The sequence below is a fragment of the Gobio gobio genome, assembly GCF_949357685.1.
Source record: "Gobio gobio genome assembly, chromosome: 4".
Classification (NCBI taxonomy): domain Eukaryota; kingdom Metazoa; phylum Chordata; class Actinopteri; order Cypriniformes; family Gobionidae; genus Gobio; species Gobio gobio.
Window position 1 is genome coordinate 60185524 of NC_137100.1, and position 107713 is coordinate 60293236.

The window sequence follows — 107713 nt, forward strand, 5'->3', positions numbered from 1 at the left end:
GACATGGATGAGTGAGTTTGGTGTGGAGGAACTTGACTGGCCTGCACAGAGTCCTGACCTCAACCCGTTAGAACACCTTTGGGATGAATTAGAGCGGAGACTGCGAGCCAGGCCTTCTTCCAACATCAGTGTCTGACCTCACAAATGCGCTTCTTGAAGAATGGTCAAAAATTACCATAAACACACTCCTAAACCTTGTGGAAAGCCTTCCCAGAAGAGTTGAAGCTGTCATAGCTGTAAAGGGTGGGCCAACTCCATATTAAACCCTACGGATTAAGAAAGGTTGGAATTTTACAGTAAATTCTACCGAAAACAACCAACTCACACAGCAATATGCACCCCGTTGCTAGGAGACGCATGGTGAATGAAAACAATGTGCTCTAAAATTAGCTCAAAATATAAGACATGTTTGATACCTTCCGAATGGCTGGATTTATAGTCTAAAGCTAAAAATTGCAGTATGTGCCCATCACTGCATGATTTTCTGCAAAATCGGTCAACCCTAACTGCCCAAAATCGGCATACTAGCTCTGACTTTCAGCAACTAGCCTACACTGGGGGAAAAAATGGTGTAGGATTAACTTTGAAACAAAAAAAATTGCTAGTAAATTTTACAAAAAGTTGCAATAATTTATAGCAAATACTATGGTAACTACATGTAACGTGTCACAATGACACAATAAAGTGTTAACAAAACAAAAAATTTAATTGCCAGTGAAACGTCAGCTCTTCCAGACTGAATGTGTAGTGTGTTCCAGCCCTAACACATTATTACACTAAGATGGGAAAACATATTCATCAATAACATCTAAAAACAAAAACATCACAATGCCAAACATTTATAGCTTTCTCCATAGAATTTGTGCTTCTGTTTCAGAGGTTTTACTTTTCCCTTAACCCAAAATGTTCTAACTCTTCTTTCTCTGTGAGTTACAGCGTATTGCTTTTTGAAGTATATATTTGCCTAATCTGATTACAGATCATTGGATTGTCAGTGTGCCATAAAAAAGTGCTCTAGAGGAGAGAGCCGCTGTCCAGCCAACAATGGCAGTCTCTCCAGCCAGCAATGCACCTGCCGCACTCCAACCAGCTCTCCTGTCTCACACAGATAACACTTCCTACCCTCTCTTCCATTTTTTATGTGTGTGGGTGGGGGGTGGGGGGGCAAATATAAGGATTTATGACCCCTCCAGCCCTTTTTTTTGGAGACGGGGGCTCAGACAGAGTGGGAAAAATTTAGCATGCAGCATGTGAATTGGTTTAGACGTATAAAGAGATCAGGGCTAATCGGTTGGCACCAGAGACACTTCTGCATTCAGCCTCCTTTCGGGGAGGGCAACGGAGCGCGGGAGTGAATGCATGCGAGAGAGGGAGGGAGGGAGAAGCCCATGATCTGCTCCATTGTGATAACAGATTTAGGCAGAGTGTGGGGTTCCGATAAGGAAAAGCACACTCAATAGAAGATTAGCTGCATACTTGGAGTAGAACAGTGAAGGAGAGGAGGACACTTGGAAAGAAGAGGAGACGTGGGATGTGTTAGTCATGCTGAAACGGATTCGGTTTATTATTTATTATTAATAATTACTCTCTTTTCAACGTGTTAAAATTTGCTTTAAATATCAGTTGCTGTGTTATAGAGCTTGGGTCTAATCTTAGCAGATTTAACCATTTAAAACACATCACAGCACAATATATTGATGAAAGAAGTCTTAGATATGCATAGTCCCAAAAAAAATTATAAAGTGCTTTTCACAATGCGCATCGTTTCAAAGCAGCTTTACGGAAAATCATGATGCTAGTGTTTATAATATCTTAATATCTTCATGCCTTAGAGCTGGTGATAATATCGTTTTGTGGCGATACACGCAATCAAGCAGTTGAGATTTGCTATTTAGTTTATATCGAACTATATGGGAGTATACTGTACGTATGCAGATAAAGTTGGTCTTATATTTACAACTTTGTATAAAGAGCTGGGCGATAATATAGCAACAATGTGTGCCATTTACTTTTGCTATATATGGCCTAGCCCTAGTATATGGCCTATTATTCTACATGAGTGTACTGTTTGTGGATAAACTTTATATACAGAGCTGGGTGATAATACAGTTACATTTTGTGCCAGAAAAAAAAAAAATCAAGCAGTTGAGATTTTCTATATAATATATATATATATATATTAGGTCTGTGCGATATTGAAGAAAAAATGCGATATCCTTGTTAAATAATGCAATATTCGACATGCGATACGATATTGCTTTAAGTGTGTAAAATCCTTTTCTTTCCCCAACTGATATCTTTCACTTAAAGCATAACCGACTGTGTTTACATGGATACTCATCAAGACAGCCATTTTGATATAACTGTGTGTGTATTTGACAGTTCGAGTGTGTAACAAGACACGAAAAAAAGAACAGCTTGTGCGCACGTTTCGGTGTGTGTGTCAGACAGCAGACAGCACGAGACTGCAAGGAGTTGTTTTTTGCAAGTTATTGCGTTTAATAATTCTTTTTGACGTCAAGCAAGTCACATAAGTAACAGTCGTGTGCTCAGTCTATTCTCTGTTATATGCGTCGACCTAAAACGTACACTTTTCACAATGTTGAAGTAGCCTATTAAAATCATTCAGATATTGCGTGCCCTTGCGATATGCATATTACGATATGTACATTTGCGATATTTCGATCATTTCAATATATTGCGCAGCCCTAATATATATATATATACACACACACACACACACACACTGTAAAAACTAATTTGTTCAGTTTACTTAATTCAATTGTGCAAACCTGTTGCCTTAATTCAATTAAGTAAGCATTACTTTCTTAAACCGTGTGAATAAATTAATTGCTTTGTTTTACTATTTTTGGCTTTATTTTATTATTTGTCTTTTGTCAGTATAACCCCAATAACGACAGCAAATAAAATTGTAAAGGTCTTATTAATAAATAAAAAAAAAATCCTTGTTACCATTGTTGTGTTCATCTGTGTGTGACTCACTCAAGCATGGTCAATTGCTATTGTCACAAATATAGAGGGAGTATATCAACCCAATTAAAAGGTTATGCCATAAATATCAGCAATAATATGTTAAAAGATCATTATTTGACATGAAATATAGTTATGTTATATATAATTAATTCACACACATATATATATATATATATACATAATATTTATTACTTCCCTTCTTTTGAAATCAGATAACTATGATTTCTTGTTGCATCGCTGCATTAATAGGAAGAGAATTACAATAATGTGAATGAAGTTCCAAGTGCCGAACTAAAGGGTACACTAATCACAATTATGGTGAGAGGTAGTGGAGGAAATTAGTGAAAAGTCTATAAAAAATTGCCCCGCCTCAAAAACACTTTGCCCGCCCGCTAGTTTTTTGCTTTGTTTTTTTGCTTTGGCAAAATGGTACTCAAACCAGTCAAGTAATGTTTACTTGGGTTTTCTAAGTAACAAAGGCATAGCACGCAAATAGTTCAGATTACTTAATTGTTTTAAGTAAGTTCAACAAATTATTGGACATTAAGTAAAGTTTACTAAAAAGTCTTAGTAAGAACAACTGTTGGATTTTACAATATATATATATATATATATATGTATATATATATTTTTTTTGTGAGTATACTGTATAGCCTATATCCAGGCGTGCGCAGAATTCAGCAGAAAACTCATTTTAGTGTCCGTCAGAAGCATACACAATCGCGTGCGTGATTGTGAGAGGTAGTCGGCTGCGCTTATTGATGTGAATTTTTTTTTAGTGAGAGTGATATTTTAAAATGTCTAAAATAAAATTGACCACGGAGGAGTTAAGGAAACATCACTTGTCTACAAAAATTACTTATTCATAGCTATTAAAAATAGTAAATTTATTAGGTATTTATTTATTTTGCTCTATTGTTGAATGTTATGAAATTGTTTATTTAATGATTTGTCTATACAATTGATAAAGCAATATTTTCTGTCTTTTAGTGGATGTAGCCTACAATAAGAGAGATCTAGCTAGTTGTTCTATTTGGATATTGTAAACCTAAAAGTTAAGAAGTGAATATTTTATATTTTATTTGTAATGTTTTCAGTTCCAATATTCTTCGATCTTTTTAACACATTTAAAATGCCGTGTGGCACTGCCCATATCCCATTTTATATATTGAGCTGTGCGAAAAATAAATCGTTTATGGTGTATTTGTGGTGTATTCTAAACACTGTTAGTTTTGTCAGATACTCAAAGTTATGATGCCTGATGCGTGTTGTTTGAACATTAGATCTAAAACAGAAGGGTTCGTTTAAATAAGCATTAGTAGCCATTCACACACTCGCCATATGAGCTTTGCTTTTCCGTGTTTGGTTTTAGGATCACAAAGTTTCCTTTTTTGTGTTTGCAGTTGTGATTGTGTGTTGTGTTAAATGGCGATTAGTACAGAGGGCGGTCAGCTGCTGATTTCAAACGGGTAAAGTGGTATGAACAGCTGCCGTAAACTCACTCTTCCTCTGTGATGATGATTCGAACACGGCTAAGTGGGATTTAACTGAATATTTTTTTACTCTTTAGGTCAAAAGTGGTCTATAGACCAGAGTGATCGGAACATAAATGATGGATATGCTCATTTGCAGTGTTACATGCATTTATCCAAAATCATCCTATAATAGGCTGAATGTCTCAAAGTAATGGTCAGGTCTTATTTCACCCCAAAAATCAAAAGGAAAATTTTTTTTTTTTCATTTTGACCACCTGACTTTAACACATTTACCCCCCAAAAAATATTCATTAATATAATGCTAAAAAAAAAAAACTCTTATTCTAAATACTGTAAAAAATAATGCTCACTATTTGAAAATGTTTTTTTTTTTTTTATTAAAAAATCTGCATAAATTACATTTAAAACAACATATATTACTATTGACACTGAGATTAAGTGCAAAATGCAATGCAAAATGAAAAAGATTGGTCCTAAACTAGACTATTTTCTTCATGCAAAATATAATCTCTTGGTTTTGGGGTGAAAAATGACGTGTTTTTTACATGTTTTATGAGATTCGGCCAGTTACGAAACATTTGAAATAGTCTGTGCATATGAATCATTTTAATCAATCTTGTCACTTCTTTAAATGTCTAATTAAAATAAGATCCATTTTTCTGAACTGATGTTCGATTGTAACAAATCTTTGTGCACCTGATTGGTCACTGACGAGTGTGGATTTTGACTCCAAGATGACCTCTGGCCAAAAGTTAAGCTGTGTCTACAATCCCCTCTCTCGTGTGGCTTGGACACTTCCAGAGGTCATCGCTATGGTCACACAGCTCTTAAACTGCCGCTGCAGTGAACAATTATCTGACCACAACATGAAAGCCAATCAGAGCAGACCAATACGTTCACACACGCTTTCACAAACCTGATGACATTTGATTGAGATATTTTAGTGAATTCCAAGAATGTTTTTACTTATTCTAATATAAAACCGATATAAATAATAATTTTCAAGAAACACAATTATATGATTCATGAGAAAAAACAATCTAAATTTTTTAATAATAATGAACGCACAAAAATAATCTTTGGCAAAACATATTTTGTATTTGTAAATGCAGAGAAGTTTAAACAATAACATTTTCCATTTAATAAATTACAATTTAATGTACAACTAGTTGCATGTGCTGCATCCATTAACAGCATAAATATTAAATAAAAACATTAAATACAATCAAATAAATTAACATTAGAAATCTGAGCTTCAATCTCAAACAAAACATTCTTGAGTTTTTAGGAGATTAAATTATATTAATACTAAAAAGCATTGGGGAGATGCTTCCAAAAGTGCATTCTTGACAATGCTTATGTTGTTCAGGGTTTTCCGCTCGATTACGCATGACAGCAATTTTGAAGTACTGGTGAATAAAGTGTCTCTGGGTTCCCACCGGATCATTCATTTCCAAACGGCATGGTTGTGATGTCATAGTGAACATGAACATTCCGAGTTCCGGAAATCCACTCCAGCGTCGTCTCTCCATGGCGATGGAACTTTCAAAAAAAAAATGTCACAATCACAGAATCCTCACGCCTCAGACCAGAAGCGTACGGTGGTTTAGTTCTACCACGCTTCTGAACTGTCGCAGCTGGACCCGGGCGAGGGTGGGTCGGTGTCGCTGGTCCAGGTGCGGTCGGTGCGCAGGTTCTGCATGTTCCCCGTGAGCAGCGTGAGGAGCGCGGCTTGCGAGTGAGTCGACGGCTCTCCGCCCTGGCTCTCCAGCAGAGTCACCAGGAAGTTGATGTAGCGCATGGCCAGCCGCAGGATCTCGTTCTTGCTGAGCTTTTTCTCAGGCGGGTGCGTGGGAATGAGTTTCCGCAGCTCTGCGAAGGCTGTGTTAACATTATGTTGGCGCCAGCGCTCTCGTGTGTTGGTGAAAACCTTCCTGGTCATGATACTGCGGTACTTCTGCAAAAAAAAAAAAAAAAAAAAGACAGACGTCATGCCATTGCATTTTACATATCGGGGGAATTATTATTATTTTTTCTTTCAATGAAATAATTCTGTTACAAACAAGCAATATCTTACCACTTTCCGTTGTCTTGAGGCTCTATGAACGTTGGTGCATCAGGAACAAATTTTCTGGCATGAAAAATCCCCAAAATAGTCCCGACGGCAGGTGAAAGCAGCAGTGGAAAGATAAAATGCTGTCAGGTTATACTCGCCCGCATCCGTCCTCTCGCTCTCACTGAACCCTTGGACAAACTCCTCAGACAGAAAACGGGGTGAAGGAGAGAGAGGATGTGAGGGAGGGGTGGGGTTTGGCTTGTGCCTCTCATTTTTATAGTCATGCTGCTGTGACGTCGCAGGGTGTGAGTGGGGGAAAAGATTTTGCATCTGCCATTAATGCGTTTAAATTGATTAACATAATGCATCATGTTCTCATTCACAGCTATAGCATTCAGGGGTTAAATACGAGGAAATCCAGCTTTTGACCAACTGAACATGTAAAACAAACTGCAGTCTAGTGTTTAAACCAAACGCGGCACATTAATAAAAGCTTTTGTCTCATGCAGCGTATCCTGGACTTAATCTCGACTTCAAAAACTCTTAATTCTATCCGTTTATTTTTTACATTATTAAATTATATAAATTCTATGACTTTTAATTTATAATTTAATCTTGACTTCGTAGCAGTTTCAAAACTATGTATTAAATACGAAATATTCATATTAAATGATATTTGAATGATATTTAACTTTTTAAATTTCCATTTTCATATAAACAGCCCAAACTAATTAAAAGGAAGGTATAATCCAATGATTAACATTCTAACAGCGTATTTAACCAAAAAAAATCACTATGCTTCTAAATAGTTTTGACAATTATTTTAGTGTTTTGATGTTTAATCCACAGAATAATATCCAATATGATAATGTTTTCCTCTTATAAATCTTCACAATGCAGATCTTCTCGAATGGCACTGAATGAACCAGCATATACCATTTTTATTGACGCGAGTTTAAGTTTATTCATTATTATTATCTTAAACACTTCCACAACAGAAACGACGGACTATTCAAAGCAGACTTATTGCCCATGAGCTCTAACAAATACGTGGCCGTTGTGCAAAATGTGTTTCTCTCTATTGTTGGGATGCTGGACGTCCACCTGCTAACAGATCTATTACAGCCACTCCGTCCCATAGTGAAGTGACATAATAATGAAAACCTTCCTCTGATTGGACAACTCGGTGCCAAAAAACCCACAGCATATTCACTCTGACAGAGTAATAATATGGGTTTTGTCTGAATGATGGTAATCTTGTTTAGCATGTCCTGGGGCTTCACATAAATTACACTAGGTTATGACAGAGGCAAGCTTGTGGATCAGCACATTCTTTGGGGCCAAGGTCTCCGAAGCCCCCTCTTGCTCTCTCCCGCACTCTCAACCTCCCTTCAGATCAAAAGCTGGTGTCTCGCTGCAGCAATTGTTGCGTTAAAAGTCTCTCTGAGAATTGTGGGGGATTTGCATAATGGGATTATGGAGGGATTAGGAGTCAGGCAGAGGACAGACACAGTTAGAACGGAGTTGAATTCACGACTCCATTCATACAGACTCGACCGCTCGACACTCCCTGCACCTGCAGAGCTGCCTTTCAGATAGGCCAAAAACTTCCAACAACGCGCAAACCTGCCCCGAAACGAAACTCTCAAACTTTCGGCCTACCTGAGCTCCGGTTTCTCGTGGCATGTCGCAATTGTTTCTCCAGCAATGCAAAATGAAGACTTCCAGATGTTTCTCCTGTGAAAACACTCCAGTAATCTCTCAGATTCAGTCCAAAGTCTGCAATCAAAGGTTATAGCTGTCAATATGAATTCAAATATTTATCATCAAATTCTTATTATGATACCACCAATGATCAGAGCTGTGCAATTCAAATGAACTATCAAATATGTATAATTTTCATTTAGCTTCGAGAAATTCCAAGACAAAGCTGATATTTACATGAATTGAAAGCAACTGAGAACCAAATTCTCATGAAATAAAAAATGAGCAAAATATGATAAATACAATTCTGCTTTAAAAATAATAATATATATATTTATAAATTACATAATTTAAATACATCTAATATTTATATTATATATTTAAACATCACACACACATATATTTTAAATATAAACATTAATAAATGTTAACAAATATTAATTATATTGAAATAATATTAATTTATTATTCATATCTTTACATTTTCAGACATATATAGCAACAATATATTTATTATTTTAAATATAAATAATATGTTAACTAAAAATATATATATATATATATTGTTTTAGTTAACATATTATTTAGATTTAAAATAAATATATTGTAGCTCTCTCTCTCTATATATATAGCGCTACAATATATTTATTATTTTAAATATAAATATGTTAACTAATATATATATAGCTACAATATATTTATTATTTTATTTATAAATAATATAATGTTAACTAATATATATATAGCTGCAATATATTTATTATTTTAAATATAAATAATATGTTAACTAAAAATTATATATATATATATTTTAAGTAAACATTATATTATTTAGATTTAAAAGAATAAATATATTGTAGCGCTATATATATATATATATATATATATATATATATATATATATATATATATAGCGCTACAATATATTTATTATTGTAAATATAAATATGTTAACTAATATATATATATATATATATATATATATATATACACACATACATACATATACACATACATACAGTATATATTATTTAGATTTAAAAATAAAAATATATAATTATATTTTAAGTATATACAGTATATTATATTATTTGTATGATGTACTGCATATATATAAAACGGGTGGAAAAGGAAAAAAACAGCCAATTAGCAAAATAAAAGCAAGTAACTTACTGTGGGGTCAGTGGTTTGTTCAGACTGCCTCAGCGAGGACCTATTAAAGGTAGGAACATTTCCCAACTGTTCCTATTTGAGCATTTAGTACACTGTTGACAATGCAGTAAGAGTGACAATTGATTTGACCCAATGCTTGCAATGAAGAGAGCGGTTAAAAAGGGTCAGATTTGAACAGCATGCTCTGTTCTCACAGCTTTTTTCCATCTGAAAGAGCGCGGTGATTACGGTCACATTACTGACGTGTTTATTTAAAGCGCTGTGTTTTACTGCCTTCGACTGGACACACGTCTTCCCCCTCACGCCCTTGTGTCCGAAAACTGTGGTTTTATTTGCTTTTGTTTGTGTAGGCAAACGTGGCAGTTCAGATGGTGTTCGAGTTATTTATGGAGGTTGTTTGGTGTTTTACAGAGGCTGAGACTAACAGGGGGTGCAGAGAGAATGAAAGGGAGCGTGATGGAGAGAGGAAAATGCCCTATGGGAGTGTCTTTTCTCGAGCTCATTCCTGCGAGGGGCTGCCGTCAGACTGCTGGCGCGCTGAGATAAGCCCCTCCGACCCCCATCACTCTCCCTCTCTTCCTCCTCCTCTCAACGTGCGCTGCTTTCTCGCTGCTCTGACTGTCAGAGATAAGAAGATTGTCCTGTAATTGAATGACTATCTTTCTATCACACTCATTTAAGAAAATAGCGAAGGGCTGGAAACGTGTGTGGTGTGGGAGATAAATTAATGGCCACTGTCACCATAGTCGCCAAACGACATCCAGACCGGTAATTTAGAAAATGTTTTTTTAATGCCAATCAATTCAGCTTCACATCCCGAATGATTTATTCAGTTCCAGACCGGTACACAAATGCGTAGCCGCAGCGCGACCTCCTCTAAATAAGCCATGTTGCAGGAGTAACGTATAGCAAGAAATGCACGCAGTCGCATGTTTGTCAATACAGTGGCACATCTGAATGCAGATGCACTCTTTACACCTGCTTCTGTGTACATACTATAAAGCTAACAGATGCATGTGTGCACACGTTCACTCTCAACTGTAGGTCAAAGGTCAGTAGATAAAGGAGCCACGTAATACTGCGGTCGTAATTAGAGGAAAAATACAACACGGCACTAAATACTTTTGAACAATCAGAGCTCAAACCCTCTGCTGTGTCCTATGTATGTTTAAAAATATAGTTAAATCTAATAAAAAACTTTTTTTTTTTTTTTTTTACAATAAAATAAAACCTCCAGAAAACTTTCAATTATAAAAAACAAGGTTCACACCTTGTTCAGAACCCAATACCATAAAAATGTCATTCTCGGTACCACAGCAAAATAATATATTTTTTTATTTAACTATTTTAAAAAATGAATTAAATTCAACGAGTTTATTATTTATGATGATAATCATAAGTAAATAATACATAAACATGTAAAGGCTATATGCTGTTTAAAAGTACACATTTTTTATAAAAAAGATCAAGTGAAAAATAAGCGACCATCTAGGCATAATTATTAGTAGTAGTAGCCTATTATTATTACATAGTGACGTAGCTAAATCTACTGTACAACAGTAGCCTAATATATTCTGTCAATTTCTTCAAGTGAAACGGGTTGCCGTGAAGACCTTTGAGTGTCTGTGTTCATTATATGACAGTTTTCTCTAATGAAATGGTAAATTCTCATGAAGTGACATGCATTAATGTTCTCATATACAGTGTTGGGGAAAGTTACTTTGAAAAGTAATGCATTACAATATTGCGTTACTCCCTTAAAAAGTAACTAATTGAGTTACTTAGTTACTTTTTAAGAAAAGTAATGTGTTACGTTACTTTTGCGTTACTTTTTCTCATCTGGGCTGGGCTTGTTTTTGTTTTTGTTTATAACAAAGTTATATTTTTGTGCAACGGTAAAGACGTCTTCATACCAAAATTGAAATAATAAGCCCCAGGCTGAGGTAAAAATGCTAATTCACGCATGAACAGTAGAGGGCGCAGCTCTGCTGTGTTGCCATTCTGGGTAATGGTAAATAGGACGCAAGAGAAAAAAGTTTTACTAATAACAACAAAAAATCTAGTAATTTTCATCATCAAAGGTCAACCGCAAGACATTGGTAAATTAAATATAAAAGGTATATTATGCATAAAAATTGTTGTTTTATTTAACATTTAATTGTTGAAGGTTTGCATAGTACTCTGATTTTGCATTTGACAGATTTTATTCATTTTGAGGAGTCCAGAATCTTTATTGTGCAAGTGAGATAAATAAATACTCACATTTAGTCTAGAACTACAATAACCCTCATGTTTACACACAACACATCTGCACTTATTTTTCTCAACATGGGGGCAGGAGAGCTGTCAGTCAAATTGATGTGAAAAAGTAACTTGCGTTACTTTTTTGAAAAAGTAACTCAGATATTTTGTTGTAAATTTGAAAAGTAATGCATTACTTTACTAGTTACTTGGAAAAAGTAATATTATTACGTAACTCAAGTTACTTGTAATGCGTTACCCCCAACACTGCTCATATAGTAACACGGCAGAGACTACAGCGAGCGTCACGTGCGCGTGTGTGTGCGCGCATCTGGGCCCCTCATTCACACAGAGACGCAGAACATACAGGAGTAATATTTAAATAGTATTTTGCATTTTAATATTCACAGACACTAGTATATATTCGGCTACAGACTGGAGCCCTGTGCTTAACTTCCCACTGGTATTTACGGCTTCGTGGTGGCGTTCATGTGCTTTCAACTCGTAAATACGATCTTTACGACATTCAACGCACCGATACACGGGAGTCGGTACAACAGAAATGCTGGTACCGAAGTACCGGTACTTGTGACATCCCTAGTTCACACATTTAGATCATTTAAATTTCTATGACTTTTCTAGCGGATTGTGATTTTTTTTTTAATACGATTTCTTTAAGATACTTAAAACATGTTAGAGAATTACTGCAACTAGTAATTAGTGCATTATTAGTAGTAGTGATTAATAATCATATATTCCAAATAATTTTATAGTTGAACATTAGAAAAAAATATTTGAAAAATTAGAATTAAAAAAATAAATTATGTAATTATGTTTTAATTTCCATTACATTTGCAGGCTTGGAAACCATTTAACCCACTGACTCTGGGACCCCTTTAAAAAACAATAAATACAAAAATAATGAATATTTTTTTTATCTGTAACTGTAAAATATATAAATAAAAATATTAAATCTAATAAAATTCTGCAATTGTAATGAAGTTAAATTCAATTAAACAAAAATGTCAATTTATAATATATAAATGACAGATATGTTTGATTTTTCTTCTTTACTGTAATTTCAGTTAACTGTCCTCGACACAAAGAACACTATAAATACACCGAAAGGATGATAGGTTAATCTTTAATATGAACAATATCTCCAATATATAAATATATGTTAATATAATATCATTACCCATACAAACATATGGATGAACTGTATTAATTTCCATTATATTCCACGTAAAAAATTAAAATACATATGAACATGAGAAGTATTCAAAAATTTCACTCAAACGAGTGATATACCGAAGAGAAAGAAGCAAAACTTTCTCAGAAAAATCTCAGTCTGGTCTGTCCGTCATTCCTGCCTGGAACTCGCTCACATAGCAGTTTTCCTCTCTTGCATTGTGGAAACACTGGGAATAAACACACAGACACAAACGAATAGAGCAAAACTCTCCTGTCCTCTGGACACCGATAATTCTTTTGTGATGGATTTCTTTTAAAAAATGTACATGGCATTCATTAACTCACTCTCATATCGTTCCAAACCTGTATAACCTTCTTTCTTTTGTGGAACACAAAAGATGATACTTTGAAAAATGTCTGGTTTTGACCATACAGTGAAAGACAATGGGATCTATTTGCCTATGGAGCTAAATTAATTTAGAAAATATGATTCGCAAAAGCACAAGCTAATTCACACTCACAAAAAGAGTTTATATATTTACAAACAGCAATTCACAAACTCATAACCCAATTCATTTTGACAAAATACACGAACGATCACAAATGCAAAGTACAATTCATAAATGCACAAATATGTACGCACATTTTTGAATGCTTTATATTTTGTGAATGTGAATTAGGTTGTTTTTATGAATTGCTGTTTGCAAATAAATAAATCAAAACTGTGAATGTGAAGTAGCTTATGCATTTGTGAATCATGTTTTATGAATAAATTGAGCGACTATTTTATCTCTATAGATCTAATCTAAATATATATTTTTTGTGTTCCACGGACGAAATTAAGTCATACATGTTAAGATTCACAAATGCTAAGCACAATTTCATAAAAGTATGTCCGCACATTTCTGAATGATTTGTATTTTGTCGATATGAATTAGAATATGAATTTGTGAATTGCTGTTTGCAAATATATAAAGTTTTTGGTGAATGTGAATTAGCTTATTGAGACTGTTTTAGCTCCATAGATCTATCTATTTTTTTTGTGCTCCGCAGAAGAAAAGAAGTCATACAGGTTAGGAATGTGTGTTGCTGCATGTGTGTGTGTACCACTGTGCGCGTCTTCTCCTTGCCTCTTCCTCTCCTCTCCTGTCTTGTGAGGCGGATCGTTCGCAGGTGAGCTCCGGTGAGTCTGACCCTGCGGCCTAGAGCTGAATACACACGCAGTGTTCCTGCTCCCCAGCACTTCAGGAGTTAGCAGAGGAGCCAGGGGAAAATGGGCAGACCCTCGGGGAGCAGCTTGGCCTGGCACTGGATTTGGGTTTTGAATGAATCCTTCACCCTGCGGCTGCCAGGCGCTCACTGTAGCTGAAGCTTGGCTGAACTGACTTGGCAATAAGGGGTTGTATGAGTTAGAGTGAGTTGAATCTGGAAGAGATGATTTGTTTTTTCTCCATGTTTCCTCTCCTCTTCTTCTGTTATGACCTGCAAAAATGATAAAGAAACTATTTAAATTATTGCTCTGTTTTTATCTACCAACCATATCTTTCTAACTGGGCAGTAAACTGTATAGTTACATGACGTGAAGGTTAAGTATAGTAACTGATAATGATAAACTATATTTAGCATTATCATTATTGTAATAAGAGTATAAGCAATAAATAGAAATCAATCAATATATTGTGGCATTGTGAGAGGGTTTGTCACAGAAGGGAAGTATGCGGCATCTAATGCTGCGTTACAGTTGGTTTTTATTATGCCCTTCACTTGCTGACTTCCCTCTGTCCCTCGGTCAAAATCAAGGGAGCGAGGGTCTGTCCATATAAACTTCCCTCGTCCACTTCACGAAGTGGAACGCACTTCAAAATGGCGGCAGGGATTCCCCTGAGGGGAAGTGCTTAGGGAAGTTCGCAAGTGCGTGTCTAAAACTGGAGTGGAACGCAGCACTAGTGGTTGCAGCACACGGGCCACCAGAGGTGGACAAAGTACACAACTCCATTACTCGAGTGAAAGTAAAAGTACTACTGGTCAAATATTACTCTGTTACAAGTGAAAGTTGTTAAAAACTATTTTTACTTAAGTAAAAGTACAGAAGTACTTGCTTTTAAAAGTACTTAAGTATCAAAAGTAAATTTCCTTTTTTATGTCAATGCATTTTTTTATTATTGTTGCATTGTTGTATGAATGTACGCTAAGCCACCATGGTGGTTTAAGCCAGTCAGTGATGCTCCATCCGACATGCACACGACCACCTTGAACTAATTTAAATACTTAAAAGTTACAAAGCTTTTTACAAAGTTGCTGTCACTTTAAGGCAGAATGCACAAATCCTATACACTGATACACATCCGATATTCCCCCAACTGTTTACGTTCACTTAAGACATAATCAACTTTGTTTACGTGAATACTTTACAAAAATAACAATTTGACATTTTGTGTGTATTAGTCTGTTTAAGTGCAAAAAAACAAACAAAAGAAAGCTCTATTCAGTTCAGTACTCCAGCTCTGGCATCTCAGAGGTACAAAAAAACAGACTGAACTGAGCTCTTTCATTATGCTTTTTCAGATTCATCCATATGTCTATGCTTCTCTTTCTCCCAGACATTTACATTTTGCAAAAAAAAAAAAAAAAACTTTTAAAGAAGAAAAATATTCCTCCACTGACTTGCAAAGCTGCTACAGAAACGACTTTCGACTTCGAGGACCTTGATAGAAATGTAGTGGAGTAAAAAGTACGATATTTGTCTTTCAAATGTAGTGAGGTTAAAGTAAAAGTTTCCCTAAAAAATAATACTTCAGTAAAGTACAGATACTCAAAAAGTGTACTTAAGTACAGGACTCAAGTAAATGTACTTAGTTTCTGTCCACCTCTGCGGGCCACAAACTAAGATGGCTGCCCGGTCCCGGAGTACAATTACCAGGTTCCTCAGCGGTGGATTAGTTATAAACATTTTTTTTATATATGTAGACATTTTAAATATTTATTTATGTATAATCTTATCCATTTCTAATTTATTTTCTCAAACTTTCCATAAAAAATCTTATGAATGTAGTTTTATTATTTATATATAACATTTATATATTTAGACATTCGTTTTAAATATTTATTTATAATCTTATTTTATAATTTATTTTCATACACATATAAATTATAGTTTAATGACCAAAAATTATAAAGGTTATATTGACCAAAGCATTCTTTTCTCACAGTTGGTGCTTGGCAAGTATTCATTTGGATCCTGTGTGTGAGGTTTAAGCACATTTGTCTTCTCTAAACACTAAGACTGACCAATTAACAGGCTACGTGGCGTCTTATCCTCCGGGTCTAACTGAGGTTTATCCAGATCCTGAGTCCAGGGAGGCAGATGAGGTTGAGGAGGGTGAGCTGGGCTGTTTATGTGTGAGAAGGGTGTATTCTCACTCTTCAAGGTGGCCATTTTGACTTTGGACTCGGCTATAATATCACTGAAAAGCTGCAGAAAAACAAAGAGAGTGTGAAAAAAAGCCATGTTTCCTTTCACCTATTTTTATGCAAATTTTGTGATATTGCATAAAAAACACTGGATGGAAACACCAAGATGTGCATAAATTAAAAAAAATTGCATAAAGCATGCATGCACTCAATTTGAGGCAGATACATTTTTAATCCAAAAAAGATAAACTTCGATAGGGACACATTTACCAAATAAATTCCTTTGATGCGTAACTGTCACAGGGTGTTTCGGTGTTGGTTCATGTTCATTGTTCTTGGTTATGTTTTTAGTTTATCATGTTCATGTTATGTTTGAGTGTCATGTTTCTAAGTTAGTCTTGTCATTCACTTCCTGGTTTTGTCATGTTTCATTGTCATGTGATTCCCATGCCCTCATGTGATCTTGTGTCTTGTCCTGTCATTGGTTCATTGTTTAATCACGGTTCACAGGTGTCACTTGTCTTGTCATTAGTCTGTGTGTATTTAGCCCTCATGTGTCTTCGTCTGTTATTGCTGTTGTAACCCACTTGTTGGTGAGTGTTTTCATAGCCAAGTCCTTGTTTTGTTTAAGTCAAGTCTTTGTTTTATGGTTTTGATTTATGTTAAGATTTCTGTTGAATAAACTGCACTTGGGTCCTTCAACTTGCCTCGTCAGTGGAATCCGTTACAGTAACATATAAAACTCACGTGACTTTGCCTCAACAGAGGATATGGTCCATGTATGTAGCATTCATTTGGTTTTCAATTGAAAAATTTGAAAACGGCTCAAATGAGAATTCAGCTTGATTTGATATTTTTAGGAAATTGATAAACGGCTTGAATATTTGATTTCCACATGTGGGCAGACATGAAACGCCCCTTTCCGCTGACTGGTCGACCAAAGATCAACCCGTATATATAGCAGTCTAACAGTCCTCCGCTGCTGGACGGATTCTTTAAGTGTTTATTACAAATAATAATCTCTCTCTCATCAAACAACCGGGCTAAGGAATGCTTTGACACAAATCGTGCTGGGCAGGGACTAGAAAGGGCTTTCTTCTTTATAGGCATGATTTCGACAACATATGCGCTAAGAGAAATATTAACTGATTATTTAAGAAAAATTAATGTAGGTTATCTCGCATCTGCACCCAAGTAATTTATGATGTACAATAAAAAGAGCCACAGTGGCTTCCCCAATTGCAGCAACTTAAATTTTTTTATTACAGACATTTTGCACCCCTAACTAGGCGTGCTGCATATCCATCGCTGAAACAACATTGATTTTGAAGAACCAATAACAAATAACACGGCAGTTATTGGATAGTCACGTTTAGCATTGCGGTGAAGAAGACAAAATGACGCCATATAAGCTATTCTAGGAAATCTAGGAAAAAAACAAATTCGCCTTGATTATAAAATAAAAAAATATAAAATCAAGAACATTTTTCAACTTTAAATTTTCAATTGAAAAACAAATGAATGCAACGTACACGGACCAGATATATGATTGGATAACTGGACTTAACCAGTGGATCAATTTCATCGCACAGCATCTTAAATTTGGTTTGGTCATTCTGAAATGCCTAAGTCTATCACCAAAATGATTTGGTATAATGACCAGTGTTGCCACAGTTACTTTGAAAAAGTAACTTAGTTACTTTACAGATTACTTGATTTTAAAAGTAACTAAGTTACTTTACAGATTACTTGATTTTAAAAGTAACTAAGTTAGATTACAAGTTACTTTATTAGTTACATTCATCAGTTGCCGACAACACCTCTGCAGCCTCAACATAAAAATGACAACCGTTTTTGCAAACACTAAACATAAAACATGTTACACTATACTAAACATAAAACACTAAACATAAAACCCTAAACATGTTAATGAAAAGGTACAAATTACCTTGTGTTTTTATTAAATACATTTATGAAAAACAATTTATATTTAATTTTTAATTTATATTTATATATGATTGTAAATAATTATATGGGCCTACACAAATAATATACAATTACAAGATTTATATTTTATTGTAAACGTAATGTGCAGCTCTGTAAAGGGACAACAAATATATGATCGATCCGTGAGAACAATATATTTTTTAATAATCTTTAAGTGCACAAAACTATGAAAATATATGAAACGCTTCAAAACAGAGCGACAACAAAGCGCTTATGCGCATCCCGGGTGCAGAATGATGCGCTTAAAGCAACATGGAATCAGAGTGTGCAGTGCAGCGCGAGTGCACATTGAAAAGTTCACGGCATAAAGAGAAGATGAGCATCGAGCCCACAAATCCTAGTCTACTATGTAGCCTATCGGTCCAAACATTCACTGATTATTTGTTTCTTCACAGTTTTTAATTCTGGTTATTGTGCGTGTGATGCTAATTAATAGTCCTTGTGTTGTCACCTGAGTAGCGAGCACAACATCTTTCAGAAACCGCAAGATAAACTCCAGGAAGATAAATTATTTTATCAACATATCAAGTATTATACCGGGAATATATCATATGGAGTGAGCTTTACCGCTGACTGCTGACTGGAACCGAACGACGCGCAGTTTGAATGCTGAACGGAGAATGACAGAGCAGCGGAGGAAAGACATTCAGCTATGGAATGGCTTTAGATGACTTTGTAGGCTACTAGCAAATAATAATATACTAATAATGATTGCTGAAGGATAATGTGACAATATATATTTCTGATGATTATTTAATTATCACGACATGCCTAATCTGAGCAAGTGACTGCCTGTCTTGAGTTTTGTCGACAGACGGAGGCGACCGCCTCGTAATTCTCTATGCAGGAAAACCCCTGCTGAGACTAAACAAGAAAGCAAAAATATATATTTTTACTAAGGAAAATTACAAAAAAAGTAACTCACTGTGACTTGGATAAGTTACTTTAATCTGATTACTGGTTTGGAAATAGTAACGCGTTAGATTACTCGTTACTGGAAAAAGTGGTCAAATTAGAGTAACGCGTTACTAAGTAACGCGTTACTGGCATCACTGATAATGACCACCCAGAAGTGTCACACGATTGTGTTCCAAGAAAACAGGCATCCGTCTCCGAATGCAACATGACAATATTCATTGCAATTCATCTGCTGTGCGCTCTGAGGCGGAAGAAATGTATGATGTACAAAAAAAAAAGAGCCACGGTGGCTTCCCCAATTGCGGCGACTTCCCAGGAAGTGACTATTTTGTTCTCTTAAACACATGGGATGGAATCGGTGCTCCATTCGCAAATTATTTATGCAATATTCCAATTTGGCTTATAAGTAAAATTTGCACCTTTGGATAGAAACATAGTTACTGTGAACAAGACTGATCAACCAACAATGTGCCCTGGCTGTGACCCTGGCTTTGATCTTGGATACTAGTGAATCTAGTAGTACCTTAATGACTTTGTGAGGGATCTGTGGGAACATTTCCTGCAGCTCAGAGAAAGAAGCTCTCAGCAGCCACTGCAGTGACGGAGCTCTCCTCAACATCACTTGAGCGACCAGAGGATTAATGCATGGAAACTTCAATAGGCAATGCTCTGCCTAAAACAAAAACTGCTACAGTGAATTGAACACACAGAATGATATTAAACATTCAGCTCCATCTATTGAAGAAAAACATGTGAGGTTGTTGATCATTTTGCATTTGTCACACACATATTAACTCCCGCCATTGATGGAAGTTTCCATAATTTGTGAGAAAACGCTTCGCTGCAATTGACGGAATTTTCAGGCCTTCCGTGTTTTTCCTGTTATACTGTAGGGGGCGCTATTATGCATCTTCTGAAAGTGTACTAAATCTCCAGATCAAAACACATGCGAAGAAGATGCAGAAACAAGCGATATCATATGTAATCATATGCATATGTAAAATAACGCAATCCTCAACATTAAACAGCATGTAAATCAAAACTGCCTAATGTTACTGAATGAAATGTCGACCCAGGACGAGCTATATGACAGTGAAGCTTTGAGGGTGTTGATCAAGTGTGCCACACGAGTCCTGAAAAGTGAAGCCAATGCGTCTCGATTGCCCCCGGGTGACTGGATGCAGTATATGTCATAAACCCCGCCCTCTCCATGAAAGGTAATGGGACATAGACAAAATAAACAATCAAATAACACTTCAAATAATTTTTTTCCAAAGATGGTTTCTGTCATTTTAGGCAGTTGTTATCACGCTGATGTTAGTTCAAGTGTTCGTTATTTGAGCGCCATATTTGAACACCGGCAGCTTCACTTACTTCAACGGAAGATAGTGAAGGTGCGTCGTCCATCTTTTTTTACAGTCTATGGTGTTGATGGACTCGATTTACTCCATCTATGTTTATATCATCATTTTGAATCCGATCTGGATGTAGTCGTTGACAAAAATTTGATTTTCTCAGTTTTTTGCACACAATGTTGCTTTTTTATGAAACTTACCCACATTCAAGTGTTGATAAAAAAGAATGCATGAAGCTAGAATAAAACAAGTTTTTTTTTTTATCAGAGGGTCTGTTCGTTCTTTTAATATATTGCATGCTCATATATTAATGAAACAAAATATTCTGTGGGCCATGACATTTTTGTGAAAATTATTCAAAATTGTGGTGGCTTTTTTTTTTTTTTTTATGCTGACGGGGAAAGAGTTCACTGCAATGTTTTCTGCGGCCAGTTGCATAAAATGCTTTAAACGCATAAAACAAATCAGTAAATTTTTTCTTTAAGACTGGTCATAACTTTTTAAGTCAACTGAAAAATAAGATTGATTACTCCTTGGAAACTGCTAATTGGCGAAACTAGTTCTTAAAGGTAGGGTAGGTAGGATTTGGTTAAAAAACTTTTTTTCCAAATTTGTTTAAACTTTCTTTATATATCAATACATAATTAAAATGTAAGTACTCTGAAAAAGAAAGTATGAAAATTGAGTGTCTGTAGACCTCTCACGACTTTATCATTATGAATATAAACAAATAAGATGTATTTTAGTACTCACTCTCAAGCTAGAATAACGATACTGGTAAAGTTCAAAATACACACACAACACAGTGTCTACGACACACACAGATACAAGATAAAAACATTGGTAGAGTATATAAAAACAAACCAAGGGCCGAAATAAACGTGCAGGTAAAGTTCCCGGTGAACATGGTAAAAGAGTTTAGACAGAGGGTAGTAGCTAAAGCTAACTTAGTTCTAAAAAAAGTTCCTGGATGCGGTGTACTAGCTTTTACACATGCATTTTGTTATCTAAAGTTACATTTTGTGAAATTCAACACGACAGCGATCAACTTGAGCTAAGCATATTGAGTATTTATCATCTCTACTAATGGCTCGCTAGGTGTATAAAATTGTAACTTTATGCTAAGTAATGTTATGTTAGCTATATTAGGCAGCTACGTGTGCTAGTGAGACATGCTTCATGAGAACATAAACCAAAAAAATTTATAATCAAAATGAAAGATTACCTGTCCAGCAGAAATACAGCCTCTTGAACTCAAATCAAACGGGTGCGCCAGGGTTGCCAGGTTTTCACAACAAAATCCGCCCAATTGCTACTCAAAACTAGCCCAAAACAAGCCCAATCGTGTTTATCCGGTAAAAATCGTGTTTGGGGGGTAAAATATGTGTCTTTTTGGCAGGGCTGCCTGCTAAAATTCGCAAATCCCGGGGCAAAACATCACATAATTGGGGTCGCTTCAACCCGCGGACATGAAAAACAGCCCGCGGCAACAGTGTGGAAGTAGCCCGACTTTGCAACACTGGGGCGCGCATGTGGGCAGATCCTGTAGCAAAAGCGGTGGTAGCCATGGTAGCGAGAGAGAGTGACAGGCGCCCAAGCCAATCACTTGATTTGGCCCGAACGAAAATAATGAGCGGTGTTTATTGCAGATTAAAAAATCTAGAGTCACTCGATTTTTATACTCTCTTTTTCAGAGTACTGAAATTGTAATTATGTATTGACATATAAAGACAGTTTAAACAAATTTGGACAAAAGTGTTTTAGATCATTCTTACCTACCCCACCTTTAAGACACAGTCTTAACATAGTGACTAAGTTTATGCAACTGGCCAATGATAAGTTACTAGCTACTGATTGGACATACTCAAAATAAGGAACATTTTCTAAAAATATACATTTCCTTTCCAATTTGGGTACTAAATCGCGAGAATATGACGAAGCGCCGGGGTTCGGGAATCCATGAAATGCACACTTTAACCCCATTTTGAGAACTACGCCGAGACCTAAAGCACGATCAATGTAGAATTCAACAGCTTAGATACGCGCGTCTTCCTCTGCTTGTAAATAAATCGCTTTTGGGTCATGTGTCTGAACGCCGGATCTGCGTCATATTCTCGCGCATGCGTCGTGGAGGCACACACGGAAGACAAGAACAAGTTGGATAAAGGTGTTATTTTGATTTTTTTTTGCGCACAAAAACTATTGTCGTCGCATCGTAAAATTATTGTAGAGTCACTGTGGTGAGATGGACTTTGTAACGACGTTTTAAGTGCCTTTTATGCGTCTTAGGAGTGTAAATGTACTGAATGCCAATGGAGGCCTATCTGAAGCTTTTCTCAGCCATCAGATTTCAACAAAAATATCTTCATTTGTGTTCCGAAGATGAACGTAGGTCTGACGGGTGTCGAACGACATGAGGGTGAGTTTTATGACAGAATTTTCATTTTTGGGTGAACTAACCCTTTAAAGGTGCAGTGTTTATTTTAGCGGTATCTAGTGGTGAGGTTGTGAGTTGCAACCATCCACCGCTCACCCCCTCCCTTTCGAAGCACATAGAGAAACTACGGTGGCCGGCACAGGATAAAAATATCATCTTCGGAGAAAGCAGAGAATGACTAGCGCTCTGTAGAGCAGTTTGCCTGTTTAGGGCTACTGTAGAAACATGGAGGCGCAAAATGGCGATTTCACTGTAAGGGGACCCGCGGTGCATGTAGATAGAAATGGCTCATTCTAAGGTAATAAAAACATAACAGTTCATTATGTAAGGTCTTTATACACCACTGAAAACATAGTTATGTATATTATATTGTAGTGGTGTCAACAATAATCGATTCGGCGATGCATCGCAATGCGGGGCATGCACGATTCAGCATCGATGCGGCAAAGTGCCATAATCGATTATGTCACCGTTTATTTTCTGGCCTTGAGTTGGACAATAAAGTTGTGAAGTTTCAATTACTTCCGGGGTCATAACAACAACAACAATCAAGATGGCTGAGGCGGAGGGAGATGACTGCAATAGACGGGTAATTAAAAACGCCCCCAAAGCTTGGAAAGCGGACATCTGGGCAGTGGGCACATTTCGGATTCCGGCTTCACACCGCACGCGTTGGCAGGGCAGAAGCGGTGCGTACGGAGAGCGGGAGCCGCGCACCTCCGTTGTGGATTCACACTGGCAGCGTTTATCTCGTGCAGCTGAACCGCGGCTCGTATATTGCAAATGCAGACGAATATTGTCCATTATGTCACATTTTCCGGTCTTCTCCTCCGAACCCCGTCTGTGTCGTGCTTTGATTTATGATGGGCAGCATATGCTGCAAATGCGAACGTGTTCCCCTTTGTCTCATACACACATGCATATAACTTGTTGTATATAAGTAGTTCACATGATAAATGTTACATTAAAGTGAATATATGCTTCTAGTTTTAATCATTTAAACAGGCTTTTGAAGTTTGGGCAAAAACTTCTGGCAGTGTTGTGTTTATTTTATTTTTTTACTGCTGGAAAAAGTTGGCTGTTATTATTGCTTTATTTAATTTCAAATGGTTCTAAAGCAGAGAAAAGAGAAACATTTTTCATTCAAAGCACTGAAAGCAGTGATTTATGTTTTCTTTTTCAGGTTTGAAAATGCCATATCCAATACCCTGTACCATTCAATTTTATTTTATTTAATGACATTTATGTCAAAGATACAGGAGAGTGATAATACACACATAGCAGCCAATAAAATCTGTTGTTCAATATCTGACTGCTTGTATTGCCTCATGACTGATTAAATATTTGCCTTGTTGTGTGCAGTAGAATTTTGATGCATCGCAAAGCATCGTAGAATCGAATTGAATCGAATCGTTACCTGGTGAATCGTAATCGAATCGAATTGTGAGGGCAGTGCCAATGCACACCCCTATTATATTGCAATAGATCCTCAAGTGAAGTACCTTTAAGTGAAATACTATGAATATCTTAGGTATGTTTTAACTGAATTAAAAGTCAAATTTTATTTTTTATAAATATTTGTTTTATTTTGTCAAATTGTATTAGCCTACCATGGTTCCAGAGACATGGCTCTAGTTCTCATTTGAAAGTGCGGGAGAAACATTTCTAATTTAATCAAAGACAACTTTTAAATACATATTTGTTCAGTATTAATTTGTGAATTTTTAAAATGTGTAATAAAAAGGTGCAAAAAGTCAAATAAAAATCAGAAAACAACTCATTATTTTATTTTGTGTTCACGGTTCTAATTTAAATGTTACTTTCAAATATAGTATTTTTTTTTCATTTTACTCCTCATGATTACAATAGAAATTGGACCATTTCTATTTATCTTTAATATATATTTTAATCTACAGTATATGAAGTACTGAGTTGTAGTCTGAGCACAGATCATTTTAGGGTCACTGATGATCAGTGACAAAAAGTCATAAGAAATAAAGAAAAATAATAATAAAAAAAAACCAAGTAAAATATGTATGTGCTAGAAACATTTTAGACCTGTCCTTCACCTCTGTGGGCTGCACACTGAGCCAGTCTCTATCCAACCAGCTCAGTCCATCTCTCTCTGAATTCATCAGAGTATGCAAGGAGATCTGATAGATATAGCTGGCTATCTCTTCTTCCTCACACACCATTATCACCTGAAACACACATACACCACATGCCATGGTCAATAAATATTGACACAAACTTTGAAAGCAAAATATTTTTCAATAGCAATAAAACAGGAAATGTCAAACCTGGCCTTGGTATAACCTTTAGAAACCAAGGTTTGTCATCTGCTATTAAAATTGCCATAATAAATGAGGAAGAAAATACCTTGACATCAAACTTCTCAGACTTGTTTCCAAACAACACAGATGCAGAGTAGATGTGAATCAGATTGATAAAGATGCTACTGGAAATCCTAAAAGTGGGGAAAAATATTGTTTAGTCTTTGAATCCACATAAATAAAACTGTCAGTCACGGCTGCTTTTCTCATGGCAAGAGTTTTGTCTTCTGTTGGCTATGCACAGGAATCAACATCTAGGGCCGTATTTTAACGATCTAAGCGCAAGGTCTAAAGTGCACGGCGCAAGTGCACTTAGGGCATGTCCGAATCCACTTTTGCTAGTTTAACGACGGGAAAAATGGTCGGTGCATGGTCTAAAAGGGTTGTCCCTATTGAGTAATGGGTGTTTTTTGGACAGGTCCAAATGGGTGTCTTATCTCCCATTCCCCCGTTGTTGACCCGCCTATAGGCGCATATCACTAACGCACCCTTTAAATAACCCAAAAATATTGAGATACCAGGTTCTAGTTGGTCAATGGCGCAGTCGTTTTCAGTTGCCTCAAAATAGCAACGCACCAACAATGGGCCTGAACACACCTCGTTTTCAGACCAGCACGCCCATGGGCGCACAAATGCATTTGCTATTTAAACAATGTGGCACAGGACGGAAAAATGATAACTGAGTCGGGCTGAAACTAGCAAAAAACACTTGCGTCGTGCCTGTGGCCGCATTGCACCGGGTGTATGATAGGGCCCATAATGCTTCACAGTACAGCTACAGATTAAATCAGAAAAAAGCACAACCACAACTCAGTGTCACAAAACAGTGCAGTACTGAATATTAATGTATAATGAAAAGTTACTATACCAAAATGTATTTCATACTAAGTATACTGCAAAACTTTTTACATTTTTACTGACATATCGCTGGAGACTTACTGATATAAATATTATAATTACACTTTATTTGGAGTACTTTATTCCACAATGCATTTGTGATTTTTTTAACATTAAGCCTAAAATGCGTTTTAATATCACTATTAGTAAGGACAGTATGATCTCTGTATAATTTCAGTCAAGTTATTTAAAGTGTACCTAATATATACTTGCAATAGCTCCATTTTAGCACGATCAAATATACTTAAGTATATATTTAATTGGACCTCAGCACTATTTTCGGATAACTAAAGTGCATTAAGTACAAAATGAGTTGTTCCAATTTAGCAGACTTTAAGTGTACCGATTTAGTATTCAAAAAGAACAATTGCAGGGTATTTATATTAAGGACATACTGTACATATGTAAATATATTTGTAGTATACTGCGCATAAAATACATGTATTTCAAATACATTTTGGTATATTTATTTTTCACTAGGGTAAGTCATCCCGTCTAGTGCCAGTTCTAATATCTATCAACAACCTTGCAACAAAAATATTCGTAGTATATTAATATCATCTATATTTGTATTTTGAGCAAATATGGTAAAAAATAAATGTTCATTTAAAGGTGCAGTGTGTAATATTTATGAGGATACATTGACCGAAATGCAATATAATATACATAACCATGTTTTCAGTGGTGTATAAAGACTTTACATAATGAACGGTTATGTTTTTATTACCTCAGAATGAGCCATTTCTATCTACATGCATCGCGGGTCCCCTTACAGTGATGTCGCCATTTTGCACCGCCATGTTTCTACAGTAGCCCTAAACAGACAAACTGCTCTACAGAGCGCTAGTCACTCTCTGCTGTCTCAGATGACGACATCTTTGTCCTGTGTCAGCCACTGTAGCTTCTCTATGTGCTTTGAAAGGGAGGGGGTGAGCGGTGGGTTGTTGCAATTCGCAACCTCACCACTAGATGTCGCTAAAATGTACACACTGCACCTTTTTAATTCAACTATTTCAACCACTGTATTTCATATCATTCATATGGATACTGGTATTGGCATCAGCCATTATGGCAACTAATCAGGGTTCAGCAATAAATATGGCTTGTAAAATTTCATAATTTTTTTGTAAAGAATGTAACATTTAATTAAATAAATACATCTGGCACATAAAATACAAGGCTAACAATCACATTTATACAATAATTTTTGTTGTGCAGAGGTCAATGAAAATTTGAATCAGAATTAGAAAGAGCTTTATGTTGCCATTGCAAGTAAAAACTACTTGTCCCATTGGGGCTTCAAAAAACAAATCCTAACTGTTGAGCCCTGATAATAATGAATGGTAACATGATCAGACAGATGTAAATTTATTTCAAACTGACAGCGCCCTGTGGTTCTCGGCGCAGTGCAGAATGAGCCAGCAGCGGCTGAACTGCAGCGATAGGGCTGAGAGTCTCTTGACGACAAGCTCAGATGCTTCTCCAATCTTCTTCTCCAACTCACTCAGCTCCTGAACACAAACAGGATTTACATGTTTCACTTTGTGAATGGTGGTCTGGTGAGCAAGTGTGTATTGAGCGTCACCTGGATGAGGATGGCAGTGGTCTCGTCCACAGTGATGACATCATAATGGGATCCGCCCAGCTGCAGTGCAGATGCAGAGTGTTTCCTCTCCAGCAGAACAATATCGTACCTGCCAACAACAGCCTCTGTACATCAGTATACACTCTTTATAAAGGTTCTTAAATAAAGGAACATTTCCATTCCACAAAAGGTCCTTTATAGTGGAAAAAGGTTCTTTAGAGTTTTTCAATGTTCTTCACACAAAGAAAATAATGGTTCTTTTAAAAATGGTTAATTGAAAGGTTCTTTGGGCAACCAAAAATGGTCCTTGTGTGGCATTGCTGCAAAACCCCCTTTTGGTGGAACCTTTAAGTGTATACATCATAAATACAGGTTTTTGAATGCAGGAATGAGTCCTAAATTCACATTTTTGCAACTCCAGTTCCATCATCCTGAAGTTACAGGCACACTATGTAATTTTCACCACTAGAGGTCGCTTATTAAAAAAAAAAAAGGTGTAGCTTGATGACATTTTTGCAGTGGAGCATTTATTATGCTTTCGTTTCTTCCGGTCATGTGTATGTCGGGTAACGCAGGGCTGTTTTATCATATTAGATACATTTGAGTGTGTTGAAAGTTATGTTATAATTAGGGTTGGGAATCGTGAGAAATTTTCCGGTTCCGGTTCTGGTTCCGGTTTCACCTAACGATTCCGGTTCCGATTCCGGTTCCATTAAAATTATTAAACAAATAGTGGTAAAGGAAAAAGGCACAATACGCAACTCAAACAATCCATTTTGTGTTTATTACTTGCTCTAAAATTAATTTACAGGTTGGCAATGTCAAAAAAGTCCTGTACTGTACATATATTACAGTATTAATTAAGCCATTCTTGCAACACATTTTTTTTCAAATGAACACCTCTGAAATTGTCTTATTACATTTTATCTCTCTGTCTCTGAATAAAACCAAGTTATAAATTATATTTATTAGTTATATTTATTAATTAGTTGTATATTAATTTAATAGTAATTCAGTTATTCAGTGAACTTGTAAATAATAAATTGCAATTCAGCATTACAAAGGTAATTGTGCCTAAACGCTTACCTAAACCATGGTGACTCAACGGTTGACATACACATATATATATACTATAAATCTGGTAAGCCCTGAGGCACTCTGTGCTGTAGCAAATGTTTTGTCAAATTGCTAGTGCAGCCTCCTTTGCATGTTATTAACTTTTCACATGTTACATTTTGCTTCATTATCATTCATTCTTTGGAAATGAATCCATACTTGTGACTTTCTCTTCGCCATGCTGGTGGTCAACGAGAAAATATCTGACGCAAAACCATAAATGTGTAGCGCGAGGGCTTTCAGGCTGAACTGCGTTGCACTCCTGGAAGCGGCAGGAAACGTAATTAATATTCATGATGAGGTGAGCCAGGGTTGCCAGGTTTTCACAACAAAACCCGCACAATTGCACAATCGCTTCAACCCGCGGACATGAAACACATCCCGCGTCAACAGTGTTTAAGTAGCCCAATTCCGCGGGAAAACCACGGACCTGGCAACACTGGCTGTCACTCGCTTCCAGCGCTTCGCACACACATTGCACCAGAACCGTTTTCGGAACCGAAACTTAGGAATTTTGCATGGTTCTGGTATTTTTCAAAAATCAGTTTCGGTTCTGCATAAGAACCGGTTCTCGGTTCCCAACCCTAGTTATAATGCTACTCTCTGCATTCACTCGGTGGCTGCGAGACACTTGTTGCACACTGCAGTAAGCTAGATCGATATTAGACATGGTAAAATAAAATCGATGGACACATGGACACGATCCGTGTCCTGGTTAAAATTGCTAATTTCTCTGGATTTAAACATTCTTGGAAACATTTGTGATAATGTAAGTACACAAGTCATCAAAATATATATAACATTGTTCTAGTGATTTTTGGATATGCTCTTGCAAACTATTCTAACCCGAACTCTCTAACCTGTAAACTTTAAATAAAGATTAAAAGACTTGTCAGACACCTAGCGGCGGTGACATTGACCTTTTATAACTTTAGATTTTTAGTTCTGCCGATTATATTTAGGCTTCAAAATTCATAATCCAAATGGAAAAATCCAATTTGCTCTTTGTTGAGAGAACCAGGGTTACACCGTGTCCTAACTACATGCGATAAGATTCCAACGACAAGCAACTTGTCTGTCCACACCAGACGCGACGTGACTACGAGATGCGACAAATCAATCAAAAACCACAGCCAATCAGAACAGCGCGTGGGTGGGCTCTCGCAACAGGTGCACGGCACCAGAGATTAATCTTGACGGCACTCGCAAGGAAATGGATACATAATCAAATTCACAAATATTGCACCATTTAAACATTACTAAAATGCACACTGAGTTACTAAAACAATCTCTGTCATAGAATATACTTGTTTGATCACAGTTTGAACGTTCCTGTTTCCATTTGTTTAATTTCAAGATCTGAGGTGAATTATCCATTGTTGCTTTTAATACGACTATGTTACAAAGCTGGGAGCACTAAATTATATTCAGTCACATTACACGCTTTTACCATTAAATAAAGCACACAAACATTACCTGAGATTATCATTGCCATGTTTTGTGTTGTTGTTCCAGCCGCGACGTCGCAGAAATAGAAACCGTTTCTAAAATAGAATCATTGCGTGTCGCGCCGTCACGTCGCGTGTAGTTAGGACACGGTGTTATCAGGGTTCTTGCAGGTTTCAGAAAGTCAAATTTAAGACCTTTTTAAGACATTTTAAGACCATAAAGATTGAAATTTAAGACCTATACGATGCATTACCAAAATTATTTAAATCAAAGAAATAATAAAAAAGCAATAAAGCAATGACATTAGTAACCCTCCACAGCCAACAACGTGCCAAATGCCCAAAACCTTAGGCCCAAAATGAAAATAGGCTAAAACAAACTTGCCCTCAAATAGAATAGATTACAAAACAGCATATTAATAGCCTAATAGAGATTGAACAGGGATGCACTAGGGTGATAGGATAAACTAGGGATGCACGATTTGGGGAAGATATCTAATTGCGATTATTCTGGTTAAAATGCAATTTTTTTTTTTTTTTTACAAATTAAAAGTGTATGCATATAACATTTTATATATTAATGTTTATATATTAACGAGACTAATAATAATGATTATATTCAATAAATACAAATATTTAACAAAATTAGAAATATTACTATTACAATAACATTTTAATTATTAAAAAAATTAAAAAATAGAGTATTTAAGAATAAATATGACAATATAATAATAATACTAATAAAATAACATTTATATTTTACAGAAAACTTATTTTACAAAAAAAAAACTGCTGGGTTACCTGTTAATATGCAGACAGCCTATGACTAAAAATCATTAGAAAGGTCTAAAGATTTATTGTAAAAAATAAATAGATAAAAAGCACAGAATTTCTTTATTTTTTTGTGATATCAATTTCTTAAAGTCTATGTATTTAATATGAAATATGAGCCTCTTATGCATCCACTGTGGGGCAAAAACTGTACATTGGAGAAAAACATATGGGTTGTCATATACATTTATTTAGAGAGAAGTATTATTTTTCATATTTGGTCACCCAAACGTTTCATTCATACTGGAAGCCAGAGGGCGCCCTCGAGCAGAAACTCCACATTTCCCTCAGAGAAGTAATCCTTAGCCCTAATGTGAAGCTAGCGATGTAGGATAAACTGAAGATAGAAATGCTTTGACTGATGAAACGAAGACAATAAACACGACTGCATCAAGCTATGGTGTATTTTGAGTTCTTCAAGCCTTCACTATTGTCATAATAATAAGGTATGCAGTGCTGATTGAGTGCAGACTTTATCACTGTTTAGAATAATATAAAACAATGCATGTCTGCCTCATTCTGTCCAGAAAAATACAACGTTATTAAATGTAGACGTATTTTGCGGGCAGGTAATTGCATTTATCACGGGATTTGTAGTTTTATCACCGAGTACGTGTACCAACACCCCCAGAAAGAACTACAACACACCGAACGAACGCTCTGAGGGCGGCATAGCAAACACTCTAGAGCGCCGCTTTGAGCTCCGCTTTCGCGATTCGATACTTTTTTGCTTCAGTGTAACGTTAATAACTTTCTGCAGCCAGCATTTCTGGAAATGAACGAGGATAACACTTTTTTTAAGACCTAACTAAATTAAATTTAAGACCTCTGGCGAAAATCTGGCCGTTTTTAAGACGTTTTAAGGCCTTAAATTTTAAAAAATGAATTTTAGACATTTTAAGACTTTTTAAGACCCCGCGGGAACCCTGTGTTATGCTAATGTCCAGGTTGGTCTGAGAAAAAATGTAATCCCTGCACTGCAGCGCTCCGTTAAAGGGATATTTCACCCAAAAATGAAAATGCTCTTATTTTTTACTCACCCTCATGCCGTCCCATGTTTATGACTTTCTTTCTTCAGGTGAATACAAAAGAAAAAAAAAAACCCCCATCCAAAAGAGTCCATATAATGCAAACAGTAGGCCGGATGGACAATACCGTCTTGTTCGCTTTGTGTGGTTTTTAAAGCGTCAACTCTGGGGGTCCCATACACTTGTATTATATGAACTCACAGAGAATATTTTTCTTCTAAATATCTTTATTTGTGTTGACCTGAAGTAAGAAAGGCATATACACTAGCTCAAAAGTTTGGAATATATATTTGTTTACATTTTTGAAAGAAATCTCGTGCTCTTTCGAGTTTTTTTTTTTCATCAAAAACACAGTAAAAACAGTATAAAATGCAAGAGATATTTCTTGAGCACCAAATCAGCATTTAAGAATGATTTCTGAAGGATCGTGTGACACTGAAGACTGGAGTAATAATGCTTAAAATAAAGCTTTGCCATCACATGAATAAATTCAATTTTAAAATATATTAAGTTATTTTAAATAGTAATATTTCACAATACTGTTTTTACTTTATTTTCAAAAAAGAATAAAAGCAGAATTTATATAATTTAAAACACTGACACACCTAATTTATTTTTAAAACCATGACACAGTAGTTTCTGACAACAACTTTGAGTAACTCACCTTGTCTCCAGTGTGCGCTGCACCTTTAAGCGGTTCAGTAAACCATCCGTGATGAGCAACACAAACGGAATAGTGTCCAGATATGATTTAGCAGTTGATTCTTCTAAGACATCTGCTAATGAATGATTCAAATGATTTACAGATGAAAATGTAAGGATCATGCAACACTGAAAACATAAATAAGCTTATTAAAGAATCAATCATCCATAACGTTAACATTTTATCAGTCAAATTTGTACCTGTAACAGTACTCGAATGTTTGACATAGTGTTTGAATGCTGTGTTAAAATATAGGAAGGATATTTATTCCAAGCTAATTCAACCAGATAATTGTGCATTAAACATCAAATATGTTCTTCTTGGCTGTGATTACTGACGTGACAGCATCATGTGAGCATAAAGGATTGTTGGACTCACTGGTTTCAGGCACTGCAGTGGAGAAGGAGATAAAGTTGATGTTTCTCTCTGAACACACACTGCCGAAGGGCGAGTGACCCACACAGGAAAGCTCAAACACAACGCTGAAACTCTGCCACGGGAAATCAGGACCAATGTGCTGACTGCACACAACGACACACCTACTGTAGGACAGTCTGAGGGGAAAGGAGACAGACATACATTTAATCAGGCCTTATATCAACACCTCATGTATTCAGTATACACCTGTAGAGATAGCAAAAAAACAACAACCTGTCCATCACTTCTCTGCTCACTACTTTATGCTTTCCTTCATCCGGGACGATTTCAGACACAGAGTTTCCTAAACACACACACACACACACACACACACACACACACACACACACACACACACACACACACACACACACACACACACACACACACACACACACACACACACACACACACACACACACACACACACACACACACACACACACACACACACACACACACACACACACACACACACACACACACACACAGAGAATCAGGCAGGACAATAACATAGTAACAATCTTGTTCATGAGAAAATAACTCACCTGATCCTTGGTTGAGAGCTGCAAGCAGCTCTGTGTTTACACCATTCACTGTCAACACTAGGACCTGCTCACATGCAACAAAAGTCATAAAACATTCACATTTGGTAAAACGTACTTTGTTTGAAAAGTATGTTTAGTCAAGTTAAAGTCAATATTATTTGTATGGCGCTTTTCACATAACACAGCTTTACAGAAAGTCATGATGTTAAATTTTATAATATCTTAGGGCGTTTTCACACCTTCCTTGTTTGGTCCGGACTTTCTGACTTTTCAGTTTGGTCCGAATCAAAATTGCAGGTGTGAAACCTCCCCCGTACCACGGTCCGGACCAAACAGACGAAATTTGGTCCGACGAAAAGAGGTAGTCTCGGGCCGGATCAAACTGAACAAAGGTTTGGTTCGTTTCTAGTGTGAAAGCATTTTCTGTATGGTTCGGACTTTCAGACCATTTACAGGAAGTTCCTGTTTATGTTTAAATATTTTAATGTTATTTTTAAATTCAATCTAGGCTACATTGATTATGAAAAGTGAAAATATGCGCAATATGTCAGAAAACAGAAAGTCAGAAATAATTTTGAACGAAATTTTGTATGATTTTGCTTAGAAAGCATTTCTTTAATGGGAATTTCGTTTTGTATAAATTGTATCTTAATTTTAATCAACTTTAATCAGATAATTGCCTGGATTTAATAAATAAGAAGCAAATAGTCTATAGCAGACAATAATCGTGGGAGCGATCACATTACACATGAACTGCAGCGGGTCTCAAATAAACCGAAACTCAGCAGGCTACTCGTCTCACAAACATGAGAAATATGTGTATATAAAGCTTGAAATGTCCACTTTTAAACGTAACGAATAAAAAATAGTCAAGCAATGCGCACTGTTCACTAGTGGCAATGATATGCGTCCGTTCATTCATTCTTGTCAAAGACGCTGACGTCAGACGCACGTCCGTTTACAAACTAATCAATGTCCAGATGCAGCCCGCATAGATGATGACGAGTGGACGCAAGTGTGTCATGTAAAGTTCTTTAGTGCGCTCGCATAATTGCAATGTGAAACCAAACCAAAACTAACCGAATGTATAAAGAGTATCAAAACATGAACTTCGGTTCGGACATTGGTGCAGACTTTCAGGTGTGAAAACGCCCTTAATATCATTTAGTAAGTTACAGCTGGTAGATAATATATGTTTGGGATGCTCTGGATCGGCATATACGACAGCGTGTTCCAGTTCCTGCCAATATCCAGCAACTTCGCACAGCCATTGAAGAGGAGTGGACAAACATTCCACAGGCCACAATTAACAACCTGATCAACTCTATGCGAAGGAGATGTGTTGCACTGCGTAAGGTAAATGGTGGTCACACTAGAGAGTGACTGGTTTTCGGACACCCCCAATACAGTAAAACTGCACATTTTAAAGTGGCCTTTTATTGTGGCCAGCCTAAGGCACACCTGTGCAATAATCATGCTGTCTAATCAGCATCTTGATATGCCACACCTGTGAGGTGGATGGATTATCTCGGCAAAGGAGAAGTGCTCACTAACACAGATTTAGACAGGTTTGTGAACAATATTTGAGAGAAATAGGCCTTTTGTGTACATAGAAAAAGTCTTAGATCTTTGAGTTCAGCTCATGAAAAATGGGGGCAAAAACAAAAATGTTGCGTTTATAATTTTGTTCAGTGTATGTATATATATATATATATATATATATATATATATATATATATATATATATATATATATATATATATATATATATATATATATATATATATATATATATATATATACATATATATATATATATGTATATGTATCGCTTTATATAGAGTTGTGCGATAATATAGTTTACATTTTGCAACAATATAAACAATCACAACATGAGATTTGCTATATACATGTAGTACATACCTCCCTACTTGAATATACTGTACATGTATGTATGCAGCTAAAGATATATCCAAGAGTTAGGAGATAATATAGTTTACATTTTAGTATATCATATGACTTAATGTTAGTGTACTGTATGTATGCAGATAAGGTTGGATAAACATATGCAGTTATTGTTTCTTAGAAATTGAGCTTCGTCGATTATGTAAATGCGTCGATTTGTCGTGCTATTTATATTCCTCAATGATGGCAGGTCCTGGGCATGCTGAAAATCAGTCGTTATTACAAAAATATCGAGCCTAATTTGAAGTGTGGACATTTTTTTATACAGAGACCAAATAAAATGGTGCTCTGCAAGCTCTGTAAAACTGAAAGGGCATAGGCCTACCGCAGCAGCACAACTTCTGTGCAGACACAACTAAAGAAAACATTAAACGCTTTTGTTGATTATTTAAAATATGTAATGGATGAACTCACGCCTCGATTGGACTCATTTATTTAATAACGCTGTCAATCATTGTAAAACTTGATGTTTGACACTGGTTACCGCTATGGCTAGTTAGAATGCGGTTGTGATTTCAGCTGTTTGATCATATACTGCTGAATGAACATATTTAAGCAGCTACTTTAATCTCCAGAATGAACAAAACATTTCAGGATTCACACTTGTAAGCAGTTGCTGCTGTAAATCCCAAGAAGTGACTGTGAACCAGCCATTGTAAACACCTTTCCTAATTAGGCCAACAGTGCATAAAACCGTGTCTTTTGTGATAAATAATATCATTAGATAAAAGGTCATACATAGTTACGGTTATTATTTATTGGTAAATTAACCAAAGGAAAGCTCACTCTAATGTTGTGGTCATCATGGGAGTTCATCCATGTGTTGATTTGCTCCTGGAGCTTCAGTAGTTTAGGGTTGGACTCCTGCCTCTTCTGACTCAGATACTGCAACACCTCAAACTTCCTCGACAGCTCATCCAAACAGCTCAGAGTAGAGGAGGCCTTCGCCTGAGCCAGGTACTCTATTCAAAGACAGATTTTACAGGTGTGTAAGTAAAATTATACTAAAGCTACGCTGTAACGATCAAATCACAAATGAGATCTCAATTGTTTGTGCCACACTGATTCAGCTTCTTAGAAAAAAGTAATCAAACGCTGTAATTTAATTAAGTATAAAGTCTATGAGCTTAAGAGTGGCACTGTTACGTGCATGCAGCTAACACTTTAACTGTCAAAAACAATTCAACAATTTTAAAATAAAAACAAATCAAAACATTTACTGAAAAATACAAATATGTTATGTGCACTTGCATGTCATGTTACCAGTGTTGGGAGTAACGCGTTACAAAAGTAATGCATTACAGTAAAGGCCTGTACACACCGGGACGAATATCGCGCGCGCTTATCGCCAGCGTTTTTCGGCGCGTCTTGAGTGTTCACACCCAAGCGATTTTCACTGGCGCTGCGCCGAGTGAACGTGCACATTCAGTAGATGCGCTCCCGGTACACAAGATGGTGCTGCGGCACTTTAAGCCTCTGACACTCGCTTGTCACACAGAAGGAGAAGAGAGACAGTATTTACGTGCTTGCCAAAACCATAGACATATTATGTATATGGACAAAACCATTCACACACTTTTTGCTAACTGGCAAGCAGCATTAGCAGTTCATCTTCTTCTTTGTCTACTTACTACTTCTTCGTCGTATCAATGTGTGCTCGGCAAGACTGTTTTGTGCTTGAGCGCCACCGAGTCGTGTTTTACTGTCACTTCAGTAGCTCCAGGCACGTGAACAAAAGCGCCGATCTCATTGGTCGGACAGTTTTTTACGTGCCGCGTCAAAATAAAAAAACGAACCCGAGGCGTTTTTTTAAAAATGACGCTTTTACGCCTGCCGTTTTGCGCGTCGGTGTGAACACTCACATTGGCGCCCATTGTTTAGTCCCGAGGCGTTAAACGTCGGCGATAAACGCGTGCGAAAATCGTCCCGGTGTGAACAGGCCTTAAGGCATTACTAATCAATTTTCAGTATTATTTCACTCAGTAAATGTTCAGTAACGCTCACGTTACAAAACACTTTTAGCCCAAAATTAAATTTTTCAAAACAAAGAAAGAAAGAAAAAAACAGCAAGACCGCGAGACATTACCGAATTAAAAAAAGTAAGTTATTACCTGTTCATGGTCAGTCAATAGCCGCGTGTGGTGTCCAAGTTTGTAAATAAACACTAAATGACAGCTCCTGATATATTTGTATAGCGATTTATTTCATTCATCTCCCTCTTGCTGGTGTACCTTTGAATTGTGTGACATAGTCCAGTGAAGGTGTGTTTAGGGCGGGTTTTACAGGAGTGCCGCGAGGCATGATTTCTCTCGGTGTTCGCGTTGGCCAGTGGAAAAGCGGCTAAAGAAGGTTTAAAGACTCTGTCATTTCAAAGAATAGCACAACAGCGAGCGCATCGAGTAGCCTATAAACACCTTCCCAAACAGACGAGGCGCGCGCGCAGTCAGCGGAGGCTCGCGCTGCGGAACCAAACGAAAGAAAACAAGGCTTAATGGATGAAGATGGTAGAACAGTACATTCACGAGATGGACGTATGCGCATTACTTCGAGTTTGTCAGGGATAAGGACAAGATGAACATAATAGTCAAATGAAGTCAAATGCAACCTTTGTCAAAAACCGAAAGAACTATCGACGTAGCGAAATAGCACTAGCATAAAACAAAAAAAAGGTTTTGTGTTGAATTTAAAGAGAATAAAATAATGACAACAATAAGAAAAGAACAAATGTGCATCTTGTCATGGCATTAGAGTTTACATACAGTTCTGTTGTGTCTAATATGAATAGACCCAAGCTATTGCCAGATAATCACCTTTACCATACTTTTAACAGACTTGGATCGTTTGTGATTCATCCTTTCTTGCATTGTCTTGAGCCTGGATAGCTCACAGTCATTATGCTACATCATATCACCTTCTACTGGATGTAAAATGCTCTGTAGTAACCTACATTTTGTCATTTTAGAATGTTAAGTTCTACTTCTGTAGTTATTTTGGTGAATTAAGTAACTCAAAAGTAATACAGGAGTATAGTAATGCATTACAATTCTGAGACAGTAATATTGTAAGGTAAAGAATTACTTTTAAATAACAGTATTAAGTAATCTATAATGTATTACAGTTTGGAAGTAACTTGCACAACACTGCATGGGACCATTAACCAATTAGAGAACTGTGAACATTCCAACGTGTTGCTAAATTACTGAAATTAATGAAATCTCAGGAGTTATATCAAGCAAATATTTTATGTCTAAGGGGTTTAGCTGACAAAAAAAAGTTTATGAACCTGTGCTCTAGAATTGTATAAGAGATCTCAAGAATGCCTCAGATAACAAGATACCAAAGTCTGCAATCAAATGTAAAATTAATTAAATCAATTCATTTGAAAGCTGATGTTAAAGGAACACTCCACTACTTTTGGAAATAGGCTCATTTTCCAATTCCCCTAGAGTTAAACAGTTGAGTTTTACCATTTTCGAATCCATTCAGCCGATCTCCGGGTCTGGCCGTAGCACTTTTAGCATAGCTTAGCATAGATCATTGAATCTGATTAGACCGTTAGCATCTCGCTCAAAAATGACCAAAGAGTTTCAATATTTTTCCTATTTAAAACTTGACTCTTCTGTAGTTACATTGTGTACTAAGACCAACAGAAAATGAAAAGTTGGCCGATATGGCTAGGAACTATACTCTCATATTTACTTTGGTGCAGGTGCCTGAACCGTATATATATATTTGAACCGGAATACCTGCAACTCTGCAACTACACAAACTTAGTGCCGGTCACGTTGGAAGTTACCTAGCTGGGGACTATTTTCAGGCGCTGCCTGAAGTAGAGTTTTAAATAGGAAAAATATTGAAACTCTTCTGTCATTTTTCGAGCGAGATGCTAACGGTCTAATCAGATTCAATGATTTATGCTAAGCTATGCTAAATAGTGCTACCGCCAGACCCGGAGATCGGCTGAATAGATACGAAAACAGTAAAACTCAACTGTTTTAACTCTAGGGGAGTTGGAAAATGAGCCTATTTTAAAGTTCCTTTAACAGTTGACTCACTTGTGTCTATTTTATTTTCACAATTTAAACATCTGATACAAAGTTGATGAATAAATGAAACATAAGCGAAATCACTAGTCCTACGCAAAGAAAGAGTGACCTCTCAGCAATATCATATTAATTTCTATGAGACATGAGTGTTTCCCCCCCTAATATTTACCAGTGGCTGCGTTGAGATCACATCTGAACAGGACGTGTTCCTTCAGCATTACCAGAATATGTAGCAGTGTTATCTCATTAAACACACTGTCCGCATCTGCCACACAAATAATACAAAACCATCTTATTTAAAAACCATCATATGGTGAGATATAGATGCTGCCGTGTAGTTGAACCACTACAGACTCCTGTGCATTCTTATAATGTGCGAGAAAGTGTAACTTCTGACCCTTTTTCTGAAGCATTTGCTCTTGCTGCTTTAGGAGGAATCGTGTGAGTTCAGAAGACAGAGTGCCAAAGTCTCTGCTGTTCAATGCAGAGATGCCCAACTTCTGCATTTTTCTCAGAGAGTGCAGAGCCAACACATACAGCTCCTTATATGCATCCCTCTGACTCTCTACAGGAATAAACAGAGAAATACAGTGAATCATTTCTCAATTTAAACAAATAAATGATTGAGAATATACATAAACATATTTGTGCTTACAACAATTTGTCTAATAAATGCAAATATTACAAATCTGCTGATACCTGTGGCTTGGACGTATACACTCTTGCTGATGGTCTCTTGTTTCTCTTCACAGGGAAAGCTCTTCTCAGTGGCAATAACACTCCTTCCTGTATCTGAGGCGTGATTCACTGCATTTATTCTGTTATCTGGCAAGGCTTTACCAATAGAATGCTGACTTACGGTTACATCTGAAAGATATTAGCAAAAATGACTTCAGAAATATGTGTCTTGTGGAGACACAACGATGGATTTATTAACATATGCCTGTCAGCATCAACATCACCTATTCTGTGACAATAAAGCAATACGGAGGAAGCAGGATAGATGCTAAGTAAGTAAGCATTGTAAGTAAGGTTGTATAGCTAAAATATCTTTTTTGCTGTTCCTAGACATGGGTTAAAAAAAAAAAAAAAAAAAAAAAATATATATATATATATATATATATATATATATCTTTTTAAAATATGAACGAAACCCTTTAACTTAAAAAACAGCATGAAATTAAAATAGACAATTCTAGGGTTTTTTTATGGAATATAGCAGCGTGTGATAAATTATTTATTCATGCACATCATTTTGTGCACTCCAGCAACCCGTCACTCACATGATATGAGATCGCAGGAATTAGAAAACAGTAACGATCTAATAAATTCCAAAAAAATTACTGGACAAAATCAAATACCGCCCTACATTTTTTACTCATTCAAGAAGTCGTTTTACTCTGACATACATCACAATAAGGAAGAAAAGTTACAATTTAAAGGCACAATATGTAAGATTTTTGGATTAAAATATCCAAAAACCACTAGAACAATATTATATATTTTGTTGACTTGTGTACTTACACTATTTCCAATTTTATTACTTACATTATAAGCTATTTTAACCATGACACGGACTGTGTCCGTGCGTCGCCTATCAATGACACCATACCTGCATTACCCTAGATTTCCGGTATTTTGTAGAAACCATGGAAACACCGAAGACACTTAAATATATTATGTTTTATTTACAGTAAACATTATCGACAGAAAAGTATTTGTTATATAGCTCAAGTTCAACACAGTTAGTCTTATTGTTTAAATCTCGTTTTCTTTATTTACAGCAAGTACCATGTTTTATCATGACTAATATCGATCTATCTTACTGCAGTGTGCAACAAGTGTCTCATAGCAGCCGCAAAGCTAATGCACAGAGTAGCATTATAACATAACTTTCAACACACTAATATGTATCTAATATGATAAAACAGAGCTGCGTTACCCGACATACACATGACCGGAAGAAGCAGAAGCAGTGACTGTGGCATCATAAAAGCTCCACTGCTCTCGAGCCGTGTGTCGCGCTCGTCTCTCATTAGCAAACGCTCCAGCGGCCTCGCTCCCATCCTGCTTCATACTACAGTAACGTTAATAAATCTTTAATACATAAACTCATCCATGAATATGATTTCCTGTCTGATTCTTTTCCACCGGCTAGAGGTGAAGACAACTCCCACTATTCCACGAAATCAAGGCGTCATCAACCTTTGTTTTGAATAAGCGACCTCTAGCGGTGAAAATTACATATCGTGCCTTTAAGTTTCATGCAGACTTTAAACACTATAAATAAAAGTCCTGGATTCACTCTACCTGCAGATGCTTGACTGCTCCATTGAGGTTTTTGCATTGGACTTTTCTTCTTCGTTCTTAATGTCACAAAAGACAATAAAGTGTCCAAATTTCCGTAAGACTGAATTACTGAATTATTTCCATTTTTTCCTCTCAAACAGTTTGATAACGGAGATGGTTTAGAGATGATCTTTTCTCTTCTCTGTTCTGACTTCTCAGGAAGCTTGTGTATAGTGGATATCACTTCAATATCTTTAACACTGTGCTTCAATGGAGATGACTTAGACATCTCGACCACTTTAGAAAAGCCGTGTTGCTTTTCTGTAAGACACGCTGAGGAATTTGTCTGACTCCCAAAGCATCTTTCTGGTGGACAAGACATGTGTTGCTCTATCTCTGCAGCTTTACAGTCTATTCCTCCAGTTGTTATCACTGTAGAACTGTCTGCTTGGTGAGACATGCGCTCCATTATAAAGAATTTCACAGTCTTCCCTCTCTCCACCTGTGTAGGTATGGCTGACTGCAGAGGCTTTCTCTGGGAAGGGTGAACTGCAGTGGGATGGCCTGATGATGGCAGTGCTGAGAAACCAGAATAAAAAGCATAAGTTGAGCTCAATCAACTAGCCTGAGGTTGTCATACTCAATTCTAGTCAGACAGATACTGCTCCGTTGGGCTGTGATTATGGGGCGTGTTTCAACCGAACCAGGAAAGACCTCAATTGGTTAGACCTACAACCAATCAGAGCAACGGAGCGGCGCATAACGTTAGTTGTCAAATGTCAACAGAACTCAACTGCACACAGTGTTGCCATGTCCGCGGGTTGAAGCGACACCAGTTATGTGATATTTAGACCCAGGAATGCGAATTTTAGCAGGCAAAACCTGCCAAAAAAACACATTTTACCCCCCAAATGCCCTTTTTTCTGGAGAACGCCCCCCCCCGGGAAGCTATTGGGCTTGTTTTGGGCTAGTTTTGAGTAGCAATTGGGCGGGTTTTGTTTTGAAAACTTGGCAACCCTGTCTGCACGCACGCCGGAAGAAGTAGATTAAGAAGATGAGTGTAAACGATCTTTGCCGGTGTTGTAAAAAAGAATTTAAGGATACACAGAGTACTTACCAACACCATCATCATTTCTGAGAGAAATAGTAAAGGTGAATGCATATACGAACAAGTTCTCCATTTAGGATTAGAACAAATTCAACCCAAGCGTTCTTTGGTGACGTGGATGATTATGTTACTGTTTATCATCAGTCCACCATCGTCTAAAGCCCGCCCTGACAATTTGATAGGTCGAACAGTTTCTGTTCGGGCATTGCTCCACAACGGATCAAGTCCAGATTGAACTGCCCGACCTCAAATGTTGTGGGCGGGGCTAAATTCGGCTGGCATCCAGGCTATCAATCAACAGCATTTGTGGCATAATATTGATTACCAACTTAAATGTTATTATTTGAGCTGTAACGTTATTGCCATTTACACAGTCGTTACATAGTCATGACAACAAAGTTGTAAAAATAAACATGCATATTGTTTGTCTTGTTGCTATACTAAAACGGTGAGTATTTTAATTTAGCTTCCAATGTAAATGCCTTATGCCGAGTTCAGAAATTCAGCATGATTTTAAAACTTGTCGGATCACTGCTCTTTTCACACTGCCTGACTATCTGTAGTAGCATTCAGTCGCTGCTGTGTTTACACCACACGATGGATTGGCAACAGGAGGTTTCAGACTGCCTGACTTTCCAATAGGAAGAATCACCGACAACTCCGGTGCGCAAACTACGTTTCACAACCAAACACGTGACGTGAGATGTGACAAGTAAACAACGCGAGAACGCACATGTGTCAGACCATTCTCACGCGAGACTGGAATTGTTATTAAAAATGATAAACTGCAAAAAAAGGAGAAAAAGAAAAAAGATTATGGAGGAAATGGTTGGGGAGACAGAGGGAGCAAGGATTGCCTTCTGCAAAGAGAGTTTGAGGTAAATAAATCATTTTGCAATGCGCTACTTCTGCGGCTGGTCAAGAAAATGTTTGTGCTATGTTTCTGTTTGATACAATTGTAAATATATCTATTAAAATACTGATATTCTGCCCATCCCCAATCTCCAGCTGCCCTGTATCTTGCTCTCTCATTGGCTGTAGGTCATCACTGATGTACTTTTCAGTCAAAACACATTTCACACAGCAGGAGTTTGAATCGATTATCTCTGATCGCGTCTTTGATCATTCACACTGCGTGATTGTCACTCACGTGCACGAGCACCGATTTGCCAATGATTTCGGGCATTTGTCTGCGATTTTGCAAAACCTGTCGGCGAGTCAAAATCGGGCCTAAAATCGGGTAGTGTGAACTCGGCATAACTGTATCCCAGATTTGCTGTTTTAAAGGAAAAGGAGGGTGGAAAATAATACTAAAATAATCCTTAAAGGAAAAAGTTCCTTTAAGGCTAATAGTGAACACAACAGCATTTTGAACTAGATTTTTGATTTTCCAATTAGCTTTGTTTAAATCTAAAATATGCTTAATAGCATTGTTCGCAAATTATCATGACTGAAAATATATATGTAGCTCACAACTGAAATGAGAGAAACTTAAAAAGCTCACCAGCATTTGAAGCACATTTACTCAGCAACTCTGTAAAAACACAAAATTAACATACAGAAAGAGTAATATTGCATTTTAACAAAACCTTAAAACCATTATTTGTATATATAAAGAGTAATATTGCATTTAAAATAGATCTTTAGACTACACGCATAGTTCACAATATGATCTTACCATCTATTTTCACAATGGACAGTGGTGAGAATATTTCATCCATGTGTGGCTCTCTCACAGCTCTCTTGCATTCTTCTGAGGACATTTTCTCAGTATAGATGGAGAGATTACTGAAGCTTTTAGGCAACGTCACTGTACCATCCGTGAGGTAAAACTGTCTCATATTGTCTTTGAATTCTGGGACCAGTTCCATCTCCACCTTCAGCTGTGTAAGAAGCTCTGGAAGTGACTGAACGTGGACCAAGGGCTTGGTTACCTTTGGTTCTGTACACACAACACAATGAAGTTTAAGTACTATTCACACATTATGGATAGAAACCAATGCAAGTTTCTCACATTACATATCCACATTACCAGCGAGTAAAAACTGAGACACGCATTGGGGATGTTTCTCTGCCATCAAAACGGCTTTTTCCATATTTTCACAATGACTCTCTGACATGAAACGCCTAGGAAAAAGTATGGTACATATTATTTCCTGTGTCATATGGATTATGAGTAGTGTTTTCATTCATCTAAAGTCAACATGAAAAGAAAACTGACCCTATTTACTTTCTTAATTCACATTATTGTGAATGTCTAATGTCTAATAATGTCTTATTGTGAACAATTCAAAGTTTTCGCACATTATTCCCCCAAAATATCCTGTTTTACTTGAAAATATCACATTATGGAAGCAGAATTTTTAAAAGAATTCCAGGGCTCCAGACTAACATTTGAGAGCAGTGGCACCAGCCAGGAAGAAAATGTATCATAAAGTTAATTTAATCATAAAATGACTAACTATGTTTTGCATTGTTTTGTTAATAAGTGCAGTTACTAATAATAGTACATGTTTGTTTATTGGAAATTTAACAGTGAAGCGCTGAGCTTGAATTGATATGCAGAAAAAATGAACTTTTAATAAGAACAGTATTGCGCAAAAACCTATCTTTATAAGGAACATTTTAATATTCCACGCTGTACTATTGTACTTCTATAGTCTCATACTGAACTAAAAGGAACACTCTTTACTTGTTTTCTGTGTAATCCAGTCACAATTTGAAGAAAAGTTTTTGTTTTTCATGAGACTTTGTGACTTCCTACTTTTTTTCAATATATTAAAGGGTTAGTTCACCCAAAAATGAAAATTCTGTCATTAATTACTCACCCTCATGTCGTTCGACACCCGTAAGACCTCCGTTCATATTCGGAACACTAATGAAGATATTTTAGATGAAAGCTGATGGCTGAGAAAGGCTTCAGATAGGCCTCCATTGGCATTCAGTACATTAATACTCCCAAGACCGATAAAAGGCACTTAAAACGTTGTTACAAAGTCCATCTCACCACAGTGGCTCTACAATAATTTTACGATGCGACAACAATAGTTTTTGTGCGAAAAAAAAAAATCAAAATAACACCTTTATCCAACTTGTTATTGCCTTCCGTGTGTGCCTCCACGACGCATGAGCGAGAATATGACGTAGCGCCGGGGTTCGGGAATCCATGAAATGCACACTTTAGCCCCATTTTGAGAACTACGCCGAGACCTAAAGCACGATCAATGTAGAATCCAACAGCTTAGATACGCGCGTCTTCCTCTGCTTTTAAACAAATCGCTTCTGGGTCATGTGTCCGAACGCCGGATCTGCGTCATATTCTCGCGCATGCGTTGTGGAGGCACACACGGAAGACAATAACAAGTTGGATAAAGGTGTTATTTAGATTTTTTTTTGCGCACAAAAACTATTGTCGTCGCATCGTAAAATTATTGTAGAGTCACTGTGGTGAGATGGACTTTGTAACGACGTTTTAAGTGCCTTTTATGCGTCTTGGGAGTGTAAATGTACTGAATGCCAATGGAGGCCTATCTGAAGCCTTTCTCAGCCATCAGCTTTCAACAAAAATATCTTTATTTGTGTTCCGAAGATGAACGGAGGTCTTACGGGTGTCGAACGACATGAGGGTGAGTAATTAATGACAGAATTTTCATTTTTGGGGTAACTAATCCTTTAAGGAGTGGAAATGTCTAATAAGTCAAATAAGTGCTCCTATGCCACCACCTACTGGTTATAGTGGTAATTTTATGTCTTTTTTTTATTTTTATAAAAAATAAAAAAAAAATAAAAAAATGTTGCCATAAAGTGGCCTACACCTTTAAACGTTTAGTTTTCCAAATCATCAAACTAAAAATAATATTAAAATTGGATAATATTTAGAGCTTTGAAGTGGTGGAAAAAAGTATGAAACACTTGAAAAGTGCTTGAATTTCACTCTCAAAAGGTTGTACGAACTCTGAGATGAATAATGCAAAAAAAAGAAAAAGAAAAACCATTCAACTGTTTCTTCCACAATACCATGGGGGTTTACTACATTAAATCAGAAAATTAGAATGTTTATGATTTGTGGACTGAAACCCCTGAATGTTTCAAAATGTTTCTCCTGGTCTCCACGTCAGCTCTGTTTGATCTGATATCTGTGGTTTATAACAGAGAATTCTGCACCGAACGCTTCCACTAGATCTCGCAGTAGCTATGTTATTAATACTGTGGTGAACTCAAGCGCTTTCTCAATGGATCTCCCAGCGCTGTGTAGTAACGGTGTCATGTGATCGAGATCGGCCCATGTATGCACTGTCTATTATTGCTCCGAGCTGAGAAACGTTTCGCGTTTCAAACGGGTAGCGCAGTTCCGTTCTGTTTTGTTTGCCGTTCGATGTTTCTCATATGTAACAGAAATGGCAGCTCTTATCAGATGGGCACCGCAGTGGTCGCACCAGTGCGACCTCTAACCAAATTCAGTTGCACCAGTAGGAAAAAAGGTTGCAAAATGTGACCATTTAGTAGCAGTCTGGAGCCCTGAATTCAAACAAACCTGTTGTAGATTGCATGGAGCATTTTAGACATATTTACTGCAACAAACATTAACAGCCTTCTCTCCTTGTTATAACAAAAGCAACAAACTTACAGCTTATAAACCGGTGACAGTATTTCAGCTGACTGTCTGCTGGACATAAACAGGTCTGGTAGACACAGCGTATGATTACAAGGGGAAAGAAGCAGGTCTAATTCCATCTCAGCATAAGACCTTGAAGCAGCTGGAATGAAATGTTTTGAAGTCACTGGAGATTAGCAGAGCTAATCTACAGCAGGAAACACTCTTTGATTGTGATTAAAAATGAACAGTCAATTCATACTACCTGGAGATTTTGGCTCATCAAAGGTGATGCTAGCAAAGCTGCTTTTAGCCATTTGCAGGACCTCCAACTCAGTTGTGTGTTTATCAGCAGAGGTGGCTAATTTTTAAATAAAAATGATTATTGACATGAAATACAATGGCCTCAAAAAAAGTCACTTATTGTTGTCTTATAGATAACAAAATATAAAAGCAAGTGGCATTTGCACTTTTCTGAGACATTTTTGCAATGACTTTCATTCAACTGGTGTTTGAATGGCGCATCCATTGTTTTATTTAAAACCTAACAAATGTCTTTTTGTGAAATGCTTTGCTTGGAAGGTGTACTTGTGCTTCTTTCTTTAAAATAAAAACCGCTTGCTTTAATATTTTGTTATAAGTTTCCAGCTACTCTTCGGGGCCATTGTATATTTTTTTTGTTAAGAATAGGTCAAGATTTACCTTTTTTAAGAAGATCTTTTAAGGTGAAACATTCGTCTATTGGTTCTCGAGTGAGATTTAGAAAATCTTGTATTTTTGCAAAGGAAAAAATGGGCTCTTGTCTTCGGGAGGAATCCATACAAACTTCAACAGGCAACATTAGTGACTGTGGAGAAATCATAGCTGGTATATTTGAAATACTAAAACTTATAAGCTGCAAAATGCACAACCAACAGATTTTTACTATAACATGATTCAGTTTTGTAGTTCACCTCTTCGTTCAGTACTGCCTCTTTTTTGAACTCCTCTGTAACATTTCCTCCAGTAAAGGTGGCACCCGTTACCTCATCTAAAACTGCATCGTATGAGGCACAGTGTCTAGAAGGAAATATGGGTGAGCTGAAAATATGATTTCAGTGCATACATATGCATTCATATGCATTGCAGTAATGATCCTCTCTTCCCCAGACTCTTCTTTGGGGCTGTTTTTTTAAAGTTCTTTATGGAAGAATGAAATATATAGTATTTTGTACCTAAAAACAACCTCTTCTAAGAGATTTACTGATGAAATGAGAACAGGATCCGAGACAGTCATGACCTTCAGCCTCTGAAGCATCGTTTGAAATGGAGGCAGGTGGCTTTTGAACCGCTGCAGATGGTCTCCGAATATCACCTCCTCTGGCAGAGTGAGATCTGAGATTTCTGAAACAAGTTAAGGATGGATTATCATCTTTCCACTGAGAGGCCATCAGAAGGACTTCTAAGGTCCAAGAACGTATATAGATCCTTTTGAAATCCCTTTGAAAGCAAGCCATGTGATGTGCTGGGTATTTTTAGCACACATCTACCCCTTTTATAGGTAGAACATCAAAGCCAAAATCTACTGGGCTGTTATAAAAGTGGTGCAGTATACAGAAATGACACACAAATATAAACAAAAAACTAAATACTTCAGTTCCTACCATCACAGGTAAAGCAACGTGCATCTGGTGCACATGGACTGAAACTCTCTTCCCAAGGTGATCTGATGGCACTGCTCTCAACTCCATCTAAAAGCCAGAAGACTTCTGAGGTACCAATACTGCACTGAGAGGCAGGATTAGAGCTGGGAACCACTTCCTCTAGTCCTCTTCCCGTCAGCAACACATTGAACCTAAACACAACACAGTTCAATATGAAGAACCTGTATTTAAACACAGCTGAGAGAAATTCAGGGGCTGTTCACACGACACCAATTTCAACTAAAAACTGAATTTTGCATTTATGCATTTTGGCCATTCATTTACACGACAGCAGCGTTTTGGCAGCCTGAAAACGTGGACGTTTTTGAAAACGATATTTAAAACAAATTTGTGAAAATGATGACGTCATGCTTAGGGTTGGGTATTGTCATAGACAGTAAAAGAAATGGACACAGCGACCCCATAGGCTTCGACGGGGAAAAGTGAAGTCAATTTGAAGCACTCACTTCATGATGGCTGAGCGTACTGCGCAGCTTCAGACTGAGCTTGACGACGTAGATGTGACGTGAGCAACTCTCTACGGGCTTCTCCCCATGCTTCACCCTTGTCTTTATCGGACTTTATACCTCCACATCACCCCGATTGCCTCAAAGACAGTAAAAGATTGCCTGCGAGCTTCTCCTCCGGTCTATATGGTAATTTCTCTACAATGCGACTGAGTCGCGTGGTTATGACGCAATCATTAGCCTATTTTTTACAAAAACGGCTTCTACGGGGCGATAGTGTAAGATACAAGGTAATGGAGCCTTTTATACATTGTCGTGTTTCTTTAGAAATAAACAATGGACAAATGGAGTCTTTAAACGCCTCAGATGCAAAGTTATTCGCTGTCAAAGTGACACCAAAATGAATGGGAGTCAATGGGATGCTAACAGCAGGTGATGGCTTGGTTAGCAATGGCTGCCCCTATGGAAGGTACGCTTTCCGGGTGCTGGATTACTCCCTTGGGTATTGTTTGTTACGATACCAGTTTTTTACGATACCAGTGCCAAACCGATACTTTTAAAACAGTACCGGTGCCTAAGCGGTGCCTGAACCGATACTTTAAAAAAATAATAATAATAAAAAGAGCCACAAAACAACGGTGGATGACATTAAAGAATGGCTTTTTATTTAAAAAAATAAATAATTTAAATGGAACAATTCATTACAAGTTTAAAGTATACTTAAATATATAAATATAATAGATACAAAACACTAGCCTGACAAGCCAGACCCACATCAAGATGTTTGGTCTGGAAACTCACCATTGACAGGGCTCAATCTGAGGGGCGGGATAAACGGTTGTCTGTCAAATTCCCTCTGCACGCAATTGGATAGCGCCACAACCAACCGAAGCGGAGCTAACGTTAGTTGATAGATTAAACTGCGAATACATCTTCCTTTCTTACGAATGACTTCAGTTTCTTTGCTCTTTCCTCAAAGAAAAGCTTAACTCCAAGTCTTATTTATTATTAAGACTTATTACTAAGGTTATATTGGTACCGGTGCCAATATGGCTCACACAGGCGGTTTAGGTACCCAACCCTAGTCATGCGCATGCATATCACGTGTTCAGTCTATAGGCGTGTAGTGTTTCTTACAAAGTCACATCGCCAACTACTGGTCTGGCATGCATAATACAGCGTTTTTTTGCAAAACTGTGTGAACGTTTTGACAACATTGTGATCTGTACACGAAAAAAGCGAAAGGAAAAACTTTTTCAGCTGGGTGTGGACACAATCTGCAGACACAAATATGAAACTGAGATAGAGAATATCAAAGAACATTACAGAAACAGTTCAAACCTTTCCAAACAGTCACTGAAACGTATGTTGGCCTTCAAGTCATCAATCACAGATCCAGTCACTTGTAGAGTACACATGGATTTTTTGTTCGCTGTCATAAATGACACAAGTCAGTGTTGATATGCTATCATTGAATATCACAAAAAGTCTCTGGGGGTTAGATAGCAACACGGATATTAACAGTACATTATTTTAAGAGCAAAGTTGCTCTTTTCCATACAATGAAAGTAAACTTCTTATTCAATAAAAACCTTGTCCCTTGTGAATCACTAAAAGAGCAAAGGAAACTATTTAGTTAACAAAAAACTGAAAAACTCCATTGTATTACACAGAAAAAAGAAAATAATCTTATTTTATCTAATCTCATTTTAGAGGTCTTCAACCCTGCTCCTGGGGACCCACTGTCCTGTTTATTTCCAACCTGGTTCAGCACACCTGCCTGTGATTTTCAAGCGATCCAGAAGAACTTGATTTGCTGGTTCAGTTGTGTTTTATTAGTATTGGAGCTAGGTCAGTACTCTGCAGATCGGGGTGTCCCCAGGAGCAGGATTGAAAACCTCTGTTTTAGGGTGAACAGCAGAATCTAGATACTAGGGCTGTGTCCGAAATCTTAAAAATGCTGCCTTCGGAGAATGCATTGCAAGGTAGGAAGGCATTAAGGCATGTCCGAATCCAATGTTAGCTTCACTTCCTGTCTCCTGAGAGACCTTCATCTGATTGATTTTTGAAGGCAGTATAAATGTATCCTTTGCTGCCTTTGATATCCCACAATCCTGTGCTTCCCATTCTGCGAGAGTTAAGCAAAAAAAAGAAAGATGCCATCTGAAAATTGCGGTTGGTGGTCAGTTTGTGTGTAATGGGATGGTTTTGACCAAGCCTGCCACATTTGTGTTGAAAACTGAAGCCAAAACATCTCGATCGCCCCCAGGTGGTTGGTCCCAGTATAACTCATAACCCCCGCCCCTCCATGTATTCTAATGGTCGTGGGACAACCTACGTTTTTATCATGCTGATTTCATTTCAAGTGTTCGTTTTCTCAATAAGTTTGGTTTTAGTTAGTTATTTGATGCTTTAAAAACGTGGGGTGTGACGTCTTGATTGACAGCTGAGATTGACGGCTTCTCTGAGTGAAGTTGTCACTGAGGCACCAACAGACTTTTTTCGGGATTTTCGGGAGGAGATTGGAGCTTTAGTTTTAATTTCTACATTTCCATAACTGTTTATTTCACACCAGCATAATGAATTGTTCTGCATCTGCGGGAGTGTGGGCGGGCTTTTGACATTGCGGCTCTACTTCCTGCTCTCTACTGCGCAGACTCCGGTCCCGAAGTCACTACCGCGCAGAGTGCAGACTCTGTCCCAAATCTGCGTAAGATGTCAGCTCCATATTCGGATGTTGGCGGCTTCACTTTTCTTCAGTGGAAGGTAGTTAAGACGTATCGTCCATATTTTGTTACGGTCTATGGTTTTGACCAACACTTCCCACTTTTGATGTAATTTCTATTTAGAAACTGCTATTGCTATTTTGCTGTAGATCATTAAACCGTTACACCGCTTCAGAGGTCTGTCCAAAAACTGTTTAGTGAGGTACCTTTGTGCGCAAACAATGCATGTAAAGTTATTGCCTGATAGGGAAGCAAGGCAACAAGTCAGCTGCCTAAGTTTTCGGAGACACAGCCAAGATCAGGGCTGGACACCTTTGGCCCTGATCAAACTAACCCGCTGCTTGTAGCTTTCTAGTAATCCTGAAGACCCTGGTTAGCTTGTCCAGGTGTGTTTGATTAGGGTTGAAGCTAAACTCAGCAGGAAAGTGGGAGCTTGAGAGCCAGAGTTGCCTATCCCTGTACTCGGTACACAAAGGCTGCATCCGAAAACCTACACTGTAAACCCTAACGCTCAAAATACTTAAATTGGTTTGAGTAGGACAAACTTAAATTGAACAAATTAGTTCAGTTAAATGAACTGTTATGAGTATTTAGAACTTTCTGTTCACAGCAATGACATATTTCAAGTAAACTGAACGTTGTTTCATTGTTCTGAGTTGTATGAACACATTTCCTTTCATTTAGATTAACTTAAATTTAACTGAAACTGGGCTGGGATTTTTATTTCCCCAGCATGCTTTGCACCGGAAAAAAGATGCGCTGCTTACGCTCTGCTAACGCGTGCAGTGTGAAACCGGCCTTAGGGTTTACAGAGAAGAAAATAACTCATTTGATTTGCAAGATCTCAAAATCATTTAAAAAAATCATATTTTATTTTAATTGCTATCAGAATGTATGAGTTAGCTAACTCAGTACTTCAAGTTAGGTACAACAAACTCAAAGGTGATAGTTCTGCTTACTTAAAATTGAACATCATAACTCAAAACATTTGATGTAACTGATTATCTCAAATGTTCTGAGTTAGCCTAACTTATTCGGGTTTACAGTGAGCTGACTTGTTGCCTTGCTGCCTTACCAGGCAGTGACTTTGTAGGCAGTGTTTGCGCAAGAAGGTTCCTCACAAAACTTATTTCAGACAGCGAAACAGTTTAACCCTCTGGTGCTCTTCGGTCATTTCTGACCGGAAAATTTTCTGTTTTGAAATGTTAAAAATCACTGCTTCATCAGAATGATATGAAACTTGGTGACTTTTCTAGCATTAGGTATGTAAACACACACAAAAATTGGGGTCATGATTCGAGCATGCTAATTGACCTATCGGTAAGCCCCTCCCATCGAACGCAGATGAGCCAATGGCAGGTGAGTATCAGTTGCGCTGGGACCGGAACTCAGACATCTTTAGGTTTCAGCGCCATAGAGAAACATTGGAAAATCCGAAGCTGTCATCGGTTTGATGGTGTTTATGCTACAAAAATGGTAAAAGTCGTGCCTAAGGTACTGTAACACTGACTCCAGGGATCCTGAGAGGATTTTCTGGTTGTCATACTCTCATTAAGTTACTATTAAAGTTAGTAATTCCCTGCTAACGTACAAACCGACTAACTATAACTTAACTAACTGTTCTCATGCAACGGTGTAACGTTAGGTCAGAAACATGAAGGTCTACATTTCAGTGCATCTCTCCATATTAAACTGATTAAATGTGAATTTATGCAATCTTACCCTGCGGTACATGAACAGTGTTGATCCTGGATGTTAACGTTATCATCTGCGATCGTAACAAGAGGCTTCTCCCGTTTGCATTGAGATCTGTAAACCATCGCTTCCACATTAATCTCTCACCATATTTATTTTATTTCTGTGAGTTTAGATATGTTTAAAGGTCGGCATTATCTGTCTTATAAGGAGGACTCCTATTTTGATGGGTGTTATAGTCTACGGGTAGTGAAAGGGAGAACTCGCTCGCAGTATATCGGAGTTGTTTTGCAGAAACAAAGTTCACCAGTTATTAACTGCACCCACGAAAAGCATAAGCTCTGTGTATATGTTTGTTTACTGTGAGTGTTTTTGTGTAATTTGCTGTGTATGTTAATGGTAATGCCACGGAGAGAGGGCTAGAGAGAGAGAGTTTGTGAATGAAACGTTAATGCGCACTTATGCTTTGTTTGTTTGTTCAGCTCTTATGATGATTTTTTTTAGTGAAAAACAATGTAATAAACTTCATAAACCATCAGTAAAGTTTGGCCATCATTCGGACGGGATATACGCTACATTCTGTGTCCAAAAACATCTTGGGATAAGGTTTTCACACTGATAGCAGTACATTGTAAGATTTAGCAACTCCGTTTGTTTGTCTGAGTTAGAAACAGTAACTAACGGGGGCGGGGCTTACCGATAGGTCAATTGGTCGTAAAAAAAAAGTAGCGTTCATTGTCTTCGGTCATAAATGACCGACCATAGGAAATTAATGGGAAATCGGCAAAAACACAAAAATTCACTGAATATTTGTGTGTACAATCTACAAATCGGCCACAATGCTGAAAAAAGTACACAGCAGTAAAGGGGCACTCTGACACTCTAAAACAGTGGTCGCCAACCCGTCGATCGCGATCGACTGGTCGATCTTTATCACTGTCCCGGTAGCTCCCGATAACCGAAAAATAATTAACAACATGTAACAAGTAGAATTAGGTACTGCTCCTTTAAGGCAGAACGCATGCACTCACTCACTCGCTGATGAGCAGAGATGTATAAAGTACTAGAGACACATACTTGAGTAAAAGTACAAGTTCCTTATCAAAAAAGTGACTTGAGTAGAAGCTGAAGTGCTCTTTAAGAACCACACTTAAGTAGAAGTACTAAAGTATTCAACATTTTTTGAACTTAAGTATTGCAAGTAGTTTATTTTAAAATGTACTACTCAAGTACTGAAAGTAAAAGTACAAGTATTGTGTTATGTAGTTATTAAAGAAAGTAGTCAAAAGTTTGAACATCATATTGTTTTTATTATTTCAAATGATTAAGCTAAAGGACAATCACATTGTTGGTAGGTCATTTTTCTACATATTGTCATATAAATAACCTGAAAATACTGTAGTTCATTTAGATTAAATCTTACTATAACCACTATTACTTAAAAAAAAATGGGGTAAGCACACTTATATTCTCATTTCAAGAGGTGTTCTGAGTAAATTATTTGTTTGTAACACTTTACAATATGGTTTGATTTGTTAAAATTTCATTAGTTATTGTATTAGACTAATAACTAACATGAACTAACCATGATCAATACATTTGTTACTGTATTTATTAATTTTTCTTAATCTTCTTAGTTAATAAAAATACAGCTGTTCATTGTTTGTATATGTTACTTCACAGTGCACATTAACTATGTAAACAAATAGAGAGCAATTTGAGCGCAAGACGCTCGTGTTGTTTTAAAGACAGTGAATGCGCGCTCTCGGGGCTCTCTCGCACACTCTCTCTCGCGCGCTCTCTCTCTCGCGCGCTCTCTCTCTCGCGCGCTCTCTCTCTCGCGCGCTCTCTCTCTCGCGCTCTCTCTCTCTCGGGCTCTGTCTCTCTCTCACTCATGCGCGGTAATGTGGGTTTGGAATGGAATGATTCGTAACATTTTTATAATTGTAACGAGTAACGATGCAGCACAAAACAAATATCGGAGTAAAAGTATTAAACTCATCGAAAATATGTACTGAAGTAAAAGTGGAAGTAAGAGAAAAAAATAATACTCTAGTAAAGTACAGATACTGCCTTTTAGTACTTAAGTACAGTAGTGAAGTAGTTCTACTTCGTTACTATACATCTCTGCTGATGAGTGGGCAGTTCGTGGATGGAGCGCGAGCTATGAACATCGCATGTATGCGTGTATTTCTGTTGCTCTTTGCACTGTTTATTTTCTGTTCAGTAACGCTGTTGTTAGCGGAGTGTTTTGCAAACTGCCCCATGTGTGCGTGGGATCGACGACGCTGATAATAAACCCATGTGAAATATCAGATATGTGAGTTTTGCTTACACTTGGCTGCTATCCGGCCTCTCTGTGTACGAGCGTTACAAACACATTATCAAGGCACGAAATCGCTACAAATGCTCCCAAAATGTATTCTCTGCAACCTCAAAATTCGCACAGCACAAATCGACCGATGTTATAGTTAGATATGACAGCGCTACTGCAGCATAATTATTAAAGGTAAAGAAACTAAATGATCAGTGCTTATGCCACTCTCTCTCTCTCATTCCGCGGTCCTTGAATTAACTGTTGATCAATCAAATTTTGGTGATGTGAACTCATAAACGTGATGTGAACAGGCATAGAGCGTGGGAATTGAAGACTGGATTTATATCCGTTTTGTGGAGACACATTTATGTGGCCAAGTGTAAATGGAATGGTTCTGATAAATCATAAATATCTGATCTGTAAAAACACATGAAGTGGACCAGCCTAATAGGCCCAGCAAGATCACTCTTTGGGAAGCTTGAAATATAGGAAGAAAAATATAGATATTGAATTGGGGAGGGGGGCTTACATGAATGTATCCCTGAACAAAACTGACTGTCTTCAGAATAGTTTATATGGCATTTTACAGCGGTACCCAAATAAACGCTTGTTTTCCATAAGCACCTCCTACTGTCAGAGAGTGAATTAGCATTTTTATTCAGTCCATCTGTTTTTGTTTTGTGCAGGTGTGTCTAATGTGACAATTTCACAAAGCTAAAGTCAGTGCATTCTGTATTTACTCTAAGTCTTGAAATTATGCAATAATTTAAATAAAAAACTGCTCATGCTACATATGTGTATCTTTGTTTGGATCGTGATTAAAATGCAGTGGTTGCCTCACATTTCAAATGGCAATTTTTTTAAAGGTCAGTTTGGCCTGTTAAATTTGCTTAAATAAATAAAATAAAAAACGACAGATGGTCTCGGAAATAAAAAAACCCTCTGAATCGGCCATGAAAAATCTGTAGGTAGATCTTGCCTTTCATCAAGGCTGAGGTCAGGGATCTTTGGCTTGAAAAGGTTGGTGACCAGTGCTCTAAAACATCAAGAGTGTGATATTGACACATCCACTCACACACACACACACACACACACACACACACACACACACACACACACACACACACACACACACACACACACACACACACACACACACACACACACACACACACACACACACACACACACACACACCTATGAAAAACTGAACCTATGAACCACATTTGGAATCTTTAAAAATCACTGCTTCATCGGAATGATATGAAACTTGGTGACTTTTCTAGCATTAGGTGTGTAAACACACACAAAAATTGAGGGTATGATTCGAGCATGCTAATTGGTCGTTAAAAAAAACTGCAAAAACACAAATTCACAGAAAAAATATATATTTCTAACAAAAAAAAAATATCTAAAACTTTACAATAAATAGTCTTTGAGATTTTTTAAATATATATTCAAATCTATAAAAAAAAAATCATTAAATGTGTTCAAAACAGAACTAGGGAATTCTCCAGAGACCTCTAGTTATTACACCCATGGTTGCATGATTTCTTAAACAATTCCAAAAGAGGGTGCTAATCTGCCTTCAAAAAATTTTTTTTTAAGGCCTAGTCTCTATTTTAACCTGAAATACTGCAATAATTAATAAAAAAAAAATTTATAAAATTTTTTTTTTAAATAATTTTCAATGGCAAAAATAGACCATAATTATTGCATAAATATTAAAAAATATCATCAAATCATCTCAAAATACAAAATTAAAAAGAAAAAATATTATTGAAGAAAAATAAATTGCATTGGTTTTACTGGGGTGGAGGAAGTTTAATTTTTAGGTGTCCGGTCACTTATGACCGGGAAGACAACCAATGCAACCCCTAAACGAAGAGCACCAGAGGGTTAATGATCTAACCTTACAGCAAAATTAATGAAAACTTAACCAGGCGCAACCAAACTTGCCACACTTACTCCATGGTACTCGGTAAGCGATGTCTGACAGGTGTCCATTGTGAGGGTAGGTGTTACCGACCAGCTGGAACGGAACAGGAAGTTCTAACAAGTCCATCACCAATCTGCGTCTGACTGAGGCCTAAAACAGATTTGTGAGTTTGAGCTTGTTTTATTTCATAGTGGCTGTAACAGTTACCCTTATTCTGATTTTTATATTATTACCCCCTCCAGCACTTTAGAATCCTTTATTTATTTGTGTAGCGTTAGCTGTTTTTCTGTTTTATTTTTGTTAAATTGCTCGTGTTTATTCAATAAATAAAAAAATCTCAATATAGGTTATTAACTAAATATGACAGTAACGTTGCATGAATGAAAATCAGTGTAGGAACTCACCTCAGAGATGTAATCAAAACCCTTATACCTGACAGTCATGAAACTTGCACTTTGTTTGGTTTGACCACAGAAATTAGACATGGTGTGATTATTCATATCGAAACCACACCAAGGGATCTTAAAACAAACAAAAAAACGAATAAATTACAATATCGTCTCCTTTGATGTGGATAATCTGAAATCGTGAGATTTTGAAATGACGAACGACGACAAAAAGATGGATTACATTAATTTATACAAGATTGTAGAGTTAGGCAGTCAGCTGTGCAATTAAAACATATCGAGACCAATAAATCTAAAGTTAAACTTTCTGAGGCGAGACATTTCTGTCGCAGCGCGCTTTCCTCGGTGGTGATTGACAGGAAGCTACAAGACCACGCCCACTACGCGCCTTCTCTCCTTAATTTCTTTTCCTGTTTTTTTTTCCCTAAGAAAAAAAAAAAGATAAATCAAATACTAACTAGAATATACACACTACCAGTCAAAAGTGTGGAAACATTAAGGTTTTTTAAATATTTTTTAAGTAGTCTCTTGATCTCACCAAGGCTGCATTTATTTGATTAAAAAAAATCAGCAAAAACAGTATTATTGTAAAATACTTTTTTTTTCTATTTGAATATATTTTAAAATGTAATTTATTCCTGTGATCAAAGCTGAATTTTCAGCATCATTACTCCACTCTTCAGTGTCACATGATCCTTCAGAAATCATTCTAATATGATTTGCTGCTCCAGAAACATGTATTATTATTATCAATGTTGAAAACAGTTGTGTACAACTCTTTTTTTTTAGGATTCTTTGATGAATAGACTGTTCAAAAGATCAGCATTTATCTGAAATAGAAAGCTTTTGTAACATTGAACTACCGTTCAAAAGTTTTGGGTTGGTAAGAATTTTTTTTGGGGGGAAAGAACTTAAAGAAATTAATACATTCATTCAGCAAGGATGCATTAAACGGATCAAGTGACAGTTTAGACATTTATATTGTTGAAAAAGCTTTATATTTCAGATAAATGCTGTTATTTTGAATTTTCTATTCATTAAATAATCCTGGAAAAAAAATGGTACACAACTGTTTTCAACATTGATAATAATAATAAATGTTTCTTGAGCAGTAAATCATCATATTAGAATGAATAAATACATTGTATTTTAAAATATATTCAAATAGAAAAAAAAATATTTTAAATTGTACATTTTTCACAATAATACTGTTTTTGCTGTATTTTTGATCAAATAAATGCAGCCTTGGTGAGATCAAGAGACTACTTTCAAAAACATTCAAAAACCTTAATGTTTCCAAACTTTTGACTGGTAGTGTATATGTATGTATTTATGTATGTATATTCTCTTATTTAATATCCCAGACACACGCCATTTCATTGTAATGCTGATTTTTTTTAAAAACAACAGTTGTATGGGGGAAAACTGTGGTAGTGCTCTGCCATCTAAAGGACATATTTATATTTTTTTAAATCCCCATTGCAAGCTATGTTATCCATCCTTTCAACACTGTGAAAAGCAATGCTATCTATGTGTAGTGCACGCTGAACAATATTTAATGGACCTTGATGAATGCTGCTTGCAGCAATATTTTAAAGAACTTTTCTTGTATATTTGCATATTATTTTTCTCTATTTTTTCCCCTTAAGTGTTTCAGTTGGTTTTTATTATAATAAAAACTTCTTCTGTAAATTCAATAACTTCATCTACTATGACGGTACAGTGAATACCATGGCAGGATGTTTCTGATCGCATGTAAAGATGACACAATATAACTCATCAGTATCACAAACAGTGCAGCTTTATTTCAGAACAAAGGAATCAGTGTGTGAAGATGGCTTATAAAACTGGAGAAAAAAATCTGGGACTGGACTTTTTACAGTACCTGTAAAAAACAAAAAATAAAGAAAATAATTTGACAGCGCTTAAAGAAAATACAAGGCAGAAAATGTGATTGTGTCAATGCGATCTCACCAGCTGTACCAGTATCCTATGACAATGACCGAGCCAACAGCACTTATGGATCCAATAGTTACAAGAGCAGATATCTTCATGATGTAGGATGTTCCTAATGTGAGAAAAGAAATGGTTTATATTGAGCCACATTTGGGTTATTTTTTACATAGAATTTAACTTTATCACAAAGAGATTTATGATCCTTACCTCTGGCCTTAGCCCAGATTACACAACACTGTGTTCTAGACTAAAAAAAACAACAACACAAAGAGAGAAATGAGAGAAAATTCAAAGATTTTTTAATGCACTAACTTTACAGGTTCTCTTAAGATGTCCTCCCACCTTTCCCCACTGACATACAGTGCGGAGGATAATATAATAGTCTTTTCCGTTTTCCAGAGGTGCGTTGAAGAAGTCTCCATACAGCTGCTGATCCCCTACAGTGAAGTTCAGTTCTGCACCCAGGCCGCTGAGCTGTATCTGGGCCGTGACGTACCCCCGGTCACATCTCTGCTGCGAGAAGAACCGCGGACTTACAGACGAGCTGCAGTCAAACAGCATCACGCCCTCGACTGGCAACACAAACACCTGGTACATACTGAAGACACAAAAAACACATTCACAGCAACTGAATATTGAATAATTATTTAGTATATGCATGCAGTGGGATCAAATAGCATGGCAGTTTTAGCATTTTATACAGCATGCATTTTTTGGTAACACTTTTAAATAAGGTTTCATTTGTCAACATTAGTTAACTACATTAGTTAACACAAGCTAAAAATAAAAAATACTAAATTCTAAAGTATTTATTAAAGGTCCTGTTCTTCGTGATCCCATTTTTCAAACTTTAGTTAGTGTGTAATGTTGCTGTTAGAGCATAAATAATACCTGTAAAATTATAAAGCTCAAAGTTCAATGCCAAGCGAGATATTTTATTTAACAGAACAAGCCTACAGCGAGCGGCCGGTTTGGACTACATCCCTGTACTTCCTGCTTTAATGACGTCAGTAGAACAGTTTGTTGACTAACCTCCGCCCACAAGAATATGCGAAAAAGGGGGCGTGGTCTTGTTGCTCTCCCACGTGGAGAAGAGGAAGTGTTGCTTTCGGTTGCGTTTGTAGTGTGTTTGTCGCCATGTCGTCGAGACGCTGTTATTTTCATCCCGGAGTCAAATCACCTTTGTTTGGCCTTCAGGGACTCCGTTGAGCACATGCATCTCCCCGTTATGGTAAGAGGCGTGACCTTTCCGGGCAACGTGCGCTAAGCTGCTGTCGAACCACAACGCAGGAACCGCTGGCACAATCAGAACTCGTTACGTGTTTCTGAAGGAGGGACTTCATAGAACAAGGAAATCATCAAGACATTTTTTAGGACAGTGAAAACAGCGGTATACAGATAAGTAAATTGTGTGAAAAATACTGTGTTTTTTTACACGCGAAACATGAACACGTTATATTGCACACTGTAAACACAATCAAAGCTTCAAAAAAACAGGAAAAACGGGACCTTTAAAGCTGCAGTCAGTAAGTTTTGCCTCTTTGTCGCCACCTCTGTTTGAAACCTGCATTTGCAGTTATTTGTGGAGTTATCATCTTTACATGGGTTGTGCATCGGCACGGCTCCTCAGCGCGGATGAAACGAATGTTTTGAGGACTATGTGCGGCTGTCATTCATTTACCGCACCGGTGTGGATACTGTACTTCATAACCAAAATAAGATTTTTCACCGGAAAATGGCATCTGAACAAGTAAGTAAGTGCCACTACAAAAAAACCCCATTACAATAAATCACGCTACTAATGGTGATTAAATCTAGCAATCGCTTATCACATCAAACCGTGCAAATCTTTATTAGTGTTATACTTTGTTCTCAATTTTTTTTATGTTAACAACATCAGCATTGCGGGACTACGTGTATTTAGTGTGTATACCACTGCATTCACACGGGGCGTCTGCGTTAACGCTTCTCGTTTACTTTGAATGGGTGATGTCATGCGTTGCCGAACTGAATTGTGGGTTCCGTCGCGTCGCTTCACTCGGCAGAGCGGCAGAAGTTGAAGATTTCTCAACTTTTCAAGTGCCAACGCAGGAGTCATCCAATCAGATCTATGCAAATACCCTAGAGCAGACACGGCAAGTAACGTGATTGGCTGTTGTCACTATGACAGTCGCATCAGCGCCAAGCTTCAGCCACGCGATGTTACAATAACATCGAACAGTTGTATTTTTATTAATTACTGTTAACAAAGATGGATAAATATTGTAACAAATGTATTGCTCATAGTTAGTAAATGGTAGTTAATGCATTAACTAATGTTAACTAACTGGACTTTATTGTAAAGTGTTTCCCATGTTTAAAACATATTTAAATATTGGTAACACTTTACAATAAGGTTGTATTAGTTAACATTAGTTAATGCATTAGTTAACATGAACTAACCATGAACAACACCTCTGTTCAGCATTAGTTAATCTTTGTTAACGTTAGTTAATAAAAAATCCAGCTGTTCATGGTTTGTTCATGTTAGTTCACAGTGCTTTAACTAATGTTAACAGGTTTTTAATAATGCATTAGTAAATGTCAAAATTAGCATTAACAAAGATAAATAAATGCTTTATAAGTGCAGTTCATTATTAGTTCAGGTTAAATAATGTTAACTAATGAACCTTATTGTAAAGTGTTACCAAAATATTTAAGATTAGTATATAATAATATCAATATTTGAGACTTTACTATTTCCAGGTCACTAATTAAATCAACAAATTTCTGACTTTGATCATCTTACCTTCTTTGTACAAATGATTTAAACATCTCAAATCATGCTAGAGAACATCACCTCAAGTGTCATATCAAAAACACAAATCTTTCAGTTCAAATATTCTAAAATTCTTATGCTGATAATATCATTTGTTATTAAAACCTTTGTAAAAACCTTGTAGAAAAGAAGTCAAAGCATTTTGGTTCTGGTCTCAGTTTGAATCCACTGCATATGCCCATATGACAGTAACTTTTTATTAGGCATTATTTGGCATTAACACTTTTTAGAAATGTTAAGCGTCCTTACCATATTGACTCAAGTGTGGTTGCCGATCTCCGTAATTTGAGAGTGGGCGATGAAGCCTCTACTTCACTGTATTTGATTTCTGGTGTGGGGGGGACTAACAGAGCACAAGTTTACAAATCAAAATACAAGTTCAACAAGAATTTGTTTTGTTGTTTTGAATGTCAGTAAGCACCACACAATGGCACTCATAAATCCAACTCTTTAATGCAAGTGTTTGTGTCTGAAAATCAACATGAAATCAAAATAGTTTTTTCTTAAAGGGATAGTTCATTCATGAAAATTCTTTCATCATTTACTCATCCTCAAGTTGTTCCAAACCTGTATGAGTTTCTTTTCTTCTTTTGAACACAAAAGAAGATATTCTGAAGAATGTTGGTAACCAGACAGTTGACGGTAGCCAATTCCACAGTATTTTTGGAAGACAATGGCTACCATCATCTGTTTGATTACCAATACAAAATTCTATAAAAAATATTTTTTTGTGTTCAACAGAACAAAGAAACTCATACAGGTTTGGAACAACTTGAGGGTGAGTGAATGTTGACAGAATTTTCATTTTTGGGTGAACTATGTTCCTGGTCTTATTGTCAACAATTCAACATTGCCCCCCAAAACATTGAAAATTAAAATTAGTTGGTTCAACTTAACTAAGCTTTTAGAATTGTACTAAACAAATTGAGTAAGTCTGTCTATAAAAGTCTCATGACATGTACTCATTAATGACTAAGTTGCAATTACTTTTTAAAAAATTGGGTAACACTTTATTTTAAGGTGACGTAGTTACATGTAAATACATTTATAATACAACACTATAGTAATAACAGTAAATTGTGCATAATTCCAGTAACTAACCCTAAACCAAAGCCTGACCATAACTCTATAGTAAATACATGTTGTTAAATAATATTACTCAGTACTTATTTGAGTAAGTACAATGTAACTACACCACCTTAAAATAAAGTGTAACCAAAAATTGTTACCTCAATCTTTTTTTTAATCTTTTTTTTTCTAAGAGTGCATGTTTGTTTTTTAACTATTTAAAAAAAATGTTTAGCTTTTCAGTCTTTTGTCAAAATGCAATAACTTGCTATACATTTGAAACAACTTCCTTTTTTGGTTGACATCACTTATCGGCCGTATAAACTATTAATTTGTTTCAATAGCCATTTTGTAATTTCTTCAGGCTGCTGTCATAGGTAAAGCAACCTAAAACCATTAACCCAGTCATTTAATTCCTGTTAAATATACTCTATGCAATAATGTAAAGTCAAGTCAACTTTATTTTCATAGTGCTTTATGCAATAGAAAATGTCATCAAATAGTAAACAAATATTAAGCAAATAGTAAGTTTTTTTTTTAAATGACGCAATACAACTACTTTGATGTTTTTCACTGAATTTCCTTTTTCGCTCAGAAAAATGTCACATTATACAAGTAATATGTGCCTTAATATGCCTGATGAAGGTCATGAGACCGAAAACATAGCTAATAATAAAAAAAGTATTTGATATCTTCTGCAAGTATCGATAGTGTGCAGGATTTCCTTTAACTTTTGAGATTTTTATAAAAAAAAATGATCCTCTTTCCTATGCACCTATCTATTACCAACAGGTGTGCGATGGTAATTGTCAATTAACACATTACACAAGAGCAAACACCATTTCACCTTGAACATTAGATGTTTGTGGATTGTGGATGTTGTTGTTTTGTACCTGGTATGCTAGTGTTGGCCGTCACTGTAGACGTGGCTCGTGTGGACTCGGCTGTTATGGTTATGGTGTAGTTTGTAGCAGGCAAGAGATTTAAGCAGAATACAGGCAACGGGGCAGTGGAGCTGAACATCTTTTTTCTCCTGTCACTGAACAGCTGATCAAAGTCTCGCAATCCAACGAATGTCACCTGTGTTGAGATGTTACACACAACCTCATTTCATGATTGAGAGACAACTTTGGGAATGCAACAGTGCAAAGATATAGCTGAAATGAACTGATGAATACGCACTGTGTATTTCTCCCTATATCCCTCGTTCTCTGCATTCCAGCGCAGACATCTTTCATTAATCACCACCAGATCGATAATGGTCAGTTTCAGCTCTGGAACACAGAGAATCAGATGCAAATTAGACCAGATTTTATAACAGCAGCCACTCTTTTGGCTATGTGACACTTTGCTGAACAATGACAGTGTGTGTTTACCTTTGCAATGCAGGGTGGCTATCTGCCACTTTCCTGTGATGTCACATATTGAAATGTCACTTCCTGTGTGTCTGTAGTGTCCTTTAACACAGCGGTGGATCACTGCAGTGCTGTTGTCCCAGGCAACCTCTGCGTTCGGCACCTCTGGTGCAGAGCCACAATGTGCTATAGAGAGAAAAACACAGAAATGGTTACGAATATCATTCCAGATGTTGTTCTGAAATATGTTGACTCAAATAAAGGACATTTGTGACGAAATAGATGTGATTTTGCACTCTTTTTCGTAGTATTTTTTCCTTGTGGATTAGTAGGGTTATTTTTTACAGTCAGTTTAACTACAAAAAAAATCTATTGAATATTTCCACTATTATTACCTAGGGGAAAAACAGATAATTTAAAAGTTGGTATTACAGTCAAGAAAAAAGTCAATTTGCACAACATTCTGTATTACAAATTTATTATGGGATATTTAATGGTTCTTCAGCTAAAATTAAACCATTATAAAACGCTAAATGATTCAGGAAACAGCTAAACAAATGAAATTGCAAGATAGAAAAGCATCAAACCATCCTTTTTGCCAACAGAAATATGAATTAATGAATCGTATAAAAATGATAAATATAAAACTTGTGACCCCGACCTGACATTTATGAAAAGCAACTGTCATTATATCTCTTAGTTGAATAAAGCCCTGTGTGATTTTATTGTGTTCATTTCACTTTTTGGACTAGTTACTAAAATATAGACCTTATAATCACTTCACATGTGACAAACAGCCACTGTAAAAAAAAAAAAACAGTATTTGTGGTATTTACACTAACATTCAAAAGTTTGGGGTCAGTGAGACTTTTTTTTAAAAAACAAGTCTCTTATTCTCACCAAGACTGCATGTATTTGATAAAAAAATACAGAAAATAAAAATATTGTGAAATATTATTACAATTTTAAACAACTATTTTCTATTTTATAATATTTTTTTAATATAATTTATTTCTGTGATCAAAGCTGAATTTTCAACATCATTACTCCAGTCTTCAGTGTCACATGATCCTTCAGAAATCATTCTAATATGCAGATTTGCTGCTCAAGATGCATTTCTTATTATCATCATCAGTTCAAAACAGTTGGGCTGCATTTTTGTTGAAACTGTTTTTTCAGGATTGTAATAGAAAGTACAAAAGAACAGCTTTGAAATTGAAAGCTTTTGTGACATTAAATGTCTTTACTCTCGCTTTTGATCAATTTAATGCATCCTTACGAAGTTAAAGAATTCAAAAAAATCATTGACCCCAAACCTTTAAGCGTAGTGTATGTCATTATAGGAATTCAGTTGTTGTTTACCTGTACATGTTACAGACAATTTTTCCCATGTTCCATCTGATGTACATGTTGACGTGTTTTTGTCACCCTCCTGTTTGAGTCCATATTTACATGTGTACTGAACCACACTGCCCAGTACAGATGCTTTGTTCCACTTTATATCAGTTAGTGGGTATTCTGGGGGAGACCCACAGTTTAACTCTGTTCATTGAAACCAGTGTAGTGTTAGAAATAAAGACCACTGCAAAAATGCAGCATATATCCTTATTTCCAATTGAAACTATGACGACCTTAAGCAGCTTAAATGTTTTTCCTTTAGTGTTCCACAAAGTTAAAGAAAAAAGATTTTAATGATGTGAAGGTGAGTAAATGATGACAGAATGTTGTCAGTACCTTCACATCTCATGTTAACTTTGCTCCACTTTGCATTTGAGTTACACAGTGAAACATTTCCTTCACCCACGGTGCGATATCCAGCTTCACACACATAGAGGGCCACAGAGCCCAGACTGGAGCCGTTATTCCACAACACAACTGAGTGAGGTAGTGAGACAGGGATGCCACAGTCTACTTCTAAACAAACACACATACAGACACACTGTACATGTGCATACATATTATCAGCTTATTAAAGAGGACAGCACTGAAACATCACATAGGTCATTCTCATGAAATGGTCTACCTTAGAGGTGCAGTGTGGCGGCATCTAGTGGTGAGGTTGTGAATTGCAATAACACACAGCTCACCCCTCCCATTCGAAGTACATAGAGAAGCTACGGTGGCCGACACAGGACAAAATATGTTGTTGTCCTCGGAGACAGCAGAGAATGACTAGTGCTCTGTAGAGAAGTTTGTCCATTTAGGGCTACTGTAGAAACATGGCGGCGCAAAATGGCGATTTCACTGTAAGGGGACCCGTGGTGTATGTAGATAGAAATGGCTCATTCTAAGGTAATAAAAACATAACGGTTCATTATGTAAAGTCTGTATACACCACTGAAGACATAGTTATGTATATTATATTGCATTTATGTCAATATATCCTAAATAATAAATGAATACTACACACTGCACCGTGCAGTAAGCGAGTTCTGAGAAACGCTGTTGATATTTGAAATCAACCCAAACAAACACACCCCTCCCTTCTTTGCTCCGCACCCAAAATGCACAAACATGCAATGTAGGAGTGGATGTCTCTTTGCAAAAAATAAAGCAAAGATGATGAACATATGACAAGGAAGAACAAAAACTGAACATACGGTAGACAAGACTTTATACAAGCAAGAGTTGGTAGTTAGTCGCCAACAGCACACCAGCTCCAGACAAACAGTGGCACTCAAACTGCCCTGTTACTATAGCTAACATTACAACAACAGCATACCGCGGTTCTGTGAAACATCAAAACCAATGTTAGTCATGTATGGAGCAAAAGTCTGTTTTCAGGCCTTCCCGCTTAGGTCTCTCCACCCGCTCTCATGCGGGTCCTAAAGTGATATTCCTCTGACTTTTTCTCTAATGTCTCTCAGCCATCTCTCTTTCAACAGTCTTCCTTTAAGTCTCTCTCTCTCCTCCCCCATCATGAGTGGACATGCCCCCAACTGCTGATTGGCTACAAGTGTGTTGTCCTGTTCGGGTCCGATCGACTTTTAACAGTGTTTCTCAGAAATCGTTTACTGCACCTTTAAATGCATTGTCAGAAAGATTACACCCATTTTTTTATGAGTAGGAAAATTCTCAGTATGATGAGGCAGAACAGAAAGCCTGGACAAATCATCTAATGCATTTTCTGCATGCATTAGATGAGCTGAACAACACTATTTCTTTCTGTAGAGCGACTTATAGCTGAATTAAGCTTGTTTCATAATTTGATGAATTTTGCACTATTACAGAACTAAACTGAATCAACACTGAACTGACTTGAGCTAAATAATGACACTATTGTCTTCTGCTTTATTAGTGAACAGATTTTGCTTCACAACTGATGAACTTTCAACAGTCACACTGTTATCGAACTAATTTGAATCAACATTGGACTTAATTGAGTTGACGGACACTATTGTTTTTACAGCTGAAATTGTTTTAGTTTCATAACTGAAGAACAGTAATACTGTTATTTTCCTGTTTATTACTGTGAAGCTGCTTTGAAACATTCTGTATAAAGTGCTATATAAATAAAAGTGACTTGGTTTGACTTGACAGAGACATAAATTGCACCATTTCTTGAGAATGACCCATTCACGAAATAAACAGAGAAAACATGTCAACAAGAAATAAAAGTGCAGAAATATACCTTGACACAGAAAATCCGGATGACTCCAGATTCCCTCTGAATCGCAAACTGACGCATCTCCTTCCCTAACATTATGAAATCCTTCAACGCACTTATAAGACACACTAGATCCAACTTTAGTGTCTCCTCTCCATATCATAACAGAGAGGGGGAGAGAAGGCGGTATACCACATTTCATCTCTGAGAAACAACAAAAACCTTGAAAAATATCTTCGGTTTACACATTAAAGAAAAAGTCAGTTAATTTATTTAACTTTGAGTAAAACAAATCATGCAAAAGAATTACCTTCACACAACAGAGTTGGTTTAGTCCAATAACCGTTCTCAGCGCACACAGATATATTATGTCCTTGTTTAGGATAGTAACCGTGTTTGCAGTGATATGTTACAGTGCTGCTAAATGAGACTCTGCCATTCCATATCTGTACAGTGAGGGGCAGTATAGGAGGATCCCCACACACAATCTCTGTTGAGAAGGAAATGACATGGCAATGGTTATGACCGAATCACTGCAGTATAAAGAGGATTAACATTGCTTATACACTCTAAAAAATAAAGGTTCTTTATTAGCATTGAGGGTTCCATGAAGAACCTTTAACATCCATAGAATCTTTCCACTGCATCTTTAGTTCTTTAAAATAATGTTAATACTTAAAAAAAAAAAAAAAAAAAAAAACATTCTTTTCAGGACTGTTCACTGAAAGTTCTATGGGGAACCTAAAACGATTCTTCTATTGCTGCTAAACACCCCTTTTTGGAACCTTTATTTTTAAGTGTAAGAAAAATAATCAAAAGTTGAGAACTCAAAAACTTGAGGCAACCAACTTCAGGACTTTTTGAGAGTATGCGTTTATGGAAAAAGTTATGGAAAAATGTTGCATTAAGATTTAAAGTTAGTCTGTGCTTTTCATTAAACAATATACTGTACGTTCTATGTTTTTTACTTGTGGCTCCAAGTTAAATTATTGAGCATTAACATTACATAATAACCATGTACAACTTTATTAGTTTTGTGTATCAGTTTTAGTTATTTAAAGCTACTTGTATACACCAAAACAATTGTAGGCCTACATATTGAAATGGAAAATCATTCCAATGATCTTGAAACATACAGAAACAGAGTTAATTAATTTTAATAATTAACATTTAATAACAAATTATAATCAAAAACACTAGTGAAAACATAAATTATTGCCTTATCAGTCATGCCCTCACCACCAAACTTGACATTGTATGTTCTTGCTTGTTCAATACAGTATTTAAGTTGCTCATACTGTACTAAATGACCTAAAACTGAGTTAATTTTTTTCATGTAATATCTACTATTTCTTCTACATTTGATTGTTCAATCAACCTGTAACATAGTTTGTCTGACCAAATGAAAGCTGGAGGAAATAAAACTGACCATCATAAAAGCAAAAGACAACACTTTTTGTGCCAAAGATTCAAATAGTAAATTCTACGATGCACACCAGTGCATCTCGTCTGCACTGGATCACAATTTATGATTAATAACCCAAAAGTACATCACATTCAACCATCTAAATAAAAATGCATGCAGATAAAAGGCATAATTAGGCCAAAAAAATAAACATTATCATGCAAAAGAATTACCTTCACACAACAGAGTTGGTTTAGTCCAATAACCGTTCTCAGCGCACACAGATATATTATGTCCTTGTTTAGGATAGTAACCGTGTTTGCAGTGATATGTTACAGTGCTGCCAAATGTGACTCTGCCATTCCATATCTGTACAGTGAGGGGCAGTATAGGAGGATCACCACACACAATCTCTGTTGAGAAGGAAATGACATGGCAATGTTTATGACCGAATCACTGCAGTTTAAAGAGGATTAACATTGCTTATACACTCTAAAAAATAACAGTTCTTTATTAGCATTGAGGGTTCCATGAAGAAGCTTTAACATCCATAGAATCTTTCCACTGCATCTTTAGTTCTTTAAAATAATGTTAATACTTAAAAAAACATTATTTTCAGGACTGTTCACTGAAAGTTCTATGGGGAACCTAAAACGATTCTTCTATTGCTGCTAAACACCCCTTTTTGGAACCTTTATTTTTAAGTGTAAGAAAAATAATCAAAAGTTGAGAACTCAAAAACTTGAGGCAACCAGCTTCAGGACTTTTTGAGAGCATGCGTTTATGGAAAAAGTTATGGAAAAATGTTGCATTAAGATTTAAAGTTAGTCTGTGCTTTCATTAAACAATATACTGTATGTTCTATAAGCTCAAAAATCATGTTTTTTTACTTGTGGATCCAAGTTCAATTATTGAGCATTAACATTACATAATAACCATGTACAACTTTATTAGTTTTGTGTATCAGTTTTAGTTATTTAAAGCTACTTGTATACACCAAAACAATTGTAGGCCTACATATTGAAATGGAAATCATTCCAATGATCTTGAAACATACAGAAACAGATTTAATGAATTTTAATAGTTAACATTTAATAACAAATTATTATCAAAAACACTAGTGAAAGCATAAATACAGTCATGCCCTCACTACCAAACTTGACAATGTAAACTGACCATCATAAAAGCAAAAGACAACACTTTTTGTGCCAAAGATTCAAATAGTAAATGCTACTATGCACACCATTGCATCTCGTCTGCACTGGATCACAATTTATGATTAATAACCCAAAAGTACATCACATTCAACCATCTAAATAAAATGCATGCAGATAAAAGGCATAATTCAGCCCAAAAAATAAACATTAGGTTAAATTTGATTTGGATAGTCATCTTTAGACATTCTATTAGTAACCTGACAACTACATGTCAACTAACTCTCATTAGATTATTAGTAGGCTATTAGATTAGGGTTAGGTGTTAGGGTTCGGGTTCGGGTTAGTAGAATTGGTTGACATGCAGTTGTAAAGTTACTTATAGTCAGTAGAATGTCTTTTGATGCTCTGTTGGGAAGCATTGGAAAAAAAGTATTAGCAGATATTTAGCTGAAAGTCTACTAATACTCTAATGCAGCCTTTCTCAAAGTGGGTGCCGCGGCACACTGGGGTGCCCCCTGACTGTGTCAGGGGTGCCGCCAAAAAATGACATAGGCTAAAAAAAATAATTAAAAAAAATCTGAAATATCATATAAAATGTATTTGAATTTACATAAATACATTATTCTTATTTTCAACCCTTTCGCACGTACGATCACACATTCACACATGTGATTAGAACGGTCAGTGCATCACGTTCATTCAAATGTAAAATCAAATGTGCTTTCGCGTTGGCTTGCACTGAGCCAGAGACAGGCGCGCTCAGACTTGTCATATATCACAACTTTTCAGTGTTTTCAGCCACATAATGTTTATTTTAGGTTTCATACATATACGTACTAAAAAAACAATACATTTAGAGTTTGTAAAATACACAATGATGAAAAATGAAGAGGCAATAATAATCCTTTCCATTGTAATTAGTTTTATTCATATCAGATACACATTGTGTAAGTAACTTTAAAGTTTACTCTATTCTTCTCCCAGTTCACCTGCCACTTACTTTTATGTATTTTGGGAGAAGTGGATGAATTCACGTCTTGTAAATCCAACAGATCCGATTGTCTGAACTGCGCCTGTGGCGGCGCCCATCGTGCATACAGCTCAACTAACGCGATCGTTTTAAAGGTGTTTAAACGACAAAACACTTCCAATTGTTTTTATTTGACAATCGGAATATCAGATATTTCAGGCCATATCTAACAAATTTGTGAATATTTTGAATAAAAAAGGAAAAATGACATAAAAGTCTCTCATTGATTGTGGTCACCCCCGGCTTGTGTGAGCGCGCATGTAGATCTTTCTCCATCTCTCGTTGCGGATTATTTTTTTGTGTGTGTGGGTGTATGTGGGTGTGTGTGCATGCGCATATGGCACGGATGAAAACAAGCACTATATGGAAAAACATTCCTGTTTATCTCTGGTGCATGGATGGATCTTTTTCTTGTCGTATTTTATCTGATTTTATTTATTTTTGTTATGTCTGCCACTTTTTATTTTATTTTAACTGCATCCTGCACTTCAGTTTAGTTCTCCTGGTCAGGATTTGTTGTTGGGTTCTTGTATTGTGCGGTCCGCCTCTTACGGTTTTATGGCATTTGTGTCTCTGATTAATTATTTTGTGAATTACTTTGCAAACCTGTGTTTTTAAAGGTGCTATAAAGTTGCTATAAAGTTGTTATTATTATTGTTATTTACAGTTCGTATTATGCTCTGTTCATTACTGTCCTGTCTAAATAAACAGGACATTTGCATTTAAATTTGGGTTGTGCAGTGTTTTTAAATTATATTTTAAACTGGGGTGCCTTGAAATTTTATGCACTTTTGAAAGGTGCCCTGACTGAAAAAAGTTTGAGAAAGGCTGCTCTAATGTATGCCCGTTGCAAAGTTACCGAAAGTGTTACCAATCATTATTTATTTTATGACTTTCATTCTTCCATGGAGCACAAAACTGCTCTTTTCCATACAGCAAAAGAGAACAGTGATTTTTACTGTCAAGCTGTAAAAAGTTCATAGAAAATGCACCATAAAAGCAGCATAAAAGGCACAACAGGTGTGACTTCAGTGTTAACAAATTACATTGTTTTTTGTTTTTCAATTCACCAAGTTCAATTTTGCAGAATCACACACAAAGCACTTCATTTGTCTGCAGAAGATCTGAACAATAGCGAGTGTTAAGTACTACTTTTGTGATACTTGTTTAGTGATTTGTTTGAAGACTATACTGGCAAAAATTATGTTCTTCCTCTGTATTTTTATCTTATTTTCCAGCACAAATATCTAAACGTTTGTAAATCAAGACATTTACTTAAGAAGCAAAATGACTAAAGATTTTAAGTCTTGTTTTATGACATATTTATCAAAATTAAGTAAGTTTATGCTTGAAACAAGACAAAATATCACACTCATTTTGATCATTTTTTCAGAAAAAAACAAATATCTGATGTGATTTTTCCTCTCAAGTAAATGTAGCTTGATTTAAGAATGTTTATTTGTATTATTTTTTGCAGTGTCTCTCTTTCATTGTATGGACAAGAGCAGCCTGGATATGAATACAATAAATACAAAATTGTGACAATGTAATTTTTTTTGGTGAACTATGCCTTTAAAACTTTCTTTAAACATTAAAAAAAAATCTCTGTACCTTCACAAGAATAGTCTGGGTTACTCCACTGACCGTCGGTTTTACACACGGACACATTTCCTGTATCCAAACTGTGATATCCAGTTACACAGTTAAACAGAGCCACAGAACCAATCTTACTGACACCGTTCCAGAACAACACTGAGTGAGGCAGGACCGGAGGAGAACCGCATTGTATCTCTAAACACACATTAACAATCTCTCAACAGATTCGTTGCTTGAGATACGCTGTCATATTTCTGTCGACATAATAAACAGAAGCAGATACCTTCACACTGGAAGTCTGGACGGCTCCATGTCCCATGAGCAGAACATACTGACACATTCTCACGTCCACTGTTATAAAACTGTGGGTCACACACATACAGCGCCAATGATCCCATTCGAGAGATGTTATTCCAAACCATTTTTGACTGAGGCATAACATGAGGTTCCCCACAGTCCACTTCTATGTAGAAATGTATTATATTTGATGTCAGGTGAAAGTACAATATGCAATGAATTTGTATAAGCCTGTGTGTGTAATCCCATGCATCCCATTTCACTCTGATATACATCAAATTATGGAAGCAAAATGTGTTGAAATTGCTGTGTCAGACACCGAAATGTGATATCTGGCAGATATTTTATGCTCAAATGTAAATAGTACCTTCACAGACCAAACTTGGCCCATGCCACTTTCCATCCAGACCACAGATGGATGAATTCTGTCCTGTCCTCCACTGAAATCCCTCCTTGCAGCTGAACTGGAGTTCACTGCTGTAGTGTGTGATAGTGGGGGAGAGCTGCTCGGCGTGGAGGACTGAAGGAGGAGACCCGCAATCTATCACTATACAAACCATACACACAAAAACAGATCCGTTACTTCAAGCGAATTTAACGTTAATATTAACATCAATATCCAGGGCTTGACATCAACTTTTTTGCTCACCAGCCACTGTGGCTAGTGGTTTTCCAAAGTTACAAGCCACTCAGCATTTTCACTGGCCACAGTTTTGACATCGATACCAAGGGGAAAAACTGCCATACCGGTATATATATTTTTTATATTATTATCTCGTAACTTAGCAGCAGGAATGTTAGGCTGCTGTCACTTTAAGACCTTACGCACTAATATCCATTACACTGTTACACATGCGTTTTCTCTCTCAACCGTTTATGTTCACTTAAAACATAACAGCATTTTGTGTGTATTTGACTGTTTAAACTTTAAGGGAACATTCCATTTTGTTAAAAAATAGGCTCATTTTCCAACTCCCCTAGAGTTAAACAGTTGAGTTTTACCGTTTTCGAATCCATTCAGCCGATCTCCGGGTCTGGCGGTAACACTTTTAGCATAGCTTATTGAATCTGATTAGACCGTTAGCATCTCGCTCAAAAATTACCAAAGAGTTTCGATATTTTTCCTATTTAAAACTTGACTCTTCTGTAGTTACATCATGTACTAAGACCGACGGAAAATGAAAAGTTGCGATTTTCTAGGCCGATATGGCTAGGAACTATACTCTCATTCCTGCGTAATAATCAAGGAGCTTTGCTGCTGTACCGTGGGTGCAGCGGAGCAATGATATTACGCAGCGCCTGAAAATAGTCCCCAGCACGCTCTCTGTGCAAGCAGGTTGTCACGTTGGCTGTGTTGACGGAAGTTAGCCTATTTTCAGGCTCTGCGTAATATAATTGCTCCGCTGCACCCATGGTACGACAGAAAAGTTCCTTGATTATTTTCAAAAAAGTTGGAGTGTTTTATTAAACACAATAACCAGCGAAAACAAACTCAATTTAGTACTGAGAGGAGGCTTTATGTGTGTGCACTTTGGGTGTGAGCACAAAATCACAGGAATGAGTAAAATGATGCAAAATATGCACAATCCCACGCCAAAATTCAAGCCCTGTAACAGCAAAAATATTCAAATTAAATGAAAATGAGTGAGTGAGGGGAGATGGGTTTGTGTGCACTTAGTTTATTATTTCAGATGCCTTTTTAAAAGACTATAATTGAAAACTGTATATATTATATATAAAATTCTAGGAGTGACTGCGTTACACGCCACTGCTGAAATCCACCCACATTTGGTAGGTTGGTGGGTTGTATTAATGTTAATAAGTTTATGATAAATATTCTGAAGTTATATAACATTTAATTTCATGGTCCACCTTAGACATTCTACTACCTATAAGTTACTTTGCAACTACATGTCAACTCATTAGTAGAGTATTAGTAGGTATTGGGTATTGGGCAGGATTAAGGGATGTAGAATATGGTAATTGAGAATAAGGCATTAATATGTGCTTTATAAGTACTAATAATAAGCAAATATGCTAGTAATATGCATGCTAATTAGCAACTAGTTACAGTGAGTATAAATGGACCCTAAACTAAAGTGCTACCATATCTTTTCATTCATTCATTCATTCGTTGCCGCTGCAATATGATAAAACAGTTTAGGAGATTTCAGGTTCAGGTGATATTTCTAGAGGACCAAAAGAGTGATGTGTTAATGTAAAGGACATTGGCCCCATTCTTACCCTTGCAGTAAGCTGCGTCTCGGTTTGGATTAAAGGGTTCTGATCCATCCTGGACTGTGTAACCCGTCTGACAGGAGCAGGTGAAATCTCCCTCTGTGTTTTGACACAGACCTCCTTCACCACAGACCCCCTGGACGCTGCACTCGTCTAGATCTATATACAAAAACAGCATCATGGAGTGAGAGAAAATCACCAGAACAGAATCCATTATGACAGCATTTTAGTGCCACTGTAACGTGTAGATCTAAGCCTGTTTAGTTTCATTTTGGTTCTGGTTTACATGTGCTAATTAGTTTCCATAGATCCTAATTTACGCACCTGTTCAGTTTTACGTTGATTACTCAGTGTATTTGAGGAGTTGAACGACTTCAGTTTTTTTATGTCGACATTTATGTGATTAAAGTCGAGTTGACGTCGATTTGTCACTGATGACTAATTAATTAATTTTAATAATTAACATTTAATAACAAATTATTATCAAAAACACTAGTGAAAACATAAATACAGTCATGCCCTCACCACCAAACTTGACAATGTATGTTCTTGTATGTTCAATACAGTATTTAAGTTGCTTATACTGTACTAAATGACCTAAAAAGTTAATTTTTTTTTATGTAATATCAACTATTTCTACATTTTATTGTTCAATAAACCTTTAAAATATAGTTTGTCTGACCAAATGAAAGTTGGATTGAAATAAAACTGACCATCATAAAAGCAAAAGACAACACTTTTTGTGCCAAAGATTCAAATAGTAAATGCTACTATGCACACCATTGCATCTCGTCTGCACTGGATCACAATTTATGATTAATAACCCAAAAGTACATCACATTCAACCATCTAAATAAAAATGCATGCAGATAAAGGCATAATTCAGCCCAAAAAATAAACATTAGGTTAAATTTGATTTGGATAGTCATCTTTAGACATTCTATTAGTAACCTGACAACTACATGTCAACTAACTCTCATTAGATTATTAGTAGGCTATTAGATTAGGGTTAGGTGTTAGGGTTCGGGTTCGGGTTAGTAGAATTGGTTGACATGCAGTTGTAAAGTTACTTATAGTCAGTAGAATGTCTTTTGATGCTCTGTTGGGAAGCATTGGAAAAAAAGTATTAGCAGATATTTAGCTGAAAGTCTACTAATACTCTAATGTATGCCCGTTGCAAAGTTACCGAAAGTGTTACCAATCATTATTTATTTTATGACTTTCATTCTTCCATGGAGCACAAAACTGCTCTTTTCCATACAGCAAAAGAGAACAGTGATTTTTACTGTCAAGCTGTAAAAAGTTCATAGAAAATGCACCATAAAAGCAGCATAAAAGGCACAACAGGTGTGACTTCAGTGTTAACAAATTACATTGTTTTTTGTTTTTCAATTCACCAAGTAAAATTTTGCAGAATCACACACAAAGCACTTCTTTTGTCTGCAGAAGATCTGAACAATAGCACGTGTTAAGTACTACTTTTGTGATACTTGTTTAGTGATTTGTGTGAAGACTATACTGGCAAAAATTATGTTCTTCCTCTGTATTTTTATCTTATTTTCCAGCACAAATATCTAAACGTTTGTAAATCAAGACATTTACTTAAGAAGCAAAATGACTAAAGATATTAAGTCTTGTTTTATGACATATTTATCAAAATTAAGTAAGTTTATGCTTGAAACAAGACAAAATATCACACTCATTTTGATCCTTTTTTCAGAAAAAACTAATATCTGATGTGATTTTTCCTCTCAAGTAAATGTATCTTGATTTAAGAATGTTTATTTGTATTATTTTTTGCAGTGTCTCCCTTTCATTGTATGGACAAGAGCAGCCTGGATATGAAAACAATAAATAAAAAATTGTGACAATGTAATTTTTTTTGGTGAACTATGCCTTTAAAACTTTCTTTAAACATTAAAAAAAAAATCTCTGTACCTTCACAAGAATAGTCTGGGTTACTCCACTGACCGTCGGTTTTACACACGGACACATTTCCTGTATCCAAACTGTGATATCCAGTTACACAGTTATACAGAGCCACAGAACCAATCTTACTGACACCGTTCCAGAACAACACTGTCACGTGAAACTTAAAGAAAACTAAAGTGAGGACTCATGTGCGCGAAGGAATGATTTTTAATATAAAATAAACATAAACAAAACCAAAAAACCCACGAGGGGGGAAAAAACATAACATAACAGAAAACTGAATAACTTGAACATACCAAGGGATCACAGAGAAGGGAGACGTAGACAGAACAACGTACCGACAAGGACTGAGAACACAAGGGAACTATTTAAAGGGTACAAATGAGGCAGGTGATTAGGGAACACAGGTGGGGCAAATTAAACCAATGACAAGATAACAAGGAGGGTGGGAACTAGACTAGGACGGAAAATAACAAACCACCACATGTGCTGCACAGGACAAGACAGGTATGTGACATTACCCCCTCCTTAAGGAGCGGCTACCAGACGCTCCACAAGAACAGGGCAGGACCGGGAGGACAGACCAGGGCGGGACGGGAGGGACGGACCAGGGCGGGACGGGAGGGACGGACCAGGGCGGGACGGGAGGGACGGACCAGGGCGGGACGGGAGGGACGGACCAGGGCGGGACGGGAGGGACGGACCAGGGCGGGGCGGGAGGGACGGACCAGGGCGGGACGGGAGGGACGGACCAGGGCGGGGCGGGGCGGGGGGGACGGACCAGGGCGGGGGGGACGGACCAGGGCGGGGCGGGGGGGACGGACCAGGGCGGGGCGGGGGGGACGGACCATGGCGGGGCGGGAGGGACAGACCTGGGCGGGACGGGAAGGACAGACCTGGGCGGGACGGGAAGCACAGACAAGGGGGAAACAGAAAAGGAAGGGGAAAACAAGGGAGAGACGAGGATCACAAAAAGTTCAGGCGGCCGGGGGGGCCGGGGTGACCAGCAGAGTTCAGGCGGCCTGCAGAGTTCAGGCGGCCGGAACGGCCAGGGTGGCCAGCAGAGTTCAGGCGGCGCGGGAAGAGCAGGGCGCCGGGGCGGCGCGGGAAGAGCAGGGCGCCGGGGCGGCGCGGGAAGAGCAGGGCGCCGGGGCGGCACGGGAAGAGCAGGGCGCCGGGGCGGCGCGGGAAGAGCCAGGCGCCGGGGCGGCGCGGGAAGAGCAGGGCGCCGAGGCGGTGCGGGAAGAGCAGGGAGCCGGGGCGGCGCGGGAAGAGCAGGGCGCCGGGGCGGTGCGGGGCGCCCGATCGGCACCTCCGGCACAGCAGTGTCCGCCGTCCCTGATACCACCGGCACAGGGACCACCGGCACAGGGACCACCGGCACAGGGACCACCGGAACACGATCTACCGGCACAGGGACCACCGGCACAGGGACCACCGGCACACAATCCACCGGAACAGGGACCACCGGAACAGGATCCACCGGCACAGGGACCACCGGCACAGGGACCACCGGCACAGGGACCACCGGCACAGGGACCACCGGCACAGGGACCACCGGCACAGGATCCACCGGCACACGATCCACCGGCACACGATCCACCGGCACACGATCCACCGGAACACGATCCACCGGAACACGATCCACCGGAACACGATCCACCGGCACAGGGACCACCGGCACACGATCCACCGGCACAGGGACCACCGGAACAGGGACCACCGGCACACGATCCACCGGCACAGGGACCACCGGAACAGGGACCACCGGAACAGGGACCACCGGAACACGATCCACCGGAACACGATCCACCGGCACAGGGACCACCGGAACAGGGACCACCGGAACACGATCCACCGGCACACGATCCACCGGAACAGGGACCACCGGAACAGGGACCACCGGAACAGGGACCACCGGAACACGATCCACCGGCACACGATCCACCGGCACAGGGACCACCGGCACACGATCCACCGGAACAGGGACCACCGGAACAGGGACCACCGGAACACGATCCACCGGCACAGGAACCACCGGAACGGGGACCACTGGGACCGCCACAGAAAGAGCCTTCCTTCTCCTTCTCCGCTTAGAGACCACTGGTACTGGGTCTACCGGAACAGAGTCCACCGGCACCGAGTCCGCCGGCACCGAGTCCATCGGAACCGAGTCAACTGGAATAGGGTCCACCGGAATGGTTCTCCTCTCCCTGGCCTCTCGTTCCTGCATACGAGCGAGCCCCTCCACCATTGTCTCGAATGAACACCTCTCATACGCACTCCTAAGTATCCAGTCCATAGGCTTATCGAGAGCGTAAAAGAACAAGTCCTTAAGAGACTCTTCATTCATTCTCAATCCCTCCGCCACTCTCAGGAATTCGGCTGCAAAGCTCCTCAAATCTGCCCCTTGTTGGCGGAGGGACGCTAAAGACTGAAACCGGCGAATGCGCTCATAATGAGGGCACGAGACAGTGGGTGCTGGTGGGTGACGTGAATTCCTGCGCTGAGTCCTTGACATGGTCGGTACGTTATGTCACGTGAAACTTAAAGAAAACTAAAGTGAGGACTCATGTGCGCGAAGGAATGATTTTTAATATAAAATAAACATAAACAAAACCAAAAAACCCACGAGGGGGGAAAAAACATAACATAACAGAAAACTGAATAACTTGAACATACCAAGGGATCACAGAGAAGGGAGACGTAGACAGAACAACGTACCGACAAGGACTGAGAACACAAGGGAACTATTTAAAGGGTACAAATGAGGCAGGTGATTAGGGAACACAGGTGGGGCAAATTAAACCAATGACAAGATAACAAGGAGGGTGGGAACTAGACTAGGACGGAAAATAACAAACCACCACATGTGCTGCACAGGACAAGACAGGTATGTGACAAACACTGAGTGAGGCAGGACCGGAGGAGAACCGCATTGTATCTCTAAACACACATTAACAATCTCTCAACAGATTCGTTGCTTGAGATACGCTGTCATATTTCTGTCGACATAATAAACAGAAGCAGATACCTTCACACTGGAAGTCTGGACGGCTCCATGTCCCATGAGCAGAACATACTGACACATTCTCACGTCCACTGTTATAAAACTGTGGGTCACACACATACAGCGCCAATGATCCCATTCGAGAGATGTTATTCCAAACCATTTTTGACTGAGGCATAACATGAGGTTCCCCACAGTCCACTTCTATGTAGAAATGTATTATATTTGATGTCAGGTGAAAGTACAATATGCAATGAATTTGTATAAGCCTGTGTGTGTAATCCCATGCATCCCATTTCAGTCTGATATACATCAAATTATGGAAGCAAAATGTGTTGAAATTGCTGTGTCAGACACCGAAATGTGATATCTGGCAGATATTTTATGCTCAAATGTAAATAGTACCTTCACAGACCAAACTTGGCCCATGCCACTTTCCATCCAGACCACAGATGGATGAATTCTGTCCTGTCCTCCACTGAAATCCCTCCTTGCAGCTGAACTGGAGTTCACTGCTGTAGTGTGTGATAGTGGGGGAGAGCTGCTCGGCGTGGAGGACTGAAGGAGGAGACCCGCAATCTATCACTATACAAACCATACACACAAAAACAGATCCGTTACTTCAAGCGAATTTAACGTTAATTTTAACATCAATATCCAGGGTTTGACATCAACTTTTTTGCTCACCAGTCACTGTGGCTAGTGGTTTTCCAAAGTTACAAGCCACTCAGCATTTTCACTGGCCACAGTTTTGACATCGATACCAAGGGGAAAAACTGCCATACCGGTATATATATTTTTAATATTATTATCTCAGAACTTAGCAGCAGGAATGTTAGGCTGCTGTCACTTTAAGACCTTACGCACTAATATCCATTGCACTGTTACACATGCGTTTTCTCTCTCAACCGTTTACGTTCACTTAAAACATACCTGACTGTGTTTACTTGAATACTCGCCAAGAACGGCATTTTGTGTGTATTTGACTGTTTAAAGGAACATTACATTTTTTTTGAAAATAGGCTCATTTTCCAACTCCCCTAGAGTTAAAGGGTGCTTTCACACTAACAGTTTTGGTGCGCACCCTGGGTTCGATTGATGTCAGAGTTCGCTACGTTTGGATGATGTGAACACGGTCTTCCGAACTCGGGTGCGCACCCGCGAACCGTACCAGAGTTCGCTTAAAAAGGGTGGTCTGGGGTACGGTTCATGTGAACTCCGGTACGGTTCGCTGCTGATGTGAACGCAATCGTACTAAATCGCGGAAGTGAACCGCTATTAATGACGTATGATTTGATAAAAATGTGTGTTTGTGTGTGTTTCACTCATTTTCCTGACGAGCATGACTGACATACTGCAAGCAGAGAGCTGTAAATCTTATTTCTGCTCGTCTTCAGCGTTTTTTAGAGCATTTGCAGTACATTTGCGGCATATAGACGCAAGTGCCATTAGGTACTGAAGCTTTAGAAACAAAACCAACAGTTAAAAAAACTAAAATATAAAAGTGAGGTGAGCAACACTATGCATTTCGCCGCCTTCACGCTCGCTGTCGTTACTAAGCAATCGGGTAAACAGCTGCTGCTTTGATGACGCAAACGCACCCCGGTTTGGAACCAAATAATATAATATGAACACAGTCCAGCAGGGGGAGGGGGGAGCAATCGAACTCGGGTTCGGTCCAGGCAATCGAACCAAGTGTGAAAGCACCCAAACAGTTGAGTTTTACCGTTTTCGAATCCATTCAGCCGATCTCCGGGTCTGGTGGTAGCACTTTTAGTATAGCTTAGCATAGATCATTGAATCTGATTAGACCGTTAGTATCTCGCTCAAAAATGACCAAAGAGTTTAAATATTTTTCCTATTCAAAACTTGAGTCTTCTGTAGTTACATCATATTTAATTTCATGGTCCACCTTAGACATTCTACTACCTATAAGTTACTTTGCAACTACATGTCAACTCATTAGTAGAGTATTAGTAGGTATTGGGTATTGGGCAGGATTAAGGGATGTAGAATATGGCCATTGAGAATAAGGCATTAATATGTGCTTTATAAGTACTAATAAACAGCAAATGCTAGTTATATGCATGCTAATTAGCAACTAGTTATAGTGAGTATAAATGGACCCTAAACTAAAGTGCTACCATATCTTTTCATTCATTCATTCATTCGTTGCCGCTGCAATATGATAAAACAGTTTAGGAGATTTCAGGTTCAGGTGATATTTCTAGAGGACCAAAAGAGTGATGTGTTAATGTAAAGGACATTGGCCCCATTCTTACCCTTGCAGTAAGCTGCGTCTCGGTTTGGATTAAAGGGTTCTGATCCATCCTGGACTGTGTAACCCGTCTGACAGGAGCAGGTGAAATCTCCCTCTGTGTTTTGACACATACCTCCTTCACCACAGACCCCCTGGACGCTGCACTCGTCTAGATCTATATACAAAAACAGCATCATGGAGTGAGAGAAAATCACCAGAACAGAATCCATTATGACAGCATTTTAGTGCCACTGTAACGTGTAAATCTAAGCCTGTTTAGTTTCATTTTGGTTCTGGTTTACCTGTGCTAATTAGTTTCCATAGTTCCTAATTTACGCACCTGTTCAGTTTTACGTTAATTACTCAGTGTATTTGAGGAGTTGAACGACTTCAGTTTTTTTATGTCGACATTTTTGTGATTAAAGTTGAGTTGACGTCGATTAGTCACTGATTACGTCACATCATTAATGAACAAATAAGCCAACAACCAAATAAACAATCAAATTACACTTCATATAATTTTTTCCCAAAGTTGTTTTCTGTCATTTTATGCAGTTTTTATCACGCTGATTTCATGTCAAGTGTTCGTTTTTTTAAATAAGTTTGGTTTTAGTTAGTTATTTGATGCTATAAAAACACGTTATGATTGACAGCTGAGATTGACGGCTTCTCTAAGTGAAGTTGTCACTGAGGCGCCAACAGACTTTTTTGTGGATTTTCAGGAGGAGATTGGAGCTTTAGCTTTCATTTCTACATTACGGCTCTACTTCCTGTGCAGAGTCGGTCCTAAATCTGCGCATGATGTCAGCACCATATTCGGACCTTCGGAGGCTTCACTTTTCTCCAGCGGAAGAGAATGAAGTTGCGTCGTCATATTTTGCGTCATATTTTTTTACGGTCTATGGTGTGAATTAATTCTACCCTGCAGCATCTCTCTACTAATAGTGAAGCTGTGGGTTTATAGAAGAAATATATGCTACAACTTTTCAGTTTCTAAGCTATTTTATTGATAAATCCTAGAACAGTGTTGACAATACATTTCTGCGCTCCTGAATTTTTCTGTGCGCATGGTAAGCATGTGATGTGCGAGCTACTGTCTGAACGTGTGTGTGTGTTACAATGCAGTAGCGCATTCTTTTATTATCTTACATGTACAATAAGCTGTTTAAAACATGCATTCACCCGATCAATTTTGAAAATCCAGATGGTATAATCAAACATATCTTGTGGAGCACTCTCCGAGTATGCATTTGTCATTGTAACTGTTGGAAACAGAGCGTAAAAGTAGCCTCTATAGGCCATGATCAGCGACAGCGACTAGTCGACGTCAAGCTTGAAGCGGCATGGCAGAGCATTAAAGTCGACTACAATCCCTGTATTCAAGCCTTCAGTTCATTCAGTTCTTGGTTCCGTCTCGTTTACGTTTATTGTGGAGTTTTGCAATTTTTCCTATGTTTGCCCTGTAGTTTCCGGAGTTATGATGATTAAAGAATGTTCTTTGTACTCTCTATCGCTTAGCACTTATTTGGAGCGAGTCAACACTGACAGTCACATGAATAAAGAAATACATCTAAGAATATGAAAAATAAAAGGTGCAGCAAAATGCAATTAAAAGAAACTTTACAAGAAAGTACGAGAAAATTATGAGAATAAAGTCATAGCAATATAAGATTTATATTATATAATATTCTCTAAATATTACAACTTTAATCTCATGTTGCTACGACTTTATTCTTTTTTCCCCCATTTACTTATTATGTTTACATATAACAAGGGCTTCCAATTGAGTAAAATCTGCATAAAGCAAACCTGTAAGGTGCCCATAGACATAAAAAAAAGTTTTCACTTTCTTGACTTGTTAACTGTCAGTTAACACTTAGTGCACTTTTTTCCATTTCACATATTTTAATCATAGTCCAATAAATTGTCATAAATTCTGTATCCTTCAAAAGCTTTAACACTTAAAGCATCCAGTGAAATTTTTTTAAATTGGACATTGCGTTGGTTTAAAACCTTTTAGCTTAATTTTTGTGATAACAGCTTTGATTTTATAGAAATTTAAGAGTCCAAATTATTTTGTAAAATATATATTTTATGTAAAATAAAATATATATTTTTTTATTTCAGTTTGCTTCACAGTGAACTTCTATAACTTTTTACATACTTTCCTTTTTTGAAGTTTTCACTTCTGCAATAATCTGCTGAGCGTCTGAGACTACAGGTTTGTATTCCAAAGCATTCATGAATTACAACCATTTAAGTTCAGATCTATGCTCAGAACGGGGGGTGAGAGTTAACAGGTTAATGCGGCATAAGATGTATTAAAATGTGTTATTCAAAGAATTATTCAATATGATCACTATAAAATCTGTTAATCAGGATGGCACATTTTCCCCAACATGTAATGTGGCAGTTATTAGATCAAAATGACTTTTTTTGTGCTGTGCTGTTAATTTCTCATTTTTAAATATTTTTTTTAGCTTGTTAGTTTTGTTGTTGTTTTTAGCCAGGAGAAGTGGGTTTCCTTTAATGTATTTTGAAACATATCACATGAAGCAACTCCCGTTTAACATTTTTGAGCCACAGTTGTGCAATACATTTCACAGAACTTGTTAGCAAATAATGCCATTCAGGATATATCACTTTTGACACAACATGTTCACACCCATCCTGTAACATCTCTTTGAAAAGTACAATCAGCAAAACAACAATGCTATGGGGAAGATGTGCTGGGGCCCAAATGATATGGCTCCACAAATGCATTAATTTACTGAACTGAAAACTCACCATGGCAGTATGTTCCATCATTGGGTATGAATGTGCTCATGTGATTGGACGGGCTGTAGCCTGAAAGACAGGTGCAGTAATAGCTGCCGTACGTGTTGTGACACTTGGTGTGATCGCCACAGATTCTACCCAGCTGACACTCATCTTTATCTGTAAAACCGGAGCAATAAATACGGTTATCACAGATTTGTGTAGTTACAGAAGCCCACATACAATACATGGCAGGCCTGCCTTAAGAGTCATAACTGTTATTAAAACCAATATAAAATATGAAATAGCATAGCCTATCTGTTTATCAATCAAAAACAGTACTCAGAATATTCAAACCTTGGCAATAAGTCCTTCCGTTGCCAACAAATCCATACATGCAGTTGCACACTTTCCCCCCAGATCCGTCAGTTTTATCATCACAGGTAGCGTTTTGATGGCAAGAGGCACAAACACCCACTGTATATGCCTTCACTGTTATATCTGAGGAGAAGAATGAAATAAATAAATAAAAATAAATACCATTATAAGCGTGTGTGTCTATACACTATATTGCCAAAAGGTTTGGGGAGCCTTCCTTTACATGGACTTTAATGAAATCTTATTCATAATCCGTACACTGTAAAAAAAAAAAATTCAGGTCTCCAATTGAAAATTTTCTAGTGACCGATCACATCTAAATTTTTCAGTTGGCCAAATAGAATTTCTGTGAATTGATGCAATTTTATTCACAGAAATTCAACTCTTCTGGGAAGGCTTTCCACAAGGTTTAGGAGTGCGTTTATGGGAATTTTTGACCATTCTTCTACAAGTGCATTTGTGAGGTCAGGCAGACGAGAAGGCCTGGTTCACAGTCTCCGCTCTAATTCATCCCAAAGGTGTTCTATCGGGTTGAGGTCAGGACTCTGTGCAGGCCAGTTAAGTTCCTCCACACCAAACTCACTCATCCATGTCTTTATGGACCGACGCTTTGTGCACTGGAGCGCAGTCATGTTGGAACAGGAAAGGGCCATCCCCAAACTGTTCCCACAAAGTTGTGAGCAAGGAATTGTCCAAAATGTCTTGGTATGCTGAAGCATTAAGAGTTCCTTTCACTGGAACTAAGGGGCCAAGCCCAACCCCTGAAAAACAACTCCACACCATAATCCCCCCCTCCACCAAACTTTACACTTGGCAAAATGCAGTCAGGCATGTACCGTTCTCCTGGCAACCACCGAACCCAGACTCATTCATCGGATTACCAGAAAGAGAAGCGTGATTCGTCACTCCAGAGAACGTCTCCACTGCTCTAGAGTCCAGTGACGGCGAGCTTTACACCAATGCATCCCACGCTTTGCTTTGCACTTGGGGATGTAAGGCTTGGATGAGCTGCTCGGCCGTGGAAACCCATTCCATGAAGCTCTACACACTATTCTTGAGCTAATCTGAAGGCCACACGAAGTTTGGAGGTCTGTGGCTATTGACTCTGTGCGCCTCAGCATGTGCTGACCCCTCTCTGTGATTTTACATGGCCTACCACTTCGTGGCTGAGTTGCTGTTATTCCCAATTTACATTTAGTCATTTAGCAGACGCTTTTATCCAAAGCGACTTACAAATGAGGGCAATAGAAGCAGCTAGAGCAGTCCAAGGGCAACAATATCAACAATATGCCAGTGCTGTAACAAGTCTCAGTTAATCTAGCACAGAACAGAATTTTTTTTTAATAAATAAATTAGACAGACAGACAATGAATAGAATGATAAGTGCTATTCTCGATCGGTCAGGTGTTGCTGGAAAAGATGTGTCTTTAGACGTTTTTTGAAAATGGCTACAGACTCGGCCGCACGAATTGAGATGGGCAGGTCATTGCACCAGTTGGGAACGGTCCAGGAAAAGGTCCGTGAGAGCGATTTCATGCCTCTCTGGTATGGCACCACAAGGCATCGTTCACTGGCAGAACGCAAGTTCCCAATTGCTTCCACTTTGTTATAATACCACTAACAGTTGACCATGGGATATTTAGTAGTGATAAAATTTCACGAATGGACTTATTGCACAGGTGGCAACTTATCACGGTACCACACTTGAATTCACTGAGAGCGACCCATTCTTACACAAATGTTTGTAGAAGCGTCTGTATGCCTAGTGCTTGATTTTATACACCTGTGGCCATGGAAGTGATTGGAACACCTGAATTCAATGATTTTAAGGGGTGTCCCAATAGTTCTGGCAATAAAGTGTATATATGTGTGTTTGTTTGTGTGTGTGTGTGTGTGGGTAATACATTAAATATAAAAATTTTTACCAAAATATAAATAAGAAATATATACAATTCTGCACAATTTCTAGGAAGATTAGTGACATTAATTGAGATGGTAAAAACATGGTGGATGCTCATCAGGTTAAAGCAAACTGCAAACCAAATACTTGATCAAATTCATGTTCATCAACTGAATTAACACTAATTGTTATCCTGATAATATAATTTGTAATGAAATAATTATATTAGAAAAGCTACAAAAGTATTTTCACTCTTAAGATTGGATGTACTGTTAATATACTAAACATAATATGGAATATACATGGATCAATGGACAATCAATAGTTGCATAATATTATTAATTCAAGGATTAAATCATTTTATTTTAAATCTCTTGTAACTATTTGAAAATTGCGATTGGAATAAAGTCACCTATAATTGTTTGATACTGACCTTTAAAGATGCTTTGAATCATCAGGAAGCATAAGGCCACTCTTTTGACAGTCATCGCTGTTTTTCTCTCCTCTCCTCTCCTCTTGCGAACTCAATGCATCACTGTTCTGTTCCACATTTCTCCTAATTTCCCCCTAAAGACCCTCCTCCTCCATTCTGAACTCTGTTGATAGTGGTGAATGAGTGGGGAAGAACGGTTAGTTGAGGTCAAGCACATCTCCTCTCAGCTTTCTGAAGGACATAGCGGTCTGCGGTTTGTAATGAGCGTCTATTATCATCAGCGCTGACACATTCAGTTAAATGTCGCTCTGTATGAGAGGGAACCTGCTCATTCTTATGGCCACAGGAATTGCACCAGCACTGGCCACATGCTGATTATGACTATTTTTGGCTGCTGTTTATGAAAGCTGCCAAACTGCTGTGAATACACCCATCTGTAATTTCCGCTGATGGGTTATCTATTAAAAAAATCCTTTGTGTTATCTGTGTCATTTTGTTTACATATTTTATCATGTATGATTAAAGTTGGCTACTAATAACATTAAATTCATCGTCTTACCTTTTTGGAGGTGTAGATCTGGTCTACATATTTCTGATGCACAAAAAAAGAACCTACTTTAAATAAAACAAAATTAAGTTCCTTCCCAAAATGTCACATTAGAATCATTCTTAATAAGAACAACAACTGACATCATCTTCATAAGGTCATGACAAAAAGAGTACAAAACAAATAAATGAACGTACAAGCGCCTGACATATCAAGTGGATTGTGAGTTAACCCAGTTTGGGAATGAAAGATAAGAGTTCTCTGCCCTATCACCCTCCTTACACACCCCTCAAACACACACACAACCCCTCCCAACAACACACACACACCCTCGCTCAACTCATCCGGAAACCTCCACTGAGATGAGAAGCCATTTCCTCCACCTGACTGCTGCACAAGTGAGACAGCAGAGAAACAAGAGCTATGTATGCTGCTGTGAACATATGCACTGCTTTTATTCAAATGTACAAAACAGACACCATTGAAGAGCCATATGAAGAGCTCATGAGCACTGTACAGAAAATGTGCCAGTTCTGCCGTCTGAGATGATTGGCTATGTTCTGAATATAAAACAAAGGCATACTGCACAGTACACACTGGATATTTTTAAGTATGTGAAACAGTGTGGTAAAGGTTTCAAAAAGTAGTATGCAACATTGTTACATCATTACATGCAAGATAAATGGATGCTGAAATTAAAAGCTTTTTAACCTAATTATGCATAGAAATGTGTGTAAAATATATGTCAAATCTTACTTATTACTTACAAAGCACTAAATGGTTTAGCTCCCCAATACTTGAGCGAGCTCTTAACATATTATACTCCATCACGTCTACTGCGGTCTCAAAATTCTGGCCAGTTGATCATACCGAGAATATCCAAATCAACTGCAGGCGGTCGATCGTTTTCCTATTTAGCACCTAAACTCTGGAACAGTCTTCCTAACATTGTTCGGGAAGCAGACACACTCTGTCAGTTTAAATCTAGACTAAAAACACATCTCTTTACTGTGGCATACACATAAAACACTTTTTCAATGAAATGATTGTTAGGCTGCATTAACTAGGTCAGCCGGAACCGGGAACACTTCCCATAACACCTGATGTACTCGTTACATCATCAGAAGAATGGCATCTACGCTAATGTTAGTCTCTCTGTTTTATCCCGAGGTTTACTGCAGTCAGCCGGATCCGGGCCGTATCCAGATCAGATGGTGGACCTGCGCCCAGAGAAGACCAACACAGGACCCCGAAGTGTCTGGGAGACCGTGATTAGACTCCCCCTGAAACTGCCTCATCGACACGGCATCTCAATAAACCCGTCTCCTGCGTGTTGCCTCAGATCATTCGAATATTGCACTTTAATAATTATTTAATCAACATCATCCTCAATAAACCCGTCTCCAGCATGTTGCCCCCGGTCCCTCGAATATTCTGATCTATTATGACCTCCGAGCTGTAAAACTGCCTGAATAATAATAATAATACGCTGTTTGTTAATTGACCAGAGGAGAACTGGCACCCCGACTGAGCCTGGTTTCTCCCAAGGTTTATTTTTCTCCATTAGGTCACCTAATGGGGTTTTGGTTTCCTTGCCACTGTTGCCTCTGGCTTGGCGTGCTCAGTTGGGGACACTAAATTTTTCAACTAAACATCGAAATACATCTAAATAATAAACTAAATTAACCATTTAAACTAAATTACTGATCAAATTATTGATCTAAAGCCCACACTGTCACTGTATGATACTTGAAATTTTTCCAGAATGGCTATACAGCTGAATAAAATTATGCTGCATTATTTTCCTGTTTAACACTGTAAAGCTGCTTTGAAACAATCTACATTGTTAAAAGCGCTATATAAATAAAGTTGACTTGACTTGACTTGACTAAAAAGTTTTGGCAGTCTGTTAAAAAAATGTAAAAAATTCAGCTGATATAACATTGGGCTCATTCGTCACACTGGCAAGTGCAGTATTTTCTAAAGTAAAAATACTTTCAAATGTCCATTTAAACAGATGTACAATTATTTAGATACCTACACTACTGTTTAAAAGTTTGGAGTCAGTAAAAAAAAAATAAAAAATGAAATAAATTAATAATTTTATTCAGCAAGGACGCATTAAATGAATGAAAAATGACAGTAAAGACATTTATAATGTGACAAAAGATTTGTATTTCATATAAATGCTGTTCTTTCTATTCATGATGGAATTCACGTTTTCCACAAAAAAATATTAAGCAGCACAACTGTGTTCAACATGGATTCTCAGAAATGTTTCTTGAGCAGCAAATCATCATATTAGAATGATTTCTGAAGGATCATGTGACACTGAAGACTGGAGTAATGATGCTGTAAATTCAGCTTTGATCACAGGAATAAATAATGTTTTAAAATGTATTCAACTAGAAAATGTTATTTCAAATTGTAATAATATTTCACAATATAATTGTTTTACTGTATTTTTGAATAAATAAATACAGTCGTCGGAAGATTTCTTTCAAAAACAATAAAAAAAATCAAAAACCGACCCCAAACTTTTTAATAGTGTATCTAGCAATAATCATATTAATAAATGAACATTAACGCCCGCTATAGCACCTTTGAAGGCAGAGCATAGTAACATTGCATTTTTAACAGTGTTCTGATACATTTTGGTTACCGACCGAACAAAATCGTGCTTGGCTAGCTAGAAATATCTGCCTCTGAATTTTTCTCTGTGCAGTTGATTGTACCTGCACATTTCCAGCGGTGCTCTCTGACTTCTTAAACTCAGCTCAGCACTGAATATTTCACAAGCCCAGGGTTACGGCACAACTGTGATAAAAGACAAACACATACAAAATGTATAATTCACAAAAACACTATTGTGCCAGACACACAGAAAAAGCAGCCCAAATCTGGTAAGGTTTAAATAAGCTCTGACTGGCAGCATCAGCTTTCAAAACCTTTAAAAACTTGATCCTCACAGCAATTGTGCTCATGCAGAAACAAATGTACTCCTTCAGGAGGTATATCATGGAAAACAGGATTTTTCCTGCTCTTATGAAGTAAAAGATTTCCATTTTTCTTTCCCTACCTTACCTCATTTAAATGATCTTGGTTGTCTCATTCTAAGGGTTCAAGAGAGTTAAAAATGGTCATGAAAAACTTAATTATAAGTGTTTGGGTGCAAGAAACCTTGACTAAAGGCCAGTTCACACCAAGGACAGTAACTCTAACAATAAAGATATATTTTTAAAAATCGTTTTAAATGTAAAATGATAGCACCACAACTATAACGATAATGACAGAGGAATGGATTTTGTTGGAATCACTTTCAGAATGATTTTTCTAGCCGATGAACGATAAAAACATTGATAGCAAAGAATCCATCGTTCTTTAAAGGGTTAGTTCACCGACAAATGAAAATTCTGTCATTAATTACTCACCCTCATGTCGTTCGACACCCGTCAGACCTCCGGTCATCTTGGGAACACAAATGAAGATATTTTAGTTGAAATCTGATGGCTCAGAAAGGCCTCCATTGGCACAATGCACGGTACACTCTCAAGACCCAAAAAAGGTACTAAAGATGTTGTTACAAAGTCACTACATCTCACTACAGTGGTTCTACAATAACTTTATGAAGCGACGAGAATCGATTTTGTGCGAAAAAACCTAAATAACGACTTATATAGTGATGACTGATTTCAAAACTTATGAAGCGGTATGAATCAGGGAGTCGATTCAGCGGTTTGGATCGCCAAAGTCACGTGATTTCAGCAGTTTGACACGCGATCCGAATCATGATTTGACTCGCTGATTCATAACGCTTCGAAGCTTCATGATGCTGTGTTTTGAAATCAGTCATCACTATATAAGTCGTTATTTCGTTTTTTTTGCGCACAAAAACTATTCTCGTGGCTTCATAAAGTTATTGTAGAACCACTGTAGTGAGATGGACTTTGTAACGACATCTTTAGTACCTTTTATGGGTCTTGAGAGTGTACAGTGTATTGTGCCAATGGAGGCCTTTCTGAGCCATCAGATTTCAACTAAAATATCTTCATTTGTGTTCCGAAGATGAACGGAGGTCTTACGGGTGTCGAACGACATGAGGGTGAGTAATTAATGACAGAATTTTCATTTTTGGGTGAACTAACCCTTTAAAGCGCTCAAGTATTTAAAGTGGCAGATTACAAAACTGCAGTGCGTGTGTAACTGGTCCTACTTGAGCAACTCCGAGCAGGATTCAAATGGCAGTCTCCGGCGTGGGAATGCTTACAAGGGCGCTAAGGTCCGCAGGCCAGGGGAGTGAGGTTTACATGCACAGCTCCTACTGGCCTACGTCCATTACACTCACCCCCCTAAACCTCCCACCTGGTTAACAGCGCCAAATGTAACCGATCCTACTCGACCTGCTCCGAATGGGATTCGAACCCGGGTCTCCAGCGTGGGAGGCGGGCACGCTAAAAAGGACACTAAAGGCCACAGTCGCTAACACGCCTTTAGAGGCCAGGGGAGTGTCTCCAATCCGGGTCACGGCACCAAATGTAACCCGGTCCTACTTGACCAGCTCCAAGTAAGATTCAAACCGGTCTCCGATGTGGGAGCGGGCGCGCTTACAAGGATGTTAAAGACCACAGCCACTAGCGTCAGTCGCTAGCGCACCTCTAGAGGCCAGGGGGGTGAGGTTTACACGCACAGCTCTTACTGGCCTACGTCCATAACCTGTGCTTATAATAAAAATAACTATATTGTCTATCGTCCTTGATGTGAACAGGCCTTAACAACCTAATATTACTTTTAAGGGAAAATAATACTGCTCAAAAAGTGTATAATATTCCCCATTTTTAGAGAAACCTCAAATGATAACACAGAGGCAGCAGGAGCGTGTGTGTTTTTTGGGCAGCTCCGGCTCCTCATGAGGTGTCTCCATGGTCGAACCCTGCTCTTGACTCCGCCCATCACATAAAGAGTGGGAGGAGTCAGAGGAGATTGACTGGAGATGGCCACACACGAGCTCGGCCGCGTTCCCGTCGGTAGTAGACATGTCCGTCACCGTCCTCTCCCTTAGGGACATATCATCATCATCCTCATCAATCAGCACCACGCCCGTTTTAACGTCCACCTGGATGCACGGAACGGTCTGAACATCCTCCGAGCTCTCCAGGTTACTGGAGTCGATGAAACCCATGAGAGACGACTTGTCCATGTCCAGTGACGCGTCGATTAGACTGTCCTCGGCCTCGTGCTGCAGATATTGCATCTCTTTCAGATTTTGGAGATTGGAAACACTCCATGCATTACATGTCTGTTCATTCACAGCATTTTCTATAACACCGTTCGCTGCGACTTCTGTCGTATATGTTTTCCTTCCATCATCAGTCGTGACCTCTAAGGTCAGTTCGGGCTCAAATATGGTCTTCTGTGGGTCCCTGAAAAGCTTCCCAGCCTTTTGAGAATTGTTCATCATACACTTTTGCTTCTTCACACAAGTTGTCTTTCCAACAGAGCCTAGGACAGTGAAAAAGAGGACCCATATTGCTATACATCTTCTTAAAAAAACAGCACATGAAAAAGTCACTGCTACGATATCAAGGCATTGTTATGCGGTTGCATAACTACATTTTTAATGTGTTGCTATGTAATTGCTTAGTCAATAGAGACATACGAGGGGCCCTTTAATACACTCGGGCAATGCAGCGCCAGGCGTGACGCAAGTGTTTTTTGCTAGTTTCAGCCAGACGCAATTATCATTTTCACGCCCAGCGCCACATTGTTTAAATAGGGGATGCACTCACGCGCATCTGTTCGCCCATGAACACGAGGTGTGTTCAGGCGCATAGTTGGCGCGTTGCTATTTTGAGGCAACTGAAAAACGACTGCGCCATTGACCAACAAAAACCTGGTCTGAATTCAATAGCGCAGTATTTTATGTGTTACTTAAAGGGCGCGTTAGTAATATGCGCCTATAGGCGAGAGCACAATGTGTGTACAGTCTGCTTATTACACAAACAGGAGCAGCACACAAACATCCAAATATTAAAAATAAAAGGATTACAATGTAAAAGATTATTATTGTGTACATAAAGATAAAAATGCCTACATGTCATAATGGATAGTCATTGCATTGCCAAAATTACCTATTTGCAGTAATGACGAAAGAAATTGGCTACTTTTTTAACCAATCGTGGCAATACACACATGTATTTAAACATTAAGACTTGTCAGGTTGAGGATGTCTGTATTCCGCCATGTAAACAGAGAATCCGCCATGGTCCAAGCACAACTGGCTTTTAAAGGGAATGGGAGATCAGACTCTGATTGGTTTATTGCACGTTACGGCCAAAACACACCCATGACCCGGATGGACCAGTCGAGTCGAGATGGCGCCGAGGATGGCCGCAACGTCGCAAGCTCTGCTGAAACATTGTAGTTTTTTGTTGTTCTGTTTATAGTTTTTGTGTTTTTTGTCTTGGATGTTGTCTGCCTCACTACGTACGACAGACAGACACTTTTGGACATTGGTTCGGCAATCGCACACCGAAAACCGGACTTTAAATTCTCCAGTGACGAACCGCTGCTTACAAACACAGCAGCGGATCCTTTTGTTTGGGCGGCCCGACCACGGAAACGCCGCCGGAGAAGGGGAAGCAGAGCCGGCGTGCTCATCAGATTAAGACGCCGCGCAAACCGACCCCCGCTTCCCAGTATTTTACTGGCAAATGTTCAGTCTCTGGACAATAAACTCTGCGAGCTGAGAGCACGGATCTCTTTCCAACGAGAGACGAGGGACTGCTGCATTATCTGCCTTACAGAAACTTGGATGTCCGCTGAGATTCCAGATTCGGCCATCGAAACCACGGGGTTCTCCGTGCATCGGATGGACAGAGAAAAAGATCTCTCCGGGAAAAGCAAAGGTGGGGGTGTATGTTTTATGATCAACCGATCCTGGTGTGATCAGAGGAACGTACATTCTATCAAGTCTTTCTGTTCTCCTGATCTGGAATTTCTCACGGTTATGTGTCGACCATTCTGGCTACCGAGGGAATTCACAGCGGTCATCATCACAGCGGTGTATATTCCCCCACAAGCCGACACAGACCGGGCACTGAAGGAACTGTATAGGTCAGTGAGTGAGCAGGAAACCGCGCATCCTGAGGCTGCGTTTATTGTGACCGGGGACTTTAACAAAGCCAACTTCAAGCGCATCGCACCCAAATACCACCAACATGTTAGCTTCAACACACGAGGGAACCGAGTTCTGGATCATTGTTACTCTCCCTTCAAGGATGGTTACAAATCACTCCCGCGCCCACCATTTGGCAAATCGGATCACGCTTCCATCATCCTTCTGCCCGCTTACAGGCAGAGACTGAAACAGGAAGCACCCGCCCTCAGAACCATCCAGTGCTGGTCGGACCAATCGGACTCTATGCTACAAGACTGTTTTGATCACGCGGACTGGGAGATGTTCCGGTCGGCCTCTGATGACGACATCGAGGTCTACGCCGATAGCGTAACGTGTTTCATCAGGAAGTGCGTAGAAGACGTTGTTCCGACCAAAACAATACGGCTGTACCCCAATCAGAAGCCGTGGCTAAATGTGGATGTTCGCGCGGCACTCAATGCGCGGACCTTCGCCTTTAACTACGGTAATGCGGAGGAGCATAAACAAGCAAGTTATGCCCTCCGGAAAACCATCAGAGCAGCAAAACGCCAGTACAGGGACAAGATTGAAGGACAGTTCAACACCACCGACTCCAGAAGCATGTGGAGGGGAATTAACACCATCACGGACTACAAAGGGAACACAAACTCCACCGTGAACACCGCTGCCTCTCTCCCGGACGAGCTAAACACCTTCTATGCTCGCTTTGAGGGAACTAACACCGCCCTCGCGGAGAGAGAGCTCGTGGCTGAAGATACAGAGGTTAGTGCACTCTCCGTATCTGTAGCGGATGTTACCCGATCCTTCCGGCGGGTGAACGTCCGTAAAGCCGCGGGTCCAGACGGCATTCCGGGCCGCGTCATCAGAGCGTGCGCGCGCCAACTGGCTGGAGTTTTCACGGACATTTTTAACCTGTCCCTCTCCCTGTCTGTGGTCCCCACATGCTTCAAAACGTCCACCATTGTTCCTGTACCGAAGCAAGCAAAAACCACCTGCTTAAACGACTGGCGTCCTGTTGCTCTGACCCCCATCATCAGCAAATGCTTTGAGAGACTAGTCAGAAACCACATCTGCTCTGTTCTCCCCCCCTCACTGGACCCACTGCAGTTTGCATACCGCAAAAACCGCTCCACTGATGATGCCATTTCATCCACTATTCACACTGCTCTCTCCCACCTGGAAAAGAGGAACACATATGTGAGAATGCTGTTTGTAGACTACAGCTCAGCATTCAACACCATTGTGCCCTCCATACTTGACATGAAACTCCGGGCTCTCGGCTTAAACAGCCTGTTATGCAGCTGGATCCTGGACTTCCTGTCAAACAGACGCCAGGTGGTCAGAATGGGCAGTAACATCTCCTCACCACTGACTCTCAACACTGGAGCCCCTCAGGGCTGTGTTCTCAGCCCACTCCTGTACTCCTTGTACACACATGACTGTGTGGCAACCCACAGCTCCAACACCATCATCAAGTTTGCTGACGATACGACGGTGGTAGGTCTCATCACTGACAATGATGAAACGGCCTACAGAGAGGAGGTGCACACTCTGACACGGTGGTGTCAGGAGCACAACCTCTCCCTCAACGTCAGCAAGACCAAGGAGCTGGTGGTCGACTTCAGGAGGAATGAGAGAGAACACCGCCCCATCACCATCGATGGAGCACCGGTGGAGAGAGTCAGCAGCTTCAAGTTCCTCGGTGTCCACATCACAGAGGAACTCTCATGGTCCGTCCACACCGAGGCCGTTGTGAAGAAGGCTCATCAGCGCCTTTTCTTCCTGCGACGGCTGAGGAGGTTTGGAATGAACCGCCACATCCTCACACGGTTCTACACCAGCACTACAGAGAGCCTGCTGACTGGCTGCATCACCACCTGGTACGGCAACAGTACCGCCCGCAGCCGCAAAGCCCTGCAAAGGGTAGTGCGCACGGCCAGCTGCATCATCGGAGGTGAGCTTCCCTCCCTCCAGGACATTTACGCCAGGCGGTGTGTGAAGAGAGCTCAGAGGATCATCAGAGACTCTAGCCACCCGAGCCATGGGCTGCTCTCACTGCTGCCATCAGGCAGGCGGTACCGCAGCATCAGAACACGCACCAGCCGACTCCAGAACAGCTTCTTCCCACAAGCAATTAGACTCCTGAACTCTTGATCCATCAGGATCATAACACACACTGGACAGAATATCACTCAGCACAACCCACTGTCGATACACACACATTATATACACATTTATATAATTTATTATTTATCATATAGCACCTATTGCACATTGGATCTCTACTGTGAATAATAATGTATACTGTACATTGTATACTATTATTATTATTATTATAGCGTAATGTATATTGTTTAATGTATGTTTTAGTGTGTATATTGTTTAAAGTATATTGTTTAAAGTATATTGTTAAAGTATATGTATATTGTAAGTATGTGTATATTGGTTAAAGCTGTGAGAACCACACTCACATTGTGTAAATTATTTATTGTTTATTGTAGAGTTTACTGTGCTGTGAGTAATTGTGGGCGCATCAGTGTAATCTGATGCTGCTCTAAATGTTGTACATGTCATGTCGTGACTACTATGTTGCTCGGAACTGCACCAAGAATTTCACCTGCTGTTGCACTTGTGTACATGGCTGTGTGACAATAAAGTGATTTGATTTGGATTTGATTTTGATTTGACTCATTAAGAGACTAGGTACAACACTTTTAGTGCCTGGCACGCCGACAGTTTTTTCCGTCGTTAAATTAGCAAAAGTGGATTTGGGCACGCCCTAAGTGCACCTGCGCCATGCGCTTCAGACCATGTGTTTAGATCGTTAAAATAGGGCCCCAAAAGAGTCTCCATAATATTCTGATCTACTGTAAAACAATAAAAAAAATTAAATAAAATATGCGAGTTGATTGTACTTAATTTAAGGCAGCAACTTTTTATTTTTTTATTTCAGTCATTTCAACTTAAATTACATTACACTGACTTAAAATAATTACTTGAATCTCATATAACTTATCAAAATAAGTTAAGCAATTTTTTCATCTGTTTTTTTATGAGTTAAAGCTATGTAAAAACATATGTTGTCAACTTATTGATCATACAATTTATAATGAGAAGTAGTATCTATAGATATGGCTCGATTAGGTCCCTTCTTTAATTGGTTTAAAATATGTTTTTCACCCATAAATCATATGTTCAAGCACTTCTCCTAAGCAAGCCATGCAATTTGAGGTAACATTCATATCTGGGATGAGTTATACAGTATGTTGAGTTAATGTCATATGTTTAGCTTAACAGTCTTAGTGGTTCACTCAAATCACTGAGCAATAGTAAAAATTATGATTAGCAAACAAATAATTTGAATTTGTCATGAATTTTGAATGAACAATCTATCTTTTTGTCTACACCTTTCAAAAAACAAAGACGAGTTAAACAAGTTTGAAAGAAGCCTCTTATGCTCATCAAGGCTGCATTTATTTGATCAAAAATTTAAAAAATTGTGAAATATTTTTACCATTTCAAATAACTGATTTCTATTTGAATATATTTTAAAGAGTCATTTATTCCTGTGGTGTAAAGCTGAATTATCAGCATCATAACTCCAGTCTTCAGTGTCACATGATCCTTCAGAAATCATTCTAATATTCTGATTTGCTGCTCAAGAAACCTCTTTCTATCAATGTTGAAAACAGTTGTGCTGCTTAATTTTTTTGTGGAAAGCATGACACATTTATAAATATCTTGACACATTAGATCAATTAAATGCATCCTTGTTGAATAAAAGTGTTCATTTCATTCAAAGAAAATGAATCGTACTGACCTCAACTTTTGAAAGATATTGCACATATCTATCTAAGCTAGGGCTGTAACGATTTGACCAAAAATAAAAACCTCGATTAATTGAACATTTGACCTCGATTACGATTAATGAACGATTATTTTGCTTTTCTTGTTTTTTTTGCCCTCACAAGTTTTTTGAGTAAGTTCCTGATAAGGTTTGTACTGTAAATATTTTCTACTATTAAAGGTGGATTTTTTTTTTTTTTTCTAATGAAAAAGTGCATTTCTTTGTGATTTTAAAATACTTGAAGGAAACGGTTCACTGTCAGCAGTTATTGTCTATGGAGCAGATTTCTGTTTGTTGTACATCAGATACAGATAAATTAACACTGTAGGCCTACATTACATTTATTTGAATGCATTAATGAGAGAGTGATTGTGTGTGTGAATTACTCTTACTGTCTATCATTATGAAGCTGTGGTTTGTACTTACTTCAAAGGTATTAAAATAGTTTCTAAGCTACTTTAGTGACTTTACTTTAGTCACAGGACAGCGTTGATCCTGCGTTTTTGCACTTCTCTGCGCGCGATCTTCACGTGATGTGCGAGCTTCTGTCTGAGTGTTCGTTTGTCACAATAAATCAGGAATTAGTTCAACATAATACACATCTGATGGTCGAAACTCGCTTTAATGTTCAAACCGGTTCAAACTGACAGGGCTTAACCACCTACAAATGACAAAGCTTTGCAAGGACGCAGGTGAAAGAGGTCTGCCTTCAGGGTGCGCGCGTTGTCGCGTTTAAACCTGACAAACTTTACGAGCACGAAAGTGAAAGCGGCTTCGGGGCTTGCGCGCGCCGTCTCTCTGTCTGTGTGTGTGTCTGTGTATGTGTGTGTGTCAGTGATGCGCGGGTTGATCCAAAATGAGCGGGTGCCCGCGGCCACCCGCGGTTACCCGCGGTTACGAGTCATCCAAAAATATTTTTAAGGATATTCGGGTCACGGTCGGTCGGATCGTCAATAAATCCTTATTTACCTTTTGAATGTTGAGCGTTATTAACTTTTGAATAAATGCTGACGCGGGACAAAATGCCCGATTTCCCAAAACGTTGAACTGAGCAATGCCATTGTACCATTTTAATAGGCTACTTTTAAACGCATTTAAAGTCAGTTTTATGTATTTTCTGAGAGGGGGCGGGATTTTTGTTGGGAAAGTCGGGGGAGAGACGCACACTTCGATTAGACTGGATAAACACATGCAGCATCTTAATTGTTAAGAAAATTAAACGAAATAAATGAATAAATCAAGCCTGTATTACATAACACTAGGCTATATCATACAGCATTCAGAAAAATAACAGTTTGCGCTCCTAAGGGCTTTCACACTTTTCCAAATGTTTTCCAAATGTGGGCTGATGAATTCTTCAAGCCGGGTCGAAACATAAACATCGCGTTCATCAATAATATGCATCTGGAGCTGAAATGGAAAATGATGGGCCGCCGCAAGAACTTCCTGCTCTCGCTGCTGCACCTCTGAGCGCACCACGCCAGGGCCTGAAACATTTTCTCAATGGCCCAATGAGCTACGATGAGCATTTACTACTTTTAAAAAATGCGGGTCAGGAAGCGGGTCGGGTACAATATTTTCTTCTTTTTTTTGCGGGCCGAGTTGCGGGCGGGTTAGTTGAAAACGTCGGTCGGGTGCGGGTTGTTTATACATTGACCCGCGCATCACTGGTGTGTGTGTGTGTCAGCGCGTAGGCTATAAGAACAGCAATTAACTGACCTGTATAAACTGTATAAAACATGCAGCTACTATAGTGATTCTGGGCATCTATAAACCCAGATAACTGCTCCTGCATCTGTGTGCAAACTGCACTTGTTGTGGGTTGTGACTGACGCGGGGCGGAGTCACGTGAAAACCGAAATAACCGACATGGGAAAAATATGTCGGTTAGAGGTTCTGAACAGGGCCGTGCAGAGAGTTCGTCAGGGGCAGGGGCTCAAATGTAAAAAAGGGGCAATATGTAAATATATATATATATATATATATATATATATATATATATATATATATATATATATATATATATATATATATATATATATATATATATATATATATATATATATATATATATATATATATATATATATATATATATATGTTTATATATCCTTATGCTCATCAAGCCTACATTTATTTAATCAAAAATACAGAAAAAAAACAGTAGCCTAATATTGTGAAATATTATTACATTGTGTTCTTTTTAACTTTTTATTTATCAAAGAATCTTGAAAAGAGTATCACAGTTTCCACCATTGACATTAAATCCTCATATTATAATGATTTCTGAATGATCATGTGACACTGAAGAGTGGAGCAATGATGCTGAAAATCCAGCTGTGATCACAGGAATAAATTATATTTTAAATTATTTTAAAATAGAAAACCATTATTTTAATATATTTCGCAATATTGCAGTTTTTTATCAAATAAATGCAGGCTTGATGAACATAAGAGACTTATTTCATAATGCTGCATAATATTCAAAAATAGTATAATAAAGTCCTTTCACATAACCATTTCGCCAGTCTACACTTCACATAGCCTAATAGGCCTGTAGGTGCCGGTGGCACTTGGGTTTTGTTAACTTTGATAGTTTCATGAAATAGTAAATTATGTATCAATATAGGCTTTAGGCTACATCAATACAAGTGAAATTAACACTACTTACCATTAATGCGACTTTTGATGCTGTGGTTTTGTGCAGGGATTTGTTTGTTGTCTGTTAAAATCCATTTTGTCAGTGATGCAATTTATAAAATGAGCCAAACCGTAGGAAATTGTTCCACAAACGTTAGTTTGTCTGTCCATGTAATTTTCAACCGATTTATGAATAAGAACAGAAAATTACCGCTTCACATCGCCCAATGGAATTTGAACTTGCTTTGCCAGATCACGATTGGTTGGTGTAAAGCCTATACATGACAAACGGGCATTGGTGAACTGTGTAATACTTTAAAATATATAGCTAATATATAGCTTTGTAATTAAATCAACAAATTAGCTCTGATTATGGATGAAAAAAAAATATTGGTTTACTTTTTTCCCGTGAGGCCACACACTCTCTGAATGGACCATATTTGGCTCGAGAGCCGTTTCCGAACAGTGGAAAATCAGCTGTCAATCAAAACGCACGCGACCCATAGCAACGCGTTATGGCAACGCCTCAACAGAAATTGTCCGACTTTTGAGCCGTCCGTTACTATTGTATGCATTTTCATGTTATAATAATCACATTTATTTAGTTTTATTGACCACGATATTATCATTGATATTTGTCTGAGAGGGGCACTTTTGATTCATTTTGAAAAAGGGCAGGGGCTCGAGCACCCAAAGCCCCCCCCCCTCTGCACGTGCCTGGTTCTGAATGTCGGTTTCGGTTATTTATCGATTAATCGTACAGCCCTAATCTAAGCCATATCTTATATCTTCCAAATCTGAATGAGAAGCTTTTGTTAATTTAAAGTATCCTGAGATCCTTCACTACTCACCAGAGTTAGCGTTGTCTTTGGTGACCATGGCAAGCCTTTCTAACACACCTCAGAGAGCACTGGTCCAAGAGACAGGTCACATCTGTAACGTCAAGGAAAAAAATTAAGAAATAAGAGCTCCTCTAAATCCTCTACGGATTCCGCATTACCACAAAGTAATTAACCTCTTGCCCTTCCACTACCACACTAATACCTCAACATCCATCCCTTTACTTTTAGTATCCACAGATACAGCACCGTTAATGCTCCAGATGTTGCAAACAAAGAAAAAAAATCCAAAACATATACCCACAGATGCACTAAGACACTTTATGATACTGAGAGAAAAGAAAGATGAAGAAACAGCAGTGGGGACTGAAAATGGGAGGTGGGCAGTTTTCCCCGGCGCTCTCCACAGGATGAATACAGACATGAAGCCTTTAAAAGCAGCAAAAATAACTCAAAGTTCCCAAGAGACTTCAAGGCATTTTCAGAGGAAGAAAGACATTCTATCCGGCGCGGCCGTCACTCGTGAGGAACACAAAAAACAGACACATCTGCATATCAAGAGTCACAAACAATACAGCACAAACTACAGAAAATATCCTACTTCTCTTAGAAATAAGATAGTAAAGTTTTTCCAAAGCTTATTAGACAATATTGAACTTACACTTTCATTATTTTCTTCTTTGATCACACACAGAAGCTTTTCTGCTCACCGCTCCAAACACACTGATTACACATGACTGCACATTACACACGACAGAATCAGGCCTTTATGAATTAATGATGTCGATTAGGACATATGAGTAGTCAAGAATTCACTCTTATAACAGATACCATTTTATCTTGCCTGTATATACTGTGTGTATGTATGTATGCATGTACAGTATGTGTGTGTATATATATATTATATATATATATATACACACACACACACACAAACACAAGTATACTAATGTGTGTGTATATACACACACACACGACTAATATGTTAAAATATCCAAAAACCACTAGAACAGTGTTATATTTTGTTGACTTGTGTACTTACATTATCCTAAAGGTTTCCAAGAATGTTTAAATTATTATTAGACAGGTGAGCTATAATATCGATCCTGCATATCTTACTGCAGTGTGCAACAAGTGTCTCATAGTAGCCGCTGAGTGAATGCACAGAGTAGCATTATAACATAACTTTCAACACACTAAAATTTATGTAATATGAATAAACAAAGCTGCGTTACCCCACATAGGCATGAGCGGAAGCAGAAGAGTCGGCAGTGGCATAATAAAAGTTCTGCGAAATCAAGGCGTCATCAAGCTACACCTTTGTTTTGAATAAGCGACCTCTAGAGGTGAAAAAGTACATATTGTGGCTTTAAACATATTAAATTCACCATAAAAAGAAACAACACAATTACCATCAAAAACTGATCATTATAACTGAGTATATCCTGACTAATTACGATTGTTAAATGTTTAGCATTAAATAAAAATTATAATTTCATAATTTTCACAAACATGCAGCCTTACAAGTACAGCTGCATGTACAAAAATCCGTCTATCCACCAAATTCTAATGAAATTAAGACAACAATGAGTCAATGAATCACCATCAATAGCTTAATTGTGTTTCAATGCTAAATAGGATTATTAAAACACTTCTCGTCATTTTCTAAAAATGGGTGGTAACCTGCTAAACAGGTTAAATTGCTCTGAAAACTAGTTAAAGCTACACTATGTAACTTTTCCGTCCACTAGACGGACCACCTATTCAAAACAAAGGCTTAGTTTGATGACGCCACGTTTGAGCGCAGAATCTTGGGACATGTGGTCTTCAACTCACAGCCGGTGGAAAAGAATCGGGATAGGACTCGGGCAGAAATCATGTTCATGGATGTGATTATTAACATTACTGTAGTATGAAGCAGAGCAGGGCCGAGAGTTGTGGAGCTGAGCAAGGACGCAGGGGCGATTGTTAATAAGATGAACACAACACACGCCTCGCGAGCAGCGGGACTGTTATTATGGCACAGTCGCCAACAGGACTTTTATTATGCCACAGTTGACGGCACCACTTCCGCTTTTCCGGTCATGAGTACTATGAGGTAACGCAGCTCTGTTCATCATATTAGATACATCTGAGTGTGTTGAAAATGATGTTATGGCGTTACTCTGTGCGTTCGCTCTGCGGCTGCTATGACACTTGTTCACACTGCAGTGAAAGTAAAGCGTTTCTGCAAAATAAAAGCAGACACCGAGGGTAACGCAGATATGACGCAATTGACAGGCGACTCCCTCACACGTCCCGGTTCCTTGGTTAAAATAGCAATTTTCTCACGATTTACAAATAGTTGGAAACATTTGGAA

General features: G+C 38.0%; 4 protein-coding genes across 13 annotated transcripts in view; all 4 read right to left on the bottom strand.

Moving 5' to 3' along the window:
- Positions 1 to 9640, bottom strand: part of LOC307125617 (UDP-glucuronosyltransferase 2C1-like) — a 24326-nt gene extending 14686 nt beyond the window's left edge. The window contains exons 1-2 of the mRNA XM_079815618.1: positions 9424 to 9640; positions 8209 to 8325 (exon numbers count right to left, since the gene is read on the bottom strand). The gene's annotated coding sequence lies outside the window, so the exon portion shown is untranslated. The remainder of the gene's footprint in view (positions 1 to 8208; positions 8326 to 9423) is intronic.
- tal2 (T-cell acute lymphocytic leukemia 2) lies at positions 4870 to 9640 on the bottom strand. The gene is made up of 3 exons (XM_079815620.1): positions 9424 to 9640; positions 6568 to 8325; positions 4870 to 6447 (listed from the first exon to the last, which is right to left on the bottom strand). Exon 3 carries the CDS (start codon positions 6430 to 6432, stop codon positions 6103 to 6105), a length of 330 nt encoding a protein of 109 aa, XP_079671746.1. The 5' UTR covers positions 6433 to 6447; positions 6568 to 8325; positions 9424 to 9640; the 3' UTR covers positions 4870 to 6102.
- A 3152-nt stretch (positions 9641 to 12792) lies between these two features.
- shoc1 (shortage in chiasmata 1) lies at positions 12793 to 51461 on the bottom strand (the record flags this gene model as incomplete). The annotated part of the gene is made up of 27 exons (XM_079815294.1): positions 12793 to 13085; positions 13966 to 14340; positions 16147 to 16330; positions 19718 to 19867; positions 25056 to 25187; positions 25366 to 25453; positions 27600 to 27727; positions 27802 to 27910; positions 32889 to 33003; positions 33306 to 33481; positions 33579 to 33648; positions 33893 to 33956; positions 36644 to 36819; positions 40073 to 40168; positions 40301 to 40468; positions 40603 to 40770; positions 42214 to 42771; positions 44805 to 44834; positions 44979 to 45242; positions 45333 to 45427; positions 47928 to 48057; positions 48160 to 48255; positions 48597 to 48741; positions 48848 to 48953; positions 49109 to 49277; positions 49538 to 49728; positions 51385 to 51461. 27 exons carry the CDS (start codon positions 51459 to 51461, stop codon positions 13000 to 13002), a joined length of 4146 nt encoding a protein of 1381 aa, XP_079671420.1. The 3' UTR covers positions 12793 to 12999.
- A 7651-nt stretch (positions 51462 to 59112) lies between these two features.
- On the bottom strand, positions 59113 to 91138 carry susd1 (sushi domain containing 1). 10 transcript variants are annotated; one of them, XM_079815644.1, is made up of 23 exons: positions 90884 to 91138; positions 90325 to 90487; positions 87971 to 88114; positions 87644 to 87793; positions 84879 to 85031; positions 83002 to 83181; positions 77661 to 77813; positions 75784 to 75963; positions 75403 to 75582; positions 75135 to 75314; positions 71570 to 71749; positions 70242 to 70421; positions 69956 to 70135; positions 68059 to 68238; positions 67687 to 67866; positions 66346 to 66510; positions 66152 to 66243; positions 65863 to 66049; positions 64151 to 64244; positions 61426 to 61681; positions 61291 to 61330; positions 61102 to 61195; positions 59113 to 59241 (listed from the first exon to the last, which is right to left on the bottom strand). In XM_079815644.1, coding segments are annotated over exons 2-23 (3204 nt in total). In that variant the 5' UTR covers positions 90380 to 90487; positions 90884 to 91138; the 3' UTR covers positions 59113 to 59240. The 10 variants fall into 10 exon arrangements, with proteins under 10 accessions (XP_079671770.1, XP_079671768.1, XP_079671769.1 ...); XM_079815642.1 differs by lacking the exon at positions 59113 to 59241 and adding an exon at positions 60911 to 61012 and having other exon boundaries at positions 68059 to 68235; XM_079815643.1 differs by lacking the exon at positions 59113 to 59241 and adding an exon at positions 60911 to 61012 and having other exon boundaries at positions 67687 to 67842.
- Positions 91139 to 107713: the final 16575 nt, after the last annotated feature.

What these genes read in the sequence shown, in the direction of transcription:
- tal2 (XM_079815620.1), bottom strand. Translation starts at nt 6,432, where the DNA reads ATGACCAGGAAGGTTTTCACCAACACACGAGAGCGCTGGCGCCAACAT.
- susd1 (XM_079815639.1), bottom strand. Translation starts at nt 90,379, where the DNA reads ATGACTGTCAAAAGAGTGGCCTTATGCTTCCTGATGATTCAAAGCATC. An exon ending in CGGAAGGACTTATTGCCAAG is followed by an intron (nt 87,794 to 87,970) that starts GTTTGAATATTC and finishes CCGGTTTTACAG; the next exon opens with ATAAAGATGAGTGTCAGCTG. An exon ending in AGACGCAGCTTACTGCAAGG is followed by an intron (nt 75,964 to 77,660) that starts GTAAGAATGGGG and finishes TGGTTTGTATAG; the next exon opens with TGATAGATTGCGGGTCTCCT.